Source organism: Barbatula barbatula (assembly GCF_947034865.1).
Source record: "Barbatula barbatula genome assembly, chromosome: 8".
NCBI classification, from domain to species: domain Eukaryota; kingdom Metazoa; phylum Chordata; class Actinopteri; order Cypriniformes; family Nemacheilidae; genus Barbatula; species Barbatula barbatula.
The window spans coordinates 2,867,102-2,990,793 of NC_136771.1; the positions used below are offsets into that span (position 1 = coordinate 2,867,102).

The 123,692-nt window shown below is 39.5% G+C and overlaps 12 protein-coding genes across 15 annotated transcripts; 7 read left to right on the plus strand and 5 right to left on the minus strand.

Moving 5' to 3' along the window:
- Window positions 1–7,414: 7,414 nt before the first annotated feature.
- LOC306897093 (uncharacterized protein) lies at window positions 7,415–12,096 on the minus strand. Its single transcript, XM_079461572.1, has 11 exons — window positions 11,986–12,096; window positions 11,582–11,878; window positions 11,170–11,490; window positions 10,740–11,054; window positions 10,345–10,656; window positions 9,952–10,233; window positions 9,569–9,871; window positions 9,204–9,485; window positions 8,396–8,542; window positions 8,251–8,297; window positions 7,415–7,999 (listed from the first exon to the last, which is right to left on the minus strand). Exons 1-11 carry the CDS (start codon window positions 12,023–12,025, stop codon window positions 7,766–7,768), a joined length of 2,580 nt encoding a protein of 859 aa, XP_079317698.1. The 5' UTR covers window positions 12,026–12,096; the 3' UTR covers window positions 7,415–7,765.
- A 1,337-nt stretch (window positions 12,097–13,433) lies between these two features.
- Window positions 13,434–18,382, minus strand: LOC306897366 (polymeric immunoglobulin receptor-like). The gene is made up of 8 exons (XM_079462017.1): window positions 18,272–18,382; window positions 17,869–18,153; window positions 17,454–17,777; window positions 16,976–17,299; window positions 16,606–16,887; window positions 16,251–16,526; window positions 14,418–14,537; window positions 13,434–14,332 (listed from the first exon to the last, which is right to left on the minus strand). Exons 1-8 carry the CDS (start codon window positions 18,309–18,311, stop codon window positions 14,211–14,213), a joined length of 1,773 nt encoding a protein of 590 aa, XP_079318143.1. The 5' UTR covers window positions 18,312–18,382; the 3' UTR covers window positions 13,434–14,210.
- Window positions 18,383–20,850: 2,468 nt separating this feature from the next.
- Window positions 20,851–24,708, minus strand: LOC306897094 (polymeric immunoglobulin receptor-like). Its single transcript, XM_079461573.1, has 8 exons — window positions 24,557–24,708; window positions 24,142–24,438; window positions 23,733–24,050; window positions 23,363–23,644; window positions 23,008–23,283; window positions 21,693–21,813; window positions 21,540–21,583; window positions 20,851–21,466 (listed from the first exon to the last, which is right to left on the minus strand). Exons 1-7 carry the CDS (start codon window positions 24,594–24,596, stop codon window positions 21,544–21,546), a joined length of 1,374 nt encoding a protein of 457 aa, XP_079317699.1. The 5' UTR covers window positions 24,597–24,708; the 3' UTR covers window positions 20,851–21,466; window positions 21,540–21,543.
- Window positions 24,709–25,300: 592 nt separating this feature from the next.
- LOC306897365 (polymeric immunoglobulin receptor-like) lies at window positions 25,301–28,167 on the minus strand. Its single transcript, XM_079462016.1, has 6 exons — window positions 28,048–28,167; window positions 27,627–27,929; window positions 27,209–27,535; window positions 26,839–27,120; window positions 26,487–26,759; window positions 25,301–25,550 (listed from the first exon to the last, which is right to left on the minus strand). The coding sequence occupies exons 1-6, from the start codon at window positions 28,085–28,087 to the stop codon at window positions 25,408–25,410; spliced, it is 1,368 nt and encodes a 455-aa protein (XP_079318142.1). The 5' UTR covers window positions 28,088–28,167; the 3' UTR covers window positions 25,301–25,407.
- A 540-nt stretch (window positions 28,168–28,707) lies between these two features.
- Window positions 28,708–31,486, minus strand: LOC306897099 (uncharacterized protein). The gene is made up of 6 exons (XM_079461579.1): window positions 31,354–31,486; window positions 30,911–31,237; window positions 30,101–30,253; window positions 29,923–30,021; window positions 29,676–29,713; window positions 28,708–29,599 (listed from the first exon to the last, which is right to left on the minus strand). The coding sequence occupies exons 1-6, from the start codon at window positions 31,412–31,414 to the stop codon at window positions 29,381–29,383; spliced, it is 897 nt and encodes a 298-aa protein (XP_079317705.1). The 5' UTR covers window positions 31,415–31,486; the 3' UTR covers window positions 28,708–29,380.
- Window positions 31,487–51,735: 20,249 nt separating this feature from the next.
- LOC306897855 (cell adhesion molecule CEACAM1-like) lies at window positions 51,736–56,888 on the plus strand. The gene is made up of 10 exons (XM_079462940.1): window positions 51,736–51,794; window positions 51,977–52,023; window positions 52,662–53,003; window positions 53,084–53,326; window positions 53,408–53,659; window positions 53,738–53,977; window positions 54,052–54,151; window positions 54,240–54,288; window positions 55,357–55,616; window positions 55,773–56,888. Exons 2-10 carry the CDS (start codon window positions 51,978–51,980, stop codon window positions 55,816–55,818), a joined length of 1,578 nt encoding a protein of 525 aa, XP_079319066.1. The 5' UTR covers window positions 51,736–51,794; window position 51,977; the 3' UTR covers window positions 55,819–56,888.
- A 1,653-nt stretch (window positions 56,889–58,541) lies between these two features.
- On the plus strand, window positions 58,542–60,352 carry LOC306898010 (uncharacterized protein). Its single transcript, XM_079463212.1, has 6 exons — window positions 58,542–58,600; window positions 58,681–58,923; window positions 59,129–59,213; window positions 59,306–59,357; window positions 59,429–59,506; window positions 59,596–60,352. Exons 1-6 carry the CDS (start codon window positions 58,564–58,566, stop codon window positions 59,683–59,685), a joined length of 585 nt encoding a protein of 194 aa, XP_079319338.1. The 5' UTR covers window positions 58,542–58,563; the 3' UTR covers window positions 59,686–60,352.
- A 994-nt stretch (window positions 60,353–61,346) lies between these two features.
- On the plus strand, window positions 61,347–71,241 carry LOC306897076 (uncharacterized protein). Its single transcript, XM_079461555.1, has 19 exons — window positions 61,347–61,371; window positions 62,075–62,170; window positions 62,406–62,750; window positions 62,831–63,073; window positions 63,155–63,409; window positions 63,487–63,750; window positions 63,967–64,227; window positions 64,388–64,469; window positions 64,644–64,683; window positions 65,062–65,234; window positions 65,609–65,649; window positions 68,072–68,137; window positions 68,278–68,625; window positions 68,706–68,948; window positions 69,030–69,290; window positions 70,241–70,328; window positions 70,453–70,492; window positions 70,688–70,860; window positions 71,007–71,241. The coding sequence occupies exons 2-19, from the start codon at window positions 62,110–62,112 to the stop codon at window positions 71,065–71,067; spliced, it is 3,045 nt and encodes a 1,014-aa protein (XP_079317681.1). The 5' UTR covers window positions 61,347–61,371; window positions 62,075–62,109; the 3' UTR covers window positions 71,068–71,241.
- A 2,944-nt stretch (window positions 71,242–74,185) lies between these two features.
- On the plus strand, window positions 74,186–77,555 carry LOC306897077 (cell adhesion molecule CEACAM6-like; the record flags this gene model as incomplete). The annotated part of the gene is made up of 6 exons (XM_079461556.1): window positions 74,186–74,225; window positions 75,847–75,912; window positions 76,178–76,522; window positions 76,603–76,845; window positions 76,927–77,181; window positions 77,260–77,555. The coding sequence occupies 6 exons, from the start codon at window positions 74,186–74,188 to the stop codon at window positions 77,553–77,555; spliced, it is 1,245 nt and encodes a 414-aa protein (XP_079317682.1).
- Window positions 77,556–82,295: 4,740 nt separating this feature from the next.
- LOC306898004 (B-cell receptor CD22-like) lies at window positions 82,296–87,079 on the plus strand. Its single transcript, XM_079463204.1, has 7 exons — window positions 82,296–82,403; window positions 84,071–84,334; window positions 84,435–84,698; window positions 85,746–85,827; window positions 85,952–85,991; window positions 86,188–86,360; window positions 86,507–87,079. Exons 1-7 carry the CDS (start codon window positions 82,304–82,306, stop codon window positions 86,565–86,567), a joined length of 984 nt encoding a protein of 327 aa, XP_079319330.1. The 5' UTR covers window positions 82,296–82,303; the 3' UTR covers window positions 86,568–87,079.
- Window positions 87,080–100,774: 13,695 nt separating this feature from the next.
- Window positions 100,775–105,659, plus strand: LOC306897656 (B-cell receptor CD22-like). Its single transcript, XM_079462588.1, has 10 exons — window positions 100,775–100,916; window positions 101,423–101,627; window positions 102,933–102,998; window positions 103,233–103,576; window positions 103,652–103,894; window positions 104,049–104,312; window positions 104,387–104,465; window positions 104,654–104,690; window positions 104,809–104,872; window positions 105,010–105,659. Exons 4-9 carry the CDS (start codon window positions 103,366–103,368, stop codon window positions 104,848–104,850), a joined length of 876 nt encoding a protein of 291 aa, XP_079318714.1. The 5' UTR covers window positions 100,775–100,916; window positions 101,423–101,627; window positions 102,933–102,998; window positions 103,233–103,365; the 3' UTR covers window positions 104,851–104,872; window positions 105,010–105,659.
- A 6,380-nt stretch (window positions 105,660–112,039) lies between these two features.
- Window positions 112,040–116,187, plus strand: LOC306898006 (B-cell receptor CD22-like). Of its 4 annotated transcripts, XM_079463209.1 has the most exons (9): window positions 112,040–112,099; window positions 113,417–113,482; window positions 113,717–114,061; window positions 114,137–114,379; window positions 114,534–114,797; window positions 114,872–114,950; window positions 115,139–115,175; window positions 115,294–115,359; window positions 115,537–116,187. In XM_079463209.1, exons 2-9 carry the CDS (start codon window positions 113,425–113,427, stop codon window positions 115,591–115,593), a joined length of 1,149 nt encoding a protein of 382 aa, XP_079319335.1. In that variant the 5' UTR covers window positions 112,040–112,099; window positions 113,417–113,424; the 3' UTR covers window positions 115,594–116,187. The 4 variants fall into 4 exon arrangements, with proteins under 4 accessions (XP_079319335.1, XP_079319333.1, XP_079319334.1 ...); XM_079463207.1 differs by having other exon boundaries at window positions 112,076–112,099; window positions 113,717–114,379; XM_079463208.1 differs by lacking the exon at window positions 112,040–112,099 and having other exon boundaries at window positions 113,323–113,482.
- Window positions 116,188–123,692: the final 7,505 nt, after the last annotated feature.

Consider the following 123,692-nt stretch of genomic DNA (forward strand, 5'->3'; position numbering starts at 1 on the left):
GCTGAGCCGCAGGCTTGAAGGCCGGCTGAGCCGCAGGCTTGAAGGCCGGCTGAGCCGCCGGCTGGAAGGCCGGCAGGGCAGGACTGGGTGCAGGACTTGACGCCGGCTGGAAGGCCGGCAGGGCAGGACTGGGTGCAGGACTTGACGCCGGCTGGAAGGCCGGCAGGGCAGGACTGGGTGCAGGACTTGACGCCGGCTGGAAGGCCGGCAGGGCAGGACTGGGTGCAGGACTTGACGCCGGCTGGAAGGCCGGCAGGGCAGGACTGGGTGCAGGACTTGACGCCGGCTGGAAGGCCGGCAGGGCAGGACTGGGTGCAGGACTTGACGCCGGCTGGAAGGCCGGCAGGGCAGGACTGGGTGCAGGACTTGACGCCGGCTGGAAGGCCGGCAGGGCAGGACTGGGTGCAGGACTTGACGCCGGCTGGAAGGCCGGCAGGGCAGGACTGGGTGCAGGACTTGACGCCGGCTGGAAGGCCGGCAGGGCAGGACTGGGTGCAGGACTTGACGCCGGCTGGAAGGCCGGCAGGGCAGGACTGGGTGCAGGACTTGACGCCGGCTGGAAGGCCGGCAGGGCAGGACTGGGTGCAGGACTTGACGCCGGCTGGAAGGCCGGCAGGGCAGGACTGGGTGCAGGACTTGACGCCGGCTGGAAGGCCGGCAGGGCAGGACTGGGTGCAGGACTTGACGCCGGCTGGAAGGCCGGCAGGGCAGGACTGGGTGCAGGACTTGACGCCGGCTGGAAGGCCGGCAGGGCAGGACTGGGTGCAGGACTTGGCACTTGCGTGGACGCCTGGGCAGGACTTGGCACTTGCGTGGACGCCTGGGCAGGACTTGGCACTTGCGTGGACGCCTGGGCAGGACTTGGCACTTGCGTGGACGCCTGGGCAGGACTTGGCACTTGCGTGGACGCCTGGGCAGGACTTGGCACTTGCGTGGACGCCTGGGCAGGACTTGGCACTTGCGTGGACGCCTGGGCAGGACTTGGCACTTGCGTGGACGCCTGGGCAGGACTTGGCACTTGCGTGGACGCCTGGGCAGGACTTGGCACTTGCGTGGACGCCTGGGCAGGACTTGGCACTTGCGTGGACGCCTGGGCAGGACTTGGCACTTGCGTGGACGCCTGGGCAGGACTTGGCACTTGCGTGGACGCCTGGGCAGGACTTGGCACTTGCGTGGACGCCTGGGCAGGACTTGGCACTTGCGTGGACGCCTGGGCAGGACTTGGCACTTGCGTGGACGCCTGGGCAGGACTTGGCACTTGCGTGGACGCCTGGGCAGGACTTGGCACTTGCGTGGACGCCTGGGCAGGACTTGGCACTTGCGTGGACGCCTGGGCAGGACTTGGCACTTGCGTGGACGCCTGGGCAGGACTTGGCACTTGCGTGGACGCCTGGGCAGGACTTGGCACTTGCGTGGACGCCTGGGCAGGACTTGGCACTTGCGTGGACGCCTGGGCAGGACTTGGCACTTGCGTGGACGCCTGGGCAGGACTTGGCACTTGCGTGGACGCCTGGGCAGGACTTGGCACTTGCGTGGACGCCTGGGCAGGACTTGGCACTTGCGTGGACGCCTGGGCAGGACTTGGCACTTGCGTGGACGCCTGGGCAGGACTTGGCACTTGACTGAGTGCAGGTGGGACCACCGGACGTGGGACCACCGGACGTGGGACCACCGGACGTGGGACCACCGGACGTGGGACCACCGGACGTGGGACCACCGGACGTGGGACCACCGGACTTGGGACCACCGGACTTGGGACCACCGGACGTGGGACCACCGGACGTGGGACCACCGGACGTGGGACCACCGGACGTGGGACCACCGGACGTGGGACCACCGGACGTGGGACCACCGGACGTGGGACCACCGGACTTGGGACCACCGGACTTGGGACCACCGGACTTGGGACCACCGGACTTGGGACCACCGGACTTGGGACCACCGGACTTGGGACCACCGGACTTGGGACCACCGGACTTGGGACCACCGGACTTGGGACCACCGGACTTGGGACCACCGGACTTGGGACCACCGGACTTGGGACCACCGGACTTGGGACCACCGGACTTGGGACCACCGGACTTGGGACCACCGGACTTGGGACCACCGGACTTGGGACCACCGGACTTGGGACCACCGGACTTGGGACCACCGGACTTGGGACCACCGGACTTGGGACCACCGGACTTGGGACCACCGGACTTGGGACCACCGGACTTGGGACCACCGGACTTGGGACCACCGGACTTGGGACCACCGGACTTGGGACCACCGGACTTGGGACCACCGGACTTGGGACCACCGGACTTGGGACCACCGGACTTGGGACCACCGGACTTGGGACCACCGGACTTGGGACCACCGGACTTGGGACCACCGGACTTGGGACCACCGGACTTGGGACCACCGGACTTGGGACCACCGGACTTGGGGCCACCGGACTTGGGGCCACCGGACTTGGGGCCACCGGACTTGGGGCCACCGGACTTGGGGCCACCGGACTTGGGGCCACCGGACTTGGGGCCACCGGACTTGGGGCCACCGGACTTGGGGCCACCGGACTTGGGGCCACCGGACTTGGGGCCACCGGACTTGGGGCCACCGGACTTGGGGCCACCGGACTTGGGGCCACCGGACTTGGGGCCACCGGACTTGGGGCCACCGGACTTGGGGCCACCGGACTTGGGGCCACCGGACTTGGGGCCACCGGACTTGGGGCCACCGGACTTGGGGCCACCGGACTTGGGGCCACCGGACTTGGGGCCACCGGACTTGGGGCCACCGGACTTGGGGCCACCGGACTTGGGGCCACCGGACTTGGGGCCACCGGACTTGGGGCCACCGGACTTGGGGCCACCGGACTTGGGGCCACCGGACTTGGGGCCACCGGACTTGGGGCCACCGGACTTGGGGCCACCGGACTTGGGGCCACCGGACTTGGGGCCACCGGACTTGGGGCCACCGGACTTGGGGCCACCGGACTTGGGGCCACCGGACTTGGGGCCACCGGACTTGGGGCCACCGGACTTGGGGCCACCGGACTTGGGGCCACCGGACTTGGGGCCACCGGACTTGGGGCCACCGGACTTGGGGCCACCGGACTTGGGGCCACCGGACTTGGGGCCACCGGACTTGGGGCCACCGGACTTGGGGCCACCGGACTTGGGGCCACCGGACTTGGGACCACCGGACTTGGGACCACCGGACTTGGGACCACCGGACTTGGGACCACCGGACTTGGGACCACCGGACTTGGGACCACCGGACTTGGGACCACCGGACTTGGGACCACCGGACTTGGGACCTCAGGAGGCCCGCTGGACGATCGGGCCCTCCTGCTCGTATGGCGCCCCCCCAAAAAATATTTGGGCTGAGTCCCGGTGTTTTCTTCCGGCTGGAGCTTCGGGCTGGACAATACACCCCTCCTCGGCTTCCCTTTCTTTGACCGGCTCACGGTGGGTGTAGCCGGCTGCGGAGAAGCGGTGGGGAGCTCGACTAGCTCCGTGCTAGAGTCGTCGAAGGGAGCAGAGGGTGGGGAGAGGCACACGGCCCCGATTTGCAAAACCCGACCCCCAGGGGCCGAGTCCAAGAGGGCCGTGGGGTTGAGATGGTTTGAGACCCTGGGCGAATCCCGATCATAAATCCAGCTGACCAGATCTGTGAAACCCAGGGGTCTCAGCCTCCTCATCTCCGACTGGGAGATTGGCTCTGCAAGGCAGCGGTTGAATATCGCCTTCAATTCCTCCTCAGAGAAGCAGCCTCGCTTGGCGGTTGCCAGGAAGTGGTCGGCGAAGTCCCAAATCCTGGAGTTTCCCTGGCGGAGGCCAAAGAGGAGGTGCGCCTCCTTGACACGGTCTCTCGGGTCCATTCTGCCTGCTGGGTTCAGTTGGGCTCGTTCATTCTGTCATGAATCACAAAGATGGAGAACCCAAATGCAGGCAGCCAAAACAGGGATGACGGGGTTAACAAAGATTTTAATATTTAAATAAACACAAAACAAAAACCCACGAGGGGGTAAAACAAGACTAGATAAATAATAACAACTACAGGACACGGACTAACTAGACTGAACAAAATAAAATACTAAGACAAGACTAGACTAGACTAACTTACAAGGTAACAATAATTCAAGATACAAATAAACCAACAAACAGGTAGCGCATGGGAAAGGCAAACAACTTACAGAATACAATGAACGAGCACAGGACTATAGACAAGAGGAGGCTTTAAAGGGAAACAAACACAGGATAATTGAACAAGGGGCAGGTGTAGGTAATGAGACACTAATGGGAAGGCTAACGAGACAAAAGGGCGGGAAACACTGACGAGACACGAGAAAGCACATGGCATGTCAGAATCAAAACAAAGCCATGTCTTTCTCACACAAAACCTAAGGCTATGCCATGACTCCGCTGCAAGACCAAAAATAAACATGACATGATAGCGGAATCATGACAATATTTGATCATAAGTCATGACAACGTTTTCACTTGTATAACTGACCAAATGTAAAAAAGTAAGTCTGAATGACTTGTTCATCCAGTCTGAGGCAAACAATATTTTGACAGTGGATTTACCATAGATGTGTAACACAAGCTAATGTAAAGCATTTCACAATGTTGCTTTGTAGATCATAATATAAGTGGATTGTTTTCAATCTGTTTATAATGCAAAGCCCATTGATCCACCATTAAAATGCTCCTAACACTAAATAACAAGGTCAAAACGCCTTTTATGCAGCAAGGGTTTGTGTCCTGCAGACTGCACATAACCTCTGATCTACTTCTCTTGTGTCTTAAGTCTCATGTGGTCACACTTTTAGTTTGGTTTCCTGAATGTGATTCTGAGCCTTCAACTGCTCTCTGTGGTTGGAAAAACACGTCAGTTCGTTGTGCAGGAAGAGTTTTTATGAGGCCCTTTGAAAAGTATTTATATATATAAAGCACATTTGTAAATACTGTGTCCTCCACTATTATTAGCACCCTTGGTAAAAATGAGCAAAGGAGGCTGAAAAAATGGTTCTGCATTGTTTCTCGTTTTGATCTTTTATTTTAAAATTCTAGAAAATTCCAACATTTCATTGAAGGAAAACAATTTGAAGTGCTGGGAATATCACATTGTAAAAACATGTTTCGTACAATAATAAAATTGATCACTGACACTTTGTTCAGTAAATAAACAGAAGGGATTAAACTCTACACAAATTAAGTGTGTCTGGATTCATTTACAGTGTTAAACAGACCAAACATTATTAGAAATAAATCACAATGTTGCTTTGAACATACTTTTTCAACCGTTAACTGAAATTATTAAATACAATTATTTGTAATTAAGTTTAACAAGTCAAAAACGTCACATATTAGAAAATATATATTTTTTATGAATTTCTCTTTCAGATTTTATAATTAAATAGATAACTGTAATTTATTATGTTTTTAATTAGAGATTCAAGATGGTACAGTAGATTTAAAACTATGAGACACTTGTGTATATTGTGTACACTTGCGTACTACGCTGACTAGAGGTTTTAGTTTGGTTTAAGATTTATTAAAAAACTATTCAATCTCTCAGCTCACAACATGCATGATGTGATGATGTAACAAATAAAAAATGCATGCATTGAAATAGTAGCAGATTCACATAGTTTATTTCCAAACAAATAAACACTTGTCCAGTCCAAAATAATAAAGTAAACAACTCTGGTGACGTTTAGATGCACTTAAGTGATGATGTGAGATCCACATCAGTATATCCCAGAATGCTCTTCTCTCAGATGACTCCAGTAGATTTCACACAGAGTTTTGTGAGATGTGCTGTAAGAAAAAATAAATGTTTTCTAAAAATAAGCAACACAGATCAATGCAGATCTCTTCTGTGGATCATATGTGATTGATGTGATCGGAGTGTTCATGAATGTTGTGTGTGTGTGTGTGTGTGATGTGTGTGTGATCAGCATCAGTGAGTTCAGCACCGCGGACAGCAGCAGTCAGTCAGATCTCTTACTATCATTCACCTCTAGATGACGCCACAACGTCCATTCACAACTGAATCTGATGCAAAACAAAAGCAGCGATCAGTAACCATCACATGCACAGAGGCAGAAGAGCCTCATGGAAACTTTTGTGACTATTTTTAAACCATTTCCTGTTTTTAATCTCACCTTCATCTAACTCACATGTTTGTCTGTCTCAAGAAACACAACCGTGACATCTGCCTGATTTGATCACAGGGAGTGAAAGAAAATAAATAATTCATCTTTCATATTAATAATTCATCACCAGCTGAAGACAGATTAGAAAATGTATTTTCATGTGTTTATGAAGACAGTAAAGTAAGATAAAGCCAGTTTAACAGAAAAAAGTCATTTATAAAATTAAGAGCGTATATTTAAGAAATGTAGCAAAAGGCGCTGTGGTTTGTTTGAAGTGGGGAAGGTGAAAAGCTAAATTTGTCACTTTTATATAAGTTTATATAAAACCACTGTGCCTTAGAAAGTATTAAAATATTACTGTAAATATTAAAATATTACAATCTGTTTAAGTACATGTATTAGTTGAGTCTTGTGTGTGTCTGACAGTTGCGTAGTCTGTTAAAATCTGCTCTTTACTGAAGGCGACTGTAACATCACTGACAGAATCTTCATGCTCTTGAAAACTGATGGCAGCATAGAGCATTTTCAAATGCACCACTTTTAAATTAATTCTTGCTCTTTAATTCAGTTTCTAATTTAAATAAAAAATGCAAATATCTGACATTTTTATAATTTGATGTCTATTACTGTACTTCAAAAGTTAAAGGGATAGTTCACTCAAAAACTGGACATTCTGTTATCACTCATTTACATTAATTTCATTTCAAACCCAAACGCTCTTTCATGACACATAGATAGTAGACCAATCTGGTAATATTTGTATACAGATATGAACGATGTCTTGTCTTTACTTGACATTGTTGTAGCTGTTTGTTATCTAATTTGCACTCTAATAGTCTTAAAGATTAATGAAATCAACTTTTTTTTGGACCTCAGTATTTCTAAAATCCTGCACAGGCTACTGCTCTTGTTGTCTCTTCAAATAATCTGTAGGCCTGAATTAATTGCAGAACCTGCATCTCTTCTGTTGCCGTCAATCATTTCTGATACGAAACTTTAAAATGTCCATAAAACCTGGTGAAAACATGTCTACATTATAAGACCGGGGCGTTTATACTTATCTGGGACGATTTTAAAATAGGGGCATAAATTAGTAGTATACCCACTTCTCCAGGCTCAACTACATCACTGAATACATGGTTACATGTGTACAGGTGTATATATGGTTGAAACACGAATGAGAAAAAGTAAATAAAAGCTATAATAAAAACAACGAACAAACAAATGAAAGTCTCCCTTGTGCAGAGAGAAAGTGTTGTGATTAATATAGCAAAAGTAACAATTTCCTGTTTAATTTATCACATCTTCATCTGTATCACATGATTAACCGGTACAAAACAGAAACCTCAAGTCTGGTTTCTTAGATCAGAAGATAAAAAGCAAGCAAGCAAGCGAGCACAAAAAAAAGAAGTAAAAAAGTTTTTCAAGCTAAGATAACAAACACATTGTTCCAGTTGAGTTAATTCTCAGTTCATGACGTTTTAAAGGTTCGGTAGTATCTTAAAGAGGTTTTACAGAATATACATGTCATTGAATGATGTAACTTAATTATACTGTTGTTGTAACGGTCACTCAGGAGTTTATTTCCTGATGTAATAACTTATTTATCAATATTTATTTAGAACCATTATGCATAAGCAAGTCGAGACTTGCGTAGGTGACTTTGGCATCACACAAATAATCTACATGCTTGTGGAAACTGACAGTAGCGTACACAACATCATCATCATCATCATCATCATCATCATCATCAGAGGAAGAGGGGATTGTGGAAGATTGTGCAGTAGGATAAAGCGTTGTTGATCCAAAATCCGACAGAGAATGATGTCTGTTGTCTGCACTGGAGGACTTTCGGGAAATAATACAGAATAAATAATTTAACATAAGATGAGCATTTAGCATGAACACTATTGTGCATAATACACACGTACAAGCACGCACACACGCACACACACACACACACACACACACACACACACACACACACACACACACACACACACACACACACACACACACACACACACATACACACACACACACGCACGCACACACACACTCACACACACACACACACACACACAGAGAGTGTTACTTACCAATCTATCCTCCTCTCTCTCTGTCTCGTGTGGTCTTGAGGTGTTTCCTATTTAACACAAAACATTCAATACATGAGTAAGTGAAGGATGATCTAGATGAGATAAGAAGACAGGCTAAGAGAAGTTTAGAATCATGAGGTTTTACTGCTGGTGACAGTGAGCATCTCTCTCTCTCTCTTTCTCTCTCTCTCTCTCTGTGTCTTGTTGTGTCTGAATTTGCAAACAATCAAAGTGATTCCTCCGATCAGCAGCAAAAACACACAGAGACACATAATAACAACTGTTGAGAAATCTAGAAAACAAAGGACAAAAAATAATAATAATAAATGCAGAAAAATATATACAGACATTTGAATTACATTTATAGAAATATTCACATTTATAATTTTCATGTCCAATTTACACATTTTAATACACAATAGGAACTGAACTGACGTCTGATCCAAAGAATTTAACAATGCTGTCCTGTTTGTTATAACGTTTGTGGATGTACAACAGAAATCTTTACAAAATAAACGGCAGCCCACACGCTCACGCTCGTGTGTTTTCCAGCAAGAATGTAGGAGAAACACGAATCAAAGACTAATCCAATAAAGACAATGATGAGAGGAAGAATCTGTAGAGCTCTCGAGCCGCTCGAGGTTAACAACCCAATCATTGCTGTATTTGCTAACATAAAACAACAGCGGGCCAGATTCTTACATAAATAAACCACCATCAGATTAGCACTTCTTGCTTTTGTGAATAGTTTGTGAATGCTAAATATCAAACACCAAAATACCTGCAAAAGAATAATACAACTTTATGCTCAAATGAATACTTATTTTATTCTGTCTAAAACGCTGATATTCAGCGTGATGTTTGCACTCCATTGACATGTTGAAGAAATAATAAAGATTCACATTCAAACAAAGTCAGTTTTTATATTCATTATTAATGAAAATGTGTCTCACCCTGTTTGATGATAATAATGAGATGAGTGTAAAGATAAATCACGTCTGTTTCTAATGTCACTGCACAGCTGTATTTCCCAGAATCCTCTGCTGTCAGTCCAGTGATGTTCACACTAAACACACTTGCTGTCGTGTCATCATTCACACTCAATCTGTTCATCTCCATGAGAGTTTTTATATCTGTAAAATTCTTCAACAGTTTCTTTGACGTTGATTTATAGATGGGATCATAAGGACAGATGATCTGAACAGATCCTCCTTCATCTCCAAACACTGGAGGCACTTCACACACAGATATGAGATTGATCTGTGAATATTTATAGTGATAAAACAAATACAAAAAATTAAAGAGAGAATGGACTCACTGATGAGTTTGAGTTGAACTTTAGTGGTGAGAGAGATGAAAGTGAAATCTGTGTGACTGGTTTCTGTTCCACACCAGTAAACTCCAGCATCTCTCACTGTCACATTACTGATGATCACAGTAAAAACACTTTTATCAGAGAAATCATTTAGTTTCACTTCAGATCTGCTGACGGTTTGACAGATGTGATTTTCATCCTCTTTACAGAAGAACTTTGGACTGGATTTATGTTCCTCTGGGATCTGACAGGTAATATTCACTTCATCACCAACAGAAACAGATTTGTTCAGTCTCTCTGTAAATGCTGTCAACCAGATGAATCATACATGAGAAAATTGAACATTTCAAATAGACCAGAAATCATTTATTTGTCAAATTTCTCACCGTCTTGAACCTTCAGTCGGACTTCCATGTAGTGAGATGCATTCACTCCACACCTGTATGTTCCAGCATGTCCAGCGTTCAGCTTTCTAAAATACACCATCAAGACTCCTGATCTGCTTTCATCATATAGACAAACATCTCCGTTGTCCATCCATTGATCCTGAAGAAATCCATCAGATTCTTTAAAGACATATTTGGGATTGTTTTTGTATTGTTGGTCATGACACTTGAAGATGATTTGACCTCCTAAGTAGCCTGTCATTCTGACCACACCCACTTTATCTGTCAATCAAAAGTTATGTTAATTTACGTTACACTTTATTACCTCAACATCTCTATCTCTGTACAGATGTTTGTGGCTAAATCAAATATAGTTCATCTGAATGGACTCACTGATGAGTTTAAGTTGAACTTTAGTGGTGAGAGAGATGAAAGTGAAATCTGTGTGACTGGTTTCTGTTCCACACCAGTAAACTCCAGCATCTCTCACTGTCACATTACTGATGATCACAGTAAAAACACTTTTATCAGAGAAATCATTTAGTTTCACTTCAGATCTGCTGACGGTTTGACAGATGTGATTTTCATCCTCTTTACAGAAGAACTTTGGACTGAATTTATGTTCCTCTGGGATCTGACAGGTAATATTCACTTCATCACCAACAGAAACAGATTTATTCACCCACCAATGGAACAAACGTGTATCTATGAGAGATGAAATAACACATGTTAAATCTATGATATATTTTAAATGATGAAAAATTTATAAAACAACTCAAGTTCCTCACCGTCTTTAACCTGGAGCTGGACTTGAGTGAATGTGTCAGTATATTGAGATGGATTCACTCCACACTTGTATGTTCCAGCATGTCCAGCGTTCAGCTCTCTAAAATACACCATCAAGACTCCTGATCTGGTGTCATCATATAGACAAACATCTCCATTGTCTGTCCATTGATCCTGAACTGATGGATACTTCCTCTCACAACATCCATCTAATTCTTTACTCACATATTTTGTGTTGCTTTTGTATTGATGGGGATGACACTTGAAGATGAGTCCACCTGCTGAGTATCCGCTCGCTCTGACCACACCCACTTTACCTGTCAATCACAAATATCATATGAGAATAAATCAGTGTCTACATCAAATATTACAGCAGCAAACACAGACTGTGTGAATGTACACCAGATGTTATTGAGAGTTTCTTCTACTCACTCATAATGTGAAGATGAACAGCAGTGAGAATAGAGTAACTGTAGGAGTCTCTGTAGATCTGAACTCCACATAAATAAACTCCTGCATCTTCTGATCTCACATCAGTCATTCTCACACTGAAATGTTTGTTTTCTCTATCATCAGATATGTGGAATATTCCTGTCCGATTCCATATGTCAGTGTTTTTCACCTCAAATATGTTTCCCACCTCTTTAAATATGATCTTCTCATGAGTTTTATAATCTTGTGAATATTGACAGGTGAAGTTTGCAGTTTTTCCAGTATTCACCATCACTGTCTGTGACGCCCCACAACACGAATCTGTCAATCACATATGAAGACATTTATTTCACAATCATCAGAAGCTTTGACATGATCAGCAGATCCTTCACTCATGTTTATAATAACTCACCTTCTTTCACATTCAGATTCATATCAATAGACCATTTGTCATCAAACTCAATCCGGTATGATCCAGAATCCTGTGTGTTCACATCTCTGATCAGGATAATTAAATATCCTTTCTTATCACAAAACAGAGTGAATCGTCCTTTATTAATCCGCCGTTTATTTTTGTTATAGTTGATTATGTTTTTGTGGGGGTTGAGTTTAGTCATGTATTTAAAACAGTCTTTACACCAAAGTTTCTGTGAATCCACGAGAACACTTCCTCCAGAATATCCAATCACATCGATGCATCTCACAGCACCTGTCAATCAGATTGATAGTGTCAGAAAGCTTTCATTTGTGTGTCCAGTGATATAAATGAGTGAAATAAGTGTATGATGACATGATGAGAAAGAGAAAAGTTGTGACCTGAGATGATGAAGAAAGTGAAGATGAGGAGGATGTTCATTGTGAGTTCAGCTTCACAGCAGCTCTGTTGATCTTCTTGATGCTGAATGTTGTCTGTGTGTCTCTACGTGTGACTTTCTTTCTCTTACTCCAGCTCTTATCAGCTTTACTGGCCCTGCCCACTATCACCATTGACTCAACGCGTCATTCATCACACTCACACAGCGCCCTCTGGCCGGTGCTACAATCATGTTCTTTAAATGTTTTACAAATGGATATTCTCACAAATTGAATGTACAAAGAGTTTTAGACAAAACCCTCTTTGACAGAATGTATGTGATAATGTAGTTTACTGTTGACTTGAAAATGTTCAAACAGAAGATATTAAAGAGCTCCTCAAATAACATTCAAATATGACAACTCAACTTCCCTTAAACTTCAGAAACTCGCAAGAACTGAATGACAAATAAAACAAAGTAAAAACACGCAATTACAGTTTCCAAACCATAAACTACACAAGTGTTTATTAACTTACACCAATACTTATGAATATCAGACATTTTCTGTTTGCTAAGGTCTCTCTCTCTCTCTCTCTCTCTCTCTCTCTCTCTCTCTATTTTAATCAGTAAATATTAACATATATTTTAAAGTATTCATTTTAACATATTCTTGAGCCAAGTTCACAATATTGTCAGCATTACTTTCAGACTGTTCTCTCTTTAAATCTTATCATTTTAAATCAACACTGGGAACTGGGAATATCCATGGTGGAAGATTTGATGGGTGCTTGACAAACTGGCAAACTCTTCCGTCAATGGATGTATTGATGATATGAACGTTGTGTGTTTGATATGAATGTTTTGTCTAATACAAAAATCCTTCTTCAGCTGTAATCCTCCTTGTTACATGGCCGTGTAAATTTTCGGTACTGTTTTTGCGTTTTGACAAAATGTTATATGCTCTCCTATTTGTAAGCCGCTTTGCATTAAAGCATCTGTCAAAAGAATAAATGCAAATGTAATGTTTTGAGGTGAGTGTGTATTTAACAGTTATCTGTGAGTTCAGCACCACGGACAGCAGCAGTCAGTCAGAACTCTTACTATCATTCACCTCTAGATGGCGCCACAACATTCATTCACATCATCACATCTGTGTGTGTTCAGTGTGTTTGATAATTATTGAACACATTATTGTTATTTACACAAATCATAAAAAACGAATCACACATTTAAACTCTATTTAATAGTCTGCCCAAAAAAATAGCTTTAAGCAAATCTAAAAACATATTCAGTGACCAGAGAAAAGGCTTGTGGAAACTTTTGACACTATTTTTGAAACCATAAACCATTTCCTGTTTTTAATCACACCTTCATCTGACTCACATGTTTGTTTGTCACAACACAACCGTGGCATCTGCCTTATATGATCAGAATATAAACAGCAAAAGAAAAGCACAAGAGTTCATCTTTCACTTTAATAATTCACTTGGAAAGTTTATTTTAGGCACTTTTGATTAAAAGTATAATATATCATATAATATTAAGGATGTAACAAAATCCAAATGTCACTTTACGATTATGCCACAGTATAATATTTATTGCAATATTTAAAATGACCAATGATGACACTGGAAACGTGCCATAAGCATCTTCTTTTCTTTATCTAATCATAACTGTTGCTTAGAGGAATGAGTTATAATATCAGATGGTCAAATGAACTAAAATCCTTTTTCAAAGCAAGCAATTGCACCAGATGGACCGTGCCAAAGGTAAAATCTATCTTTTTTTTACTTTCTTTATGTTATGCCAGGAAGACCTATCGCTTCAGAGTCATGTGACCACAATAATATTGAGACAATTTTGCTATTGCGATAACACGGTACAGATAATATTGTTACATCCCTATGTAATATGATGAGATTTTAACAAAAGAAATTGCATTTGTAATAATTGTATAAAAAAACAGAAGTTCTCAATAAGTCTTTAGCTCATATTTCCAACATTTCTGAGGTTTTCAAGAGCTCCAAAAAAGTTATTAAAATCTCAGAAAACCAATTAAAGTGTTTTTAACAGTTCTGTGCCAATGTTATGAGGTTTAACTGGCTATGTAACAGCAGATATTTAGGAGGTTAATTAAATTGTAGGAAAAGACAGTGTGACTTGTTTATATCTGCAGTGGGACAGGTGAAGATAAAAGTTTGAATAATGTTTGTGTTATTCAAGTCTTGTGTTTTGACTGACAGAACTTTAAATCACGTCCTTACTGAAGGCGACTGAAGCATCACTGACAGAATCTTCATACTTGTGGAAACTGACAGCAGCGTACAGAACATCATCAGAGGAGGGGATTGTGGGTAATGATCTAGGATCTGGAAAAAAAAATTAAAAACATTACTTTATTGTATATTTATTATCTTTTATCTTATATTTTATGTGTGTGTGTGTGATCATGACCTTGTGTCTTGTTGTGTCTGAATTTATAAACTATAATCAGAGTGATTCCTCCAATCAGCAGCAGAATCACACAAACACAGACAATAATGATCATCATCTTCATCACTGAGGAATCTGAAACTAAACAAAATAATAACTATATACAGACACATGAAGATATTTACACAAATACATATTTACACATTCAATATTTGACATATTTGTGAGTTTGATTCCAAGAAAACATAATATTGTTTAAAAACATGCACCTTAAATACGCTGCAAAACTCTTTGAATAAAAGTGCTGTAATTGTATTTCACATTTTTTGTTGTTTGTTGTTCATTATATCTGCTGATGTTTTTAGTGTGTTATTATAATGCAAGTGAAGTTGTGGAGGCACACATGTGATGTGTTAAAACCAGGAACAATTCCAGTGTTGGCTTAAAAAATTTATCTTTAACACTAAATGATAAGCTATCAATGTAGTTTTATAAAACAATAGTTTATGTTGTGCAGACTGCACATAACCTTTGTTCTTAAGTGTATTTATCTCTCTTCGTGTGGTCTCACTGTTGGTTTCCTGGATGTGTTCGTTAAACCTTCACAGCTCAGACAAATGTACACCATGAACTTTCAACTATTTTCTGTGGTCGGAAAATAACATGTCAGTTCATCACACAAACAGACCTCCAGCGTTTCTCAGACACTCTGTGATCAAAAATGAACACACTTCATATAAAACTATCACTACTTTAAGATCGCTCTTTATAAATACTGAAATAATCTGATTATTGGCTATAAATTATTTTCTGAATATTATTTGAGGGCAACGGAGGTTTCACAGGTCACAGCAAAGAAATTATCATTTTTTGTACCACCAGGAACCATATATGTAACAATAAAGAATTGTCCAATGCATTACTTTACTTTATATATTTCAAATTTAAGGGCAGTCGGCAGATCCTTTTCCTATCTAGCACCTAAACTTTGAAACAGTTTTCCCTGCACTGTCCGGGAGGCAGACACACTCTGTCAGTTTAAATCTAGACTAAAATCTTTTTAATCTTGCATACACTACACTACCATAATATAAATACATAATATAAATGTGTTGGTGCGTGTTGTTTGGAGTGTTTTGTGTGTGGCTGTGTCTGAATCTGTGTGTCTGTCTTCTGTGTTTTCACCTTTTTTTCTTCTTTTATAACCTTATATGTTTTGCTTATAGTCAATATGTTTCCTTGTACTTCTGCATTTTAACAATGAAAATTGTAAAAAGCGCTATATAAATAAAGATGCCTTGACTTGCCTGTTCAGATTCATTTACAGTGTTTAACATACCAGACATTATTTTAAATTATTTTAAATAAATCATTGATGCCTTTGACATACACATTTATCCAAAACAACTCATGGTGCATTTACATTTTTGTCAGTATGTGTGTTTTCTGGTCATCAAAATGCTAATGTAATGCAGTGCAATCTAACAGTTGAGCTGCAGGAACCCCGTAAATCCCAATGACCACAAAACTCAAGATGAGCTTGTCATTTTAACAGCTTCTATTTCTCTTTCATAGTCAAATCAAATGATTATATAAAATATTGAATAGTTTAATTTTTGAAATTCATTGCAGGACAACAGCATGTAAAGTCACTACTTCTTTTAATTTCTAATTTATTCACAAAATGATTAAATGTAAGATCTGTAAAATGGCAACTACATTTTGCATGAATGCAAACAGTTCAGTATTTGATATGCAATTATAGATACATTACCAAAATAAACACTTTCAGTTAAAATGAAAGTGGTGTCTAAAAATTTTCTTCATACAAGCAAAGAAATGTATTTCTCTCACCTCTGGTGACGTTTAGATGCACTTTAGTGATGATGTTAGATCCACACCAGTATATCCCAGAATGCTCTTCTCTCAGATGACTGATGTTTACAGTAAAGACTCCAGTAGACGTTTCATCACTTAAAGAGAATCCATCATCTCTGACTGATTGTGATGAAACTCCATCATTGACACACATTGAGACTTCATGTGCTTTACAGAAGACTTTCTGATATTCAGCGTGACGTTTGCACTCCATTGACATGTTGTCTCCTTCACTCTTATTCAAGAGAAGTTCTTTAAAGAAGAAATAATAAAGATTCACATTCAAACAAAGTCAGTTTTTATGTTCATTATTAGTGAAAATGTGTCTCACCCTGTTTGATGATAATAATGAGATGACTGTAAAGATAAATCACGTCTGTTTCTAATGTCACTGCACAGCAGTATTTCCCAGCATCCTCTGCTGTCAGTCCAGTGATGTTCACACTAAACACACTTGCTGTCATGTCATCATTCACACTCAATCTGTTCATCTCCATGAGAGTTTTTATATCTGTTGAACTCTTCATCAGTTCCTTTGACTTTGATTTATAGATGGGATCATAAGGACAGATGATCTGAACAGATCCTCCTTCATCTCCAAACACTGGAGGCACTTCACACACACAAACATAAACATCATCAATACAAACACAGACTGTGTTGATTTACAGCAGATGTTATTGAGAGTTTCTTCTACTCACTCATAATGTGAAGATGAACAGCAGTGAGAATAGAGTAACTGTAGGAGTCTCTGTAGATCTGAACTCCACATAAATAATCTCCTGCATCTTCTGATCTCACATTAACAATTTTTACACTGAATAGATTATTATCTTTGTTATCAGATATATTTAATCTTTCTTTTTGTTTCCCTGTGTTGGTGTAGATCACCTTATCAACTGTGTCTTTTCCCTCTTTAAATATGATCTTCTCATGAGTTTTATAATCTTGTGAATATTGACAGATGAAGTTTGCAGTTTGTCCAGTATTCACCATCACTGTCTGTGACGCCCCACAACATGAATCTGTCAATCACATATGAAGACATTTACTATATTAATAGCATATAAACTCTTAACTGATGCTATGTGAAAGTATACAGAATACAAAATTATACTTAAAAAAATATAACACATGAAAAACAATGACAAATAGAATTACTTGGATTTTTTCACTTACTTGTAATGTGAAGATGAAAAGCAGTAAGAATAGAGTAACTGTATGTCTTGTTGTAAACATGAACTCCACATAAATAATCTCCTGCATCTTCTGATCTCACATTAGCAATTTTTACACTGAAGAGATTATTATCTTTGTTATCAGATATAGTCAATCGTTCTTTTTGTTTCCTTGTGTTACTGTAGATCACCTCATCAACTGTGTCTTTTCCCTCTTTAAATATGATCTTGTCATGAGTTTTATAATCGTGTGAATATTGACAGGTGAAGATGACAGTTTGTCCAGTATTCACCATCACTGTCTGTGACGCCCCACAACATGAATCTGTCAATCACATATGAAGACATTTATTTCACAATCATCAGAAGCTTTGACATGATCAGCAGATCCTTCACTCATGTTTATAATAACTCACCTTCTTTCACTTTCAGATTCATATCAATAGACCATTTACCATAAACACCAATCTGGTATGATCCAGAATCCTGTGTGTTCACATCTCTGATCAGGATAATTAAATATCCTTTCTCATCACAAAACAGAGTGAATTTATCACTTGTATTATTTTCTATTAGGGTTATCCATATTTCTCTGTGCTTAATCAGTAGATATTGTTTGTAGCCAGAGTGCCAAGGTTTGAGTGAATCCACAAGAACACTTCCTCCAGAATATCCAATCACATCGATGCATCTCACAGCACCTGTCAATCAGATTGATAGTGTCAGAAAGCTCATCTAGTCCTTTCATTTGTGTGTCCAGTGATATAAATGAGTGAAATAAGTGTATGATGACATGATGAGAAAGAGAAAAGTTGTGACCTGAGATGATGAAGAAAGTGAAGATGAGGAGGATGTTCATTGTGAGTTCAGCTTCACAGCAGTTCTGTTGATCTTCTTGATGCTGAATGTTGTCTGTGTGTCTCTACGTGTGACTTTCTTTCTCTTTCTTCAGCTTTTATCAGTGATCATCAGCTTTACTGGCCCCGCCCACTATCACCAGTGACTCGACGCGTCATTCATCACACGCACACAGCGCCTCTAGTGGACATGACTCTTCAGTCTCACACTCAACTCATTAAAATGGATATATGTATTGGAGAATTATTGCAGAATTTATAATTTTCAAATCGTATCACACAAGCATCTTAACACGAGTGGTAGTATGTTCTGATATATATCATTATGGCATCCGAACAATGCACAATTTAAAGAAGCTCGACTCCAGAAAATCGGAAGTGATTTCAGAACCACGGACAGCAGCAGCCTGTCAGAACAAAAATGTACCTCTAGAGGGAACCACAGCACTCATTCACATCATCACATCTGACTGTGTTTAGCGTGTGTACTGCGCTAAAAATTCAACATTCATAAAGATAATGAACATAAATAAGAAAACTTTCCTGTAGCTCAGTGGTAAGAGTTAGTCCTCTCATCACACAAATTATAAACCAGTCGTTAAACTTCGGTCTTGTTCCATCCCCACTCAAAACTGCCGTTATCAAACCTCTTCTGAAGAAACACAACCTTGACCCAGAATGCCTCTCCAACTACCGGCCCATCTCACATCTTCCATTTCTCTCCAAGGTGCTTGAAAAAACTGTTGCTGCACAGCTACAGGAACATCTACAACGTAACTTACTGTTTGAAACATTCCAATCTGGTTTTCGCCCTGCCCATAGTTCAGAGACAGCACTGTTGAGGGTTATCAATGACCTCCTTATTTCTGCAGATTCTGGATCCCTCTCTATACTCATCCTACTCGACCTTTCTGCAGCCTTTGACACCGTCGACCACCATATCCTTCTAAACCGCCTCCACACTGACATTGGTCTATGTCACTCTGCACTGGACTGGTTCACCTCCTACCTCACTGACAGGACAGAATATGTCAGCCTGGGATCTGCCAGGTCCCAAACAGCTCCGGTCACTTGTGGGGTCCCCCAAGGTTCTATCCTGGGACCCCTGCTTTTTATTCTGTACATGCTGCCACTGGGTCGTGTCATCAGCCGACACGGCATCTCTTTTCACTGTTATGCTGATGACACTCAGTTATACCTGCGAACCGATTCATGCTCCACCCCGGCCCTTTCACCATCACTGGCCACCTCATCATCAGCTGCTCCCTCTTCACCATCATCTTTTGTCCTCTCAAACTGCCTGGAGGAGATTAGGGCTTGGATGAGTCAAAATTTCCTCCAGCTGAACACTTCCAAAACTGAAGCCATACAAATCGGCACCCCTCATCAGGTCCAGTCATCCCTCATAACCACTATCTCTTTCTCCGGTCAAGACATTCCCCTCTCAACTACTGTCACCAACCTCGGTGTGAAGCTGGACCCACAACTGACCTTTGCAAATCACATAAATTATATGTACAAAACCTGCTTTTTTCATATCAGAAACATTTCAAAACTCCGCCCCTTCCTGAGTTTTTCTGACGCAGAAAAACTCATCCACGCACTAATCTCCTCCAGGCTGGACTATTGTAACAGCCTGCTCATTGGTATCCCAAATAAACACCTTCAGAAACTTCAATTCATTCAGAACTGTGCTGCCCGAACTCTGATGAAAATTCGCAAATACGAACACATCACTCCCATTCTTCAGAACCTTCATTGGCTCCCCGTAACCTCAAGAATTCAATACAAGATTGCCCTCATCACCCACCATTGCATCTACAACAACGCCCCGCAATACCTCAAAGACCTCATTAGCCCGTACTCATCTACCCATAACCTCCGGTCCCAAAGCACAAACCTCCTCCATCAGCCCCGCTCAAGACTCCGCACCATGGGAGATCGAGCTTTCTCCGTCACTGCCCCTCGCATCTGGAACTCCCTCCCTGAACATCTCAGAAAACCACAGTCTGTGGACAGTTTTAAAAAACAGCTAAAAACTGTTCTGTTCAGGCAGGCGTTCTTAAGTTGTTCGTAGCCTTTGCGGATTTTAAATTTGTTTTCCACTGCTCGTTTAGCTGTTTTTTCTTTTTGAATGCATTTTTTTTTCTCTGTTTGTATTTTATTGATTGTAAATGTTTTTCTGTTGTTTTCTATTATCCATGTGTTTTGATGTGGTTTCTGTAGCACTTTGAGATTTTCTTATGAAAAGTGCTCTACAAATAAAATGTATTATTATTATTATTATTATTATTATAAGAGCATTGCGTTAACAACGCAAGGTTGTGATTGGAGATACCTATGTATAAATGTATAGGATAATGCAATATAATGCAATGTAAGTCGCTTTGGATAAAAGCATCTGCCAAATGCATTAATGTAAATTCGCACACTTTAACTCAAGAGAGAATCTATATTAGATTTGACAAACTTTGATACAAAAACAGATCCAGTAACCAGCTTGGGCAGAGAGAGATAAAAGGTCTGTGGAAACTTTTGTTGACCATTTTGATACCATTATCTGTTTTTATTCACACCTTTATCTGACTATCAAAAAACACAATAACCACTTCTGGTTTCAGATAACCAAAAAATATGATTTGCATCAAAAGAAAAGCGTTAGATTTAATCTCTCGCTTTAATTAACCCTCTAGCATGGAGCAGATTGCAAGTTTGTTGTCATGTGTCATACAAACGTTGTGAAAACAGCATAGTAAAGAAAAATTATAAAAGCTAAACAAAAAAACATGTGTAAGTAAAATTATAAGTACAAAAAAATGTATAAACAATGTCAGTCTTGTTCCTAAGCAAATATTACAATGTCACAAATAAAAGTACTGTAAGTGATGTTTGAATAACTTTGATCTCTGTCATGAGTGCATTAGTTATGTTTTGACTGACAGTGGTGTGTTCTGTTAAAATCTTCTCTTTTCTAAAGGTGACTGTAACATCAGCGACAGATTCTTCATTCTTGTGGAACCCGACAGCAGCGTACAGTACATCATTAGATGGGGGGATTGTGGGTAATTGTGAATGTGTGGGTCATCACAGGGTTGATTTCATCAGAGGGGTGAGTTGAAAGGTAAAGTTAATGTGGTCTAGATTGTGACTGAGAAGTCTGAAATATAACAAAAGAAAATCATAATATGCACAAATGAACAGATTAATAACACGTGAACTTTAGGACTCACCGCATCACCGTCTCTCTGTCTTGTGTCCGATGAACTCAACGCTACTATCACAAGACAACATCATGAACTCAATCATATGAACATCATCACATTAGGATCATCTCTCTCATACAGAAATATCAATCATCTTTATGTGTGTGCGATAACCTTTACCGTGTTTTTTTTCTGATGCATCCTAAACACAACAGCAAAATGATCATTTTCATCAGCAGCAGAACACACACAGAAATGATGATGATGAAGAGGTCAGAAACTAAAACAACCACACAGAATCCTGGAATTATAAGAAAACACTTTTAAGACAAATATAAAGATTTTTGAATCAGTCAAATGATAATTTGTGTTGTTCTCATCTGTCAACGTATTCACTCAGAATTTGTTATTATGTTTTCTTCTCTTTCTCTTTTAATCTTGTGGTCAGTTGTGTTTCCTGAGGAACTGCTCACAGTCAAACTAATCTCAGACGCCATCTGTGGTTCAGAGCTTTTCTGAGAAAATTACCTGCTTTATCACAACCATTACAAGTAAAAACCAACAAGGCGTCTAATAATGCAGCACAATGTGAAAAACGAAATCTGATTATTCGTCGTTATCATTTGTCGTTACGAGTGTGAAGAAAACAAAATGAACGAATAATGAGTGTTTGTGTCGCTCTCCAGAGCCATGAACTAACACAACTGTTTACTCTTCAGGATTCATTCTTGAGCAGGTGAACATAAAAAACCTCTGATGTGTCGAGAGATTCAGAACTGCACATAGCCAAATGTTAAGAGTCTCAAACACAAAACTTGCTTATTAAATATTGTTTAAAGCATCTACTGTAGATGATGTGTCTGTTCAGTAAACATAACGGAATCCAAATCTTGTTTTGGTGTCACGTGGGGAAATGAGCTTAAAGTCGCAGGACAAATAAGACTGTCCCCTTTGTTGTTGTGTTTATCCTTTTTGTTTCATTTTGTGAACTACTGTTTTGATTTCCAAAAGAAAATATTGTTTTGATTTGTATTCATATGCCAAAACTTGAAATAGGACAAACTGGTCATAATAACAAAGATGCAATAAGTGCAGATCTTGAGAATTGGCAAGTAAACAAGTTCATATTCATGTTTAAACAACACAATACAAATGTTTTAGACTCCGTTAAAAAATAAACATGATGGATTTTAATCCACAACTTTTATGCGTAACACTGCGTTGCATGTTTGAATGTTTGGGTGTCTGACATGAAAAAACATACGGTGCTTTAAAAGACTGTATGATGAGCCGTGTGTGTGAGACCACAAAATTATTTTGGTAATATTACCTTACATTTGATAAAAAACTCAATGACCTCTCTAGAAACCACAACACCAATGTGATCCAATGCTATACTGTCATGTACTGTGAGTTGTTGTCTTGCTATGTGTACATACACACTAATGCTGATATATTGATGACTTATGATTCAAACAAAATTAATTTCTCTCACCTCTGGTGACGTTTACATGGACTTTAGTGATGATTTGAGATCCACACCAGTATATCCCAGAATGCTCTTCTCTCAGATGACTGATGTTTACAGTAAAGACTCCAGTAGATGTTTCATCACTTAAAGAGAATCCATCATCTCTGACTGATTGTGATGAAACTCCATCATTGACACACATTGAGACTTCATGTGCTTTACAGAAGACTTTCTGATATTCAGCGTGACGTTTGCACTCCATTGACATGTTGTCTCCTTCACTCTTATTCAAGAGAAGTTCTTTAAAGAAGAAATAATAAAGATTCACATTCAAACAAAGTCAGTTTTTATGTTCATTATTAGTGAAAATGTGTCTCACCCTGTTTGATGATAATAATGAGATGAGTGTAAAGATAAATCACGTCTGTTTCTGATGTCACTGCACAGCTGTATTTCCCAGAATCCTCTGCTGTCAATCCAGTGATGTTCACACTGAACACACTTGCTGTCGTGTTATCATTCAGACTCAATCTGTTCATCTCCATGAGAGTTTTTATATCTGTAAAATTCTTCAACAGTTTCTTTGACTTTGATTTATAGATGGGATCATAAGGACAGATGATCTGAGCAGATCCTCCTTCATCTCCAAACACTGGAGGCACTTCACACACACAAACATAAACATCATCAATACAAACACAGACTGTGTTGATTTACAGCAGATGTTATTGAGAGTTTCTTCTACTCACTCATAATGTGAAGATGAACAGCAGTAAGAATAGAGTAACTGTAGGAGTCTCTGTAGATCTGAACTCCACATAAATAAACTCCTGCATCTTCTGATCTCACATCAGTTATTCTCACACTCAAGATATTATTATTTTTGTCATCAGAAATACTAAATCTCTCTTTGTTCTTCCACGTTCTTTGGATAATCTCAATGGAGTCTTTTCCCTCTTTAAATATGATCTTCTCATGAGTTTTATAATCTTGTGAATATTGACAGGTGAAGTTTGTAGTTTGTCCAGTATTCACCATCACTGTCTGTGACGCCCCACAACATGAATCTGTCAATCACATATGAAGACATTTATTTCACAATCATCAGAAGCTTTGACATGATCAGGAGATCCTTCACTCATGTTTATTATAACTCACCTTCTTTCACATTCAGGTTCATATCAATAGACCATTTACCATAAACACCAATCTGGTATGATCCAGAATCCTGTGTGTTCACATCTCTGATCAGGATAATTAAATATCCTTTCTTATCACAAAACAGAGTGAATCGTCCTTTATTAATCCAGCGTTTATTTTTGTTATAGCTGATTATGTTTTTATGGGGGTTGAGTTGAATCATGTATTTAAAACAGTCTTTACACCAAAGTTTCTGTGAATCCACGAGAACACTTCCTCCAGAATATCCAATCACATCGATGCATCTCACAGCACCTGTCAATCAGATTGATAGTGTCAGAAAGCTCATCTAGTCCTTTAATTTGTGTGTCCAGTGATATAAATGAGTGAAATAAGTGTATGATGACATGATGAGAAAGAGAAAAGTTGTGACCTGAGATGATGAAGAAAGTGAAGATGAGGAGGATGTTCATTGTGAGTTCAGCTTCACAGCAGCTCTGTTGATCTTCTTGATGCTGAATGTTGTCTGTGTGTCTCTACATGTGACTGTTTCACTTTCTTCCTCTTTCTTCAGCTCTTATGAGTGATCATCAGCTTTACAGGCCCCGCCCACTATCACCAGTGACTCAACACGTCATTCATCACACGTACACAGCGTCTCTAGTGGACATAACTCTCAAAGGTTTATTAGTTTGTCAGCTTTGTATTAATATTCACGTGTCTTGTAAATACTAGAGAGTTTTGGAATGCACAGACATGTTTTAGACATAAACCATGATGCCACAATCCACGTGCTTCACAATCAGAAATTAAGAAGACACGTATACTTAACATCATTTAGCTACACAAACAATTGTCTTATTATATCATTTATATGTCAAACTGCATAGTTGCAGCAGTTAAACATATGTGAGGATTGTTTGAAATGGTCACGTGACACACGGTCAGTGGTTTGTGTAATGACTAATAATATCCAGCAGGGGGAGTAAAATACACACATGATGTTGATTTGACTTGATGTTTTACTATTAGAATGTATTAGACATGATTTCTCTCAGTGTTTCAGCACATATACAGATGTAGTATATAAGTCCTCACACTGACCACTAAACACATCTGATGAACACACACCACTCATATCATACAATAGACTTTAATGACACATCACACCTGAATTAAACAATATATAGTTTATTGATAAAATATATGAGTCTTGTACAAACACATGAAAAATCATTATCAACAGAACACGAATGAAGTAAATGTGAAAACAACATTAGTAAATTAATACATAAAACTGTTATGTGTGTCAGGAAGCTTCAGTTTGTTTATTTTTCTGATGAATCCTAAATTCAGCAGCAGCATTATTGTTTTCATCAGCAGCAGAACACTCACAGATATGACGATGATGTTGGAGAAATCTGAAACTAAAACAATCACACACAAACATAGAATTACATAAACGTCATTTAATCAACACGTGTTAGACAACTCAATCTGTGATAAAAGCAGAACGATGTTGAAACTGAATATCTACACAGATTATGTTTTTATTCAGGTTCATTGATTCTGTTCTGATTTGTCATTATATTTACTAAATTTTATTACTTGTGGAAAATGGTATATTGAACACACAATGTATTCTGCTTCGCTTTACTTTTCTTCTCTTTCTGTTGATTTAAATCTCATCATTTTGTGTCAGTTGTTGTTTCCTCAGAAACTTCTCAGAGTCAAACTAATCTCAGACTCCATCTGTGGTTTAGTGCTAGTCTGAGAAAAGGAACTGCTTTGTGAGGCAAACACTTCACTTTTAAACAAACAAGATATTGATTGTTTCCATATTGTTTGTGAGATCATCTAGAAATGATAGAAGTCTTGCATTGTTTTGAGTTTTTCAATGTTGTAAATTGAAATGCTTTTCTTTGGTCTTTTCTGTAAATGTATGAATGCAAACATTTCATGAAAACCCCCGTTTCAGAAAAGTTTTCATTCAAATCCATGTCTACGATGAATTTCTTTGGTTCTTGTGTGTTTTGGGACCAAAAAACAACTAGTTGCGAGACAAAAAATAGCAAATAATTATTCAATGTTTACAAAGTGCAAACATATTTAAATTGAACACGCTGATCTGTGTGTTGCCATGGATGCATGACGTATTAATTGATAAATAAGTTTAAATATGAAGAGTTTTGTTTTACAAGTGTAGTGTTCACATGTCAGTGAACTAGTTTGGTAAATCAGCATATGGTTAAACATTTTAAACTGTCAGTGGTCCAGAAAAACTACGACCAGTTCAAACTACTTTTTAGACTTACAGGTATTTATATTGTTGGCTTGATGAAAATAAACTGAATGTCTCTCACCTCTGGTGACGTTTAGATGCACTTTAGTGATGATGTGAGATCCACACCAGTATACCCCAGAATGCTCTTCTCTCAGATGACTGATGTTTACAGTAAAGACTCCAGTAGACGTTTCATCACTTAAAGAGAATCCATCATCTCTGACTGACTGTGAAACTCCATCATTGACACACATTGAGACTTCATGTGCTTTACAGAAGACTTTCTGATATTCAGCGTAATGTTTGCACTCCATTGACATGTTGTCTCCTTTACGCTTATTCAAGAGAAGTTCTTTAAAGAAGAAATAATAAAGATTCACATTCAAACAAAGTCAGTTTTTATATTCATTATTAGTGAAAATGTGTCTCACCCTGTTTGATGATAATAATGAGATGAGTGTAAAGATAAATCACGTCTGTTTCTGATGTCACTGCACAGCAGTATTTCCCAGAATCCTCTGCTGTCAGTCCAGTGATGTTCACACTAAACACACTTGCTGTCACGTCATCATTCACACTCAATCTGTTCATCTCCATGAGAGTTTTAATATCTGTTGAACTCTTCATCAGTTCCTTTGACTTTGATTTATAGATGGGATCATAAGGACAGATGATCTGAGCAGATCCTCCTTCATCTCCAAACACTGGAGGCACTTCACACAAACAAACATAAACATCATCAATACAAACACAGACTGTGTTGATTTACAGCAGATGTTATTGAGAGTTTCTTCTACTCACTCATAATGTGAAGATGAACAGCAGTGAGAATAGAGTAACTGTAGGAGTCTCTGTAGATCTGAACTCCACATAAATAAACTCCTGCATCTTCTGATCTCACATCAGTCATTCTCACACTGAAGAGATTGTTTTGTGCGTCCTCATGAATGTTCAGTCTTTCCTTCTTTTTCTTTATATTAGTAGTGGAAAAAACTGTCTCAATCATTTCATTTCCTTTTTTCAAAAATATCTTGTCATGAGTTTTATAATCTTGTGAATATAGACAGGTGAAGTTTGCAGTTTGTCCAGTATTCACCATCACTGTCTGTGACGCCCCACAACATGAATCTGTCAATCACATATGAAGACATTTATTTCACAATCATCAGAAGCTTTGACATGATCAGCAGATCCTTCACTCATGTTTATAATAACTCACCTTCTTTCACTTTCAGAATCATTTTAATGGACCACTTGTCTTCAACTCCAATCCAGTATGATCCAGAATCCTGTGTGTTGAGATCTCTGATGAAGATCATCAAGTGTTCGTTTTCTGTGCAGAACAGAGTGAATCTTCGCTCTGTAATCCATTTGCAACTGTCCTTATTTTTTATTAGGATATTCCATTTATTATTGTGCCATATATAGAGATATTGTTTAACATCAGTATGCCAAAGTTTCTGTGAATCCACGAGAACACTTCCTCCAGAATATCCAATCACATCGATGCATCTCACAGCACCTGTCAATCAGATTGATAGTGTCAGAAAGCTCATCTAGTCCTTTCATTTGTGTGTCCAGTGATATAATTGAGTGAAATAAGTGTATGATGACATGATGAGAAAGAGAAAAGTTGTGACCTGAGATGATGAAGAAAGTGAAGATGAGGAGGATGTTCATTGTGAGTTCAGCTTCACAGCAGCTCTGTTGATCTTCTTGATGCTGAATGTTGTCTGTGTGTCTCTACATGTGACTGTTTCACTTTCTTCCTCCTTCTTCAGCTCTTATCAGTGATCATCAGCTTTACAGGCCCCGCCCACTATCACCAGTGACTCAACGCGTCATTCATCACACTCACACAGCGTCTCTATCTGCGAATACAATTCACTTCTTCTACAAATGGATATTCTCGAATATTAAATGTAAAAAAGTTTGAGACAAAACACTCATTAACCCAGTTTACTGCTGCTAGATTTCAAAGAACTCCTGCAGTTATCATTCATTGTTTTGTTCTGATATTTAAAATCACAGCGTTAGATAAACCCACAAATTTTCAAAATTGCAGTTTTTAAAGATATTCTTTACAGTAAGAGCTACACTTTTAAAAATTGCCAGGTTTCACAAGATTGGACTGATTTTCACGATAAAATATTTTATTAAGTGTTCACCCTAACATTACAGTAAATCCCTGTGAAATAGTCAATCTGCTTTTGAGTAAAGTTACACAGCAAAAGTTTATTAGTGTGAATCTGCCATTTAGACATAAATGTGCTATAAATGAAGTCAAATTTGTTTACTGGTATAGTCAAGTGTATTTTTAATGTAAATTTCTTGTTCAATTTAGATTGTTGTTATGAGACACAGGACTGAACTGGACTCAATCCAGACATCTTAATTCAACATCAAATGTAGCAGGAACTAAAATCATTCAACTATTACAACAGATTTTAAACAAATAATCTAGACATACAAATAAATAGCATGATGTTTTATTATAAAATATTCAACATACAAATCTCCACTGCGAAGGATCTGCGGGGCCATTTAAAAACAATGCGAGTCAAATATTAAACATTTGACGGATGGATGGACGGACGGACCACAAAACAGGAAATAATACAAAGAATTAAACCATGTTTGGAACTTTGACTGAAAACAAAACTCTTCAAATATTCACAATAAAACATCTACTAACCAAAGTGCGTCGCTTAAATATTCTTTTTATATAACACTGTCTTCTCTTATTTTCTGTGCACAGATTTAAATACAACACATCTGACGTGAGCGGTTCACATCACACCAGCATTTCATTTACTCCTGAAAGCACGCATACTTACTAACGCTGCTCACGTGTGTTATTTAAAGCTTGAAAATATCTATAATAAACTGTGTTCTTCTGATATATATGCATCTCATTGATTGATGGTAGAATACTGAGCCTCATTATTTCTCAATCTGACGGGATCAGAGCCATCATATGGTATGGAAGTTCAAAGTTGTGTAATTCAGACCATCAGAAATGTCACAGTCACTTACGGGATGTTTTATTGCGGCATAAACAGTATTAGGAGAATCAGAGGGGATTGTGGGTAATTGTGCCATGGCATACACGGTGTTAGGACAATCAGCGCTGCAGACTTCATCTCGTCTGATGTCTTTAATCTCGGTGTAATCACAAGATGCTTGAGAAACCTGAAAAAAGAAAAAGAAAACACTGCGCTAGAGATCTTCTCTTCTCAAAACATTCAAGAATAATAATTGAACTCACCCGCTCATTGTTTATTTGATCGGCGTGAGATCTTGTCTCTGTGAAATTAGAAATAGGCAAAAAACACATTTAGTCATTCATCTAACATCTGTACTCATATAATATCTGTGGTAACTATTTTTACACATCACTGAATATTTGTATTTCTAGTAGGAGCCAGCAGGAGACGATAAAACAATCTTCACAGTTTCTCAGATACAGGAACGGTCAACATATTGTGTGTTTAAAGCAGAATGAAAGTGTTCACCTGCAGTCTGATGTCTCTTACAGAGAATCACTGTCAGAATCAACAGGCCAATGATGATCAGAACCAGAACCACAGACAAACTCATAATCAACAAAGAGTCTGAAAATAAACATTCATTATGACAACGTGACTTCAGAGAAAGAAAAACAACAGCTGTATGCAAGAACCTGATGTGCACCTGATGATGTCACAGGAATTTTTGAGAACGTTGAGGAGGACGATGATGACGATGATGATGATGATGATGTCGTGACAAGCGTTGACTGAACGGATGAGAAAGACGATAAGAAGGATGATGGTGTTGATGGTGATGTTCTGTGATCAGTCGTGTCTAAAACAAAGTAAGCACAGTGATGGTTTTTGCTCACACGAGAGGTACTTTTCTATTCTCGTGTTATACTTCACACAATTCACTTATAATTATACCAGGCTGGTTTCCTCGTACGCACTGACCCAGAAGCAAAACCACAAACTGCTGCTTCTCTTCAAGATTAGCCTCAGACTTGAAAATGAAAGAACACTTAATATCGCAGTGTTATAGATCATGTCATGTGTCCTCAGCAGTGACAGTTATGTGTACGAAGATCACAGTAGTGACGAAGAGAACATCATGATCTCTGTCTCGTGTCTGTCTCACATGAGCACATAAATCAGCTCCAGATCTCCTGCAGAGAAACTTCACCTCTGTCCTGTGGGATTGTGGGTTTTTACAGCTGACGTTCACAGATCCACCTGAAGGAACTGACAGACTGATGGTCTTCAAACAAGTCATCTGTTCAAACACGAGTACAGTTATTTTGTCCAAACAACGTGTTTGTCTTCATTTTGTATTTTAACAGAAAAATTCTTGCAAGAGAGACTAAACCCATCAGTATTTCACATGCATTTAATTCATTCATGTTATAAGCTGCAGTGTAATGTTCAGTCAGCTGGTCATCATCACACAATAAACCTGTGATCTGGGATTCAATACCCTCCTGTTACTCACTTTCTCTAACAGTCAGCGCCACTTCGGTGTAGATATCTGTCCACGCAGCTACGTCAACTGCACACTGGTATGTGTCTGAATCTTGTTCGTTCAGATCTGTGATTGTGACATTGAAGACTGATGCTGTTGTGTTGTCATACAGAGAGAATCTTCCATTCTTAACCCATTGATCTTTAAAACCAGTCTTGATGACATCAGAACACTTTTTTATCAAGTCTTTCCTATGTCTACAAAAATACTTCTCATATGTTGTATATCTTCTGTCATATTGACATGTGATGGTGACTGCTCCTCCTGTATATCCCATCACACTGAAGCTCAGAGCTTCTGATAGAAAAAAGAGTTGAAGATTCACGATACATCTCTGAAGATAACGTCAGTACATGAGCTGAATTCAAAGACATTTGCTCTTCTGTCATCAGAGTATATGAACAGATTCTTACCAGGAATCATCATCAGCGTGAAAGTCAACATCCTCTTCATTCTTCTCGCGTAATCATTCATCTTCTCTGGTATCTGTACATTCAGTTCTTCTTCATCTCTCACAATTGAGTGTTTCCTGGTACAACTGCTGAATGTGACAAACACACGCTTCCTATTTCCTCTGTATCTGAGAAAGAGAGACATGTGCTATATGTTTTACAACACAGACTACACAGATTCTACTTTATATTTTTTATATATCCATACATATTTACAGCGGGTGGGCGTTGTGCGTGTTAATTCATGTGTTTTTTATTTTTATTATTTTAATGATTTAGCATTTTAATAATATTTTGAAAATATGGCTACATCGGCCTCTAGCGGACACACGTGGTCATGGTGTCTATGGTAATTGTTTTGAGTAATGTGACACTACTAATCATACATACAAATAAACATCAGGGATTATTTGAATTCATTAATTTAACATCGAGGTTTTATAGAGTGAGGTTTCTGCTCATGCACTTTTTATTTAAAGGAAAGAAATTAGGACTATAAGGTAATTCATACAACGTATGAATTAGGACAATTCGGAGTAAAAACAATCATGACCGCCATATTGAAGGGTCGGTCCAAACCGAACTGCTCATAGCTGGCCACTTCAAAGAGTTTTGAAGGGTACAACTGATGGACACTTGGCATCCCCATGATCCTTTGATCAGATTCTTTGCGTGGCGACGGCATGGGATGATGACACAGGAGGGCACTTAAAGAAACAGTTGTTTGGTCCCCTACACCCTTAAATTCTGAAACTGCATTAAAGGTAAAATGTTAAAGGGGTCATATGACACGGCTAAGACAAAATGTATGTAATGCAGTCTATACATGATTAAAGGTTAAAAAGCGCTCCATTTTCCACATACCGTGCATGTTTTTAGCTCCTCTTTGCCCCGCCTCCATGAAACGCATGGATTTTTTTACAAAGGTCATTGCTCTGAAAAACATTAGGTTCCAAAGCAATTGTACTAACAGGTACGCCCAACTTACTGTGAGCGGTCTCAGTCAAATCATACCACGAACACATCTGCACAACTACTTCTGCAAAAATGACCTGTTTTCAATGTCACAAGATGAACAAATAGATTCTCGACCATTATATGAACAAAGGGATTTAAATTCCGGTTTCAGATCATACTAACTAAAGCTCACATCTGTACTCTTTAATCAAACTTTAGTCTTTGTTCCTGTCCTTTAAAGGCTGTGATGTTGGTCTCCCTGAACATCCGTAGATTCTACTTTCTGTCTCATCTAAAGTTAAAGTGTAGCTGTTTCCTGATATTAAGGAGGATCTACTGACAGGAATGCTAATTCACGAGTTCGCCCCTGCAAATTCTGGCTGCGGATACTTAGGATTTATGCGTATTTGGCGTACTGTCAAAGCCCGGAGTGCTCCCCCTTTTACCGGGAAGGGAGCCCAGAGGCCGGACCAAGCCCGAGCCCTGAGCGCCCATCCCCCCGGCTGCCAGAGGCAGGGGCGGAAAAAGGAGGGGAGTCAGGGTGGTGGCGGGATTGCGAAAATCGGATGAGAGGATTGAGGTGAGGAGCTTATCTATATTTATACGTGTTCTGCTGACGCTGGTTGGATAATTAGTCTGATTGGCGATTATGTGCTCGGTGTGCAGTAATTTACTAGGGCTTCTCCCGAACTTTGTTTATTAAACATAATTTAATATATAAAACTATGTGGTTTTACACCGTGGGTCCAAGTCAAGTCAACTTTATTTATAAAGCGCTTTTTACAATTTTCATTGTTAGAAAGCAGCTGCACAAGAAAACATATGGACTATAAGCAAAACATATAAGGTTATGCAAGTCAAAACAAAAAAGGTGAAAACATGGAAGACAGACACACAGACACAGATCTGTGTCCACTTACATGGAATTTAACATGTTGTTTCTACAGTACTTCTCTTAACAGCATGTTTGGTCAATACGTTATGGTATTTACATTATAATACGTTATATATAAGTCAAAGAAGAGAAAAAGAAGTCATGTGGGGTTAGTCATGTGGGGTGGAGTGAGCCATTGGTTGCAATTCGCAAGCTCACCGCTAGATGCTAATGATATTTCCATAGATATAGAATAGCTGCAAGATTTTATAGTTTAGAGAAGTTCAAACAAGAGCAGAGGGGAAATAGTGAATGTATACAAGCTAAAGTTTCTGTGTCAACAGATCCTTAAAACAGCTGGTCTCTGTTGCAGTATATAATTGACTCAGCTAGTATCTCTATCACAAAATCATTAGAAAAATCAATTAAGTAATGGCTTTCGCCAGGTCGTTTGACCAGCTGGTGCTTTTGCCATGGAGTAGATTGTTGAGTGGCCTGGTGTTTCTGCGGTTGAGTAGATGGTTGAAACAACTGCTGTTTCTGCGGTTGAGTAGATGGTTGAAACAACTGCTGTTTCTGCGGTTGAGTAGATGGTTGAAACAACTGGTGTTTCTGCGGTTGAGTAGATCGTTGAATCAACTGCTGTTTCTGCGGTTGAGTAGATCGTTGAATCAACTGCTGTTTCTGCGGTTGAGAAGATGGTTGAATCAACTGGTGTTTCTGCGGTTGAGTAGATCGTTGAATCAACTGGTGTTTCTGCGGTTGAGTAGATGGTTGAATCAACTGCTGTTTCTGCGGTTGAGTAGATGGTTGAATCAACTGGTGTTTCTGCGGTTGAGTAGATTGTTGAATCAACTGCTGTTTCTGCGGTTGAGAAGATCGTTGAATCAACTGGTGTTTCTGCGGTTGAGTAGATCGTTGAATCAACTGCTGTTTCTGCGGTTGAGTAGATCGTTGAATCAACTGCTGTTTCTGCGGTTGAGAAGATGGTTGAATCAACTGGTGTTTCTGCGGTTGAGTAGATCGTTGAATCAACTGGTGTTTCTGCGGTTGAGTAGATGGTTGAATCAACTGCTGTTTCTGCGGTTGAGTAGATGGTTGAATCAACTGGTGTTTCTGCGGTTGAGTAGATCGTTGAATCAACTGCTGTTTCTGCGGTTGAGTAGATCGTTGAATCAACTGGTGTTTCTGCGGTTGAGTAGATCGTTGAATCAACTGCTTTTTCTGCGGTTGAGTAGATGGTTGAATCAACTGCTGTTTCTGCGGTTGAGTAGATCGTTGAATCAACTGCTTTTTCTGCGGTTGAGTAGATGGTTGAATCAACTGCTCTTTCTGCGGTTGAGTAGATGGTTGAATCAACTGCTGTTTCTGCGGTTGAGTAGATGGTTGAATCAACTGGTGTTTCTGCGGTTGAGTAGATTGTTGAATCAACTGGTGTTTCTGCGGTTGAGTAGATCGTTGAATCAACTGCTGTTTCTGCGGTTGAGTAGATCGTTGAATCAACTGGTGTTTCTGCGGTTGAGTAGATGGTTGAAACAACTGCTGTTTCTGCGGTTGAGTAGATTGTTGAATCAACTGCTGTTTCTGCGGTTGAGTAGATCGTTGAATCAACTGGTGTTTCTGCGGTTGGGTAGATGGTTGAAACAACTGCTGTTTCTGCGGTTGAGTAGATGGTTTGTATCAACTGCTGTTTCTGCGGTTGAGTAGATCGTTGAAACAACTGCTGTTTCTGCGGTTGAGTAGATCGTTGAAACAACTGCTGTTTCTGCGGTTGAGTAGATGGTTGAATCAACTGCTGTTTCTGCGGTTGAGTAGATCGTTGAAACAACTGTTCTTTCTGCGGTTGAGTAGATGGTTGAATCAACTGGTGTTTCTGCGGTTGAGTAGATCGTTGAAACAACTGTTCTTTCTGCGGTTGAGTAGATGGTTGAATCAACTGCTGTTTCTGTGGTTGAGTAGATGGTTGAATCAACTGGTGTTTCTGCGGTTGAGTAGATGGTTGAAACAACTGCTGTTTCTGCGGTTGAGTAGATCGTTGAATCAACTGGTGTTTCTCTTCGGTTGAGTAGATTGTTGAATCAACTGGTATTTCTGCGGTTGAGTAGATAGTTGAATCAATTGGTGTTTCTGCGGTTGAGTAGATAGTTGAATCAACTGGTGTTTCTGCGGTTGAGTAGATGGTTGAATCAACTGCTGTTTCTGCGGTTGAGTAGATGGTTGAAACAACTGCTGTTTCAGCTGTTGAGTAGATCGTTGAATCAACTGGTGTTTCTGCGGTTGAGTAGATGGTTTGTATCAACTGCTGTTTCTGTGGTTGAGTAGATCGTTGAAACAACTGCTGTTTCTGCGGTTGAGTAGATCGTTGAATCAACTGCTGTTTCTGCGGTTGAGTAGATCGTTGAAACAACTGCTCTTTCTGCGGTTGAGTAGATGGTTGAATCAACTGCTGTTTCTGCGGTTGAGAAGATGGTTGAATCAACTGGTGTTTCTGCGGTTGAGAAGATGGTTGAATCAACTGGTGTTTCTGCGGTTGAGAAGATGGTTGAATCAACTGCTGTTTCTGCGGTTGAGAAGATGGTTGAATCAACTGGTGTTTCTGCGGTTGAGTAGATCGTTGAATCAACTGGTGTTTCTGCGGTTGAGTAGATGGTTGAATCAACTGGTGTTTCTGCGGTTGAGAAGATGGTTGAATCAACTGGTGTTTCTGCGGTTGAGTAGATCGTTGAATCAACTGGTGTTTCTGTGGTTGAGTAGATCGTTGAATCAACTGGTGTTTTTGGTGTGGAATAGATTGTTGAGTATGCTGGTCCCTGTACTCTGGGCAGCAACTCTCTGATTTCCTGATATTCGTGGTCACAGTAGTTAAAATCCTGCAAAAGGTTTTGTCTTAAATCAAAACACATCGAGTTGAAAACACTAGTGAAGCTAGTCTACCAGGTTGCTAAACTATATTGACCTGCAATACTTTGGAAGTCAATACATTTAGTCAGCAAGATCATGAAGGTTGACCTGAATAACAGCACTAATTAGCAATGTATGAGTACCATTAGTACTCTGGTTCAATCTGGTGTTTTTAAGGAGGACAACAGTAGATGTGGACACTTTAAATAAACGTACCTCTGCAATGCTCTCTGGCAGGAAATTCACAGGGGAAACTGTCAAAACATCAAGAGAATCTAAACATGAGGAAATTACATATGTTTGTCTATTTGGTCTCTAAAAATAATATCTACATCTGACCTTGATCTGAAGGTCCTGACTGAGTAACTCTTGGGGATTTCTCCTCTCCATTCTTCTTATGCAACACTGTTAGTGCCACAAGCACACAAATCACCATGAGTGTTAATCCAATGCTGACGTAGACCACAGACTCTACTGAGAAAGTTCACACAAAGGAAATTCTGACATTGACTGTTAGATATATAGACAGACTGATAGAGAAAGTAAAACAGACCTGTGGATGAGAGACTCTGATCTGTGGGTTTGATGCCACTGGACTGTAGATTCAATGCTGATGTGCTAAAATAAGATGGTGTGATTGCAACAGAATGTTTATTTGGTTGGACAGTGGTCTTTTCATCTAATGAAAAAGAGAACAAAATACAATAGTCATGTTAAAGGTTTATTGTCAGTATGCATGACATTCAATTAAACTTGTTCTTTATGATTCCATCAGTGGTCAACAGATTGATTCACAGTGGACCTGAATCATCTAAATCAACATCAATGATTGCATGGCTGAGATGAATGTGATGATGATTTTGGCCAAACGGCAGATTACAAATGGTGTATTGTTTCTTGTATCCAAATTCACAGGTCTTACTAATATAATTCTTACTAATAATACAAATACCACTTTTTATGAAGCGGTCAGATTAGACTTTGAGCATGCCAAATTCGTATGCGTATGAATGGAAGTCAATGGAGGGAAAGTGTTATGAACTGTGTGAGAAGAACAGCGAAGGCAGCGAAACAGGGATGAAGGGGTTAACAAGGACTTTAACAATAACTAACAAAACAAACACCCACAATGGGGACAAACACTAAATAAACTAGAATACAAAACAGAAAACAAACACTTCCCACATGGGGGCAAAAACAAACTACTAACTTAACACAACCACAAACAAGGGAACTAGGAACTCTAACATTCAAGGAATACAACATGCACAGGCAAGGTAACACGTACAACGAACCAGCACAAGACAATAGACAAGAGGGCATTAAATAGGGAGACTAACAAAGGAGATAACAATGGGCAGGTGTGGGTAATGAGACACAGGAGGAAAGCAATACTAGGAACGAGAGGGGCGGGGCCAATGACGAGACTGGAGAGAACACATATTATGTCCTGATTGACAATAATATGTTTCTCTCCACATAAAACACGTGGGTCTGTCATGACAGAAAGGTCAAGTGTGACCGCAGCTTAAACTGAGACCTAACGATTAATTGTGAATTCAATTTGTGCAAATATGACTCATTCTGTTTGTACAGTACAGTAACCGTTTCAAACCTGTTCATGAGGTTTAGTTCAGAGTCTGGATCACTAATACACAACACAATACAACAAATTCCATTTACTATAACCTTTCCAGAATCATGAAATCACTTACCAAGTTTAACAAGCAACAAAATCTCTAAATATTTATCAGATGATAGATATGAAGTCCTCACTCCACACCAGTATTTGCCCTCATCATCTGTTCTCAGATCAGTGATGGTGACGTTGAAAACTCCTGCAGTCCTGTCATCAATCAGAGAAAATCTCTTGTCTTCAGCTTGAAATCCTGATTTAACAATGATGACTTTATTCCCAATTCCACACTCCCCTTTACACAAATACTTATTATTTGTTTCATATCCAGATTCATAAGGACATGTGATGTGAACAGTCTCTCCTCTGTGTCCGGTTACTAGAACTGGTGCTCCTACAACAGCTAAACACAAAATATTTCACAGAATCGTAATCTTAATGATAAATGCCCTACAAACATTACATAAGAAATATAAACATGAGATCATAAAATAACAGACCGAGAACTTCAACGTCAAACTCACATGTAATGATGCAGGAGAACAGGAGCAAAACGTTCATTATGATGAATCGATAGGGTCAATAAAACATCAGATGCCGTGACAAACGTTTCTGTCTTGCGTATTAACTGCAAACATTTCCTTCCTCTTCTCTGTCTAACCACATCCAGCTCTACACATGCACAAAGCTGATTCGATTTTCATAGAGCTTCACTGTGACTAACAACATTTATCTGTGCATGCATTTATTGATCAGATAAACACCAATACAGTCCTGCATCAGACAGAGGTGGTATATTGCATTAAAGACGGGATATCCGATATCTGTCCTTCGTAGGGCATACTGGCAGAAAAGGAAAAAAGGACATACTATGTTGCTATGTCAACACATTGGACTCTCACACCCGTCAAATAAATTCAGTTGATTTCTACATGATTTTAAGAGGTAAAAAGTTGATTACTTTCAACCCTAAACAATGCCAAAAGAGTAAAACAAATATAAAAATGTTTGCCTTACTGTTTCAAAATGTTTAAAAATCACTAAACACTTTAAACCTATTTACTTCATCTGCCTGCTGAGATTCAAAACATGTGACACAAATTGTTGTTTAACTGTTAACATTTTAACACCACATATTGAATGTTCAGCTGCTGCTTTTCCTTCATATAACAGACGTTGGCCAATGCAAATAATTGTGGTTATCTCTATCAAAGAAGGATACATCTCATGTGTCCTCCGAATTCTCGTGATAGTAGGTCGCATTATAAGGGTGCATACGGACTGTCCTACCTGCTTTTACAAAACGAGACTGCATCGTTGATGTAGCAGGCTTCAAATGAGACCTCTGGAGGACGCAGCCTTCTGAAACAAGACGCAGCTAAAGACTTTCCAGCGGAGACGCATAAGAACCCGTGGTACTATGACGAATGCTATGGTAAAGGCTTTCCAGCAGAGAGACTTTGGAGAGAAACCTGAGGAGGTTGCTTTGATTTGGATCGGTATGTGAGTAACATTAGTTTTGCTGTTTGTCAGAACCATATGTTGTTGTAATATTATTTGTAATGTTTGGGAAACTTTGCTATACTCTTAAAAAAGTTGCTTCAATTGGTTCTTTGATGTCATAGAAGAACCTTTTGGTTCCATGAAGAACATTTAACATCTGAAGAACCTTTCTGGTTCAAAAAAGGTTATTTGTGGTTAAAGAGGTTCTTCTGGTTATAAAAAAGTAAGAAAGATATGTTCTTTAAAGAACCTTTGACTGAATGGTTCTTTGTGGAACCAAAGATTGTTGTTCTATGGCCTCGCTGTGAAGAACCTTCCAAGCATGTTTTTTTAAGAGTGTATGTCATTCATCAACAGTGCCAACAGCATCTAACTGCTGAAGCTACCGGTAGCTTCCCAGATCGCACAGTTACGTCTGTAAGTTGTCCACTAAAGATCTGCAAAATATCTGCAGCATAAAAACATCTGATGAACGACTCATAAAGAGCTGTTTTACATCTAGCAAACATCTTTTAGATCTCTATATAACATCTGACGAGAAACATCCAGGAGACGTATTGCAGATGAGGAGAAAGAAAAGACGTCTTGCAAATGTAAGTGTAGATATCCAACAGACATCCCCCAGATGTATGTGTGCAACCAGGGTTATCGGGGAACGCTGCGCTAGCAGCATAAAAGGTTGCGTATTCGATTCCCATGGAACGCACCCAATGATATAAATTGTATACCTTGAATACACTGTAAATCACTTTGGATAAAAATCTAATTTGGAGCCTAATTTCAAGTGTGAATTACAGGACTATTAAGTCTTTCCAATGTGTGATATTTCTGTATGACACTGTCTAAAAAACTCCCACATAACACTCATATTTACTGTGATTTAGGCAATTGTATTGTATGTTTTATATGATTAACTTGAAATACATGAAACAAGAAAATCATATATGTTTGCGTCTGTCCAGTTATTGAAACTCAGACAAGATTCATGTCCATTAGTGACGTGATCGCCAAACGGCAGTGATTCCTTCAGAGCTCAGTGAGACTCAGACAGACAGATAGAAAGAGCTTCGGAGAGACTCTGGTCCGTGGGTTTGATGGTGGACTGGACATTCATCTCAGATGTGCTGAAACAGGACGGTGTGATTGATAAGGATCTGATGTCAGGGGTCTTTCTTTCTTCTACAGGACAGGAGAAAAAAAATGAATTCACAAAACATCTTAGAATCAATATGCAGACAACAAATCACCTCATGAAAAGACATCATTCACTCATGTGAACCAATGAACATTACAAAGACCCAAACACAGGACTCCATTAGGGGTCATAGATGAAGTTGCTATACAAAGAATCATTGGGGCGCGAAGTGTGCATCGGTTGTACCCTTGGAAATTCTTCATTACAAAGGGCCCTTTGAAGTGGTCAGTATTGAGCACTTCGGTTTACATTTACATTTAGCAGAACTTACAAGTAGTTTTATACAGTGTCACATTACTGCAGAGCAATCAGGGGTAAGGTGCCTTGCTCAAGGGCCCTTCAGCCCAACGCTCTAACCATTAGTCCACAGCTGACCCCAGTTTGGAACGACCACGGCCAGGATCGTTTTCACTCCAAAGTGCCCTTCTCTACTTCAGGCCCTGAAGTAGAGAAACCTATGGCTCTATGGACCCTGACATGCCTAGGATTGCAAGACTGAAATGGATGAGCTCGAATTTTCTTCCACTCATCCAAAAAATGTTTCTAGGTCGACTTTACATAGATTATGATCACAAAACAATAGTTTTCTATTTATCGATTTTGTGCAGGGATTATGTTAAAGCACTTACCAAGTTTAACAAGCAACAAAATCTCTAAATATTTATCAGATGATAGATATGAAGTCCTCACTCCACACCAGTATTTGCCTTCATCATCTGTTCTCAGATCAGTGATGGTGACGGTGAAAACTCTTGCAGTCGTGTCATCAATCAGAGAAAATCTCTTGTCTTCAGCTTGAAATCCTGATTCAACAATGATGACTTTATTCCCAAATCTACAGACCCCTTTACACAAATACTTATTATTTGTTTCAAATCCAGATTCATAAGGACATGTGATGTGAACAGTCTCTCCTCTGTGTCCGATTACTAGAACTGGTGCTCCTACAACAGCTGAATACAAAATATTTCAAATAATTATGAGAAATACATTACAAATAATACATAAGAAATTTCAACATGAGATCATGAAATAACAGAAAAGCAATTCCAACATTATGGATGTGACATTTTGTGACAAATGCTCAGAGAATGAATTTGTTTCAAATATATGGAACCATAATTTTACTAAACACTTGTTGAATCCTGAAAATGGCACTTACCGGACAATGAAAAATCATCCACTAAACAAAAGCTTTACAAATTTGAAGAGAGATCTCACATGGGTATTTGAACCACCAAATGTTAATATCTGTGCTGTAACTATGCTTAAAAAAAATTGTTGTCATGATAAGGTTGACATTTTTTTACAGAAGTTCCCAGAAGATAAACAAGATGTGACGTCCAAATGTCAAACTCACCTGAATTGATGCAGGAAAACAGGAGCAGAATGTACATCATGCTGTATCTACAGCGTCAATAAAACAACGGGCACTGTGGCAAACATTTCTCTCTCTTCTGTATTGAGTGCAGACATTTCCTTCCTCTTCTCTTCTTACCACATCCAGGACTACACGCACTCAGCAGATTTTTCTGATATCTTCAGAGTACATTACTTTGACTAACAGCTTTATCTGTAAGGGATGATGTACAGGTATAACACTGAAGGGGCTTATTTTGTCATCACAGCCTGATGCTAGTACATTATCTCGCTTATTACACGGCTACTTGCCACGTGAGAAAAGAACTGGACGTAAAATGTGAATTTTTTTATTGAATATTTGGATTTACTGAAGTTAGTTTAATCATTTGTAAATATAATGTCGTATATGTTATTAAAAGACATAGTTATAAATAATTTTCAAAACATTTCAAAATAACAAATAAATGGACATTTAGACAATTGGCCAATCAAAAAAATCCCACAATGCAACAGATATTATTCAATACGTTTGATAGAACAGATAAAAACCTGACACGTCAAATCTTATCAAGACACAGTAGTGTATCCAACATGATGAACTTTTGAGTCCAATTTTAGATGTGAATTACAGAAACAAGCAATTAAAAGGAGTTTTAAAAGACAGCTTTACATTGGACCGAATGCATTTTTAGTTGGAAGTTCTGACAAAATATAAAGATCACCAAATTATTTTCTTGAAACCGTACTGTACACAGTTGCTGTCATGATATCTAGGCTCGGTTCAGGTGACACCAAACAATATGCGTCTGTCACCTGATTGGCCGAATGGGTGTGACTGAGCTTTAAATCAGACTGCTGATTGGTTACTTTGGCATACATGTTTGTAGGATGTGTGTGAGGTGTGATGCAGACGTTTGATTGAAGATCACTGTGCCGACATCACATCTTTCAAGATCACTGTCTGGAATCTCTTAATACATGAAGACATTCTGAAAAAAAGAACCACGGACACCTCATTGGTTCACAATATACATCATTTCTGACGTTTTACAGGAAAATATCTGAACACCAACCTTTCCATTGTGATGCTCATTTTGCCAAATTGAAGCTGAAGAGCAAACTCAGAGAAGAATATTACAAAAACATCATCTCATTGTTACCTTTTCCACATTTTTGTTCCCACAGTTTTAGGAAGAGGAACAATCCAGAAAGATAACCAGACCGACCTACCATTTCATATTAGGAACATCTAGATCATCCTTCTAACTAGGAAGCTGCAACTTACTAATTTTAAGCTTCGGTTTTCTTCTACTTCATATAAAACAAGATAGCCAGCCATTAAGCTCTTTTATAACTTTGCCTGAGAGCAACACAGGCAACATCAATAAAGGGTACGGAGGCAGAATATTCATATTGATTATTGCAATTCTCCACAAACCATGGAACCCGAAGAGCATTCCATCGCTCTAAACAACATCAATCTTATAATTCATTTCAACCACAACCATCTTGATTTTCATGAAGTATAATATTACCAGTCTGTACAGTGTTTGTTTTTTGAGGGGTCTGGTGTGTTTTGTTACCAAAGTGAAACTACACTGGTAAACCTCATGTGCACGGTAGAAAGAGTTTGGAGGATTGCCATTGGTTTATGTGGGTTAACCCAGTTTCAGATTCAAGGAATTAAAATGGATAGTTCAACTAAAAATGAAATTTCCGTCATCATTTACTTACCCCCTCTTGTCATTTCGAATCCGTGTGACTTTCTTCTACAGAACACAAAAAATATTTTGAAGAACGTTGATAAAAAAAGAACACTGGTACCCAATGGATACCAGCGCTTTTCTGTAAACAGCATTCTTCAAAATATCTTATTTTGTGCTCACCTGACAGCTTGCCAGCGGCGACTCGTTTTAAAACTTTAGACACGAGAAAAGGACAGAAACCCAAAAGTGCGCACACACACACCAGACAAGGGCACGGCCACAAACCTGAGATGAGATTCTGTGGAATAGAAAAATAAAACCGGACACACCTGCAAACAAACAAAATACATCAGACAGAAAGAGAGAGAGAGAGAGAGAGAAGAATAGTGAACGATAAAAGAGGAAAGCGTCTGCAAATCTGAATATTATGTTTAAATAAAAAACAACAAATTGTGTTACAAGCACAACACCACAAACACAACCACACAAGAGTGTTTATGAGCCCTGCTGTTTTGTGACAGTCACGCGACTGATGATGACATCAGAACTAATAATAATCATTAAAACATGACATTCAAAGACACAAATTATTGCTTATAAAAGATTTAACAAATTGCTTAAACAAGCAATGCGGTGGATAGGTAAATACATAAAAAATGTACCCTGATTTTTGTAATTAGCCTGATTCTGTACAGTGATATTTGCAGAACTCTGGATCAACAGGATCAAATTGCAGATTAACATCGAAACCACAGAAGTACAATCCAGAGTCTTCTGTCCTCAGTGAAGAGATGAAGACAATAAACCCGTGAGCAGCGGTGTTGTCAAACGCAGCCTCTCGTCCGTTTCTGAACCACCGGTTCGATTGAGAAGTCTGATCCAATTTCTTTGAGAAGCCGCCGTCTGACCTGGCAATATATTTGCCATGTTTCTCATAGATCGCTGGGTGTGTGAGTTGAAATGAAAGTTTTTTCCTTCAAATCAAAACACTTCAGTGACAGCACAGCCAACATCCAGTAAGCAGACTGAAATAGAGTAGTGTAACTGGTGCAAGCTAGTGAAGAGCTGTGCAGCGTGTAAGCCTCACTCCCGACCAACAGAGACGCTCTAGACTGCGGTCTTTAGCCTCCTCGTTAGAGCACCCGTCTCCCAATTTGGACCGACGTCCGTTCGAAGCCTGCGGAGAGCGGGGCGAGTGGGACCGGCTACAGTAGCATTTTGCATTTGCAATTTTTTCTAATGCACAGCCATTATGATCATAATTTAAATTACTCTAAGATTTCTCTCATAGTAAAAATCACGTTTTGTTATTGGTATCAATATCTAGTATTATGCAGTGATTATAAGCATCTGCTGACTGTTATATGAACTTACCTGTAAATATGCTGAAACAAATTCCCATCCACATGCTGAAGGCTTTTGAAATTCTGTTCTTGTTAAGTGTAAAAATGTTTGTCTCTCACCCTTCCTCTCACTTCCTTGTTCAGAGCGAATAACTTTGTATTTATGAATTGAATCCGTCTCTCTCTGTTCCCCTCTGTGGCATATCGACTATGATTGAAAATCATTTGACCTCAAATCCCAAAATCACAACATGCCAAGACAGGTGGGTTTTTTTGTTATCGAAAATTGAGCGATGACGTAACATCCATGACTATGTTACCATGCCACAAGACACACTTCAATTTTAAGTGTTAAACTGATCTGACGTTCAAAGCATTGTTCGAAGCATCACTTCATGGCAATTCATGTTAGGACAAATACAGCTGCTTTCTTTGTTGCCCAATTTAATTCAAATAGAGAAGAATGTATGACAGACATCTCCAGAAAATTCAGCGAACACCTTTTATTACAGTACTGAAAAGAAAAAGCAATAAACGTGCATAAGTATTTATATTTAAATAGGCCAAACGTAAACAATTGTTCGAAAATCCAACTAAAACATTTTCTTTTTAAGTATAATACTGTAATATAGCTCAACAATAATACTAATTCTGGATAGGTGTCTTCTTCTGTTTTCAAACTCTATATCCAGTTCTGCCGGCTTTGGCAGATGCGCTGGCAACTTCAGCTCAAGCCGTCAGCTCAAGTGGGAGCCACTCCACCGGCCGTGGTGTTCGATGTTTGGCTTCTGCTTCAAATACACTGGCTTCAGCACATGCTCGACCCACTTCTACTTCTGTGTAAACTCCATCTTTGGAAATTCTCTGCCCTGGTTTGTCTGTAAAAGCTAAGGCATAATTTGAGTATCGAGCATATTTGGATTCTGCCTTGGCATATCCTGGCCAGTCGAATGTGTCGATGAGGTTTATAACATCCAGGACACCAACTTCAGCTGAAGCAAGTTTCACACTTGGCTTTCTTGTAATCTCGTTTACTTTTCCGTGTTTCTTTCTTGAGTAATTTCTCATTGATGTTGCTTGAAACTTTGAAATCTATTGGGTGTCGTCCTCCTCTTAGCCGTCTGGTGTAAAGTATGTCATCATGTTCATCTAAATCTGCAGATAATAGAAATTAGCTTTAATGAAGTTCAAGAAAATGGCACTGAATGTTAATTAATTCAACTATCACCCTGCCACAAATATTACACAGATAGTCTTAACTTTGTTTTGCACTAGATATCTTAATAACTAAAAAGATGCTAAACTACTTAGGCTATGACGTATATAAGTATATACAAAAGAAACAACCTAACAAACCATAACGCAGAGTTTTGCCAGATATACCAACTTTAAAAACGCTCTATCCATTGTCGTTTCGGGCTTTTGTTATGAACTGTGATGGAGAACCCAATTGCAGGCAGCGAAACGGGGATGAAGGGGTTAACAAGGACTTTAATAATATAAAACAGAAAACAAAAACCCACGAGGGGGTATCAAGACAGTACACAAAAACTAACACCATAAACTGAAAACCAAACACTCAACTGGAACTCAACTATAAAGACTAAACAAACACTCACAAAGACTAGCATAAACTTCAAGGATTCTGACACGACAAGGCTTAGGACAGGGTAACAAGTACAACGAACGAGCACAAGACAATGAACACGAGGATGTTTTAAAGGGAGACAGACAAAGGATAATTAACAAGGGTCAGGTGCGGGTACTGAAACACTCAGGGAAGGTTAACGAGGACAAAAGGGCGGGAAACACTGACGAGACACGAGAAAGCACATGGCATGTCAGAATCAAAACAAAGCCATGTCTTTCTCACACAAAACCTAAGGCTATGCCATGACTCCGCTGCAAGACCAAGAATAAACATGACATGATGGCGGAATCATGACATAAGCCCCCCCTTAAATGAACACCACCAGGTGTTCATCAAGGAGTAGACTAACAAGACAGGGCAGACTGGGACAATGACAAGACAAGGCAAAACACTGTAAACAAGATCAAGGGCAGACAAGCATAAATTACAAAGGGGTTGGGGTGACATAATAAAAATAACAAACAAGGGAGGGGGGGAGGGGGAACAACTGAGTTCATGGGGGGAACAAAAGAGTCCATGGGAGGAAGTCCAAAGGGTGTGGGACATGGGGGAACAGTTCTTGTCCCTGGCGCTCGGAAGCGCGGAGTCCCAGGGGACATCCTGGGGGGCGGCGCTCGAGAGCGCAAAGACGCCGGCAGGAAGGCCGGCGGGGCAGGACTTGACGCCGGCAGGAAGGCCGGCGGGGCAGGACTTGACGCCGGCAGGAAGGCCGGCGGGGCAGGACTTGACGCCGGCAGGAAGGCCGGCGGGGCAGGACTTGACGCCGGCAGGAAGGCCGGCGGGGCAGGACTTGACGCCGGCAGGAAGGCCGGCGGGGCAGGACTTGACGCCGGCAGGAAGGCCGGCGGGGCAGGACTTGACGCCGGCAGGAAGGCCGGCGGGGCAGGACTTGACGCCGGCAGGAAGGCCGGCGGGGCAGGACTTGACGCCGGCTGGAAGGCCGGCGGGGCAGGACTTGACGCCGGCTGGAAGGCCGGCAGGGCAGGACTAGGTGCAGGACTTGGCGCCGGCTGGTAGGCCGGCTGGGCAGGACTGGGTGCAGGACTTGGCACTTGCGTGGACGCCTGGGCAGGACTTGGCACTTGCGTGGACGCCTGGGCAGGACTTGGCACTTGCGTGGACGCCTGGGCAGGACTTGGCACTTGCGTGGACGCCTGGGCAGGACTTGGCACTTGCGTGGACGCCTGGGCAGGACTTGGCACTTGCGTGGACGCCTGGGCAGGACTTGGCACTTGCGTGGACGCCTGGGCAGGACTTGGCACTTGCGTGGACGCCTGGGCAGGACTTGGCACTTGCGTGGACGCCTGGGCAGGACTTGGCACTTGCGTGGACGCCTGGGCAGGACTTGGCACTTGCGTGGACGCCTGGGCAGGACTTGGCACTTGCGTGGACGCCTGGGCAGGACTTGGCACTTGCGTGGACGCCTGGGCAGGACTTGGCACTTGCGTGGACGCCTGGGCAGGACTTGGCACTTGCGTGGACGCCTGGGCAGGACTTGGCACTTGCGTGGACGCCTGGGCAGGACTTGGCACTTGCGTGGACGCCTGGGCAGGACTTGGCACTTGCGTGGACGCCTGGGCAGGACTTGAAACTGGAGTGGGTGCAGGCGGGACCACCGGACTCGGGACCACCGGACTCGGGACCACCGGACTCGGGACCACCGGACTCGGGACCACCGGACTCGGGACCACCGGACTCGGGACCACCGGACTCGGGACCACCGGACTCGGGACCACCGGACTCGGGACCACCGGACTCGGGACCACCGGACTCGGGACCACCGGACTCGGGACCACCGGACTCGGGACCACCGGACTCGGGACCACCGGACTCGGGACCACCGGACTCGGGACCACCGGACTCGGGACCACCGGACTCGGGACCACCGGACTCGGGACCACCGGACTCGGGACCACCGGACTCGACGGGACCACCGGACTCGACGGGACCACCGGACTCGACGGGACCACCGGACTCGACGGTTGCCCCCTCCGAGGCTTCTTCTTCTTGGACCGACCCACAGAACATGTGGCCGGCAGCAAAGGGGTGGGGGACCCGGCTGCCTCCGTGCTGGAAGAGTCGGACGGCGAGTCCCACGACTCCCTCCGTCCGCGCCTACCACGAATGCTAGCTGGAGGTGACGAGACGGGTGGTGCTGAACTCCCCAGTGTGATCATACCCAGGGTACATCCCTCCGGGATTGAAGACAGTGTGGGGGATCCACCTGGAGGTGAGGGTCTGGAGTCGTCCCGGTTGACCAGGAAGTTCACCATATCCTGGAACCCCAGAGGCTCCAGCAGCTGGGTCTCCCTGGCGGTGAGGGGTTCAACGAGGCCGCTGTTAAATATGAGCTTGAGCTCCTTCTCGTTGAACTCTGTCTCCACTGCCTCTAACAGGAAGTCCCGGGCATACTCTAGCACACTGGAGTCCCTCTGATGCATTCCGAAAAGGAGGTGGGCTTGCCGAGATCTCAGGTGGCGCTGGTTACTGTCCATAGCTGCCTGCTGGGTTCGGTTCTGGCTCGTTCGTTCTGTTATGAACTGTGATGGAGAACCCAATTGCAGGCAGCGAAACGGGGATGAAGGGGTTAACAAGGACTTTAATAATATAAAACAGAAAACAAAAACCCACGAGGGGGTATCAAGACAGTACACAAAAACTAACACCATAAACTGAAAACCAAACACTCAACTGGAACTCAACTATAAAGACTAAACAAACACTCACAAAGACTAGCATAAACTTCAAGGATTCTGACACGACAAGGCTTAGGACAGGGTAACAAGTACAACGAACGAGCACAAGACAATGAACACGAGGATGTTTTAAAGGGAGACAGACAAAGGATAATTAACAAGGGTCAGGTGCGGGTACTGAAACACTCAGGGAAGGTTAACGAGGACAAAAGGGCGGGAAACACTGACGAGACACGAGAAAGCACATGGCATGTCAGAATCAAAACAAAGCCATGTCTTTCTCACACAAAACCTAAGGCTATGCCATGACTCCGCTGCAAGACCAAGAATAAACATGACATGATGGCGGAATCATGACAGCTTTATTGGGGTCAGAAATTTAAAAAGCTCAACGGGTGTTTTTTGGAGAGGGGTCTCTCTGTCCTTTGAAAGGTCAACTTCTCTCAAGCAGTTTCGCTTACTGTAGTCTGTTTTAATGCTGGCTGATCTGGCTTAATAAATTCAAAGATGTTTAGACGTCACATCAGAAGTGAATGTGCTAAAAGCCTATTGCTGTTGAGAATTAAATCAAACGATATATCCAGACAATTCAAACGGTGCTATATGTTTATCAAAATAAAAACAAGGTGAGAAAAGTTCCCTGATAGCACACACACATTAGGCTTACGTCTATTTGACGTCTGCATTTAACATCTGCAAGACATCTACAATACATAGTCTGCTCATCTGCAATACGTCTCGGAGATGTCTGTGAGATGTTTATGATTTAGAATGGATGTAGAGCAGCTCTTTCTAAGATGTTTTTACGCAGCAAATGTTTCTAGACACCAGATCTTTAGCAGACGTATAGACGTCTCCGAGAACCGTGTATTGTAGATGTCTTGCAGATGTAAATGCCAAATAGACGTAAACCAGATGGATTGTGCTATCTGGGTTGGTTCCAGGTTATTGGAATTCAAATAAAATACACTTGAAATGTATGGACTACAGAATCCTACGATCATAAAGCAAAGATAACATTTTAAATGACCTGTATAGATGTACCTGTTGTGATTCTGCTTGCAAACAGTGAAGTGTGGTCTAATATTTAGTACATGAGGGATCTTCTCTGTTGGCTGTTTCCTCTTTTGTGGTTTAATGTGGTTTCTCTTTTGTGTTCAGTGGAATACCCCTGTGGGTTTTTTGCAGTCACATTCCTCCACGCCAGAGATGAACCTCACTCGCTTTTAACTTTTACTTTCCTTTAACGGATAACTTTTATGTTTTATATTGTATATATATATGTACATGTTTATATATACAGTTCTCATATTTTATCATTATATTAAATGCATTTGTAAGCAGCAGAATCTGTTTAATACCGTACAGTGGGCTTTAAAAGTGGAGAGCAGGAAAAGGCACATGTGTGGACACAGTTCTGGAAACAGATCAGTGAAACTCATTCTTGCTTTGTCCTCTGCAGTACTCCTCCAGGCCATAATCTTGTCTCAAAATTGTTTATTATTCACAGATTATGCATTTATCAATTTAGATCAAACATTACCTGTAGCTTGTTCCTTGTGGTTAGGCGTAAATAGAGATTGTAACGAGCAAGGCGGGACGACAGCCGCGAGGGAACCGGCGGTGTTGGAGTGATAATGAGTGTCAGCTGCACGTTGCTGTGGGAGTATAAAAGGATGAGCGACAGGAGGGTACGACGAGAGTTAATTGTTTATTTTATTAAGAGCTTATGTTACGTTCGCCCTTCCTTCCTTCCTTCCTTCCTTCCTTCCTTCATTCCTTCCTTCCTTCCTTCCTTCCTTCCTTCTATTGATCCGTGTAACAGAGATCAAGGATTATCCGTTCATTAAAATTATGTAGCCTTTTGATTCTTTGTACATTCTTTGCCGGGCCGGCACTGGTTGTATGTCCGACTATGAGCGCAGTTTCTGGTGTTATTCCAAGTAGTAAATGGGAAGAAGCAATTCCGAGTTTGCTTAAATGCAGCACTGGCTCTTCAAAGTGTTTGTGTATTCAAATGTTTATATATACATCTTTATATACATGTAAGGTAAACTTAAGTAGGCTAAAATTATATAAATAAGAATTTTAATAACAGATAATGGTCCATATAGTCCTAGTCAATTTTAGAGAAGTTTCAAAAAGGAACAGGACAGGTTCTAATTTGAACCCATTAGCCACACTAGAGGTTCTAATAAGAACTTCTAACTGTATACCAAATAATTAAGGGTTATTTATAGAACTTATAAATTAATCTTTGGACCTTTTTGATTATTAGTACATATTCGAACGTTAGATCTCTTCTAAGAGTGAATATAATGTATTATTTAAAGAAGAAAGTCCTACATAGCATGAGGTTGTAGATAATGACAGAATTTCTGTAATTTGATCAACTATACCTTTTTATTGTCAGCAAAGCATTTTCTTATTTCAACACATCCGTTGTTCATGTGTTGATGGGGACAGATTTCCAAATTAAAAAGAGGAAGAAACATTCAGCCTGCGTTAGCATTTCTTTTAAAAGCGTGTTCTCATCGTCAGTCATCTTTGCGCTGGAGATTAGAGTACTCTGAGCTCGGTAAGAGTCACACTTTTTAATGAATAAAATATTGTTTGATTACGGCTAATGGTGAAGTTTAATCACACGTTTGAAATCGACAGAAAGTCGATTGGAAGAGAGATTAAAGTTGAATCTGTAAGTGAGTCTATAGTGCATTTGACAGAGAGTGTTTTATCATTGTGTGTGTTTTCTATTCTTAGAATGGCTTGTCTTCCTTTTCTGATCATTGTTCTGCTCATGAATCCGGGTGAGTTACATCGTCACTTCAGTGTCTGTTCCATCTAAAGATCATCTTGGTTTTCTTAAAGGGATAGTTCAGCCAAAAACACAAAATAACATATTTTGAAGAATTTTGGTAACTGACTTGCATTGGTTTTGTGTCCATACAATAAAAGTAAATGGGGCCAACAGTTTTTGGATACCAACATTCTTTAAAATATCTTCTTTTGTGTTTTGCTGGAGAAAGAAAGCCTTGTGCACTGAAAGACGTGGTGAAACATTAACTATATTAACAAATACGCTTTTTTAGTATCGGTCACTCACATTCATGCTATTGATGGTTTCTTATGATAAAACTAATGCACCAATGGCAGTTATAGATTGTAGAAACAAGATGTCCGGCTGTTATGATAATTGGTTTATATTATAATTATAATTGTATAACTGGATCAATCAATAATCTAAACACTTGATCACTTACTTGGGTGTGCACTAAAACATACGAAATGTCTCCAAATGCATAACACCATCACTGTACATGATGCTCTTGCCAAGTTTTCTCAAAGGTCTTTCTTCATCCACTAAAGAGATCCACACTTTAGAGTCAGTATAAAGTGTTTTACATTGTCCACAAACTGACATTTCCTTCATTTATTTATGTTTCAGGAGTTTTTTGTCAGAATGGTTGGGGTGTAACTTACAGCTCTTCACACATCTGTGCACTAAAGGACTCAACAGTGACTATAAACTGCACTTATAAATACCCTCCTAGATACAAGATCACAGAAGTGTTCTGGACGAAAGTTGACAGTTCTGATCCTCCAGATCTGTCTAAGGACTCTGAATACAGTGAGAGGATTCAGTATCTGGGACATAAACAGCACGCCTGCAGCGTCAGACTGACTGATGTGAGAGAAACAGATTCACACGAGTATTATTTCAGATTCATCACTGATAGACCTGAAGGGAAATGGACTGGTGCACCTGGAGTGACTCTTGAGATAACAGGTGAGAGTGAAAGAGTGTTTGATGATAATAATGTGATGTGTTGAATGACATGAGGAGGATCAGTGTTGTGTTGTGTTCAGATCTTCAGGTGGAGTCTGAAGGTGAGAGAGTGATGGAGGGACATTCAGTGACTCTGACATGTAAAAGCAGATGCAGTCTGACTGACACATCAACATTCATCTGGTTTAGAAACACACAGACATTAAATGACAGAAACAAGAAACTCATCCTGCTGTCAGTTAGAAGAGAGAATGCAGGAGACTATAGATGTGCTGTACAGGGACACAGTCTCACATCACCTCCTCGACGTCTCAATGTCATCTGTAAGTTCACTCTCAATTCTTTCATTATTCACTCAGAATGCCTTTGTTATCACTGATGTACTGAATATAATCTCTCAATAGATCCTCCAGATGAACCAGTCATCTCCATCAGTCCTTCTGGTGTAATAGTGGAGGGTAATTCAGTGACTCTGACCTGCAGCAGTGAATCAAATCCACCTGCGACTATCATCTGGTTTAAAGGGGAAACATATGTAGGATCTGGAAACATCTACATCATCTCAAACATCAGATCTGATCACAGTGGACAATACAAGTGCAAGACGGAAAATGAATTTGGCCAGAAATATTCAGCATTCTCTTTAAATCTCTTGTGTGAGTTCAATATGAAACAGTGTGAAACACCCCAGAATGAGTAACGTGAATGTTGAACGCATACATTTTCTCCCTAAGATCCTCCAAGGAACGTCACAGCATCCATCAGTTCTTCTGGTGTAATAGTGGAGTCTGATTCAGTGAATCTGACATGCAGCAGTGAATCAAATCCACCTGCAAATATCAGCTGGTTTAAAGAGAATCAAACATCATCTCTTGGATTTGGACAGAGTTTCAGAGCTCTAGAGAGTGGATGGTTTTACTGTGTGGCTCAGAATAAATATGGATCTCAGAGATCAGCTCCTGCATCAGTTATAGGTGAAAGTTGTATTAATGGTCCATCTGTGTATCTTCAGTGTGGAGAATAACTCTTGATATGCATTCCCTTTCAGTACGTCATGGTTCTCATGGACATCTGCTGTTTGGAATCACAGCAGTATGTGGAGGATTATTGGTCATCGCCATCATCGTTGCACTCATTTGGTTTATGATGTAAGTCTATTTGACTAGGAGCATTCATCTCATGCGTGTATTTTTATTAAAACCAATGAGTAATCAGATAATGTTCATTATTCAAAAGGAGGAAACGAAGAGTTGCAAAATCCGGAGATGCTGCTGGGAATCAACAGGTTTGAATGATTGTTTGGGATGATTTGTGTCAGAGATGAGACCAGTGTATGTAAGGTCATAATGGCCATAATTTCCTCTCTCCACTAAAAACATGAGGTTATGTCATGGTTCTGCCACTAGGCCAAGAAAAGCAAGACAAGCCTGACTGATTTGATTTTGCTGTTTTACTAGCTTATTCTCACAAGAAACATCTAAACTCATGCATGCATAGAGAATGGTATAAAACATGCAACGCAACAATATTAGTGTAATGTTTTAACATATTTCTCCGGAAAATGCAAAAGGTTAACTTCATATTCAAGCATTCTAAAACAGCATACGTTAAAGAATACTAGCATCATACTAGATAATGCTAAACATGTTAAGGTGATATGTCATGTTAGAATATGTGTTAAAAACTGCTTTAAACATTTTAGGCCTGGCTTTGTCAAGCCAACATAAAGTTTGTCCTTAAACTTTACTATCTTTCCCAGATAGCACAGGTACTTCTAGAAAACATCTGCAGTCTAAAAACATCTGATAAAGTCTTAGAAAGGGCAGTTTTACATCCATTCTAAACCATTGAAATCTAACAGACATCATTTTTAGATGTGTATATGACATCTGACAGTAGATGTCTCTGAGACGTGTTGCAGATGAGTAAACGATTGATGCAGAAAAATACGTGTCTTGCAGATGTAAATGCAGATATCAAATAGACGTCTCACAGATGTATGCATGCTATCAGGGGTCTTACAGTTACGCATTTAGCAGACACTTTACCCAAAGCGACTTTCATTGCATTACATTACACATTTGTATCTGAATATGTGCAATCCCTGGGATCGAACCCATAATTTTGGGGTTGTTAGCGCCTCGCTCTGTCCACTGAGTTAGAGGATAGAGAACTACTCTTGGTCAACAGTTTCCATACTGACTTACAGGCAGCTATAAATGTACTCCATGTAAATGTAAAGCGATAGCACAATAATAGACCGTTTGCTTTAGCTTATGAAAATACAACAGGCTACAAAAAGTTGTTCAGAAAACAGCACACAAAAACTTTTTTTTTGTTTCTTTGATTCCAGGATGACATGTACTGCGCCGTAAAACATGTTGATCTTGCGTCCGAATCAGCCCATTGTGATGATGTACAGTATGAAAGTGTTACACCTCAGAGACTCAGAGGAGAACAGACAACTGCAGGAGGAGCTCTTGAATCCAGCGATCCAGAGGAGCTCCAATACGCCACTGTCCACCATCATAGAAATGCAGAGATGAGAAGATCAGAAGAGAATGAAAACCACTACGGCAACATTACAAATTACAAACCTGATGCGTCTGTGAGGTGATAGGAATTGATCTAAAGAAATAACTCACCGTGAAGTTAAAATATTAATATTCCATTAGCTCGAGATTGTATTTCCTCTGTAGAAGTAAAACATAATCATTTCAAGTTGTTGAACAGTTGAATGTGTAATGCTGTGTTTCTATTTGATTTCAGGTCAAATGTGGAGGACACCTCAGTGATCTACAGCAGTGTAAAGTGAAGGTGGTTCAGACGTCACTTTGAATTGCTGAATATTATTTAAATAAATCCTGAAACGATGGATTCTCAATACATAACTATACAAATAATAGCCATATTATTTATCGACCACCCTGTATTATTATCTTATTCACACCTGTAGTATGATTTGCATTCATATGGTTCAACACAATCTATTTTACCAGGTGGCTGATTCGAATGAATTGGTACGATGTTATTTGTATGTTTTGGCACGTTTTGATATCACGCCAGTAACAGTTTATGGGTGGGGTTAGGGGACGGCTTCAGTATTGCTTTTTTGTAACAATCGTACGTTTTTATATGATTCACTTCGTATGAATTAGCCGCCTCAGAAACATTCCAGTGAGCTCAGGTTGGTCGGTGAGGTTTCGAGGTGGAGTTAGGGGAGGCACTTCAGTGTGGATTTTTTCGAAATAGTCTTATGTTGTTGAAAGATTTACATTGTAGGACTTCATACGAATCCTAAAATAGTTATGAATTTCTGTGAGATTAGGCTGAACATCAATGTTCTGTAAGTATTGTCATTTTAACCATATATGCCCACTGGTGAACCTCAGAAACTATTGCAGTAAAACTATTTGGTTAATTATTTGTGCTTCACCAAGCTGTTTACACACATTTACAGTGTAATGTACCTGTGTCTCAACTGGCAGATGGCTATTGTGAAATATTTTTAAGGCAACTTGTAATGAATTAAATTCCTTTTTATTATTTCTAAATGATTTTATTTTATAATAAATAAATGAAGAATAAATAGTGCCTAATAATTCTGCACACCTAAATATAAAGCATCTTTCACTTCAAGCCTTTGCTAACTATTGTAAATGATTATAATAATTAATTGTAATTATTAAGACTGATGTGATTAGGAGTTCAACAAGTATGATTGGAAAAAAAATATCAGAAAATGAATGTACCTAATAATAATGCACGCACTGTATGGATAGGGTTCTCTCAATTTAACATTGTTCCAAAGCAGCTTTGTAATTGTGGTAAAGAGATGTCATTATAATAAAAATAAACTACACGTAGAATACATGGTATTATTTCAAGTTTTAAGTTTGTAATTGGACATTTACATATGATTTTTTGTTATTAAATACATATTAGTAGTACTGTGACTGTAATATTAATCGTTGCCGTCATTTTTATGTATTATCTGCTTGTGTTCAATGTAAGAAATCTAAGATGAGATGATTATGAGAGAATTTCCATATTTGGATGAAGTGTTTCTGTAAGGGGGGTCAAAACTTGCCTGTCTGTGGTTGAAGTGACAACATCTGTTCTTACTCAAGATGTTCTTCTCGAAAATTGGACAAGCATACGTATATGCCTTCAGATTAAGATTTATTAAGGTACATTTTTAGCATTCATCTTTTTTTTAGACTTCTTAATACTGTTTCGTACACTGTTAAATCAAATAGTATAGCTTGCTTGAAAAGTGCTAGTAAGTTTACTTAAATTTGGCCAAAATGTTGATTTTACTAGACATTGGTAGTTGTCGTTCAAATTTTTAAATGTGTAGTTAATATAACTAACAAAGACTAAGTAAAATCACTCGAAATGTTCAAGACGTTCTTTTGGTATTTGTTGGCTGTTTGTTAGAGGCGTTGAGGTCGTGTGTTAAACAGAAGAAAGAGGAAGACGTGTTCAAAAGTTATCAGTTAGAAATGGCCATCTGAAAGACTGCAGGTTAGTGCTCTTGGAGACGATCGTATAACTAAAACACGGTAAAAGACAGAAAAACAATCTAATATCTGTTTAATACTGTTGAGTGAGTTTTAACAGGTGTGTTTATAGCACATATATATATATATATATATATATATATATATATATATATTGTTTCTATAGAGATGTCCATCATCATTCCTCCTCCTCCTTTTCATCTGTTCCTTCTGCTCATGATTCCAGGTGAGTCGAGATTGAATTGTAGACTTTTGTTCTTTGAATATGCAGCTTTTAAACCTTGTATCGTGCATGTTCAAAACTTTACGTTGCAGTTGGTTGCAACAGACATATGAACCAATATGTCACCTCCCTTATTAATTTTTTTTGTGGTGAAAGTGTAGTAACCATGTTTTTTGGTGAATTGATAGCTATTGCCAAAATCATGGTTTCACTACAGTTACCATGTGTTTTTACTTTGGATCATTTTCATATGGGCTGATAAATATAATATTCAATAAGAGTTTAAATATAACACACAATGTGTTTCCTTTTGTTATTTTTGATAGCACTTGAGTATTTTCATCAATGGTTTTAATCCATAGCTGTTTCTGAATTCACCCCCATATACGAAATATCATATTCAATAAGAAATATCATATTCAATGAGAGTTAAATATAACACACAATGTGTTTCATTTTGCAATTTTTGATAGCACTTGAGTATATTCATCTATGGTTTTAATCCATAGCTGTGTCTTCAGGAGACCATGATCAGGACTGGGGTATAACTTACAGCCCTTCACACATCTGTGCACTGAAGGGCTCAACAGTGACTATAAACTGCACATATAAATACCCTCGTGGATACAAGATCATACAAGGGTTCTGGACGAAAGTTTCTAGTACATTTTCAGATCTGTCTAAGGACCCTGAATACAGAGATAGGATTAGTAATGTACGATATAAACAGGCGAGCCACGTCGTCAGACTGACTGATGTTAGAGAAACTGATTCAGATGAGTACTATTTCAGTTTAATCGCTGATAAAGATAAAATGACTATTCGTCCTGGAGTGACTCTTGAGATCACAGGTGAGAGTGAAAGAGTGTTTGATGATAATAATGTGATGTGTTGAATGACATGAGGAGGATCAGTGTTGTGTTGTGTTCAGATCTTCAGGTGGAGTCTGAAGGTGAGAGAGTGATGGAGGGACATTCAGTGACTCTGACATGTAAAAGCAGATGCAGTCTGACTGACACACCAACATTCATCTGGTTTAGAAACACACAGACATTAAATGACAGAAACAAGAAACTCATCCTGCCGTCAGTTAGAAGAGAGAATGCAGGAGACTATAGATGTGCTGTACAGGGACACAATCACACATCACCTCCTCGACGTCTCAATGTCATCTGTAAGTTCACTCTAAATTCTTACATTATTCACATATGCCTTTGTTATCACTGATATACTGAATATAATCTCTCAATAGATCCTCCAGATAAACCCTTTAAATGTTTTGTGTGAGTTTATTATAAAACAGTGTAATACATTGCAGTGTGAGTTTCTTTACATATTTTCTCAATGTGGAGAGCAAATCTTGATATTTTCTCTTTCAGTGCATCGTCCTTATTTCCGGCGTCTGTCGGTTGGAATCACAGTGGCGTGTGGAGGATTGTTCATCATCATCATCATATTTATAATGTACGTCAACGTCTTTACTGAGGAAAGTGACAATGTTTTTATTCATAAAGAAATATATATATATATTATTTACATTTTCTTTGATTTAACAGTAAAAGGATGCAGATGAAAAGTAGAACGAGATCTGCTTCTCACGAGTATGAGGTGAGATATTCCACAGGATCCAGACGGAGTCTTGTGAAGCAGCTCTTTAATACACTCTCTGTTCTTTTTAGAACGATGGTTTCGGTAATGACACATATACAGCCCTCGAACTCAACACCAGATCATCTGACCTGTACGACACACTCGCAGTAAGACGGATCAGAAACATTACAATACACAATGAGTAAGACGATCTATAAGAAGAAACATTCTCTCTTTTTTCCTGTTTTTCACACAGACGGTCCATCATGAAGACACACGCTCAACTCCCATTCTGAAGTCTTCTGCGTATGAGAATCTACCAGCACCCGTCCTCAATAGTAGATAATAGGGTAGACTGGGAACTGTTGCTACATGGCTTTTTCCTACGGTCAGGAATGAGCTTTATATTAATGATGCTCATACTGCGTCTGCTCAGTTTGCTCCTCCACCCAAATCAGACATATGTGACCATTCCGCAAAACCAAATTTCAATGTGAAAAAATCTTTTTTTTTTTCTCAGATTTGTTCTCTTTCTGTCTTAACTGTTTGTGTGAACCATTGCATGTTCATATCATTTAAATCAGTGTGTTGTTAGCGTTTAAAATGCATTGCTAGGAAGTGTCAAAGCTGGGGTCTACCTGGAATAGCAATTTCTTTCATGGCTGCCAGTATAGGGACAGTTAGGACAACAGTGATGGAAAAATTGTAATATAAACATGAAAATTGCAATTTTATGGATTAATAAAGAACTCTTTCAATACATTTGAAAGTAGATACTGTCAGACTAGGCAACAATGTAGGCTACATTAAAAACATAGCCTAGTTATTATTAAAACAAAAACATGTTTTTTTACTCATTACCTGGAAATAGGATTTTCCAAGTCAATTTAACTTCACACACACAAAGTTCAGTGCAAAGAACAAGTATTTCTGTAAATTTTTTGCATATTTATATCTTGCCAGTTTATCTTTGTAAAGACCCTATTTGTCCATAAATAAAATAAAGAAATTGCTAAATTATGTTATAGAATATTTGTATTATATTTAACAGGGTGATTAAACGCTGTTTCATGCATTCTGACTTATTTACAATGTTAAACGTGCTGGCTTCTCAAGCTTAAAATGGTTCAACTTTTTTCTTCAATGCGCCCCTAAAAAACAAGAAGAGAGATCTGATCCATCTTCACCCAGATTCCTAACGCAAGTATCGCGGTACTTGCCAACTGCAATGAGACAGAAAAGAAAATATTATATGATAATATTTATATTAGAATGTTATATCAAATATAATCCTGAATGACTTCGCGTAATATTCATTATTAATAACGTTACTATCGTCTGTGAGGTTGGTGGGAGATCGAGTGTCCGCCAGTTTTAAAAGACACTAAATGGTCTAAACAGAATGATGTGTGTGTGACGGGCTGTCAGGCAGAAACAACCGTTTTATTTCTCAAATGGCGATGGTTGCCTTTAGATCTTAACTCCATCCAAAAAATGAAAACTCTGTCATGAATTACTCACCATCAAGATGTTCCAGACATGTATAAATGTCTTTGTTTGGTTGAACACAAAGAAAGATATTTTGGAATAATCTTAGCAACCAACAGTTCTGAAGCACCATTGACTACCATAGTAGGACTTTTTTTGATTCTGTTAAACACAAAAGAAGATATTTTTGAGGAATGTAGGAAAACAAACAATTCTGGGGCACTTTTAACTACCATTTATATTTTTCCTACAATGGCAGTCAATGGTGCTTCAACTGTTGGTTGCTAACATAATTGCAAAATATCTCTCTTTGTGTTCAACCGAATAAAGATATGGATACATGTTTGGAACAACTAGAGGGTGAGTAATTCATTATATAATTTTCATTTTTGGGTGGAGTGTCCCTTTAACTTTCTTGAAAAAAGCAGAAATAACACTTCGGTTGGGAATATGTGTTAATCACGTGATGAGAGGCAGAACTTGTAGACACTTTTAGATTTTACTCATATAGAGTTGGCACTGGAATTGAGTGGTTGTGAAATAGGTAAGAGCAACATTTTAAAGTATTTAAAAATGTATAAACCAAATATATTATGTGTAGTCCGATGTCTAATCTGAAAATGTTATGTTTAATCCGATGTCTAATCTGAATATATTATGTGTAATCTTTGGAAGAAGTTGTCTTTAAATAGTTACAGCATTCAAATGTTTAAACATTAAATATGTTACTGTATACTTGGTGCTGCATTACATCACATTTAAATAAAATTTGTCAGATTTCAGCTTTTTATACAATATGTGTAAAGATAAGAAAGTGAACAGTCAGGGCGGCAGCCATCAGTTTCATTCAGTCATTTTATCATCAAAACGAAATTCATGATCTTTTTCAATGTCGCATGTGACATCTTTTATATACATTTACACAACTGACTCTATTAGTTTTGTCCATAGTGCATTCCGTCCATCCTTGCATTTTATCAGCATGTGCTTTACCTGGATTGAAGCCATGATCTTTGTGTCGCTAGCGCGAAGCTCTACCAGCTGAGCTGCAAGAACACAAACACTGAATAACACCGTATGTTGAATACTTTTGAAAAGTTGACCATGAAACGTTCTTGTGTTACGTGTGTAACGAATATCATGCGTCACTTGATGTATCATGTATCCAGAGGAGAGCAGCTGTTTGCTTTATAATGTTTTGCATAATAATTAAATATTCAAAGTTTTTTACATCATCTATTTTTAAGGTGTCAAGTGAGTGTTTACTGGTTGTGCTGTTGCTATGGTGATGTCATTCAGAAGGGCTTCTCCTCTTCCTCTGATTCTTCTTCTCTTGATTCAAGGTGAGTAACTGATGTCGCATCACTACTTCAGTCGTGTGATCAACACATCTTTATCATCTCTTTAGTATTTGTTCATTATTCATCATTGAGTGTGTGTTTTCTGTCTGTTGTGCAGCAGTTGTTCAGTTCTGCTTTTCTTCAACACTCTCCAACCACCACTGTAAGAAAAATAACTTCAGACTTTTATCAGAACTGGTGTGGTATTCACAGAAACTGCTGATTTTGTCTCTTTCAGGAGTTTACAGTACTGATGGTGGTTGGGGTGTAACTTACAGCTCTTCACACATCTGTGCACTAAAGGACTCAACAGTGACTATAAACTGCACTTATAAATACCCTCCTGGATACAACATCACAGAAGTGTTCTGGACGAAGATTGACAGTTCTGATCCTCCAGATCTGTCTAAGGACTCTGAATACAGGGAGAGGATTCAGTATCTGGGAGATAAACAGCACGACTGCAGCGTCAGACTGACTGATGTGAGAGAGACAGATTCACACGAGTATTATTTCAGATTCATCACTGATAAAACTGAAGGGAAATGGACTGGTCGTCCTGGAGTGATTCTTGATGTCACAGGTGAGAGTGAAAGAGTGTTTGATGATAATAATGTGATGTGTTGAATGACATGAGGAGGATCAGTGTTGTGTTGTGTTCAGATCTTCAGGTGGAGTCTGAAGGTGAGAGAGTGATGGAGGGACATTCAGTGACTCTGACATGTAAAAGCAGATGCAGTCTGACTGACACATCAACATTCATCTGGTTTAGAAACACACAGACATTAAATGACAGAAACAAGAAACTCATCCTGCCGTCAGTTAGAAGAGAGAATGCAGGAGACTATAGATGTGCTGTACAGGGACACGATCTCACATCACCTCCTCGACGTCTCAATGTCATCTGTAAGTTCACTCTCAATTCTTTCATTATTCACTCAGAATGCCTTTGTTATCACTGATATACTGAATATAATCTCTCAATAGATCCTCCAGATAAACCAGTCATCTCCATCAGTTCTTCTGGTGTAATAGTGGAGGGTGATTCAGTGACTCTGAACTGCAGCATTGAATCAAATCCACCTGTTCACAACTACAGCTGGTTTAAAGAAGAAACATCTGTTGGATCTGGAAACATCTACATCATCTCAAACATCAGATCTGATCACAGTGGACAATACAAGTGCAAGACTGAAAATGAACTTGGACAGAACAATTCAACAGTGACTTTAAATGTTTTATGTGAGTTAATGAAACTGTACAATAGTTCAGGTTGAGTTAAACAAATGTTGAACACTGACAATAAAAATGTTTTTCAGATCCTCCAAGGAACGTCACAGCATCCATCAGTTCTTCTGGTGTAATAGTGGAGGGTGATTCAGTGAATCTGACCTGCAGCAGTGAATCAAATCCACCTGTTCACATCTACAGCTGGTTTAAAGAGAATCAAACATCATCTGTTGGATCTGGAAACATCTACATCATCTCAAACATCAGATCTGATCACAGTGGACAATACAAGTGCAAGACTGAAAATGAATATGGAGAGAGAGAATCAGAAGCTGTGATGTTGAATGTGACGTGTAAGCAGCAGTTGTGAAGTTGTGTGTCTGATGCTGTACAGTCATTATCTCAGAAATATCAATTTCAAAGTCTAAGAAAAAGTATTTTCAAAAAACCTTATTGCTGTCTGCACCAGTACTGACCGACAGTATACACAGTACACTTATTCGATCACATTCAATTTAACTTCGTTCGTTTGATTTACAAATCTTTTCAGTCATTTTTATCTGTTGCAGATTCACCACGAAATATTGTGGCATCCATCAGTTCTTCTGGTGTAATAGTGGAGGGTGATTCAGTGAATCTGACCTGCAGCAGTGAATCAAATCCACCTGCAAATATCAGCTGGTTTAAAGAGAATCAAACATCATCTGTTGGATCAGGACAGATGTTCAGCATCAGTAACTTTAATTCGAGTCTCAGTGGATGGTTTTACTGTGTGGCTCAGAATGAAGTTGGATCTCAGAGGTCAGCTGCTGTTTCACTCACTGTTAAAGGTGAGAATGTTTGAGAATTGTTTTAGAATCAACCCTATGACTTTGTTTTAAAACAGTCTAATATTTAAAGGCAGATGGATTTATGTGGCGTAAAGATTACGGTAAATGAAACATCAGCATTATTTTGCTTCATAACATCTGGCCATGTTTCATGTTGTAGGAGGAAATGTTTTGTATGTGGTTGCTGGAGTTGCGGCTGGATGTGGAGGTTTAATCTTCATTCTCATCGTTGTGTTTGTGTGGTGAGTTTATTCTGCCTGTAACATACACAAAACTGTCACAAAATACCCTGTAATTTTACAAAATTGTGTATTTGTGTTTGTCTTGTATACAATAGTGTACAACTCCCTGGTGCCAAACTTAAATGCTGTACTAATCGGAATACGAGTAAATGTTTATATAATTCTGTATTTCAGGAGGTGCAAACACAGACCTGATGACATCAGACACAAGCAGGTAAATATTAAACACTAAACTGACCGCAGATCAGTAGAGATTCACTGAAGAATACCTCTAGAATGTGGACATTCATACTTCATGATTTCTGTTTTTCAGTGAGTTTAACTGTAGTTATAGTTACAGTAGTTTTAGATATTTTTGACTGCTAATGTTAAAGCATTAACTGGGATAATAAACTGTGTTTCATGTGAAAACATCTCTGAGATTTCTTGTCTGTTTTATTGTCTCTTCTATGTGTATTTATTCAACTTTTTACTTATTTATTTATTTTATGCATTATTGCACCTTCTACAAAACACCAAGTTTATTTTAAATATATAAGTTTATATTATTATTGCAGGTTATTGTTTAGTTTTTTGTTTTCTCTCATTGCAGGATAATATATATGCCGCTGTAACAAAGAGAGTTTCAGAGACTGAATCCAGAGATCCAGAAGAGATTCATTACGCAACCGTCCGTTTTCTCCGAGTTAAAGACATGAGGACATCAGAAGAGACTGAAGACGTCTATGAGAATTCTGCAGTTCAACAGCTTGATGCGTCTGAGAGGTGAATAATATTCACATATTCATAAAATAATAAAATGTTTAATGTTGGACCAGCATCTACAATTCTTATGAATTTGTACTTTGTGAATCATACAAAAACTTATGATTACCATAAAAAAGCAAGACTGAAGCCCCACCCCTAACCCCGCCCCTAAACTTAACGTCACTGGTGTGTAAGCAAATCGAACTAAAATGTACGAATGAATTAATACGAAATAGCCCAAATTAGACACATCGCAACATTGTTCGTTTTTGTCGTGAGATTGTGTTGGGATCTATAAAGTGCACACTTGGACATATGTTCTTCTGCTTTAATGCTGCTTGTAGTTGTTTTGTGTCTGTTTATCTAACATCTCTAATGTGTTTATTTCACAGATCTGATGTTCCAATGATGGAGGATCAGTCTGTGATTTACAGTACAGTCAAATGCAGATGATCTGGATCTTTGGACCCAGGAAGAAACTTGATGATTTTGTTTTTGGCTTAGTTTAGTTTTCTAAAAGCTCAAAGATTGTTTTTGTCACATTTCCCTTTTGAAAAAAAGGCATGTTTGAAGCATGTTAGCTGGTTTGACTTTGTCCTGAGCAGGAGCTATAGTTGCTTAGGACCATGGATCAGCACATGACCAGCTCAAAACAGCTACCATGCTTCCAACATACATAACCAGCATATGCTTTTCTTCAACAGATTTGCTCTGTGTCTGAACTTCTGATAATAACTTGTGATAATGTTAAAATTTTTGCACTTTTTATTCTGTTATTTACTGTTTTGGTGCTTTAAAACTAAGCTTTGCACTCTTTTTGAAGGCAACTTGCAAACTAACTTTATTTTATTTAACTTATAGAGCTGATTTTTTTACTTATAAATAATAATATTTGTAAAATAGATTTTTAATTAAGATTTTAATCCTATCAATTAAAACATCAGCATTGAAAGTATCAATACCTTAAGTGTGATCATATCAATACTTTGTGCATTATGTTTTTGAATGTACAAGCAATTTTGTGCTATAGGCCTATGTCAAGCAGCAAGGTTCATCTATATGAAATCAAAGTTTGACAGTATGTGTTGTTTAAGGAGGCTAACACCAACTATTACATCCAGGATCTATATTAAGTGTGTGGTCTCAGTGGTCAGCTTGATCAAATGTAAGCCTACTGACAAAAAACAATTCCCAAACACTTCAAATATAAGCACAAACGTTGTTGGCCTGACTACATCTGGCCTGGAAAGTTTAAAATAGTTCGAAAGGCTTTCACTTATTGTCTGACATGATGGTAAGAAGTTTAGCATGCTAACACATTTTTCAATGAAGCTAGCTTGTTTTGACACAAAAATATCAAGTTTTAGCCTGATGATTAAAACACGTTAATACGTCGTCACACAAACCTAGCATATGGAAGCACACGGATAACATGTATAACATGATGTTAACATGGTTAAACATACAGCTATCACGTGTCGTATCAATAACATCTGCGAAAATGTTTGTAGGCATCGTTGAAATCATTATGAATAGCTAAATACAAAAATAGCTCTCTGCCCTTTTAAGTTCTTAACTCTTTATTAACTATTTTAGTTTGATATAGAAATTGTAGATTTTAAAGATGTTCAGATGGGATTTTAGAATAGGATTTGTCAACATAATAAAAAGTGAACGATTGTAAGTGGAAACTGCATTTAAAATCCTTTTCTCAGGCCAAACCCAGTGAGGTTGAAACCTCAGATATGAGGTAGATACGTGCAAGTAATCTCTCTCTCTTTCTCTCTCTCTCGTGTAAATATAAATAAGAGGTAGTAAAGAGATAAGACTAATGCAACATTTACAGTGACTGACAGACGAAGAGGAAGTTTGGTGAAAAGTTTTAGAGAAGAAGAGAGGAAGTGGTCTACCCTCCGTGTCTTTCCCCCTCCAAATTTTAATAAGTGCAATAATAAAGAAGTATTTTAAAGTTAAACGTATTAATATGTTTTTTTACATTACCCTGCTTGGAGAAAGAAAATTGGTTTGCAAGATGGTTTGCAGGTCTCAGCTGGTTCAGGCTCATTTACAGTAGACCACTTGAGTGCCGTTGACACAGTGTTAACCACAACTGTTCAAAAAGTGGAAACCACTGTGATGCTTCAAACTCCATCATTTCTACTGAAGTCTGCCAGAAGCATGTGAAGGTAAGAGCAGCTTTCTTTTTCATCATTATCCTCTATGTTCTGTTTCAAAAAGGTTGATGCTGTGTGACTTTTCATCATATCAGAACTGATCAGAATGTGGCAACAAGCTTTAAATGACTTTAAATAATGTCACGTTACTTGTTTTTTTTATGTCTCTAAAGACACAGGTCAACGAAGTGAATTTCACACATGAGAACGTTCTTAGTTGTACACTGTAAAAAATGTGGGTCTTGTTAACCCAATGAAGGAGAAAATATGGACAAACCCAACCATTGGTTTAAATGAACTATATTTTCTGCAACTATGACACAACCCTGCATTTTGTAGACTGTACATGACACTACATGAAGATTTCGTAACAAGTTCTCATGCAAATAAATTTTCTTATAAGAAGTGATAAAACTGAAACATAGATTATAAATACTGGCATTAATTCAAGACTTTTCTCTGGAAATACTAAGCAAACAATTTTAACTAAATGTTTCTTTGGTCTTTGTAAACAAAGTTTGAAAATGTTTTTTATTATTATTATTACATATGAAATATAAAGATCATAATTTTCTTGTGCAGTGTGAATATAGTGTGAGCTATACTGTGACACTTTAATTAAACCAACAAACCATATGATTAAGTCTTGAGCTGAAACGCTTCATCGTGTGTTGAATGTAGGTGTGGCTGTGGTGATGTTAATCATAATGGCTCCTCCCCATCTGATCTTTTTCCTGATGATTCACGGTGAGTCGCTGATATGATTATACATTCATTATTATAACAAACCTTAAGTTTAGAATTTATCAGTGTTTTACTGTAGTGTAGCACTGTTTTATTTGCAAAAAGCTTTTGTTAAGGTAATTATTGTGTTTTGTATGTTTCAGGAGTTTGCAGTAATTATGATATTGGTTGGCATGTGACTTACAGCTCTTCACACATCTGTGCACTAAAGGACTCAACGGTGATTATAAACTGCACTTATAAATACCCTCCTGGATACAAGATCACAGAAGTGCTCTGGACGAAAGTTGACAGTTCTGAAGCTCCAGATCTGTCTAAGGACTCTGAATACAGTGAGAGGATTCAGTATCTGGGAGATAAACAGCACGCTTGCAGTGTCAGACTGAAGGATGTGAGAGAGACAGATTCACACAAGTATTATTTCAGATTCATCACTGATAAAACTAAAGGGAAATGGATTGGTAAACCTGGAGTGACTCTTGATGTCACAGGTGAGAGTGAAAGAGTGTTTGATGATAATAATGTGATGTGTTGAATGACATGAGGAGGATCAGTGTTGTGTTGTGTTCAGATCTTCAGGTGGAGTCTGAAGGTGAGAGAGTGATGGAGGGACATTCAGTGACTCTGACATGTAAAAGCAGATGCAGTCTGACTGACACATCAACATTCATCTGGTTTAGAAACACACAGACATTAAATGACAGAAACAAGAAACTCATCCTGCCGTCAGTTAGAAGAGAGAATGCAGGAGACTATAGATGTGCTGTACAGGGACACAGTCTCACATCACCTCCTCGACGTCTCAATGTCATCTGTAAGTTCACTCTCAATTCTTTCATTATTCACTCAGAATGCCTTTGTTATCACTGATATACTGAATATAATCTCTCAATAGATCCTCCAGATAAACCAGTCATCTCCATCAGTCCTTCTGGTGTAATAGTGGAGGGTGATTCAGTGAATCTGACCTGCAGAAGTGAATCAAATCCACCTGCAAATATCAGCTGGTTTAAAGAGAATCAAACATCATCTGTGGGATCTGGACAGATGTTCAGCATCAGTAACTTTAATTCGAGTCTCAGTGGATGGTTTTACTGTATTGCTCAGAATGAAGTTGGATCTCAGAGATCAGCTGCTGTTCCACTCACTGTTAAAGGTTGGAAACAGTCTTTATATTCAGTCAAACACCGCAGCGCAAACATGATTAGACAGAAATATAGCTGCAAGCCACAATATGGGGTAAAGGTGCAGAAACAGCAATGCCAAAAGACTGAGAATGATAGAAATAGAAAAATAACTCAAGATCAAGAGTTCATATATAAATGCATCACATATAAATACCGTAAATGCATTAGTTTGAATTTTGACTGAACATGTTGAGCTGCCTATATAGGTTTCGGTCATTCTGAAATTTAATGGGAAAGGTAGCTTGTATGTAAGATTATTAGAGTTTGGTCCGACCAAATTTGTAAATAAAGTAAAAAACAAATATTTTATATGTTTAAATGTTGAAATAAGCATAAAACAGGACATATAATGATGTAGAAAATAACTTTAGGAACAAAAGTTATAAGTGTTTTGGTATAGTCATTCCGCTTCATGTGTGGACATACAGTGAACATTGTAAACAGCTTGACCCAAGATTATGAGATTTTGATGAACATCTCCAAATTTAGCTTTGACATGAGGCTGATAAAGAATAACAAGTTTTGTCTCTTATATTTCGAACAATGGCTAAAACTAAAAATTTTCAAAATGGCCGTTACTGTAATGGGCGGAGTCTTAATGTAGATATGGAATGTGATGGCACGATAGGTCAAAAGTTTTGATTTGAAAAGTGAATTTTTGAACTGGTGGTGGCGCTATAGAGTCCTAAGAAACCTTAAAATTGGTCTGATGACTATTGAGGATTACTAAAGTTCCTCATTTTTCTACGTATGGTTCTACAGTCTCTCATAGTCTGCCTCATCTCTCTTGACCCATCATGACATGTACATTTATTACAAAATGTTACGTCAGCTCCATGTTCATTTATTTAAGCCAGACGGACTAAAGAGAAGAATTAAACAACACCTTTACCAAACTAAACATCTTTTCATGTTGTAGGAGGAAATGACAGAGTTCTGTATGTGGTTGCTGGGGTCGCAGCTTTATGTGGAGGTTTAATCTTCATTCTCATCGTTGTGTTTGTCTGGTGAGTTTATTCTGTCTGTGAGACACAGAAGCGCTTCATGATCCATGTCTTATATCTGGACCATCAAAAATGACTGCATATCAAACTGAATTCATGTCAATGTTTATATAATTCTGTTTCACAGGAAGAGCAAACACAGACTTGATGACATCAGACACAAGCAGGTAAACATTCAACACTAAACTGACCGCAGATCAGTAGAGATTCACTGAAGAATCCTTTTGAAAGTCATATAAAGTGATTGTGAGTTTAACTGTGCTCGAGTGCAGATCTACCGCATATCTGAACTGCGTATATTCTTCAATAAAACATGTTTGTCTTATATTATTATTACAGGCTGTAGTTTTCTCTCATTGTAGGATGATATTTATTCAACTGTAACAGCGAAAGTCTCAGAGACTGAATCCAGAGATCCTGAAGAGATCCATTACGCTACTGTCCATCATCTGAGAGTCAAAGACATGAAGACATCAGAAGAGACTGAAGACGTCTATGAGAATTCAACAGTTCAACAGCACGATGCGGCTGAGAGGTGAATAATATTCACATATTCATAAAATAATAAAATACATAGAATTAAGACATTTCTTATAAAGTGCAAATATATTCTTCTGCTTTAATGCTGCTTGTAGTTGTCATGTCTGTTTATCTCATATGTCTCATGTATTTATTTCACAGATCTGATGTTCAAATGATGGAGGATCAATCCGTGATTTATAGTTTTGTTAAAGACAAATGATCTGGAGTTTTGCAGCCAAGAAAAATCCTTGTTGGTCTTTTGTGGATCAAAATCTTTACAAAAGTTTATGGTAAAAATGAATGTGAAAATCACTGCCATAATCCTGAATGTGCTCTATACTGTAACGGTGCCTTTATCATGTCTGCAATGTGACAATTTTTAAATGCAGTAAAATAATAAAACTAGAAATAATCTTTAAAATTAGATTATATTTTGTACAGTGAGAACAGCACAAGCTTTAATGGTCAGCTGGTGTTATTTCCAGTGTGATAGTCTTGATGAAGTTAACCAATATAACAATAAGGATTTTGAGATAATGCATCCTGACAAACATCTTTATTGAATTGTTAGCTTATCGGGACTCTCTGGTGGAAGAGATGTTGTATCTCAACGGGAAGTGAATGAGTGTAAATGAGTCTGCTAGTATAATATGTGCACGGAGACCTCTAGTGGCTAAACTAAATAAGGCCCTGGATGTGATGTCATGCTGACACACGTGGGTCAGTTGTGGAGGCAAATAAGATCAACTTTTAAACGACTCATTTCCTCTTTCTCATGTGTGTCACACAATCGCACTTTGTGGTGAAGTTCAAGGCATTGTAGGCCTCTCTCTCTCTCTCCTTTCTCTTCGCACATAAGAGTATAAATACTAATAAGAGATAGAAATGAACATGTTTACAGTCACTGACAGAAGAGGAAATTCTGCTTAAAGCTTTGGCAATCAATTGAGGAAGCAGCAACACTTTGTCTAGACTCAGCCTCAGATGTCAAGCTCACGATCCGATGGCTGATGCATTTGGCACACATTTTTGGAAGCACTTCGAAGTTGTCATCTGATTGGTTAAATTTCACAGGATTTCCGGTTTATGTGCTTGTCGCGTTCTTTAACGGACCGACTGGAAACAACACAAAGCCATCTGATCTTAGAAGTAGGCTGTCGTGTTTACAACAGTTGCAATAAGAATTCATCATGATCGACTAAACGTATGCAAGGTTCACGGTATAAACTCATTATCATTTTGTTGCTATTAACTTTTGACACGTTCGTGAATATAAACCGGTCTGTTACTGCGGGGACATTTCCACACCTCTTTACCTGTTAGAAACATGGCCTGTGGGGCGGGCCTTGGCCAAAGAAAGCGGCGATAAGGCCGCGCGAGACTACACTTTGTGAGTCTGCATGAGCTTAAACAAATAACATGAAGTATTTTAGAATGACATTTTTTACCAGTAAAATGACACAAACAGTTCTGTGTGAAAAACAAGACATCTTTAAGCATTCCAAGATGGTTTGCAGGTCTATACTGGTTTAAGCGGATTGAACTGATGTTCAGCTGCTCTCCTGGTTCTTAAATGGATGTCGCACAAGTTCACATTTGTTCAGTGGACTGCTTTTGAGATACAGCAAATGAAATATAATCACCGGTGAAAGCATTTTACAATGTTTAGTTTAAACACCAGTGATGCTTCAAGCTCCATCAGTTCTGTAGATGACTGCTTGAAGAGAATGTGAAGGTAAGAACGGCATTTATAATCATCAAAGAACAAGAGTTCAGAGACGTGACACATTTACAGTCACTGGCAGAAGTTCTGTAAAAACACTTGAAGATGAAGAGCGGCAGCAACAATACCGTTTGAATTTACATTAAATATATTGGATTATTGTTATTATGAAGTATTTTCAAATTAAAGTTAATGATTAAACAAGTTTGGAACATTTGAATTGAAAATGTCTGAAAGAACATCCTAGCTAACATCAAATGGCTGCGAGTTTTTTCTGGCGTCCGGCTGCTCTCCTGGATCTGAAATAGATGTTGTGCATATTTACATTTGTTTGACTCGTCTTTAAACGTATTCACCAGTGCACATGATGTGAAATATCAACTCAAATGTTGAGCAGCATTAACATATCATCTAAATATAGTTTTGTGTTAACCGCAAGCCTTCAGATATTAAAACTCCAGTGATGCTGCAAACTCTAACATTTCTACAGTCTTTGAAGGTAAGAGCAGCATTTATCATCGCTTCACATGTGTTGAATGTTAAGTTTGTTCATAAGACTAGTAGGTTTATAATGTTTTTTTCTGATTATACCTGAGCTGTTGATAATTGTTAAAATTGAAATGTTATTGTCATGAACGTGGGGTGAGACACGGACAGAGGACCCAAGCGCAGACAGCGGGAGGGGTTAACAGATAATTTAATAAATATTAAAACAAAGCCCCACGTGCGAGTAAAATAACAGAAAATGGATACATGACGAAGCCTAACTACACTATACAAAGACTTAAAATAAACTCAAAACAAGAACTACAACTACACTGAACTAGACTTGACAAGACACATGGACTCACCACACAACCACAATGAACCAACACAAGATAGAAGACACAAGGGCATTACATAAGGGCGCAAATCAAGAGGGAAACAGGTGTAGGGCATTAATCAATAACGAGGGTAACGAAAGGATGGGAACAAAGACGAGACCGGAGAGAGAGAGTATGGAAGGCCATAAGAACAATAATTGCCTCTCTCCACATTAAACATGAGGTTCTGTCATGATCCTGCCACTAAACCAAGAGAAACATGACATGATGTAGAAGAATCATGACAGTTATATTACGTTTTTTTTCACAAAGACGCCACAGAAACGTTCATGTTTTATTTACCAAACAACTTGTAAAGGAATCATTTCTTGTAGCTTTGCTGAAGTCTGCTGAAGATCTTTTAACTACAAATAACCTGATGTTCAATCGAACGATTCTGTGTGTGTTTAAAGTTCTTTAGTTTGACTGAATCGTTGTTTTTAAGAGTGTAAGTGATCTCTTTGAGCAATGTGTTTGGTCGAGGTCGCAGGTATAACACTTTCCAATGAAAACTTTATTTCTGAAGGTTTTTTAAATGTTCCACTAACAGTTAATGATTTCATACCAATGTTTAAATCATGTTTTTGGAACGTTTAGCCATGACGTATAGTTGATTTGTTAACATGAAATTTTTGATAATAAAGTGAGAAATAACTGAGATGAAGTATTGGGATGAAAATCAAACGATCACTCTCATGATGCGCTCTCATCATGTGTTGAATGTAGGTGTGGCTTCTGTGATGTCAATAACAATGGCTCCTCCCCCTCTGATCTTTCTCCTCATGATTCATGGTGAGTCACTGATGTTATGTCTTCATATTCATTATCATTCCGTTTCTTATAAAAGCACGCTTTTATCATTTGATTCATTATTAAATTGTGTCTGTTAAGACAGTATAGTTCTGTCTCAAATGTTAAATGATCATTAACTTAAACACCCTTCACATATAAACACAGAAAGGTTAAACACTTGATATTTTTTTATCAGAATCGGTTCTGCATTTGTAGAGAACAAACAGAAACTATAAACGCATCCTGCGGTCAGTTAGAAAAGAGAATGCAGGTGATCAACAGCCTCCAGTTCTTGTGATAAAACTTATATTCATCATTTTGTTCATAGTGCAGCCCTTAAGAACTCTGGTCATATATTTTATATCTTTAGATCGTCCAATTCCTGTAATCTAGTTCCAAGTTGATAGTTCTACTTCCTGTCTCCAATGGTCACTGTCGCTAAGCTACCATTGAAATGAATGAGATCATGTTGCTCTGTCGCTGGCGGTGTGATCTGGGAGTAACAACCTCATAGCAAGAGACTGGTGACACACAGACACCTTAAAGTTCACCTGTAAAATGTAAAAACAGATCAACAATGACGCTCAGAACTGCTCCGTCACACAACTAATATTACAACATCATATCTTAGTTTTAACAAACAGAAAAACAATGTTCCTCACATACTGATCCGAATCTTAGCAACTTCCTTGGAGGTGAATTTTACTTTACCAACGTCTCTGCTAGAAAGTATCTCCACAGATATCTATGAGGATCTCCGCTAAAAGCTTTAGTACCGCGGGCACGAAGTCAATGTAAAATAAACTTTTTTACTATTTCATGAACTTATTTAAATAATTAAACAATTGGTTTCTTAAATGTCCTTTCTGAAAAAAAACCCATCTTTAATGCCGATGATGGTTTGCAGGTCTTATTTGGTCATTTTTCTGCTCTCCTGGATCTTATCGGTCACATCTTTACATTTCTTCCGCAATGCAGATCAGGTCACATATCACAACCAAAAACATTGAGCACTTTAAACACTTCATCTAAAAATACACGTTGTGTTAACCACAAGTGAACAGAAGCTCAAACCTGTAGTGATGCTTTAAGCTCCTCCATCATGTACTGATGTCTCAGAGTCTGTGAAGAGCGTGTGAAGGTAAGAACAGCATTTATCATCCCGCTTTCATTCATTTCATTTTCAAAGATTTACACTCTTAAAGTTTTTTCGCTACAAAAACAAATTTTCTTTAGTTAGAAAAAGATAATTTTTATGAAATAACTAAAGAGTGTTATTTACTTGTGTCTGGTATCTCAGAGGCCGCAGATTTTCACGTTAACATTCTCTGTAAAATTACAAACCATAACAAGAGCATCTAAACTTTTCCGAAACTTTCTTGTGGCAGCAGACACGCATGACACGACTATATAAACACGACTCTATATAAAGAATATAGAGTTCTAGCATTGATGTAGATAGCCCTGTGTGAGATAACCAGGAGAACATCTGACAAACATAAGAGTGCCGTGTGAATGTAGCTGCAGATGTTGAGATGTTTCAGTGATGTTTTATTAGAAACAAACAAACTAAATGAAGAAAAGAGTTGAGCTGAAACACTTCATTGTGTGTTGAATGTAGGTGTGGCTATCGTGATGTCAATCATAATGACTCCTCCCCCTCTGATCTTTCTCCTCATGTTTCACGGTGAGTCACTGATGTTATACATTTATTATTCAAACAAACTTTTAATTCTGTTTTCTATAAAACACTTAATTTAATAAAGATTCATTATTTTGTTGTTTCTGTTCAGACTTAAGATTTAAGACTCAACTGTTAAATGATCTTTAGCATAAACACCCTTCACATACAAATGATAGAAAAAGGTTAAACACTTTAGACATTCATCAGAATCAGTTCTGCATTTGTAGAAGCTTTTGTTAATGTATTCATTGTGTTTTGTGTGTTTCAGGAGTTTATAGTGCTGATGGTGGTTGGGGTGTAACTTACAGCTCTTCACACATCTGTGCACTAAAGGGCTCAACAGTGACTATAAAGTGCACTTATAAATACCCTCCTGGATACAAGATCACAGAAGTGTTCTGGATGAAGGTTGACAGTTCTGAAGCTCCAGATCTGTCTAAGGACTCTGAATACAGTGAGAGGATTCAGTATCTGGGAGATAAACAGCACGACTGCAGCGTCAGACTGACTGATGTGAGAGAGAGAGATTCACACGAGTATTATTTCAGATTCATCACTTATAGACCTGAAGGGAAATGGACTGGTAAACCTGGAGTGACTCTTGAGATCACAGGTGAGAGTGAAAGAGTGTTTGATGATAATAATGTGATGTGTTGAATGACATGAGGAGGATCAGTGTTGTGTTGTGTTCAGATCTTCAGGTGGAGTCTGAAGGTGAGAGAGTGATGGAGGGACATTCAGTGACTCTGACATGTAAAAGCAGATGCAGTCTGACTGACACATCAACATTCATCTGGTTTAGAAACACACAGACATTAAATGACAGAAACAAGAAACTCATCCTGCCGTCAGTTAGAAGAGAGAATGCAGGAGACTATAGATGTGCTGTACAGGGACACAGTCTCACATCACCTCCTCGACGTCTCAATGTCATCTGTAAGTTCACTCTCAATTCTTTCATTATTCACTCAGAATGCCTTTGTTATCACTGATATACTGAATATAATCTCTCAATAGATCCTCCAGATAAACCAGTCATCTCCATCAGTTCTTCTGGTGTAATAGTGGAGGGTAATTCACTGACTCTGAACTGTAGCAGTGAATCAAATCCACCTGTTCACAACTACAGCTGGTTTAAAGAAGAAACATCTGTTGGATCTGGAAACATCTACATCATCTCAAACATCAGATCTGATCACAGTGGACAATACAAGTGCAAGACTGAAAATGAACTTGGACAGAACAATTCAACAGTGACTTTAAATGTTTTATGTGAGTTAATGAAACTGTACAATAGTTCAGGTTGAGTTAAACAAATGTTGAACACTGACAATAAAAAATGTTTTTCAGATCCTCCAAGGAACGTCACAGCATCCATCAGTTCTTCTGGTGTAATAGTGGAGGGTGATTCAGTGAATCTGACCTGCAGCAGTGAATCAAATCCACCTGTTGACATCTACAGCTGGTTTAAAGAGACTCAAACATCATCTGTTGGATCTGGACAGATGTTCAGCATCAGTAACTTTAATTCACGTCTCAGTGGATGGTTTTACTGTGTGGCTCAGAATGAAGTTGGATCTCAAAGATCAGATGCTGTTTCACTCAGTTTAAAAGAGAGAATCGGTGATTCAATGTTTTTCCATTAAATTCTCTGTAAACTTTTTTCTCTTTAAAATCTTTTATTATGGGAAATGTGCCACATTTACATCACAGAGCGTTCTAGACACAACTTATGTCTTTGGTTTTAATAGAGCTGCATGTTCTGTTTTTTAGTGGGTTAAAAATAGATGGTTAAATATACATCAGCATTACTTTAACTTGATAACATCTGGCCATGTTTCATGTTAGGAGGAAATGTTCTGTATGTGGTTGCTGGAGTTGCGGCTGGATGTGGAGGTTTAATCTTCATTCTCGTCATTGTGTTTGTGTGGTGAGTTTATTCACAAAGTTATCACAACAGAACCGACTTGATCTATTGACCTTTGCTGAAAACAAACAGCTAACTGAGGTTCGTCTCGGTTTTCGTTTCTCTAAACAACAGCAGAAAAAATGATTTTACAAAAATGTGTACATATAGATGTTAATGTTTAAAATATGTTTTGTATACAGATATACTTTAATCTCCCTGTATCAATATGCTGTACACAATATGCTGAATTTAATTCTGTTCATTTACAGGAAGTGCAAACACAAGCCTGATGACATCAGACAAAAGCAGGTAAACAATATATTTTAAAAAGACTATAGCACCAGAAACAACCTGTCTGTTGCCATTTCATTTTTATTTAAGGGTTTTGATTTGATGTTTTATATCACTAGTCGAACTGATTTGTAGCCACTTTTATTCTATTTTTGTTAGTTGGGATATGATGATTAATTCGTTTTTTTTGTGTGTATAGTTTATATCTGTGTCATTTGTCTTAAAAAAAAAATCCCCTCATGAGCTTAGTTTTCTCTCATTGCAGGATAATATTTATTCAACTGTAACAGCAAAAGTCTCCGAGACTGAATCCAGAGATCCAGAAGAGATCCAGTACGCATCTGTCCATCATCTGAGAGTTAAAGACATGAAGACATCAGAAGAGACTGAAGAACAGCACGATGCATCGGAGAGGTGAATGATATTCACACATTCATAAAATAATAAAACACAAAGAGTTTAAAAAGCATCAACGCACCCTTACAAATGTATATTCAACTCCATTGTTGCTTGAATCGTAGTATTGTGTTTGTTTATCTCATATGTTTTATGTATTTATTTCACAGATCTGATGTTCAACCAATGGAGGATCAGCCTGTGCTTTACAGTACAGTCAAATGCAGATGATCTGGATCTGTGGACTCAGGAAAAAAACATGTTGGTTTTGTTTTTAGCTTTTAGTTTAGTTTACTGGAAGCTTTTCAAAACCTTTTTTAAAAGGAAATTCAGTTTTTTTTGTCACATTTGCTCTGTGTATGATAACTTCTGCTTATAACTTGTGATAATGTCTGTAATGTTTGGTTCTTTTTACTCCGGTTTTGTTACATTAGTTATTTACTATTTTGGTGCTTTTAGAAACGCTTTTTCTGCACTTTTTAAATTTAACCTATAGAGCTGATTTTATTTAGTGCTAAATAATGTTTTTTTAATAGAATAATGGTTTTAATCCTCTCAATAAAAACATCAGTATTGAAAGTATCAATACCTGAAGTCTGATCTTATCATTGCTCTTGTGAATTATGTTTCGGATGTGGTGGCATGTTGTGATCATGGAAAAAATCCAATTTTTGTCATTTGTTAAGCAACAAGGTCGACCTATACTGTACAACATATACGTTCAATGGTTTGTGTTTACGGAGGCTAACACTACATGATAACAGCCAAGATCTATATTTAGTGTGTGGTCTCAGGGGTCAGCGTGATAACGTGTTCACACAATTCACGCAAATAATACTTACAATTTAAGGACAAGTGTAGTTGGCCTGACTACATTTGGCCTGGAAAGTTTAAAATAGTTTAAAATGCTTTCGCTTGTTGTCTAACATGATGGTAAGCAGTTTAGCATACTAACACATTTTATCACATTTTTTTATGTTTTGACACAAAATTATCAAGTTTTAGCCTGATGATTAAAACACGTTAATACATCGTCACACAAACCTAGCATATGGAAGCACACGGATAACATGTTTAACATGATGTTAACATGGTTAAACATACAGCTATCACGTGTCGTATCAATAACATCTGCGAAAATGTTTGAAGGCATCGTTGAAATCATGATGAATAAATTTAGCCTGTCAGGACTTACACTTGAAAAATAGCTCTCTGTCCTTCTAAGTTCTTAGCTCTTTAATAACTAGTTTGACATAGTTTGATATAGAAATTTTAGTTTTTAAAGACGTTCAGATGGGATTTTAGAATAGGATTTGTCAACATAATAAAAAATGGACGATTGTAAGTGGAAACTGTATTTTGTCCTCTGAGCCCTCTGGTGACTAAACTGAGAATAATGAGATTTTGTCCGTATCCTTTTCTCACACCAAACAGTGAGGTTGGAACCTCGGATATGAGGAGGTAGATATGTGCAAGTCATCTTTTGAGGCAAAGCAATAGATACGTTTTAGAGGCTAATTTGCTCTTTCTCATCGGTGTCACACAACAACACGTCAACGCGTCAAGTTTATCAAGTCATCTCTCTCTCTCTCTCTCTCTCTCTCTCTCTCTCTCTCTTTCTCTCTAGTGTAAATATAAATAAGAGGTACAGAAATAAGACTAATGCAAAATTTACATTGACTGACAGACGAATAGGAAGTTATTAGCTTAGAGATGCAGAGAGGAAGTGGTCTACCCTCCGTGTCCCCCCCCTCCAATGACCTAAATTATACTATGTGCAATAATAAAGAAGTATTTCAAAGTTAAACATATTAATATGTTTTTTACATTGCCCTACTTAGAGAAAGAAACATGGTTTGCAAGATGGTTTGCAGGTCTCAGCTGGTTCAGGCTCATTTACAGTAGACCACTTGAGTGCCGTTGACACAGTGTTAACCACAACTGTTCAAAAAGTGGAAACCACTGTGATGCTTCAAACTCCATCATTTCTACTGAAGTCTGCCAGAAGCATGTGAAGGTAAGAGCAGCTTTCTTTTTCATCATTATCCTCTATGTTCTGTTTCAAAAAGGTTAATGCTGCGTGACTTTTCATCATATCAGAACTGATCAGAATGTGGCAACAAGCTTTAAATGACTTTAAAGAATGTCACGTTACTTAAGGCCACAGTTATGAAACACACAACCCTGCATTTAGAGACCGTTCATGACTTGTAGATTTCGTAGCAAGTTCTCACGCAATTTAATTTAACATTAGAAAGAATTGATACTGAAAACATACATTATGACATGTCATTAACTCAAGACTTTTCTCTGGAAACACTAAAAAATAGTTCAAATTTGCTTATTCTAACTAAATGTTTCTTTGGTCTTTGTGAACATAGTTTGATTTTTTTTATTATTGTTAAATATGAAATATAAAGACTAAAACATCCTTTTCTTGCGCAGTGTATATAGTATAGTGTGAGCTATACTGTGACACTTTATACAACCAACAAACCATAGGATTAAGGCTGCGTCTAAATACCCCGTCTTGCGGTCTTCACCACTTAATAGCGTGTGTACGCGACAGGAAGTATGAGCGCAAGTGTTTGGCTAACATGTGTCTTTCTTTTGTTTTTGCTGTTTTTGGGAACAACTGCTTTGATACAATGTAATTTAATCCCAATGACTTGACTTGACTATATAAATTATATTTAATTTCGTAGTAAAACGTAGTGTTACACATTTTATTGGTGAAAACTCAAGAGTTGTGTATTTTGTAAAACTGCTTTTTGTCACATATATCACACCACATGAATGAACGTTATGTTTGCACTTGCTAAGTGTGTCTCAACGGGTAGAACATACTACATTAAAAATACTATCTTGGGGTCTTCACGCCCACTAGAACACTTGGTCCAAAAACAGGAAATACGTCATGAAAGTAGTCAAGTAGTCATGTGCAAACACCACAAGGGGGGGAATTTGTACGGAGCCTAAGTCTTGAAATGCTGCATCGTGTGTTGAATGTAGGTGTGGCTATGGTGATGTCAATCATAATGACTCCTCCCCATCTGATCTTTCTCCTCATGATTCACAGTGAGTCGCTGATATGATTATACATTCATTATTATAACAAACCTTACGTTTTGAATTTATCAGTGTTTTACTGTAGTGTAGCACTGTTTTATTTGCAAAAAGCTTTTGTTAATGTAATTATTGTGTTTTGTATGTTTCAGGAGTTTACAGTGCTAGAGATGATTGGGGTGTAACTTACAGCTCTTCACACATCTGTGCACTAAAGGACTCAACAGTGACAATAAACTGCACTTATAAATATCCTACTGGACAGAAGATCACACAAGTGTTCTGGATGAAGGTTGACAGTTCTGATGCTCCAGATCTGTTTAAGGACTCTGAATACAGTGAGAGGATTAAGTATCTGGGAGATAAACAGCACGACTGCAGCGTCAGACTGACTGATGTGAGAGAGACAGATTCACACAAGTATTATTTCAGATTCATCACTAATAAAGATAAATGGACTGGTAAACCTGGAGTGACTCTTAAGATCACAGGTGAGACTGAAAGAGTGATTGATGATAATGTGTGTTTAATGACATCCACTAGGACCATAACTTAAATCTTGTTTCTTTAGATCCTCCAATTCCAGTTATCTCCATCAGTTCTTCTGGTGTAATAGTGGAGGGTGATTCAGTGAATCTGACCTGCAGCAGTGAATCAAATCCACCCGTTCACATCTACAGCTGGTTTAAAGAGACTCAAACATCATCTGTTGGATCTGGAAACATCTACATCATGTCAAACATCAGATCTGATCACAGTGGACAATACAAGTGCAAAGCCAGAAATAAATGTGGAGAGAGAGAATCAGAAGCTGTGATGTTGAATGTGATGTGTAAGCAGCAGTGAAGTTGTGTGTCTGATGCTGTACAGTCAATATTGGGCATTATAGTGTGTGTTCTAGAACCAGACCCTATACAGGTCCTTCTCAAAAAAAATGTGCATATTGTGATAAAGTTCATTATTTTCTGTAATGTACTGATAAACATTAGACTTTCATATATTTTAGATTCATTACACACAACTGAAGTAGTTCAAGCCTTTTATTGTTTAAATATTGATGATTTTGGCAAAAAAGTAAAGAAAAACAAAAGAAATTAGCATATTTCATCCGACCAATAAAAGACAAGTGTTTTAAATACAAAAAAAGTCAACCTTCAAATAATTATGTTCAGTTATGCACTCAATACTTGGTCGGGAATCCTTTTGCAGAAATGACTGCTTCAATGCGGCATGGCATGGAGGAAATCAGCCTGTGGCACTGCTGAGGTTTTATGGAGACCCAGGATGCTTCGATAGCGGCCTTAAGCTCATCCAGAGTGTTGGGTCTTGCGTCTCTTCACAATATCCCACAGATTCTCTATGGGGTTCAGGTCAGGAGAGTTGGCAGGCCAATTGAGCACAGTAATACCATGGTCAGTAAACCATTTACCAGTGGTTTTGGCACTGTGAGCAGGTGCCAGGTCGTGCTGAAAAATGAAATCGTCATCTCCATGAAGCTTTTCAGCAGATGGAAGCATGAAGTGCTCCAATCTCCTGATAGCTAGCTGCATTGACCATGCCCTTGATAAAACACAGTGGACCAACACCAGCAGCTGACATGGCACCCCAGACCATCACTGACTGTGGGTACTTGACACTGGACTTCAGGCATTTTGGCATTTCCTTCTCCCCAGTCTTCCTCCAGACTCTGGCACCTTGATTTCCGAATGACATGCAAAATTTGCTTTCATCCGAAAAAAGTACTTTGGACCACTGAGCAACAGTCCAGTGCTGCTTCTCTGTCGCCCATTTCCTGCACACGCCTGTGCACGGTGGCTCTGGATGTTTCTACTCCAGACTCAGTCCACTGCTTCCGCAGGTCCCCCAAGGTCTGGAATCGGTCCTTCTCCACAATCTTCCTCAGGGTCCGGTCATCTCTTCTCGTTGTGCAGCGTTTTTTGCCACACTTTTTCCTTCCCACAGACTTCCCACTGAGGTGCCTTGATACAGCACTCTGGGAAAAGCCTATTCGTTCAGAAATTTATTTCTGTGTCTTACTCTCTTGCTTGAGGGTGTCAATGATGGCCTTCTGGACAGCAGTCATGAACCAGGCTGGGAGTTTTTAAAAGCCTCAGGAATCTTTTGCAGGTGTTTAGAGTTAATTAGTTGATTCAGATGATTAGGTTAATAGCTCGTTTAGAGAACCTTTTCATGATATGCTAATTTTTTGAGATTTTTGAGGTTTTCATGAGCTGTATGCCAAAATCATCAGTATTAAAACAATAAAAGACCTGAAATATTTCAGTTGGTGTGCAATGAATCTAAAATATATGAAAGTTAAATTTTTATCATTACATTATGGAAAATAATGAACTTTATCACAATATGCTAATGTTTTTAGAAGGACCTGTATACCAACACTTAAAGTAGACAAACTTATGGGATATTACTCTAGTTTACTTCAGCTACTCTAATAGTTTATGATGCAGATGTGTTCAGGGTTTTTTGTATCTATTGCAGATTCACCAAGAAATGTTGTGGCATCCATCAGTTCATCTGGTGTAATAGTGGAGGGTGATTCAGTGAATCTGACCTGCAGCAGTGAATCAAATCCACCTGTTCACATCTACAGCTGGTTTAAAGAGAATCAAACATCATCTGTTGGATCTGGAAACATCTACATCATCTCAAACATCAGATCTGATCACAGTGGACAATACAAGTGCAAGGCCGGAAATAAACACGGAGAGAAATATTCTGATTCTGTGACTTTAAATGTTTTTTGTGAGTTCATGATGGTTGCAGTGACTGTAGGAACAGATCCACATGATGTGTGAAAATATCTTTTCTGGTCGTGATTTAAAAAACATCCTTTCTCTTTCAGATCCTCCAAGGAACATCTCGGCATCCATCAGTTCATCTGGTGTAATAGAGGAGGGTGATTCAGTGAATCTGACCTGCATCAGTGAATCAAATCCACCTGTTCACATCTACAGCTGGTTTAAAGAGACTCAAACATCATCTGTTGGATCTGGACAGATGTTCAGCATCAGTAACTTTAATTCGAGTCTCAGTGGATGGTTTTACTGTGTGGCTCAGAATGAAGTTGGATCTCAGAGATCAGCTGCTGTATCACTCACTGTTAAAGGTTGGAAACAGTCTTTATATTCAGTCAAAAACCGCAACGCAAACATGATTAGACAGAAATATAGCTGCAAGCCACGATATGGGGTAAAGGTGCAGAAACAGCAATGCCAAAAGAGTGAGAATGATAGAAATATGAAAATAACTCAAGATCAAGAGTTCATATATAAATGCATCACATATAAATACTGTAAATGCATTAGTTTGCATTTTGAACATGTTAAATTAACTTAGTTGCTTGTATAGCTTTTGGTCATTCTGAAATTGAATGGGTCCATTGAAAAACATGTTAACCAATTGCTATGCTAAGCTAACTAGCATAAGACAACAGACTAATGGACATTTCAGTTTGGAAAGATATATTTTCAGAACCGTAGCATGTATGAAAGATTATTTGAGTTTAGTTTGACCAAATGTGTGAATAGTGTAACAAAATCTGCATAAAACAGGAAATATAATGACAGAGAAAATATATAGGAAAAAGTTATAAGAGTTTTTGTAAAACAGTGTTATATATTATTAACACTAGATGGCGATGTTTTTTAACTTTACAGGTACCTTCAGGCCATGCTGTTGATGATTCTTAACAAATTTTGTGATATGTTGAATCATTCAAATTATATCAAAATCTATGACAAATTTCAATATAGCAGATTTATATAATAATAATAATTATGGGATAAGAGTTGCGTCAACTAATCGATGACATCATTACAAAATAATGGGCGGAGTCTTAATGTAGATATGGAATGTGATGGCAGGATAGGTCAAAAGTTATGATTTGAAAAGTGAATATTTGAACTGGTGGTGGCGCTATAGAGTCCTAAGAAACCTTAAAATTGGTCTGATGACTATTGAGGATTACTAAAGTTCCTTATTTTTCTACGTATGGTTCTACAGTCTCTCATAGTCTGCCTCATCTCTCTTGACCCATCATGACATGTACATTTATTACAAAATGTTACGTCAGCTCCATGTTCATTTATTTAAGCCAGACGGACTAAAGAGATGAATTAAACAACACCAAACTAAACATCTTTTCATGTTGTAGGAGGAAATGTTCTGTATGCGGTTGCTGGGGTCGCAGCTTTATGTGGAGGTTTAATCTTCATTCTCATCGTTGTGTTTGTCTGGTGAGTTTATTCTGTCTGTGAGACACAGAAGCGCTTCATGATCCATGTCTTATATCTGGACCATCAAAAATGACTGCATATCAAACTGAATTCATGTCAATGTTTATATAATTCTGTTTCACAGGAAGAGCAAACACAGACTTGATGACATCAGACACAAGCAGGTAAACATTCAACACTAAACTGACCGCAGATCAGTAGAGATTCACTGAAGAATCCTTTTGAAACTCATATAAAGTGATTGTGAGTTTAACTGTGCTCGAGTGCAGATCTACCGCATATCTGAACTGCGTATATTCTTCAATAAAACTTGTTTGTCTTTATATTATTATTACAGGCTGTAGTTTTCTCTCATTGTAGGATGATATTTATTCAACTGTAACAGCAAAAGTCTCAGAGACTGAATCCAGAGATCCAGAAGAGATCCATTACGCTACTGTCCATCATCTGAGAGTCAAAGACATGAAGACATCAGAAGAGACTGAAGACATCTATGAGAATTCAACAGTTCAACAGCACGATGCGGCTGAGAGGTGAATAATATTCACATATTCATAAAATAATAAAATACATAGAATTAAGACATTTCTTATAAAGTGCAAATATATTCTTCTGCTTTAATGCTGCTTGTAGTTGTCATGTCTGTTTATCTCATATGTCTCATGTATTTATTTCACAGATCTGATGTTCAAATGATGGAGGATCAATACGTGATTTATAGTTTTGTTAAAGTCAAATGATCTGGAGTTTTGGAGCCGAGAAAAATCCTTGTTGGTCTTTTGTGGATCAAAATCTTTACAAAAGTTTATGGTAAAAATGAATGTGAAAATCACTGCCATAATCCTGAATGTGCTCTATACTGTAACGGTGCCTTTATCATGTCTGCAATGTGACAATTTTTAAATGCAGTAAAATAATAAAACTAGAAATAATCTTTAAAATTAGATTATATTTTGTACAGTGAGAACAGCACAAGCTTTAATGGCCAGCTGGTGTTATTTCCAGTGTGATAGTCTTGATGAAGTTAACCAATATAACAATGAGGATTTTGAGATAATGCATCTTGACAAACATCTTTATTGAATTGTTAGCTTATCGGGACTCTCTGGTGGAAGAGATGTTATATCTCAACGGGAAGTGAATGAGTGTAAATGAGTCTGCTAGTATAATATGTGCACGGAGACCTCTAGTGGCTAAACTAAATAAGGCCCTGGATGTGATGTCATGCTTCTCATGCCACACTTCTGATATGAATTGGAGTAACAATTAATTGGAACAGGTATAGAACCTCCAGATCTGTCTAAGGACTCTGAATACAGTAAGAGGATTCAGTATCTCGGAGATAAATAGCACAACTGCAGCGTCAGACTGACTGATATGAGAGAGACAGATTCACACAAGTATTATTTCAGATTCATGACTGATCAAGATAAATGGATCGGTAAACCTGGAGTGACTCTTGAGATCACAGGTGAGTGTTTGGAAATAATGTGTGTAGATGAATTTTGTAATGAATGACGTTTTTTGAAACCGTGACACCTGCTGGCCTGATCAGCTCGTGACAACGAGAATTGAGGGTGTGAAACAAGTTTGTAAAATTATCTACCAAGTAACATATTAGGAAACATATAAGAAGTCATAATGAATATATTTGTTTATTTGTGGACTGAAATATTTCAAATCTGTGCGAGAACAGAAAGAAACTATAAACGCATCCTGCGGTCGGTTAGAAAAAAGAATGCAGGTGATCAACAGCCTCCGGTCCTATAATTCATCATTTCATTCATATTGCACACCTCAAGTTAAAAGAACTCTGATCATATATTTTATATCTTTAATCCTCCAGATGATCCTGTAAATGAAGGATTTAAAATCGTTCAAAAAACTAGATGCAGAAAAAACACTTTTCATGTCCTACCAATACAAATATACTGTATAAATACATACATAAATATACTTTACATACGACAGCCAAAACTTTGAAAAGGGGGAATGAGAATGTGGGAAGATGATAATAATGATGATGGTCCCTCTGCTTTGATCAGCACGTCTTTGGTTGCGGGACGGCACCCGTGTAAGGCGAGCTGCCATAGTTGGACTTGTTGACCTAGGTCTTCTGAATCCATCAGCATCCACCAAAATCGTATGAGAATATACTGATAAACACAATAATAAGATGATTGCAGTTTGGTTATTTATTCTGTATTAGAGCACATGTGAATATTAGCCCCCGTCAGTTTATGACCAAAGGAGAGAAGACAATAAAGTTAAGCTACTGATGTTGATCAATCTGGATAAAATGCCTTTGTTTAATGGCTAAAACATCGTGTATATAATACATTTGGAATAATTTTGGTTATTAATATGCATGTTTATATTGTTTCTGACAAACAATAATGTATGAAAATACACCAAATAGTGTCTTTATTTTCTTATTTTAGCATTATACTGTCTTTATATATATATATATACAGTATATTATCCTACAGGACCTTATATTTACTGACGAACTGATCAGTGTGTCTGTGTTTAGTTTGGCTGCCTAGCTGTGCGTGCAACCAGTTTACGTCATCGAAAAGAACATGGCGGCCTCAAGGGTTAAAATGAGTAATACATTTAGATTCTTTTTACGAATTGAACATATTTGATGTGTTTCAAATGACAAAAGTTTGAATTCGTTAATAAATAAAACAAGAGATGTTATGCAACAAGATTTGATGGGTGTGGTCAGTAAGACACTCGTGCGGTGGACAAGATATACGATTGCCAGCAGTGGGACTCTGAACTCAACGGAAGCAGGTGGGAATGACATCCATCCCACGAGCAGGTCTCTATGTGAGTCGTTCTCTTAAAGGTACAGTATTCACATGAGCTAAGACTATAGTCGACCTCAAGCTTTGGATAGTCGTGTCGACCAGCAGTTCATTAGATTTCACCAAAATTAGATTTAATAAATACAGTGTGACTCAGGGAATCCAAGGCCCTCTTTTGAATTTAAAAGAGTCATAATACCTATATGAGCAAAATCTAAATCATGTTGATTTTTGTGTCTTTTCCTTTGTTTTGTTTCTACTGACCTTATAATGATGACATTAATTTATATAGTTGACCCTTGCTTTCTCAAATTCACCCATGGAGGAGACTTGTGAGCATGCGCACCGCATGGTTGTTGTGCTGGCGCCATCTACTGGATGAACTTTATAACATAAGTTGAACAGAATCAAGAAATGTTATAATTGAGACATAGAGAGTTTGGTCAGGAAGGGATTACTATAAAGTTTTAAAGTTGTTATAGTTAGTGCCTTAGGAAAAAGTCCATCTGTGATATATTATTATTTTGGATAAAAGCATGTGTTAAATGACTAAATGTAAATATTAAAGATCAATGAAAGGAAAAGCTTTAGAGATGAAGTAATGCATCTGCCTTAATAAAGTATCTTTAAGCCTAAGGTTTGCAGGTTTTATAAACTGATTTACATGTAGTCTACTTATTTGGCATGTCAAAAGATAAGGCCATCTATGGCAACCAATAATACACATCTGAAAGCACACATTGTGTTAACCACAGGACACTGAAAACCCCAGCGATGCTTCAAACTCCATCATTTCTACTGATATCTCTGAGTGATGAGAGCGTGTGAAGGTAAGAGCAGAATTTATAATCTCTTCACTTATGTTTTATGTCATTTTCTAAGATTAGAAAGTTGTGCTTTACTGATGATGAGCGGATAATAATGTGACAACATTGAGATGCTCAAACAACCTTTAATTTGATGTTCTTAAAAGAGCCATTTTAAGAACAATCATTATTTTAAAGCGATCTTATTAAACAATGTTAATAGTATTTGGTGCCTCAGAGGCTGCAGGTGAATTTCCAACATTACTGAGCTCCAGCATTAATGTGAATATCAGACAGGAGAAACATCTGAGAAACATAAGAGTACCGTGTGAATGTAGCTGTAGATGTTTTAATTATGTTTTATGAGAAACATACAAACTAAATGAGGAAAAGAGTTGAGCTGAAACACTTCATTGTGTGTTGAATGTAGGTGTGGCTATGATGATGTCAATCATAATTACTCCTCCCCCTGTGATCTTTCTCCTCATGATTCACGGTGAGTCGCTGATGTTATATGACTTTACATTAGTTATTATGAAAAACACTTTACTTCTGTTTCCAGTAAAAAACTCAATGTGTCATTTGATTCGTTGTTTTATTGTTTATATTCAGACTTTAGAGTTCTGTTTCAACCGTTAAATGATATTTAACTTTAATCTTTATAACCTGATAGAGAAATATTTTCACACTTTAGATGCTTATCAGAATCAGTTCTGCATTTGTAGAAGCTTTTGTTAATGTATTCATTGTGATTTGTGTGTTTCAGGAGTTTACAGTACTGATGATGATTGGGGTGTAACTTACAGCTCTTCACACATCTGTGCACTAAAGGACTCAACAGTGACTATAAACTGCACTTATAAATATCCTCCTGGATACAACATCACAGAAGTGTTCTGGATGAATGTTGACAGTCCTGATGCTCCAGATCTGTCTAAGGACTCTGAATACAGTGAGAGGATTTGGTATCTGGGAGATAAACAGCACGACTGCAGCGTCAGACTGACTGATGTGAGAGAGACAGATTCACACGAGTATTATTTCAGATTCATCACTGATAGACCTGAAGGGAAATGGACTGGTGCACCTGGAGTGACTCTTAATGTCACAGGTGAGAGTGAAAGAGTGTTTGATGATAATAATGTGATGTGTTGAATGACATGAGGAGGATCAGTGTTGTGTTGTGTTCAGATCTTCAGGTGGAGTCTGAAGGTGACAGAGTGATGGAGGGACATTCAGTGACTCTGACATGTAAAAGCAGATGCAGTCTGACTGACACACCAACATTCATCTGGTTTAGAAACACACAGACATTAAATGACAGAAACAAGAAACTCATCCTGCCGTCAGTTAGAAGAGAGAATGCAGGAGACTATAGATGTGCTGTACAGGGACACAATCACACATCACCTCCTCGACGTCTCAATGTCATCTGTAAGTTCACTCTCAATTCTTTCATTATTCACTCAGAATGCCTTTGTTATCACTGATATACTGAATATAATCTCTCAATAGATCCTCCAAGGAACGTCACAGCATCCATCAGTTCTTCTGGTGTAATAGTGGAGGGTGATTCAGTGAATCTGACCTGCAGCAGTGAATCAAATCCACCTGTTCACATCTACAGCTGGTTTAAAGAGAATCAAACATCATCTGTTGGATCTGGACAGATGTTCAGCATCAGTAACTTTAATTCGAGTCTCAGTGGATGGTTTTACTGTGTGGCTCAGAATGAAGTTGGATCTCAGAGATCAGCTGCTGTTTCACTCACTGTTAAAGGTGAGAATGTTTGAGAATTGTTTTAGAATCAACCCTATGACTTTGTTTTAAAACAGTCTAATATTTAAAGGCAGATGGATTTATGTGGCGTAAAGATTACGGTAAATGAAACATCAGCATTCTTTTGCTTCATAACATCTGGCCATGTTTCATGTTGTAGGAGGAAATGTTTTGTATGTGGTTGCTGGAGTTGCGGCTGGATGTGGAGGTTTAATCTTCATTCTCATCGTTGTGTTCGTGTGGTCAGTTTATTCTGCCTGTAACATACACAAAACTGTCACAAAATACCCTGTAATTTTACAAAATTGTGTATTTGTGTTTGTCTTGTATACAATAGTGTACAACTCCCTGGTGCCAAACTTAAATGCTGTACTAATCGGGATACGAGTAAATGTTTATATAATTCTGTATTTCAGGAGGTGCAAACACAGACCTGATGACATCAGACACAAGCAGGTAAATATTAAACACTAAACTGACCGCAGATCAGTAGAGATTCACTGAAGAATACCTCTAGAATGTGGACATTCATACTTCATGATTTCTGTTTTTCAGTGAGTTTAACTGTAGTTATAGTTACAGTAGTTTTAGATATTTTTGACTGCTAATGTTAAAGCATTAACTGGGATAATAAACTGTGTTTCATGTGAAAACATCTCTGAGATTTCTTGTCTGTTTTATTGTCTCTTCTATGTGTTAGGACTCTGTCCTTCCTGTCTCGAGCTTTCTAGCTCCCTGGGCAGAGTCATGACATTGCCACGTTTTTTGGGTTTCTGTTGTGTTATGTGTGGAGACATGTGGCTTTATGTTGTTACTTAATGCCACGTGTCTTCCTGTTATGTCTCTCAGCCCCACCCTCGTGTCTCCTGTAATTTCATTAGGGTTTCATTCCCATCGTCTGTTTGGTGTTTCACTTTAATTAGGGTTTTATTCCCATCAGCTGTCACCACTCTCCCCATGTAATCACTCCTCGTTAGTGTCTCCCTTTATATAGTCTTAGTTTCCCTCTGTTCAGTGTTGGTGCATTGTCTTATATCTATTGTCTCTATGGCCAACACTGATGTCTTGCGTGCACAGTATTATCCCCCTGTTATTGGATTACCTGGTTCATGTTACAGTTTGTGGAATTATTATTTATCTTTTCTAAAGATTCTTGTTTTGTTTTTGTTCCCCCCGTGGAAGGTGTTTGTTTCTAGTTTTTGTTTGCTAGTGTTTTTTGTGCTTGTTTTTCCCCATTGCGGGTGTTTTATTTAATAAACATTTATATTTAACCCCTCGTCTGCCTGCATCTGGGTTCTGTCAAAACCATTTCGTGTATTTATTCAACTTTTTACTGTAAAAAGTTTTTCTTTATTGTATGCATTATTGCACCTTCTACAAAACACCAAGTTTATTTTAAACTGTACATTATATAATTATTGCAGGTTATTGTTTAGTTTTTTGTTTTCTCTCATTGCAGGATGATATATATGCCACTGTAACAAAGAGAGTTTCAGAGACTGAATCCAGAGATCCAGAAGAGATCCAGTACGCATCTGTCCGTTTTCTCAGAGTTAAAGACATGAAGACATCAGAAGAGACTGAAGACGTCTATGAGAATTCTGCATGAGAAGTGAATAACATTCAAACATTCATAAAATAATTAAATATTTAAGGTTCGACCAGCTTCTACAACCTGATCTCACTGGAATTTGTAACCATTAAACAAATTGTACTTTGTGAATCGTACAAAAAATTACAATTACTATTAAAAAAGCAATACTGAAGCCACACCCCTAGCCCCGCCCCTAAACTTAACGTCACTGGTGTGAAAGCAAATCGTACTAAAATGTACGAATGAGATCGTACAGATGAATAAGAAATAGCCCAAATTAGCCACATCGTGAAGTTGTTCGTTTTTGTCGTGAGATTGTGTTGGGATCGATAACGTGCACACTTACACATATGTTCTTCCGCTTAAATGCTGCTTGTAGTTGTTTTGTGTCTGTTTATCTAACATCTCTAATGTGTTTATTTCACAGATCTGATGTTCAAATGATGGAGGATCAGTCTGTGATTTACAGTACAGTAAAATGCAGATGATCTGGATCTTTGGACCCAGGAAGAAACTTGATGATTTTGTTTTTGGCTTAGTTTAGTTTTCTAAAAGCTCAAAGATGTTTTTTTGTCACATTTCCCTTTTGAATGAAAATATATGTTTTGAAGCAGGTTTGACTTTGTCCTGAGCATGAACTATAGTTGCTTAGGACCATGGACCAGCACATGTACAGTCAAAACATCTACCATGCTTCAAACATACCTAACCAGCATATGCTTTTCTTCAACAGATTTGCTCTGTGTATGATAACTTGTGATAATGTTACAAATTTATGTTATTTTACGGTTTTGGTGCTTTAAAAACAAGCATTGCACTCTTTTAAAAGGCAACCTGCAAATTATTTTTTTAGTTCTAGATAACACTTTTTTACAGAATTAAGATTTTAATCCTATCAATAAAAATATCAGCATTGAAAGTATCTATACCTGAAGTCTTATCTGGTCATTGCTTTTGTGCATTATGTTTTTAAATGTATCAGCATGTTTGGGAAAACTTAATTTTCTTCTACAGGCCTATGTTAAGCAACAAGGTCCATATATATGAAATAAAAGTTAGATGGTACATTATGAAGTCAAAAATGATTAATGAGAAAAACATAACACCAGGGTACAATAGCACCACTAGCGCTCTTAAAAGAGAAACACGTAAACTGTAGTGCAAATGGAAACAAACCCAATTTGAGGTCTTGAAAAGAGCACCTCTGTAACCTCATAGAAACTAACAAAAACAATCCAAGGTTTTTATTATGTACAGTTGCTTTATTAACAAAATAAACATATCACCTGACCTGGCTATTGCGCCGCACATCGGTAGCAATGAAACATACGACACACAATAGTAAAAACTCAACATCCAAGTCTGCCCCAAAATAAAGGCTACAGTGTTTTTCACATATAAAATAGGAAGGTTTAATTAAACTTATTGCAACATCTAAACCTACAACCTGCTTATTAGACCCCATACCAACCAAATTATTAAAAGAGTTACTACCCGTTGCAATTGAGCCCATTTATTAAATGATCAACTCGTCAATTAATCTAGGCCATGTCCCTTTAAACTGGCTGTCATTACGCCTCTTATCAAGAAACCAAACTTAGACCCCAATGAACTAGAAAACTATAGAATGATTTCAAATTTCCAAATCTTCAAACTTTAACTGTCTAAAAACCTAGAAAAACTGGTGTCCACTCAGTTATGCTCTTTCTTACAAAATAATGACATGCACGAAAAATTTCAGTCAGGCTTTAGACCGCATCACAGCACTGAAACTGCGCTAGTTAAAATAAATAACAACCTGCTTACAGCATCAGATAAAGTCAACATATCACTCCCAGTCCTGCTTGACCTTAGTGCTGCGTACGATACTGTAGACCATAACATACAGTACTTCTAGATCGCTTGTACAATTTTACCCGGTATTCAGTGACAGGCACTACAATGGTTCAGATCTTACTTATCAGACAGACATCAATTCGTCCATTTAAATGGGAAATCATCAAATCTAAAGCAAGTAAATTATGAAATGCCTCAGGGAACGGTTTTAGGACCCTTGTTATTCTCCATATACATGCTGCCCATTGGAAACATTTACATTTACATTTATTCATTTGGCAGACGCTTTTATCCAAAGCGACTTACAAGTAGTTTTTTTTTTTTTACAGTGACACATTACTGCAGAGCAATCAGGGGTAAGGTGCTTTGCTCAAGGGCACTTCAGTCATGACGTGCTGGCACTGAGATTAGAACCGGCAACCTTCTGGTCACAAGCCCAATGCTCTAACCCCCAAGCCACAACTGACTCTTATGCAGATTATACTCGGCTAGATGATTCCTCCAAGCTATCCAAATTGGCAGAGTGTTTCGAAGATATAAAACATTGGATGACTTGGGATTTCCTTCTTTTAAATTCAAATAAAACAGAAATATTGCTTGTCGGACCAACTACACATGAGCAGAATATTTCGGATTATAACCTGCAAATTGAAGGCTGTACTGTTACTCCAACAAATACAGTAAAAGATCTAGGCGTCATCTTGTTACCTGTGGATTACTTACCTTGTTACCTGTGTATTACTTACCTTGTTTCCTGTGTATTACTTACCTTGTTACCTATGTATTACTTACCTTGTTACCTGTGGATTACTTACCTTGTTACCTGTGTATTACTTACCTTGTTACCTGTGGATTACTTACCTTGTTACCTGTGTATTACTTACCTTGTTTCCTGTGTATTACTTACCTTGTTACCTGTGGATTACTTACCTTGTTTTACCTGTGGATTAGTTACCTTGTTACCTGTAGAGTACTTACCTTGTTACCTGTGTATTAGTTACCTTGTTACCTGTGGATTACTTACCTTGTTACCTGTGGATTACTTACCTTGTTTTACCTGTGGATTACTTACCTTGTTACCTGTGTATTACTTACCTTGTTACCTGTGTATTAGTTACCTTGTTACCTGTGTATTAGTTACCTTGTTACCTGTGGATTACTTACCTTGTTACCTGTGTATTAATTACCTTGTTACCTGTGGATTACTTACCTTGTTACCTGTGGATTACTTACCTTGTTTTACCTGTGGATTACTTACCTTGTTACCTGTGGATTACTTACCTTGTTACCTGTGTATTACTTACCTTGTTACCTGTGTATTAGTTACCTTGTTACCTGTGGATTACTTACCTTGTTTAACCTGTGGATTACTTACCTTGTTTTACCTGTGGATTACTTACCTTGTTATCTGTGTATTAGTTACCTTGTTACCTGTGGATTACTTACCTTGTTACCTGTGGATTACTTACCTTGTTACCTGTGTATTAGTTACCTTGTTACCTGTGGATTACTTACCTTGTTACCTGTGTATTAGTTACCTTGTTACCTGTGTATTAGTTACCTTGTTACCTGTGGATTACTTACCTTGTTTTACCTTTGGATTACTTACCTTGTTACCTGTGGATTACTTACCTTGTTACCTGTGGATTACTTACCTTGTTACCTGTGGATTACTTACCTTGTTACCTGTGGATTACTTACCTTGTTTTACCTGTGGATTACTTACCTTGTTACCTGTGTATTAGTTACCTTGTTACCTGTGTATTAGTTACCTTGTTACCTGTGGATTACTTACCTTGTTACCTGTGGATTACTTACCTTGTTTTACCTGTGGATTACTTACCTTGTTTCCTGTGTATTACTTACCTTGTTACCTGTGGATTACTTACCTTGTTACCTGTGTATTAGTTACCTTGTTACCTGTGGATTACTTACCTTGTTACCTGTGGATTACTTACCTTGTTACTTGTGTATTAGTTACCTTGTTACCTGTGGATTACTTACCTTGTTACCTGTGGATTACTTACCTTGTTACCTGTGTATTATTTACCTTGTTACCTGTGGATTATTTACCTTGTTTTACCTGTGGATTACTTACCTTGTTTTACCTGTGGATTACTTACCTTGTTACCTGTGGATTACTTACCTTGTTACCTGTGGATTATTTACCTTGTTTTACCTGTGGATTACTTACCTTGTTACTTGTGGATTATTTACCTTGTTTTACCTGTGGATTACTTACCTTGTTACTTGTGGATTTTTTACCTTGTTTTACCTGTGGATTACTTACCTTGTTACTTGTGGATTATTTACCTTGTTTTATTAGAAACCAACATCATGTGTTGAATGTAGGTGTTGCTATGGTGATGTCAATCATAATGACTCCTCCCCCTCTGATCTTTCTCATCATTCTTCAAGGTGAGTCACTGATGTTAAACATTTATTATTCAAACAAACCTTTAATTCTGTTTTCTATAAAACACTTAATTTAATAAAGATTAATTATTTAGTTGTTTCTGTTCAGACTTTAGATTTCAGTCTCAACTGTTAAATGATCTTTAGCATAAACACCCTTCACATACAAATGATAGAAAAAGGTTAAACACTTTAGACATTCATCAGAATCGGTTCTGCATTTGTAGAAGCTGTTGTTAATGTATTCATTGTGATTTGTGTGTTTCAGGAGTTTATAGTGCTGATGATGGTTGGGGTGTAACTTACAGCTCTTCACACATCTGTGCACTAAAGGGCTCAACAGTGACTATAAACTGCACTTATAAATACCCTCCTGAACACAAGATCACAGAAGTGTTCTGGACGAAAGTTGACAGTTCTGATGCTCCAGATCTGTTTAAGGACTCTGAATACAGTGAGAGGATTCAGTATCTGGGAGATAAACAGCACGACTGCAGCATCAGACTGACTGATGTGAGAGAGACAGATTCACACGAGTATTATTTCAGATTCATCACTGATAAAGGGAAATGGATTGGTCGTCCTGGAGTGACTCTTGATGTCACAGGTGAGAGTGAAAGAGTGTTTGATGATAATAATGTGATGTGTTGAATGACATGAGGAGGATCAGTGTTGTGTTGTGTTCAGATCTTCAGGTGGAGTCTGAAGGTGAGAGAGTGATGGAGGGACATTCAGTGAATCTGACATGTAAAAGCAGATGCAGTCTGACTGACACATCAACATTCATCTGGTTTAGAAACACACAGACATTAAATGACAGAAACAAGAAACTCATCCTGCCGTCAGTTAGAAGAGAGAATGCAGGAGACTATAGATGTGCTGTACAGGGACACAATCTCACATCACCTCCTCGACGTCTCAATGTCATCTGTAAGTTCACTCTCAATTCTTTCATTATTCACTCAGAATGCCTTTGTTATCACTAATATACTGAATATAATCTCTCAATAGATCATCCAGATGAACCAGTCATCTCCATCAGTTCTTCTGGTGTAATAGTGGAGGGTGAGTCAGTGAATCTGACCTGCAGCAGTGAATCCAATCCACCTGTTCACATCTACAGCTGGTTTAAAGAAGAATCAAACATCATCTGTTGGATCCGGACAGATGCTCAGCATCAGTAACTTTAATTCGAGTCTCAGTGGATGGTTTTACTGTGTGGCTCAGAATGAAGTTGGATCTCAGAGATCAGCTGCGGTCTCACTCACTTTAAAAGGTGACAATAACTCTTTATATTCAGTTTAAGGTAGATCATATAACATGTAACTCAATTCATGTTGTCTTTTTCAGGAAATATGGTGATGTTTTACTCAATCATCGGAGCGTTGACATTTGGAGCTGCATTTGTGGTTGTGTTTTTGCTTGTTTGGTAAGATGTGTATGAACGAATCAAATTGATATTTGATCAAAAAGGACGAATCACTTCTGTTTCACTACGAAACATTTAACACTGAATAGAAAATATTACGAGACTATGGTATCAAAATCTTAGTGTTATGCGAGAGCTGTCATGATTCTGCTGCATCATGTCATGTTTCTCTTGGTTTAGTGGCAGGATCATGACAGAACCTCATGTTAAATGTGGAGAGAGACATTATTGTTCTTATGGCCTTCCATACTCTCTCCGGTCTCGTCATTGTTCCCATCCTCTTGTTACCTCGTTATTGATTAATGCCTACACCTGTTTCCCTCTTGATTTGCTCCCTTATTTAATGCCCTTGTGTCTTCTGTCTTGTGCTGGTTCATTGTGGTTTGTGTGGTGAGTTCCTGTGTTATGTTAGTTTAGTCATGTGTAGTTTATGTCAAAGAGTTAATTTAAGTTTTGTTTCAGTGTAGTTAGTCTTAGTCCTGTCATGTTATGTATCCATGTTTTGTTCTGTTACCCCTCGTGGGTCTTTGTTTGATTATTTATTAAATTATTTGTTAACCCCTTACCCGCTGTCTGCACCTGGGTCCTCTCTCCGTGTCTCACCACTCGAGAATCATGACAAGAGCAACTTTTCCATCTTTCTTTATGACATATTTACATCCTGTTTGTTTTTAAGGAGAATCAGGTGGATGAAAAAGAGAAATGAGTCACGGGTAAGTGATGTAGTAATACACTTTCTCCTCTCTGATCTGGTTTGTGTGAATATCTTTGAACAATGACTGTAGATGTTTGTGTTATTTGGCTTATTTTTTTGGTTTGTTCTCATGACAGATAGATCATCACAGTCCTCCTAATGACAGCAATAAAACATCTGATCCTGTGTATGAAAATGTAATGGTAAGTGTTTTGATTTCTTCATTCCAAAAGTGTAAAAGTCGCTGTGCAAGACAAATAACATTAGATCCTCCAAACTCTCTCTGTCTCTGTCTGTCTCTCTCTCTCTGTCTGTCTCTCTCTCTCTGTCTGTCTGTCTGTCTGTCTGTCTGTCTGTCTGTCTCTCTCTCTGTCTGTCTCTCTCTCACACACATTTAGACTGCTGATCAGAGCTGTGATGATTCAGACTATGAGAATATTACAGGACGTTTCTGATCTCTAACTCTTTTTGATTGTCAAATTATGCTTATAATTTACATAATTTCATAATAACTTGTTTACTATTTTACTCACTCATTAACCGAACAAAAGTTGTAGAAGAGACCAGTGAAAAGCCATTTAAATCACGTGTGTGTGGAGCTCTCAATGATTGACAGGATTGATGATCTGACGTGACAAATTTTACAAGGATTTGACGAATATGTGCCAAAGTAAAAACATGTATTTTTGTGTTTTCCCTTGTTTACCGTCTTTGCTTAAAATGTTACATCTAACTTTTGAAGATAGCACAAGATCAACTTTTTTTACTGAATTTGTAAAACCCACCTGACTACAGAAATAAGGTCTCACCTCACTGCAGGAACACACATTTATTATATCATACTAACGTTGTATAGGGGAAAATCCCCTTTTTATATCAATTATCTTTTTTGTTAAATATCTAGACATGCCGATCTGCAATTCTGCTACTCACCACTGGGGGCCGCTGCTCACATTTTTGAAATCACTGATTAATGTGAATTTTGTTTTATCATAAGCGTTATCATTGCTGATGTTGACATGTAAAAGTAAAAATCCTTTTTTTAATAAAGTCTCAACTTTGGTTTCTAAATATTGAGGTTTGTTGCTTTTTTGGGGGGTTATACTGGTCACAGTTCAGCACATGTGGTGCTTGTCAAGGTTTTTGAGGCCGTGTGTTCAAGGATGATGTCATTAGAAGAGCATCACAATGAATAGAATTTAAAATAATATGAAAGAATTCAAATGAGAGGATACAGGATAAAACTTAAATGTATCAGAAGTTTGGCTCCAACCCTTATTAAACACTGAACCAACAGACTAACAGACTGCTATTGAGACATCCAGGCAGGTGTGTTGAAGTAGGCAGGAGGAAATTCTTGCAGGTCTTAACTGGCTTTATAGCTGCTCTCTTGTCACGTCTTTATATTTTGCCCGTATTGCCGATGAGGGCATATATCACCACAAATAAAGACGGGCACCATTAACGCTTCATCTTAAAATACACTGTGAAAAAGGACGACCCTTTTTAGAAGGATAAAACTGGCTGCTCGAGAATCAGCCAATCAGGAGCGTCAATGTGCCCAGCACCAGCGTGCGGAAGGAGACAGTTAAGTTTCGGTTTTCGGGAAAAGTTTGGAAGAGAGCGTTGGTGTTGAGAGACTGTGAAGTTTTATATTTATATTTGTTCTGATACTGATCGTACTCATTTGCGAGTTTCTAGAACTGTGTGCGTGCAACTACCAGTGAGTATACTGAAGTTTGTTGTTGTTTTCACCTCAGATTGATGTCGTGGCATGTTGATTATCATCGTATAATAGCGGAGCTTATTTAGCACTGCTAGCGGGTTTGATTCTTATGGATGCTAATAACTAATGAAGCGTTAATCTGCAAGCTTAACATGTCTTAATTAAAATAATGTCTTTTCTCCGTTGTTCATGCACAATGTGTAACATTGTTTGATTTAAGGAGTAACTTTGCAGTTAATACCTATTTCATGTTCAGCCAAATGTAGTATGTTATATTGTTACCGTTATTGCGCAGCTAATTAATCTTTGAACAGGTATATATTATAACTGTATTTTCTAAGGTTGTATTCGCTTGGATGCAGTGTTATAATAAATGCTTATTACTATAGTCATACATAACAAAAAGAGGATTTAATCTTTAATTGTTTTGGTTAATCATATACCTGTTAGGCATGTTATAACTATTTAACATTTACTGATTTATGCCTGTACCTTTGTTTCAGAACCACACACACCTTCATATTCAACTCTTTATTCTAATAAACACCTCAACGAACATCTTGTCTGCATTCTAATCGATGCTCCGTGGCGGCCATAAACCTTTAAAGACCAGTCAAATTATACAGTCCTTTCCAACAAACCTCTAGTGATGCTTTAAGCTCCTCCATCATGTACTGATGTCTCAGAGTCTGTGAAGAGCGTGTGAAGGTAAGAACAGCATTTATCATCTCGCTTTACTCATTATCATTTCATTTTTTCAAGATTTACACTTAACTTTTCCACTACAAAAACAGATTTACTTGTTGTTGTTTTTGTAAGAGTAAGTGATCTCTCTGAACAGTGTGATTTACTTGTGTTTGGTGTCTCAGAGGCCGCCGGTATAAAAATCTGCTTTCTTCACATTAATATTCTCTGTAAGAGTACAAACCCTAACAAGAGTATTCAAAAGCTTCCTAAACTTTCTTGTGGCAGCGGACACACATGACACGACTGTTCACGTAGATAAAGAATATAGAGTTCTAGCATTGATGTAGATAGCCCTGTGTGAGATAACCAGGAGAACATCTGACAAACATAAGAGTGCCGTGTGAATGTAGCTGTAGATGTTGAGAGGTTTCAGTGATGTTTTATTAGAAACAAACAAACTAAATGAAGAAAAGAGTTGAGCTGAAACACTTCATGTTGTAACACTTCCTTTGGTTTAAAGATGTTACTCTGAGGGGTTCATCTTAACTTTGACATGTACTGATAAAAACAACTCTTCACAAAACAAACAACACAAGTCATCTGCTTAAATGTTATTTTCTTCAGCAGAGCTTAATAAATGTGTCAAAATTAAACCCGAGACAATAGAAGTCAGAGATCTTGGAGGTCTTTGTCTCTTCAATCACAATTCAATGAGACAAAAACAAACTTGTCTCTTGGCATGTCCTGTCGTTGATAAGGTGTGTGATGAAGTGATGACGACGATGACGATGACGATGACGATGAAATGAGTCACAGCTCCCTTAAATTATTTGAGTGTGATGCAAAGATTGAGAGCGATGCAATGATAGTAATCCTATAATCCTCCATATGAGAAAAGGTCGCTTGAGATGATGTTCAGTGAATAGTTGTCCTCAGCGCCACTTAGCTGACCATGTGCAAGGCCATGTGCTGTAGCCTTGATGCTGGTGTGGACTACTCTTGCATTCACTGTCTCTAGAATCCAATACATACTCACAAAAGAACATGTGGTAAATAAAAAGTCCTTTAGTTGAGCAGAAACTCAAAGAGTTCTCCACGCAGAACTTTGGATGAAAAAGAAGATAGCACAAGATCAATCCTCAGACTTCTCTCTACCCAACAAACACTCCCTTATCTATGATGTCAGTGTTTATATACCCAGTTACCTCCAGGCAGTAGCGCCCTGTAACTGTTCCTGTTGTTACTGCTCGTGACTCCAATACATCACAACAGAGTATAGCATTACAAAAAAGTAACATTTTGTCCGTTACAATGTGTTGAATGAAGGTGTGGCTATGGTGATGTCAATCATAATGACTCCTCCCCCTCTGATCTTTCTCCTCATTCTTCACGGTGAGTCACTGATGTTAAACATTTATTATTCAAACAACCTTTAATTCTGTTTTCTATAAAACACTTGATTTAATAAAGATTCATTATTTTGTTGTTTCTGTTCAGACTTAAGATTTCAGTCTCAACTGTTAAATGATCTTTAGCATAAACACCCTTCCCATATACAAACAGAGAGGGGTTTTCACACTTGTAGAAGCTGTTGTTAATGTATTCATTGTGATGTGTGTGTTTCAGGAGTTTATAGTGCTGATGATGGTTGGGTGTAACTTACAGCTCTTCACACATCTGTGCACTAAAGGGCTCAACAGTGACTATAAACTGCACTTATAAATACCCTCCTGAATACAAGATCACAGAAGTGTTCTGGATGAATGTTGACAATCCTGATCCTCCAGATCTGTCTAAGGACTCTGAATACAGTGAGAGGATTCAGTATCTGGGAGATAAACAGCACGACTGCAGCATCAGACTGACTGATGTGAGAGAGACAGATTCACATGAGTATTATTTCAGATTCATCACTGATAGACCTGAAGGGAAATGGATTGGTGCACCTGGAGTGACTCTTGATGTCACAGGTGAGAGTGAAAGAGTGTTTGATGATAATAATGTGATGAATGACATGAGGAGGATCAGTGTTGTGTTGTGTTCAGATCTTCAGGTGGAGTCTGAAGGTGAGACAGTGATGGAGGGACATTCAGTGAATCTGACATGTAAAAGCAGATGCAGTCTGACTGACACACCAACATTCATCTGGTTTAGAAACACACAGACATTAAATGACAGAAACAAGAAACTCATCCTGCCGTCAGTTAGAAGAGAGAATGCAGGAGACTATAGATGTGCTGTACAGGGACACAATCTCACATCACCTCCTCGACGTCTCAATGTCATCTGTAAGTTCACTCTCAATTCTTTCATTATTCACTCAGAATGCCTTTGTTATCACTGATATACTGAATATAATCTCTAATACATTTCGTTGCAATACATTTCGTTTCACTGTACTTGTATGTGTGTAATGACAATAAATTGAATCCAATCCAATAGATCCTCCAGAAAAGACTCATGTTGTAGTGAATCCATCTGGTGTAATAGTGGAGGGTGATTCAGTGAATCTAATCTGCTTCAGTGAATCAAATCCACCTGTTCACATCTACAGCTGGTTTAAAGAGAATCAAACATCATCTGTTGGATCTGGACAGATGTTCAGCATCAGTACCTTTAATTCGAGTCTCAGTGGATGGTTTTACTGTGTGGCTCAGAATGAAGTTGGATCTCAGAGATCAGCTGCGGTCTCACTCACTTTAAAAGGTGACAATAACTCTTTATATTCAGTTTAAGGTAGATCATATAACATGTAACTCAATTCATGTTGTCTTTTTCAGGAAATATGGTGATGTTTTACTCAATCATCGGAGCGTTGACATTTGGAGCTGCATTTGTGGTTGTGTTTTTGCTTGTTTGGTAAGATGTGTACGAACGAATCAAATGGATATTTGATCAAAAAGGACGAATCACTTCTGTTTCACTAGGAAATATTTAACACTGAATAGAAAATATTACAAAAGTATGGTATCAAAATCTTTAGTGTTATGCGAAAGCAACTTTTCCATCTTTCTTTATGACATATTTACATCCTGTTTGTTTTTAAGGAGAATCAGGTGGATGAAAAAGGGAAATGAGTCACGGGTAAGTGATGTAGTAATACACTTTCTCCTCTCTGATCTGGTTTGTGTGAATTTCTTTGAACAATGACTGTAGATGTTTGTGTTATTTGGCTTATTTTTTTGGTTTGTTCTCATGACAGATTGATCATCACAGTCCACCTCATAACAGCAATAACATCTGATACTGTTTATGAAAATGTAATGGTAAGTGTTTTGATTTCTTCATTCCAAAAAGTGTAAAAGTCTTTGTGCAAGCCTAAGAACATTAGATCCTCCAAACTTAGTCAATACCTGCTCTGTCTCTCTCTCTCTGTCTGTCTCTGTCTCTCTCTCTCGTTTAGACTGCTGATCAGAGCTGTGATGATTCAGACTATGAGAATATTAAAGGACGTTTCTGATCTCCAACTCTTTTTGATTGTCAAATTATGCATATAATTTACATAATTTCATAATAACTTGTTTACAATTTTATTCACTCATTAACCAAACAAAAGTTGTAGAAGAGAGCAGTGAAAAGCCATTTAAATCACGTGTGTGTGGAGCTCTCAATGATTGACAGGATTGATGATCTGACGTGACAAATTTTACAAGGATTTGACGAATATGTGCCAAAGTAAAAACATGTTTTTTGTGTTTTCCCTTGTTTACCGTCTTTGCTTAAAACTTTTGTTAGATGTAACTTTTTTTACTGAATTTGTAAAACCCACCTGACTACAGAAATAAGGTCTCACCTCACTGCAGGAACACACATTTATTATATCATACTAATGTTGTATAGGGGAAAATCACCTTTTTATATCAATTATCTTTTTTGTTAAATATCTAGACATGCCGATCTGCAATTCTGCTACTCACCACTGGGGGCCGCTGCTCACATTTTTGAAATCACTGATTAATGTGAATTTTGTTTTATCATAAGCTTTATCATTGCTGATGTTGACATGTAAAAGTAAAAATCCTTTTTTTAATAAAGTCTCAACTTTGGTTTCTAAATATTTTGAGGTTTGTTGCTTTTTTGGGGGGTTATACTGGTCACAGTTCAGCATATTTGGTGCTTGTCAATGTTTTTAGAAGAGCATCACAATGAATAGAATTTAAAATAAAATAATATGAAAGAATTCAAATGAGAGGATACAGGATATAACGAGACAAAATCAAAGCTTAGACAAAAGTAAAGGTTACGTTTTTCATTGTACTTGAGTTATTTAAAAACTTAAATGTATCAGAAGTTTGGCTCCAACCCTTATTAAACACTGAACTAACAGACTGCTATTGAGACATCCAGGCAGGTGTGTTGAAGTAGGCAGGAGGAAATTCTTGCAGGTCTTAACTGGCTTTATAGCAGCTCTCTTGTTTGTCACGTCTTTATATTTTGCCCGTATTGCCGATGAGGGCATATATCACCACAAATAAAGACGGGCACCATTAACGCTTCATCTTAAAATACACATAGTGTTAACCACAACAGAGGCTGAAAACCCCAGTGATGCTTCAAACTGCATCATTTCTACTGTGGCATGTGAAGGTTAGAGGAGCATTTAAAATCTCTCTGTGATGAGGAAGGCGGGACGAAAGCCGTGACGCGGGGCCGGTCCCGCATCTCTCACGGAGGAGATTGGGAGCTTAAAGGACGACCGGCAGGACTGTTGACGAGAGAGGACCGGGCCCGGACATTGTGTTAAGTTTGTGTTTGTTTTATGGCCGGCAGTCGACCGTGAGGTGGCTGCAGGTCTTTACTTCCGTGTTTATTGTTTGTTTAATTAAAGTTTTATTGTTTGAATGTCCGCCGGTTCCTGCCTGCTTCCTTCCTTATATGGAACTTTATTACACTCTCTTTCCTAAATGTGTTTTTTTTCAGAGATTTACACTCTTAAAGAATTGACATACTATAAAGGGTTTTTCCAGCAGATTCCATTACATATTTTTGCAAACAACATCTCAGTCAAATGTCCTCAAAATAATGATTTCTTTCTTAGCGTTTTGTAGTCTGAAGAACATTTTTCCACTACAAAAAATACTTGTGTCATGTACTTGTGTCTGGTGTCTCAGAGGCTGCAGGTATAAAGAAAGCAGATTTTCACATGTAAACATTCTCTGTAAAAGTACATGTCTGTAATGGACCATAACAAGAGCATCTTAACTTTTCCTAGACTTTCTTGTGGCATCAGACACGCTTGACATCACTCTTTACGTAGATTAAAAAAATTGTGTTTTAGTGATGCACTTATAAACAGGGCCGGAGTGGGGCCACTTTTCAGCCCGGGAGTTTCAGGCCCAAAACCGGCCCACTTTTTCCATGGTGGAATTCCAAATTAGCATTTTTTCCTATTTGGATAAATGAAGCAACAGTTCAGCTCTTCCTATTATTTGTAGTTTTTTATTAAAAAAAATATAAAGGTTAAATAATAATTCACAGAAGAAGTTAACAAAAAATATTCCACAAGGATAGGTTGATAAATTAACAAAAGCAGAAATAAATAAATAAATAAAGCATTTGAAATGTATCCCAAACCCACTCTTCCACAAAGAGGCATATTGAACTAATGTTTACAGTTCAAGTTAACAAAAAATATTCCGCAAGAATAGGTTGATAAATTAACAAAAGCAGAAATAAATAAATAAAACATTTGAAATATATCCCACTCTTCAACAAAGAGGTATATTAACCTAATGTTTACAGTTCAAGTCACAGTACTGTTTATGGTTACATTGCGAATAGCACCAACAGCATCTACAGCATCAGTAGCCGCCTAAGCAGTGCACTGGTTTCAGCCACTTTATCAATAACGGTGTCGTTGCTTATAGACATGTGGATTTCCTTCTCTGTGCACATTAACATGAAAGCCTCCAAGTTGTCCTGACTCAATGAGCTTCGTAGCCTATTCTTCACAAATTTTAAAGTTGAGAAGCTTCTCTCACATGCAACCTGTGTGATGGACAAAGTCAACAGAAATTTATATGCTAACCCAATCACATGATAAGCATCTGTGAGGAGATTATACTGTGAGAGTATTAAATGGACACAAATGGCACAGTTTTTGCAGGAGGAACAGGTCCTGCTTTCAAGTTCCATCTCTGGTTCTTCCATATATGGCAGTCCGCCACTATCCTCCTGACCTTCATGTGTCACCTCACTACATGTCCTGACACTATAACCTTCAAGAGAGGACTGTTTCAGTCTGTCCCACTGGTATGCCAGGCTAGAAAGCTCAGTCTGTAATGTGCTAACAGTAGCTCTGTCATCAAACCTAAGCAGACATTTGCTGATTTCTTGGAGTGCTGAGTTAGGGAGCCCATTTATCTTTATTTCAGGAAAGTTTTTAGGGTCAAGACAAGCAAAATCTGAGGCAAGTTTTGCATTTGCTGAAAACCTCCTATCTATGCTACCTGCCACAGTGTCCAGAATAACATTATGGACATTCACCTCAAAGGCAGCATCAGATGAGGCTACTGGTTCATCATCTAAAAGCTCTCCTGGCATTCTTTTCTTTTTTCGGACACGCTTCTCTGGAAGTGCAGACTGCAGAACTAGTTCAAAGTTGTCCATCTCTTCCAGCTTTTCATTGGCCCAACTCACAAATTTATCAGCTGCCACTTTCACTCCCTCAAAGTCCCTGACATATTTTTTGAGGTTATCCTTTGCACCTTCAACCAGACGCTGAGCTGACAAAATATCCATTCCGTGTGTCTGTAGGTACTTGGAGAGGGGGGATGTATGTTGGAAAATGCGAAGGAAAGTTTGAGCAATAAGGATAATCTCATATTTCAGAAGATTTTCAATTAATCCCTTAGCTTTGACCCTCACTGTTGACTTCATACTTCCATCTTCCTCAACAGAGGCTAGGGTCAGCAGCAGGTCAACAAACAATGCATCCTGGGGATTACCAAAAACCCCAAAGACCTTCGTGAGAGCTTGATCCTTAGCCCACCACCTGGTTTCCCCTATTGGGCTCAGTCTCCTGTGACGTTTGTCCTCACTTGTCTCTTCCCAAGTCTGCATACGTTTATAAGACTCCCTGAGGAAAACTGCCACATCATTAAGTAGTGAGAAGAGAGATGCACTCTCTATGACACTGCCTGTTGTGTCTGCAAGTACCAGATTTAAAACATGTGCATAACACCAGACATGAATTTGTGTTGGAGACTGTTCAGACAGGAATGCAGAGAACCCTTTATACTGTCCCTGCATATTTGCTGCACCATCAGTGGAGTTGCCCACACACATGCCAATGTCAATGCCAAGTTTTTCTAATGTGTTTTTTAGTAGCTGTGTCAGATATTTACCTGTGGATTTTTCACAGTTCACCACAGCAACCAACCGCTCATGAACTACATCTGTGACATATCTGACAATGATAGCACACTGGTCCTTTGATGTGACATCCTGAGTTGTATCAATCTGAACCGAAAAAAGTCCTGCCTCTCTAACCTCATCTGAAATTGTGCCCTTAATGACCTGGCTGAGAGCATCCACAACTTTCCCAACAATGTCCTTTGATAGCAGAGTCACAAGAGATCCTCTACCTTTTGCACCAGTGTCATGATGCTTCTTGCTTTGCTCAATACAACTACTAACATGCTGTTGAAGGCACAGATCATAACGACTCAAAAGTATTACCAACTCTAGAAAGTTGCCATGATTGACTGCAGTATCTTCTAGTGTATAAGCAGCCTCTGCTTTATCTCCTCTGTGACTTAACCCACATTTGCCAATGACTTTTATCACATCTATTATGCGTTCCATCACCTGACGCTTCTTCTTCACCTGCTCATGATGTAAAGACATTTGTTTGTCTGCCAGAAGGCTTTTTATATCTGCCCTTTTAGCCAACAGAAAGTAAGCATCAGCACTATCTCTGTGGATCTTACTTTTCTCATGCTCTTCTATTCGCTGATGAACATGTTTCCATGTTTTCATACCTCCCTTTATGAAAGGACTATCACTTGCGGCAGGTGCAAATGCCAAACACACAGAACAATACAGTGACTGTGTTTTTTCACTGTATGTCAACCACTTGCGGTTGGTGCCATGCTTGCTGTGAAAAACTTTAGCTAGTAGGTGGTGTTTTGTGGGCTGCTGAGGGTGGTAATTGAAAAATGTGTCAAGATCCTGTGCTTGAGGGCGAGCAAAATAATCAAAATGATAGGCTTCCTTGTCTACACTTGCATCTGCCTGTGCCTCTGCTTCCTCGTCTACACTTGCATCTGCCTGTGCCTCTGGAATCTCTTGCAGGGCTGTTGTCTCACTGGATGCTGTCTCTATATCTGCTCTTTCAGCATCTGACTCACCTGTATTGCATAACAAAAAGGGCATAAGGGCATATACCACGGGTGTCAGACTCAGATTAGGCAGTAGGCCGGATTTGTTGGAATGAGACCTCATGGGGGCGGTCATTACCAATTTTTTCAAATTTATTCAAAAATAATGCTTTTTAATAAAAAAACGTGATACCTACTCTCAGATAAATGAGGCCTATGATTAATCAGATGCAAATAGAAATATAAAACCAGTCTTAATTGAAAGAAAACAAGTTGACAAAAAGATTGAATCCAATATTGGGCGAATAAAGCATAACAAGTGATTTATAAGCTATTTTTTGTAGGCCGGTCATTTTGGACTGTGAACACCAAATGTATTCAATACAATACAACACAATAGGGTTTTGAACACAACCTGAGGGCTAAATAACTTTAATTCATATTGTTACCTCTGGTATCCTCTCTACCTGTCCCTGTAGTCATCATGGCCTCCTCATTTTCAGCGGGGGACTTGCTTATCTGCTGCTCAGAAGCTACAAAAAAATAATTAAGAGGTCATTTTACTGCATACACAGATCAAGCTAGAGTCTTTTATCAGTATTAAATTGCATAATATTTGCAAAGTCTATGAATCGCCATGTATTGGGTGATACAAAAAAAGTTTTTATTAAATTTTATATTTTGTGAATAGGTTGACAACGATACAACTGTATTTGCCGAATAATAACGTTGCAGCGTTGCTAACGTTAATGCTAATCATGAATAGGCCTGTCTCTCTTTACCTGCTGTTGCCACTTGTGTTTGTTGTCCTCTTGAAAACAAATCCGTGAGTTTAGCACATTTGGCAGCATCCTCCTCCAATGATTTTCGTTTTTTTAACCTGGCTTTTTCAGCCCCTCCTGGCCTCTTCCTCCCATCCATCCTCCCTGACGCGTACCGTTACGATAGGGCCGGCCCAGCTATCATACCTGAGAAAACTTTTGGAAAAGACGCGCTGTGGACTCAACCAACTCTATGGGAGGGGGGAGGGGAGAACTCCCTCACATGGTACAACCCATGCAGAGGCTGCGCGCTGCGGTGTCAGAATGTTGAACGTGTGTAGCCTAAAGATATTTGATTATTGTGAAGAGAGGAAAAAAAATTCTCGACCGGCCCAAAAGTGAAGCGGCCCACCGGGAATTCTCCCGAGTCCCCCGATTACCCACCCCGGGCCTGCTTATAAATAACCTCCTGGATATCAGTTTAAAAAAGTCTTTTTGACTAAAAATGATGCATGACTGAAAGAAGTCCAGATCTGTTTTTCTATCTACATACACTGTGGGTCTCCTCACATTTAATTCATCATGTTGTTTTTACAGTAGCCCTAAACAGCCAAACTGCTCTACAGAACGTGTTTCTTCTTTGTCAAAGACGTGAAAACGCCATATCTTAGTCCTGTGTCTCTTCTGCTTTACTGTGAACACAACTGTGAACGATGAGCGCACGTGTGTTCTCATTGGTGCGAGAGGAGAGGGGGCAGTGACCTTTAAATACTCAGACTGAGGCTTTCACAATCACCAGCTGCAGTGCCCTCTCAAATTCACTAGAGGGCCACCCCTCATCACCCGGGCTCCATCTCTTGACGGTGCGTTCAGAGATCTGAGAAGAGCATAATATGTGTTTCAGTCTCATCTGTTGATGATTTGTGTGGTGTTTGTGAGGTCGTCTGTTTGACCCTCAACAGCTCGCCTACAACTGTCTGAAGAACAAAGTTCTGTAGGAAAGATGAAGAAATAAAGAGAGAATGCACTAATGCTGCGTCTGGCTTCCAATGAACTAAATGATATTAAAAAATCAATAAAAAGTATTTCATGAACTTATTTAAATAATTAAACAACTGGTTTCTTAAATGTCCTTTCTGAAAAAAAACCCATCTTTAATGCCGATGATGGTTTGCAGGTCTTATTTGGTCGTTCATCTGCTCTCCTGGATCCTATCGGTCATGTCTTTACATTTCTTCCGCAGTGCAGATCAGGTCACATATCACAACCAAAAACATTGAGCACTATAAACACTTCATCTAAAAATACACGTTGTGTTAACCACAAGTGCACAGAAGCTCAAACCTCTAGTGATGCTTTAAGCTCCTCCATCATGTACTGATGTCTCAGAGTCTGTGAAGAGCGTGTGAAGGTAAGAACAGCATTTATCATCTCGCTTTACTCATTATCATTTCATTTTTTCAAGATTTACACTTAACTTTTCCACTACAAAAACAGATTTACTTGTTGTTGTTTTTGTAAGAGTAAGTGATCTCTCTGAACAGTGTGATTTACTTGTGTTTGGTGTCTCAGAGGCCGCCGGTATAAAAATCTGCTTTCTTCACATTAATATTCTCTGTAAGAGTACAAACCCTAACAAGAGTATTCAAAAGCTTCCTAAACTTTCTTGTGGCAGCGGACACACATGACACGACTGTTCACGTAGATAAAGAATATAGAGTTCTAGCATTGATGTAGATAGCCCTGTGTGAGATAACCAGGAGAACATCTGACAAACATAAGAGTGCCGTGTGAATGTAGCTGTAGATGTTGAGATGTTTCAGTGATGTTTTATTAGAAACAAACAAACTAAATGAAGAAAAGAGTTGAGCTGAAACACTTCATCATGTTGTAACACTAACTTTGGTTTAAAGATGTTACTCTGAGGGGTTCATCTTAACTTTGACATGTACTGATAAAAACAACTCTTCACAAAACAAACAACACAAGTCATCTGCTTAAATGTTATTTTCTTCAGCAGAGCTTAATAAATGTGTCAAAATTAAACCTAAGACAATAGAAGTCAGAGATCTTGGAGGTCTTTGTCTCTTCAATCACAATTCAATGAGACAAAAACTTGTCTCTTGGCATGTCCTGTCGTTGATAAGGTGTGTGATGAAGTGATGATGATGACGATGATGATGATGATGATGATGATGATGAAATGAGTCACAGCTCCCTTAAATTATTTGAGTGTGATGCAAAGATTGAGAGCGATGCAATGATAGTAATCCTATAATCCTCCATATGAGAAAAGGTCGCTTGAGATGATGTTCAGTGAATAGTTGTCCTCAGCGCCACTTAGCTGACCATGTGCAAGGCCATGTGCTGTAGCCTTGATGCAGGTGTGGACTACTCTTGCATTCACTGTCTCTAGAATCCAATACATACTAACAAAATAACATGTGGTAAATAAAAAGTCCTTTAGTTGAGCAGAAACTCAAAGAGTTCTCCACGCAGAGCTTTGGATGAAAAAAAAAGAAGATAGCACAAGATCAATCCTCAGACTTCTCTCTACCCAACAAACACTCCCTTATCTATGATGTCAGTGTTTATATACCCAGTTACCTCCAGGCAGTAGCGCCCTGTAACTGTTCCTGTTGTTACTGCTCGTGACTCCAATACATCACAACAGAGTATAGCATTACAAAAAAGTAACATTTTGTCCGTTACAATGTGTTGAATGAAGGTGTGGCTATGGTGATGTCAATCATAATGACTCCTCCCCCTCTGATCTTTCTCCTCATTCTTCACGGTGAGTCACTGATGTTAAACATTTATTATTCAAACAACCTTTAATTCTGTTTTCTATAAAACACTTAATTTAATAAAGATTAATTATTTAGTTGTTTCTGTTCAGACTTAAGATTTCAGTCTCAACTGTTAAATGATCTTTAGCATAAACACCCTTCACATATACAAACAGAGAGGGGTTTTCACACTTGTAGAAGCTGTTGTTAATGTATTCATTGTGATTTGTGTGTTTCAGGAGTTTACAGTGCTGATGATGGTTGGGGTGTAACTTACAGCTCTTCACACATCTGTGCACTAAAGGACTCAACAGTGACTATAAAGTGCGCTTATAAATACCCTCCTGGATACAAGATCACAAAAGTGTTCTGGACGAAGGTTAACAGTCCTGATTATTCAGATCTGTCTAATGACTCTGAATACAGTGAGAGGATTCAGTATCTGGGAGATAAACAGCACGACTGCAGCGTCAGACTGACTGATGTGAGAGAGACAGATTCACACGAGTATTATTTCAGATTCATCACTGATAAAACTAAAGGGAAATGGACTGGTATACCTGGAGTGACTCTTGATGTCACAGGTGAGAGTGAAAGAGTGTTTGATGATAATAATGTGATGAATGACATGAGGAGGATCAGTGTTGTGTTGTGTTCAGATCTTCAGGTGGAGTCTGAAGGTGAGAGAGTGATGGAGGGACATTCAGTGAATCTGACATGTAAAAGCAGTTGCAGTCTGAGTGACACATCAACATTCATCTGGTTTAGAAACACACAGACATTAAATGACAGAAACAAGAAACTCATCCTGGCGTCAGTTAGAAGAGAGAATGCAGGAGACTATAGATGTGCTGTACAGGGACACAATCTCACATCACCTCCTCGACGTCTCAATGTCCTCTGTAAGTTCACTCTCAATTCTTTCATTATTCACTCAGAATGCCTTTGTTATCACTGATATACTGAATATAATCTCTAATACATTTCCTTGCAATACATTTCGTTGCACTGTACTTGTATGTGTGTAATGACAATAAATTGAATCCAATCCAATAGATCCTCCAGAAAAGTTTCATGTTGTAGTGAATCCATCTGGTGTAATAGTGGAGGGTGATTCAGTGAATCTAATCTGCATCAGTGAATCAAATCCACCTGTTCACACCTACAGCTGGTTTAAAGAGAATCAAACATCATCTGTTGGATCTGGACAGATGTTCAGCATCAGTAACTTTAATTCGAGTCTCAGTGGATGGTTTTACTGTGTGGCTCAGAATGAAGTTGGATCTCAGAGATCAGCTGCGGTCTCACTCACTTTAAAAGGTGACAATAACTCTTTATATTCAGTGTAAGGTAGATCATATAACATGTAACTCAATTCATGTTGTCTTTTTCAGGAAATATGGTGATGTTTTACTCGATCATCGGAGCGTTGACATTTGGAGCTGCATTTGTGGTTGTGTTTTTGCTTGTTTGGTAAGATGTGTATGAACGAATCAAATGGATATTTGATCAAAAAGGACGAATCACTTCTGTTTCACTAGGAAATATTTAACACTGAATAGAAAATATTACGAGACTATGGTATCAAAATCTTTAGTGTTATGCGAGAGCAACTTTTCCATCTTTCTTTATGACATATTTACATCCTGTTTGTTTTTAAGGAGAATCAGGTGGATGAAAAAGAGAAATGAGTCACGGGTAAGTGATGTAGTAATACACTTTCTCCTCTCTGATCTGGTTTGTGTGAATTTCTTTGAACAATGACTGTAGATGTTTGTGTTATTTGGCTTATTTTTTTGGTTTGTTCTCATGACAGATTGATCATCACAGTCCTCCTCATAACAGCAATAAAACATCTGATACTGTGTATGACAATGTAATGGTAAGTGTTTTGATTTCTTCATTTCAAAAAGTGTAAAAGTCTTTGTGCAAGACAAATAACATTAGATCCTCCAAACTTAGTCAATACCTGCTCTGTCTCTCTGTCTCTCTCTCTCTCTCTCTCTCTCTCTCTCTCTCTCTCTCTCTCTCTCTCTCTCTCTCTCTCTCTCTCATTTAGACTGCTGATCAAAGCTGTGATGATTCAGACTATGAGAATATTGAAGGACGTTTCTGATCTCCAACTCTTTTTGATTGTCAAATTATGCTTATAATTTACATAATTTCATAATAACTTGTTTACTATTTTACTCACTCATTAACCAAACAAAAGTTGTAGAAGAGAGCATTGAAAAGCCATTTAAATCACGTGTGTGTGGAGCTCTCAATGATTGACAGGATTGATGATCTGACGTGACAAATTTTACAAGGATTTGACGAATATGTGCCACAGTAAAAACATGTTTTTTGTGTTTTCCCTTGTTTACCGTCTTTGCTTAAAACTTTTGTTAGATGTAACTTTTTTTACTGAATTTGTAAAACCCACCTGACTACAGAAATAAGGTCTCACCTCACTGCAGGAACACACAGTTATTATATCATACTAATGTTGTATAGGGGAAAATCCCCTTTTTATATCAATAATCTTTTTTGTTAAATATCTAGACATGCCGATCTGCAATTCTGCTACTCACCACTGGGGGCTGCTGCTCACAGTTTGGAAATCACTGATTAATGTGAATTTTGTTTTATCATAAGCTTTATCATTGCTGATGTTGACATGTAAAAGTAAAAATCTTTTTTTTTTAATAAAGTCTCAACTTTGGTTTCTAAATATTTTGAGGTTTGTTGCTTTTTTGGGGGGTTATACTGGTCAAAGTTCAGCACATGTGGTGCTTGTCAAGGTTTTTGAGGCCGTGTGTTCAAGGATGATGTCATTAGAAGAGCATCACAATGAATAGAATTTAAAATAAAATAATATGAAAGAATTCAAATGAGAGGATACAGGATAAAACTTAAATGTATCAGAAGTTTGGCTCCAACCCTTATTAAACACTGAACCAACAGACTAACAGACTGCTATAGAGACATCCAGGCAGGTGTGTTGAAGTAGGCAGGAGGAAATTCTTGCAGGTCTAACCTGGCTTTATAGCAGCTCTCTTGTTTGTCACGTCTTTATATTTTGCCCGTATTGCCGATGAGGGCATATATCACCACAAATAAAGACGGGCACCATTAATGCTTCATCTTAAAATACACATAGTGTTAACCACAACAGAGGCTGAAAACCCCAGTGATGCTTCAAACTGCATCATTTCTACTGAGGCATGTGAAGGTTAGAGGAGCATTTAAAATCTCTCTGTGATGAGGAAGGCGGGACGAAAGCAGTGAGGCGGGGCCGGTCCCGCATCTCTCATGGAGGAGATTGGGAGCTTAAAGGACGACCGGCAGGACTGTTGACGAGAGAGGACCGGGCCCGGACATTGTGTTAAGTTTGTGTTTGTTTTATGGCCGGCAGTCGACTGTGAGGTGGCTGCAGGTCTTTACTTCCGTGTTTATTGTTTGTTTAATTAAAGTTTTATTGTTTGAATGTCCGCCGGTTCCTGCCTCCTTCCTTCCTTATATGGAACTTTATTACACTCTCTTTCCTAAATGTGTTTTTTTTCAGAGATTTACACTCTTAAAGAATTGACATACTATAAAGGGTTTTTCCAGCAGATTATTCAAGAAGAGTATTCAAAAGCTTCCTAAACTTTCTTGTGGCAGCAGACACACATGACACGACTGTTCACGTAGATAAAGAATATAGAGTTCTAGCATTGATGTAGATAGCCCTGTGTGAGATAACGTCTCGGTTACTTTCGTAACCTCGGTTCCCTGAGAAGCGGGAACGAGACATTGCGGAGACCGCATATGAAACTCCTCCTCTTTTTCACTTTTCCTGAAGTCCTATAGGATAACGCCAGTTAAAAAACTGGCCAATTGTCGCAAGACATGCACAGTATGCAAATACTGACGAATCTAGACAGTATAAATAAAGTGCATGAGACGACAATACCTCAGAATCTACGATAGAACGCTTGACCAGAGATAAGCAGCGAACACGGCGTTCTCCGCAATGTCTCGTTCCCGCTTCTCAGGGAACCGAGGTTACGAAAGTAACCGAGACGTTCCCTTTCGAGAGCGGTCACTTCGACATTGCGGAGACCGCATATGGAACGGTAGTACAATCCCGCCGTGAGAGCTAGCAAAAACAACCCGATAACTGGGATAACACGTACACAGTATGCGGAGCAGACAAACCAACCATTCGCGAGGTTGCCCCAAGCGTTAACCGCTGATTGGCTGAAACCGGCCTATGAGCTGCTAGATCACTGAGCACGCCAATGAACTACTAGATTGGTCTTTTGTCGAATTTGCATATCCAAACCCAACGAATGCAGCGGGCTGCGCTGAACAGGGCAGACACCACAGCAGTAGAACCAGCACGGAAACCCGGGCGATATAATAACGAACATAAGTACACCAAGCACAGTGTAAACAGCAATGCGGCAACAACTGTGTAGCACAATACATTTACAAGGTAGAAGATAAGCTTAATCAGCACTCACCGAGAGGACTTGAGAAGCCAACGAGGACACATCCAATCTGTAGAACCTGGCGAAAGTATTCTGAGAAGACCAGCCAGCTGCACAGCATATGTCCTGAATAGATGTGCCCCTAGACCAGGCCCACGAAGAGGCGATAGCCCTAGTCGAATGAGCTCTGATACCGAAGGGGCAGTTCTGACCCTGGCTTTCGTACGCCAAGGTAATAGCGTCCACTACCCAGTGAGAGAGCCTCTGTTTTGAGACAGCCCGGCCTTTAGTACCCCCACCAAAACAAATAAAGAGCTGCTCCGACTGCCGAAACCCGGCCGTGCGATCTATGTAAGCCCGCAATACCCTTACCGGGCATACCGCTCTCTGAGCGTCAGCATCCTGTGAGTCTGACGACTCGGAAGACAAGGCGGGCAAGGAAATGACCTGAGCTCTAAAAGGGGTAGACATGGACTTTGGCACATAACCCGATTTTGGCCGGAGAGTGACGCTGCAGTCGCCTGGCCCAAAACGAATGAAATCAGCGCCGACTGAGAGCGCTTGCAAATCCCCTATGCGCTTAGCCGAAGCAAGGGCGAGAAGGAGAACGGTTTTTAGAGTGAGCTCTCTTACCGAAGCCGCGTCCAAAGGCTCAAAGGGGGGAGAAGAGAGAGCCTTCAACACCAGTGTTAAGTCCCAAGGTGGCACCGAAGGGGTTCGCGGGGGGAAAAGTCTCCTCGCTCCTCTGAGGAATCTGACCACCAGCATGTGCCTACCAATCGATTGCCCATCAACCGGGGAACGAAACGAGGCGATGGCCGCTACGTAAACCTTCAGCGTTGACGGGAGGCCGCCGCCGTCCAGCCTGTGCTGCAGGAAAGACAAAATATCAGACACGGGGCAAGACGCCGGGTCGATATTGTTGCTGCTGCACCATTTAGCAAACACCCCCCATTTTAGAGCGTATAAACGTCTGGTAGACGGCGCGCGAGACTCCGAAATAGTATCCAGCACACGCTGAGGGAGTGCAGTTAGAATCCCCGAAGCGGCCAGGCATGAAGGTTCCACAACTCCGGGCTGGGGTGCCAAATCGTGCCGTTCACTTGGGACAACAGGTCTCTCCTGAGGGGAATCCGCCACGGCGGTGCCGTCAACAACTCCCTCAGGTCCGGGAACCATGGTTGATTCGGCCAGAACGGAGCGACGAGAATCACCGACGCCGTCTCCTCTCTGACTTTGCACAGCACTAGGGGTAAAATCTTCACCGGAGGAAACGCGTAAAGCCGAACGGCCGGCCAACGCCCCGTCAGCGCGTCGCTCCCCATAGGGGAGTGGATCAGCGAGAAATACAACGGGCAGTGTGCGTTCTTGCTTGTCGCGAATAGATCCACCTCCGCTTTCCCGAAGCGTTCCCAAATTAACAGGACTGTGTCGGGATGAAGCCTCCATTCCCCGTGCTGAAGACCCTCCCTCGAAAGCATGTCCGCTCCGCGGTTCAGATGACCGGGGATATGCGCTGCTCTGATAGAGAGTATATGCCGATCCCCCCACAGTAGGAGACCCGCCGCCTGTTTGAAAAGAGCTCCGGAACGGATCCCTCCCTGGCGATTTATGTACGAAACCACGGACATGTTGTCGGTGCGAATCAGAACATGTTTCTGCTCCAGCCTCGACTGGAAAGTATGAAGAGCTAGAGACACCGCCTTTAGTTCCAAGCGATTTATGTGCCATTTCCTCAGAGACTGTGACCAAAGGCCGGATGCCGGCATGCCCTCGCACACCGCGCCCCATCCCGAGGACGATGCATCCGTCGTAACGACTGTGCGTCTCGTCACCAGCCCCAGGGGAACTCCCCGACTGAACATGCTCGGGTCGCGCCATGGACTCAGGGCGTCGAGGCAGCGGCGTGTAACCGGGACTCGCGCCTGGCCCGAGGACCATGCTCTCCATGGAACCCGAGCCTTCAGCCAGAACTGAAGCGGTCGCATGTGCAGAAGACCTAGGTGGCAGACCGCCGATGCCGATGCCATGAGACCCAAAAGCCTCTGGAACTCCCTCAGGGGAACAGACCGGCCCAGCCTGAGCAAATGTAGAGCTGAAGAGATGGACTCCGTCCTCTCTAGGGAGAGACGAGCGCGCATCTCCACTGAGTCGAAACATACCCCCAGATACGTTATAGACTGACTCGGCGTGAGTTTGCTCTTCTGCATGTTCACGCGCAGCCCCAGGGATGCCAAGTGACCAAGCAGCATCTGCGTGTGACCGATTAGCGCCTTCCGAGAGTGGGCTAAAATCAGCCAATCGTCCAGATAATTGAGAATGCGCATTCCGCTCGCTCTGAGAGGGGAAAGCGCCGCGTCCACGCACTTCGAGAATGTGCGCGGAGCTAATGCCAGCCCGAATGGGAGGACGGCAAATTGGTACGCTGAATCCTCGAATGCGAATCGCAGGAACCTTCGGTGGCGCTTGTTTATCTGAACATGGAAGTATGCATCCTTCAGATCTACGGAAACAAACCAGTCCCCGGGACGCACTTGTGCCAGGATCTGTTTTAGAGTTGTCATTCTGAACGCTCGCTTGTGAAGCGCTCGGTTGACGGGTCTCAAGTCCAGAATCGGACGCAGACCACCATCTCTCTTGGGCACTACAAAATACCGGCTGTAAAACCCGCTTTCCAGCTCGTTCGGGGGGACACGCTCGATCGCTCCCTTCGCGAGCAGGCTGCGGATTTCCTGCCTTAGCACAGGTGCGTTTTGCGCTGACGTAAGCGACGGGACCACACCGCTGAAGCGGGGAGGTCTGCGCCTGAACTGCAGGGAGTACCCGTGTTCTATCACGTTTAGCAGCCAAAGAGAGATGCCTGGGATGGCTTTCCACGCGTCCAGAAACAGACATAACGGCCGAATCTGATCGGGGGTTACCGTCATCGGACCGTTTAGGGTAGCGCGCTGGCCCAGCGAGGCTAAATGCACTGGCGGGAAAATATCTCGCGCGTGAGACTCCAGCGGTCTCCAGAATGCTGGTTATAGTTGTGACTAGCTGCGGCTTCGCGCTGCACCGTGGCAGGGCAAGGGACGCAGCATTGTGTGTGTGAGGGGGAAAAAGCTCCTTCTGTGAACAGGTATGTGTTTTTATTGCATTCACACAAACAACACTTACAACATTGCAATAATCGCCCGCAACCGCGGGGGAAAACTGTTGCAAACAGCGGCGCTTTGGGTCCGCCGGCACGCTCACAGACTCTCTCCTCCTCTTCCCAGGTCCGTCAGGACGACGGCTTGGCAGCCGATGACGCTCCGCCGTCGTGGCGTGGACCCCTCTTCGGCCCGTACCTCTTCTTTGCTGGGCCCGCCCATTGTTTAGGACGGACGTCCGGTTCGCGACCTCGACTAGCCGGTGCGGGAGCCGCGTGCTGTTTGGCGGGTCTCTGCGAGGAGTGAGGCGCGGATGAAGAGCGGGCTCTCGGAGACGGTTGGTAAGAGCGTCGAGGCAGCACGTGACTCATGGCCTTGGCGCGCTTTTGCGCCTCACCAAAACGCTCTACTACCGACTCCACGACGTCACCAAAGAGGCCGGAGGGAGTGATCGGCGCGTTGAGCAGGGACTTACGATCGGCGTCCTTTAGATCCGCCAGCGTAAGCCACAGATGACGGTGGAGGACGACCATAAACCCCATAGATCTGCCGATAGCCTGGGCGGTGCGTTTCGTAGCCATCAGCTCGAAGTCGGTCGCTGCCCTCAGATCCCGTGTAGCGTCCGTCTCCAGGCTGCCGCTATCCAGCGACTGAAGGATCTTTGCCTGGAACACCTGCAGCACCGCCATAGTGTGCAAGGCGGAGGCGGCCTCGCCAGCGGACGCGTATGCCTTACCAGCGAGATGGGCGGTAAACCTGCACGGCTTCGAGGGCAGGCCTGGGTCCGAGCCCAGTGAGGTGGCGGAAGGGCACAAATGAGCGGCGAGGGTCTCCTCGACGGGTGGCATGCGCACGTAACCGTGGGCCTCGGCCCCGACCACGTGGGCAAACATGGCCGGCGTAGCAGCGTGGACGCGCGCCGACTGAGGTGCTGACCACGTCTTCACCACGTGCTCGTGGACATCTGGGAAGAACGGCGAACTCCTTTTCGACGTGGCCTGGCGGCGACTCGCCTGAAAGTACCAGGAGTCGAGCTTACTCTTCGCCGGCATCTCAGGTGGATCCCAGGTGATGTCGAGCTCGCTTACAGCTTTTTCGAGAACCCTGACGAACTCCTCGTGGAGGTCCGGGGTGCTCTCCGGATCGGGACGATCACGCTCCGATCCTGCCCAGTCCTTGTCCGAAGCTGATATGGACATGGAGTCATCGTCCTCCTCGACGCCGAAGGAAACGGCGTCCGCGATGGAAGGCGGAGGACGAAGGACCTCGTCGACGAAGAGGACTGGGGAATGAGGTGACGGCAGAGGACGGGGGCCCGGAGCCGGGTCGTCGCCGCCACCTCGTGGAGTGGGTGGACTCACCAGCGGCTCGTTGGCGGCGGTGAGCCTCGACCCTAAGAGTCCACGAGCAATGTTCCTGCGAGTCCTCAAAACACGCGCCGGCAGGTCAGCACAGTGCGCGCAATCGGACTCGCAGAGTGCATCCTCCGCATGGGCAAGGCCCAGGCAGGCAATGCAGTGCTCGTGAGTATCCTGCAGGCCGATGGGGCCCGCGCAGAGACGACAGAAAGAAGCCATCGGATGCGGTGAAGAAGTATCCAGTTGCGTCTTCAACGATGGCAGCGTGAAAAAGAAGATTCTGAGGTATTGTCGTCTCATGCACTTTATTTATACTGTCTAGATTCGTCAGTATTTGCATACTGTGCATGTCTTGCGACAATTGGCCAGTTTTTTAACTGGCGTTATCCTATAGGACTTCAGGAAAAGTGAAAAAGAGGAGGAGTTTCATATGCGGTCTCCGCAATGTCGAAGTGACCGCTCTCGAAAGGGAACCAGGAGAACATCTGACAAACATAAGAGTGCCGTGTGAATGTAGCTGTAGATGTTGAGATGTTTCAGTGATGTTTTATTAGAAACAAACAAACTAAATGAAGAAAAGAGTTGAGCTGAAACACTTCATCATGTTGTAACACTAACTTTGGTTTAAAGATGTTACTCTGAGGGGTTCATCTTAACTTTGACATGTACTGATAAAAACAACTCTTCACAAAACAAACAACACAAGTCATCTGCTTAAATGTTATTTTCTTCAGCAGAGCTTAATAAATGTGTCAAAATTAAACCTAAGACAATAGAAGTCAGAGATCTTGGAGGTCTTTGTCTCTTCAATCACGATTCAATGAGACAAAAACTTGTCTCTTGGCATGTCCTGTCGTTGATAAGGTGTGTGATGAAGTGATGAAGTGATGATGATGACGATGATGATGATGAAATGAGTCACAGTTCCCTAAAATTATTTGAGTGTGATGCAAAGATTGAGAGCGATGCAATGATAGTAATCCTATAATCCTCCATATGAGAAAAGGTCGCTTGAGATGATGAGGTTCAGTGAATAGTTGTCCTCAGCGCCACTTAGCTGACCATGTGCAAGGCCATGTGCTGTAGCCTTGATGCAGGTGTGGACTACTCTTGCATTCACTGTCTCTAGAATCCAATACATACTCACAAAAGAACATGTGGTAAATAAAAAGTCCTTTAGTTGAGCAGAAACTCAAAGAGTTCTCCACGCAGAACTTTGGATGAAAAAGAAGATAGCACAAGATCAATCCTCAGACTTCTCTCTAC

Excerpts from the sequence above, each read along its gene's own strand:
- LOC306897365 (XM_079462016.1), bottom strand. The coding sequence starts at position 28,087 with ATGAACATCCTCCTCATCTTCACTTTCTTCATCATCTCAG. Across the intron at positions 27,536-27,626 it reads GATTCTGAAAGTGAAAGAAG|ATTCATGTTGTGGGGCGTCA; the intron begins GTGAGTTATTAT and ends TGTGATTGACAG. Across the intron at positions 27,121-27,208 it reads TGTTCATCTTCACATTATGA|TGCCTCCAGTGTTTGGAGAT; the intron begins GTGAGTAGAAGA and ends GTTTGTGTGAAG.
- LOC306898010 (XM_079463212.1), top strand. The coding sequence starts at position 58,564 with ATGACTATTCGTCCTGGAGTGACTCTTGAGATCACAG. Across the intron at positions 58,601-58,680 it reads AGTGACTCTTGAGATCACAG|ATCTTCAGGTGGAGTCTGAA; the intron begins GTGAGAGTGAAA and ends TGTTGTGTTCAG. Across the intron at positions 59,507-59,595 it reads ACCTGTACGACACACTCGCA|ACGGTCCATCATGAAGACAC; the intron begins GTAAGACGGATC and ends TTTTTCACACAG.
- LOC306897099 (XM_079461579.1), bottom strand. The coding sequence starts at position 31,414 with ATGAATGATTACGCGAGAAGAATGAAGAGGATGTTGACTTTCACGCTG. Across the intron at positions 30,254-30,910 it reads GGCGCTGACTGTTAGAGAAA|ACACGACTGATCACAGAACA; the intron begins GTGAGTAACAGG and ends ACTTTGTTTTAG. Across the intron at positions 30,022-30,100 it reads AATTCCTGTGACATCATCAG|ACTCTTTGTTGATTATGAGT; the intron begins GTGCACATCAGG and ends GTTTATTTTCAG.
- LOC306897094 (XM_079461573.1), bottom strand. The coding sequence starts at position 24,596 with ATGAACATCCTCCTCATCTTCACTTTCTTCATCATCTCAG. Across the intron at positions 23,645-23,732 it reads TGTTCATCTTCACATTATGA|TGCCTCCAGTGTTTGGAGAT; the intron begins GTGAGTAGAAGA and ends GTGTGTGTGAAG. Across the intron at positions 23,284-23,362 it reads CATTATTATCATCAAACAGG|AACTTCTCTTGAATAAGAGT; the intron begins GTGAGACACATT and ends TCTTCTTTAAAG.
- LOC306897076 (XM_079461555.1), top strand. The coding sequence starts at position 62,110 with ATGGTGATGTCATTCAGAAGGGCTTCTCCTCTTCCTCTGATTCTTCTT. Across the intron at positions 64,470-64,643 it reads CTCATCGTTGTGTTTGTGTG|GAGGTGCAAACACAGACCTG; the intron begins GTGAGTTTATTC and ends TCTGTATTTCAG. Across the intron at positions 69,291-70,240 it reads TGTTCCACTCACTGTTAAAG|GAGGAAATGACAGAGTTCTG; the intron begins GTTGGAAACAGT and ends TTCATGTTGTAG.
- LOC306897855 (XM_079462940.1), top strand. The coding sequence starts at position 51,978 with ATGGCTTGTCTTCCTTTTCTGATCATTGTTCTGCTCATGAATCCGG. Across the intron at positions 53,978-54,051 it reads AGCTCCTGCATCAGTTATAG|TACGTCATGGTTCTCATGGA; the intron begins GTGAAAGTTGTA and ends ATTCCCTTTCAG. Across the intron at positions 54,152-54,239 it reads GCACTCATTTGGTTTATGAT|GAGGAAACGAAGAGTTGCAA; the intron begins GTAAGTCTATTT and ends ATTATTCAAAAG.
- LOC306897656 (XM_079462588.1), top strand. The coding sequence starts at position 103,366 with ATGAATGTTGACAATCCTGATCCTCCAGATCTGTCTAAGGACTCTGAA. Across the intron at positions 103,577-103,651 it reads AGTGACTCTTGATGTCACAG|ATCTTCAGGTGGAGTCTGAA; the intron begins GTGAGAGTGAAA and ends TGTTGTGTTCAG. Across the intron at positions 104,466-104,653 it reads GTTGTGTTTTTGCTTGTTTG|GAGAATCAGGTGGATGAAAA; the intron begins GTAAGATGTGTA and ends TTTGTTTTTAAG.
- LOC306898004 (XM_079463204.1), top strand. The coding sequence starts at position 82,304 with ATGTCAAACATCAGATCTGATCACAGTGGACAATACAAGTGCAAAGCC. Across the intron at positions 85,828-85,951 it reads CTCATCGTTGTGTTTGTCTG|GAAGAGCAAACACAGACTTG; the intron begins GTGAGTTTATTC and ends TCTGTTTCACAG. Across the intron at positions 85,992-86,187 it reads ATGACATCAGACACAAGCAG|GATGATATTTATTCAACTGT; the intron begins GTAAACATTCAA and ends CTCTCATTGTAG.
- LOC306897093 (XM_079461572.1), bottom strand. The coding sequence starts at position 12,025 with ATGAACATCCTCCTCATCTTCACTTTCTTCATCATCTCAG. Across the intron at positions 8,298-8,395 it reads GATGCTCACTGTCACCAGCA|GAAACACCTCAAGACCACAC; the intron begins GTAAAACCTCAT and ends TGTGTTAAATAG. Across the intron at positions 8,000-8,250 it reads AGAGAGAGGAGGATAGATTG|TCCTCCAGTGCAGACAACAG; the intron begins GTAAGTAACACT and ends ATTTCCCGAAAG.
- LOC306897366 (XM_079462017.1), bottom strand. The coding sequence starts at position 18,311 with ATGAACATCCTCCTCATCTTCACTTTCTTCATCATCTCAG. Across the intron at positions 17,300-17,453 it reads TTTTCATCTTCACATTACAA|ATTCATGTTGTGGGGCGTCA; the intron begins GTAAGTGAAAAA and ends TGTGATTGACAG. Across the intron at positions 16,888-16,975 it reads TGTTCATCTTCACATTATGA|TGCCTCCAGTGTTTGGAGAT; the intron begins GTGAGTAGAAGA and ends GTGTGTGTGAAG.
- LOC306898006 (XM_079463207.1), top strand. The coding sequence starts at position 113,425 with ATGGTGATGTCAATCATAATGACTCCTCCCCCTCTGATCTTTCTCCTC. Across the intron at positions 114,798-114,871 it reads GGTCTCACTCACTTTAAAAG|GAAATATGGTGATGTTTTAC; the intron begins GTGACAATAACT and ends TGTCTTTTTCAG. Across the intron at positions 114,951-115,138 it reads GTTGTGTTTTTGCTTGTTTG|GAGAATCAGGTGGATGAAAA; the intron begins GTAAGATGTGTA and ends TTTGTTTTTAAG.